The sequence below is a fragment of the Phocoena sinus genome, chromosome 15 (genome assembly GCF_008692025.1).
Source record: "Phocoena sinus isolate mPhoSin1 chromosome 15, mPhoSin1.pri, whole genome shotgun sequence".
NCBI classification, from domain to species: domain Eukaryota; kingdom Metazoa; phylum Chordata; class Mammalia; order Artiodactyla; family Phocoenidae; genus Phocoena; species Phocoena sinus.
In genome coordinates, this window is record NC_045777.1 from 20,406,704 (window position 1) to 20,550,882 (window position 144,179).

General features: G+C 40.4%; 1 pseudogene; it reads left to right on the forward strand.

The window, feature by feature from the left end:
• Positions 1–14,730: 14,730 nt before the first annotated feature.
• LOC116740412 lies at positions 14,731–116,970 on the forward strand (annotated as a pseudogene).
• The last annotated feature ends 27,209 nt before the right edge of the window (positions 116,971–144,179 follow it).

Genomic DNA, 144,179 nt, shown 5'->3' on the forward strand with positions numbered 1-144,179 from the left:
TGGACTCAGAGTCAAAACCACCAAATTCACACCCAGGACCTCTATTGCCCTATTAGTGGTATCACACATGTCACGTGACCTCCTTAGGTTTTTGTTTGCACATCAGTAAAATAGACATCACTGTATTTATTTTATAGAGTAGCAGTCCCTGCTTACTTACTTTTCTCTTTTGGCCTTTCTTCTCCATCCCCCTTTCCCTACTCAGCAAGTATTTTGCAGCTGGTCCCAGCCTTATCCTCCTGAGCCCACTCCTTTCTCCACCACAGACTTCACTGGCCACAGACCCAGCCCAGGAAGTCATCTCTGGCTTCACTTCAAGGGAAGATGAGGCAGGATTTGAAGTCATGTCACCACCTCAAGCCCCACAGGCTAGTTCTGGACTAAAGGAGATGAAGCTGAGTAAAAATCAATGGCAATTCCATAGGTGGGAGGTGGTTGTTAAAGAAGTTACTATGCTTTCTGTTGTAGTTCAGAGGATTTGTTAGTATAAGCAGAGACCCAGATACTGACTTCACTGAAAATGTGATCTGATGCAACCAAATAAATGAGGACTGAGATCTAGCTATACCCCTGACAAGCTGTGTGACCTTGGGCAAGTTACTTAACCTTGCTCTGTCTCAGTTGTCTCAAAGTGAAGATAACAATGCCATTTTTCACTGAAGGTTACTATGAAGAATAAATGAGATAATGCATTAAAAGCCCTTGGCACAGTCTAACACAATGGTTCTTAAGCTTTGACCTACATCAGAATCACCCGTAGGGCTTCTTAAAACAGAAATTTCTGGGTCTGACCCCCAGAGTTTCTGGTTTATTAAGTTTAAGATGGGCTCTGAGAGTCTGTACTTCTAACAGGTTCCCAGGTTATGCTGCTGTTGCTGGTCTGAGACCTCACTTTGAGAACCACTGGTCTAGTAAAGTGTTATCCATTGCAATGATGATGACAATCACGATCATGATCATGACTGCTACAAGGGACTCCAACTTTACACAAATAATAAAGTAATATGTAAACTTGTTTTACATAATTTGAAAAAAAAAAACATTTTAGTATGCCTCATGTGATAGCCTGGCAACTATTGTTGAAATCTTCTAATATAGTTCAAATAGGTTGGACTTTATATTCGGTACAAAGTTCTTAGGGCATGAATCATCTGTAAATGGATCAGGCAGAACTCCTATGGGCTATTGGTGGAGAGGATCTATGGACTATTAATAGAGAGAAGAGATTTTTTGCTGAGAGAGGAACAGAACCAGATAGAGAGTAAGGAAAACTGGGTCCTCTTTGGTTTTAAGGGATTTTCTTTGCAAAATAATTGGATTGAATTACATTTTCGCCAAGATTCAGCCCACTTCTGCTGAGCAGAGATTCTATAATTAATTATAATCTAAAGCAGACTGAGAACACAGCAGTCCTGCCCCCAGGAAGCTAATTGCTGTTCAGAGCCCTTGGCCCAAGCCGCAGGAGGCCTTCCATTCAAGACCAGCATCACTCAACAGTTGAAGTTTCTATGGGGCCTGAAGAAGCTGGTTGCTTGTTGCATGAGAGTTGGGCAATTTCCTGCCCTGAAAGTCTGTGAAAGGAAGTAACTGACCCCTATTTCCCACTTATCTGAGACTGAGATGGGGAACTTGAGTTCAATGGATTGGGGTGATTTTTGTTTGATTTTTTGGTTTTGGGGTGTTTTTTTTTTTTTTTTTTTTTTGGAAATGACTTTATAGCCTCACATCTAAACTGAAGGAAAAAGAAAAGCCTTGAGTCTTGTTCTTCCATCCTCCTCACCTAACTTGGGCTGCATCCTAGCCGTGTGACCATCACGATACCAGATCCTAGAGAAGCTCTGGCCCCCGTGGCTTGATTCTTCCTAAATATGAGAAGTCTCCATGTGTACTTGGGCTAGTAGGCAGTTGTATTTTCTCTTTTTGATTGTCTGTTCTTGGGACATAAACAACAGAGCAGCCCTCTCAGCTCCCTGAAAGAGAAACCATCTGTAATTCATTTCTGAGTACCTGGCATGAGAGTTCCACATACAGTAATACTCACAAATATTTGTTGAATGAATGAATAAATAAATGAATGGCCATCCATCTTAGGAAGTCTTAAGTGTTGAATTTCCCTATTAATCTTCCAAAATCCCAAATATAGCTTATATTGAGCACTAATTATGTGACTGAAACTACTCTAAGTACTTTTAAATAATACTGTGCTTCATTCTCAAAATAGCCCTATAAGGTCGAGCATTCTTATCATCACCCCATTATACAGATGGGTAAACTAAAAGTCAAGAGTACATAGTGGCAGAACAGAGATTTGAGCCCAGACAGTCTTCCCCTTTGGGGAGCACTTTGGACGGTTCTCTGGCTTCCATCCAAATACACACAGGCCATCAAGCCACTAGCAGACATCATTCTGGACACTTTCTGCTCCCCACCTTCATGACCTCTTGCATGCTCCGTGCATCTGCCTTCTGTCACCTCATCCACCTGCACAGAGAGACACAGCATGAAGGGCAGGAGGCAGTAGCATGGAGGATCTGGCTACAGAGCTGAGATCTCAGGAACCGTGGGAGGGAGAAGGGACAGTGACAACCCTTCCGTTGTCATCCTGCAGACAGCCACCATCATACATCCTCAGGGAGGTACTCCTTAGCAACAAGCTTCTGCCTTCATTTGTCTTCCCTGCAAAGAAGGCTCCAGGGAAAAGGTTCAATTTCAGCATGATTTGATAGCTGTTTGGAAACTCCTACTGAGTCTCAGCAGGCTTATCAGTCCAGCAAGGAGTTTGAACTAACTCATTCAGGTAGGCCTGGAAAAGGCAGAACCCCAGCCATATATACAAGACCACAGATACACAGGCTCATGTGTTAACAGAAATATGACCCTTTCCTTTATTGAACAACACTTCCTTGGCCATGTCCCTTTGTTACAGGTCAGTTGATTACTTAAAATAATGAAACAAGTCCAGTTCCCAACATACCCAATAATAATCATGTTAAGTCTGAAACCAGGGGCAAAAAGAAAACAATAATAATTATCAGATCCATAGATTTTTTAAATCTATGGTGTCTGAATGGCTAGGAAAATTTGAGCTCCCTCTTTAGCAAGGAAAGACCTTCTTTGTGCTGCTTTGATCAGCTTTTTGCCTATGACTCCCCTTTTGTATCCAGTTACAGGGCAGTGAGTCACCTCATCCCACAGCAAAGTCCTGAAGTACCACCTCCCTGATAGCAGTCCACAGCACCAAGTCAGGTCTACTGATGTCCCACAGAGGTTTTCACTGACAATGTCCATCAAAAGAGTTCACCACTGGGTCAGAACACAGCAAGATGTGCACATCAGGCAGCCAAGGCCATTGCCTCCTATCCACTGTTTCTCCTTTTGATTCAGAAGAGGTGGGAGTTTTTTGTCCTCACCTCCCAAGACAGCCTTCCCCAGTGTCTGCCTGGGATGAAATTCCCTGAGGGGCTGAATACTTGGAAGTTCTCTCAATAGACATGCAGCATCTCAGTTAAACATTGTATGCTAACCTGGCTTCCTCAAAATTTGGATACTCTAAGCAATGATTGTAACCAATGTCTAGACATGGGATAAGATAATTTTTCATGTTTTTCCCTTCCCAGGGCATAGACAAAAATGAAATAAGCTCTCCCAAATTCAAGTTACCTGTTATTTAGCTAAAAATCTCTAATTCCAAATGTACTCCAAATCCAGTTTAAAGAAATTCACTGTCCAGTTAGCTGTCAGATCAGTTTTCTCCATAAAAGGATATCTGATGAATTCATTTCTCTATTGAGCTAAATCAGTGGGTTTTAGCCATAGCTGTGTATTATAATCACCCGAGAAACTTTCTTGAAAATCCTAACTCCCAGCCCCATTCACAGAGCTCTTGTTCTAGGATGGAGGTCTCACGTTGTCAAGATTCCTAACTGATCCCAGTGTACAGCTTGGACTGAGAACTGCTGTCTAACTGAACCTGACTTTGCTGTATGATAACCTACCACAGTTACTACACCTGCAAAGAGCACATCTCTTATATCTGTAAAGGGGCTGTTATTTATATGCTTCCCACAAGCATTAAAAGCTGAATATCCAAATTTTAGTGTCTTCAGAAAATCTTAGAGACACTAATGAATTAGCCAATTTGTACATCAGGTATGCTGGTGCTTTTCTGGATTAGGGCAGCACTTCACATCCTTCATCCATCATGTAGCAGCATCCTGGTACAGGTCTTCAATTCTGACTCTCTCAGGGTCAGACCTAGGCCAGGAAGTGCTGAGCATTTGTATAATGAATAGGGAAAAAATGCTGTCTCTGTCAGTCAATAAATCGAAAATTCCTTTTCCACCCACTTTCTTCCTGGGCAGGAGGAGATACATGAAGATAAATAAGACACATTGGTGGGGACCAGATGAAAAAAGGCTTTCTTATGGATGTTCAGTTTCATTCCAAGGGCAAGGAAATGGCATTGATGGGCTTTTACTGGGATGGGATGTGACAAGATCAAATGTTTTTATTTTACAAAGATCACCTGGCTATAGTGTGGAGACTGGAGAAGATGGGGGTAGAGATTTGGGGTTAGGGGGCAGATAGATGGTTATTGAAGCCACTTTAGCTAAAGACACAAGTATCCTGAACTAAGGAAGCTGCTGCCTAGGAGAAGGTCTTGGAAGAAAACATTTAAGAAGTGAAAGTGGCAGGATTTGATGAAGAAGGTGTATTTGGGGTTGAGAAAGAGGTAAGAGAACTCTCCAGCTTTCTGGCTGGAGCAACTGCATGAATGGCAATGAAGTTCATCTGTCTGGAGAACATGGGGGACAGGAGCAGCTTTCTGAGTAAAACACTGAGTTCTAGTTTGGACTTCCTGAGAGAGAAGTGCTGAGGGACATTTGCCGTAGGTCACTGAGCCTATTTCAAATTCTCAGCACACAATCGCCTCACTCACTCGAAAACTTGGCTTCTGCTGGGGTGGTGAATTTACTTTTTTTTGTAAAGAAGGGAATAGAACTGGTTCTATGTTTAAAGAAACATTAGAAAATGTTTCAGAAAGGAAAAAAATGTGCCACCTCACATTCATTAGGATGGCTACTATAAAAAAAAAGAAAAGAACACGTGTTGGTAAGGATGTGAAGAAATTAGGACTTTTGTGCACTGTTGATGGGAATGGAAAGTGGTACAGCTGCTGTGAAAAACAGTGTGGCAGCTCCTCGAAAAATCAAACATACAATTGCTATATGATCCAGCAATCCCTCTTATAAATATATACCCAAAAGAACTGAAATCAGGGACTCAAGGAGATATTTGTAAGTCCATATTCATAGCAGCATTATTCACAATAGTCAAGAGGTGGAAGCAACCCATGTGTACATGAATGGATGAAAGAATAAACAAAATGTGGCATACACAAACAGTGGAATATTACTCTGCCTTAAAAAAGGAAGGGAATTCTGACACATGATGCAACATGTGTGGAACTCTGAGGACGTTATGCTAAGTGAAATAAGCCAGTCACTAAAGAACAAATACTGTATGATTCCACTTATATGAGGTTCCTAGAATAGTCTAATTATAGGGACAGAAAGTAGCATGGTGGTTTCCAGGGACTGGGGAGAAGGGGATTAGGGGAATTATTGTTTAATGGGTACAGAGTTTCACTTTTGCAGGATGAAAAGAGATCTGTGGATGGATGGTCCTGATGGTGACACAACACTGAATGTACTTAATGCCACTGAACTGTAAGCCAATAAATGGTTAAGGTGGCAAATTTTATGTTATGTGTACTTTAGCACCATTTTTTTAAAAAAGAAAAAGGTGTAGAAATGTATTGTTTCCATTAGCTCTCTATTCTTTTCTATCCTTAAGTCCCTGCCAGCCAGGCCACTAGGTTGTACCAATAACTGCAACTGTCCAAACTTTCCCTAATGATGGAAACCCAGCCAATGGCTGACTTCACCACCCTCTCCTAACGTGTTCAAAATTGAATGAACAATTCCTTCATATATTCAGGCTGACCAATGACTTACCATAGGCTCTAGGCCAGGTTGAATGGCAGCCTTCCATTTCAGCAGAAATGATAGAACTCACCCCCAACTGAGAAAGTGGAGTTTTCCAGGTTTGAGAATCAAAGATCCAAGTACCACCGCTCAACAGAGCCTGAACATCTGAGATCCCAGTCTGGTCCACAGCATAGAAATGAGGGGAAGAACCACTTACAATGAGGCAGTCACACAAAAAGAAGGGCTGCTATGAGGATATGGGGAGAGGGAAGGGTAAGCTGTGACAAAGCGAGAGAGAGGCATGAACATATATACACTACCAAATGTAAGGTAGATAGCTAGTGGGAAGCAGCCGCATAGCACAGGGAGATCAGCTCGGTGCTTTGGGACCACCTGGAGGGGTGGGATAGGGAGGGTGGGAGGGAGGGAGACGCAAGAGGGAAGAGATATGGGGATATATGTATATGTATAACTGATTCACTTAGTTATAAAGCAGAAACTAACACACCATTGTAAAGCAATTATACTCCAATAAAGATGTAAAAAAAAAAAAACGAAGGGCTGCTAGATGAGACCCTGGCAGTCTGTCAAGAGCCCCTCAAGATGGGAACCTCTTAAGTGATGTGGATGCTGGTTCAATCAGAACAGGTGTCCCCTCATTTAAGTGGTGGGTAATTGCAATTATTACTTTTCCCCTAAAAAATATTGACAAGAAAATCTCAGTCCATTTAGTCAGGGAATGAAAACACAAATAATATCTGAACTCTACAGGTGTAAAAAAAAGAAGGCTCAAGCTTTAGAGTTCACAAATGTGTGTATGTGTGTGTGTGTGTGTCTATGAGCGTGTCTGTATATACACACACATATATCTGAAGCACAGGAAAGAGACTTGGGAGTCAGAAGAGGAAATGGCATGGGGAGGATGAATCGCTTGGGGATGTGTGTTACGTATGAAGATCTAGAACAGCGCTCTAAGGAATCCTAACATGTAAGAGAAGAAGTGGAACAGGCATGCATATAGCATTCTGAGAAGAAGAGGCAGAGGAGTGGGGGAAAACAAGGTATTGTATTCATAGGCTAGGCCTGGATGGCTGAAAAACAGAAGTGTATTTATTGTCTCACAGTTCCAGAAACTGGAAATCTGAAATCAAGGTGTCAGCAGGCTCTTTCTGAAGTCTGTGAGGGAAGGATCTGTCTCATGATTTTCCCCTGGTATCTGGTGTTTTGCTGGCAATCTTGGGCATTCCTTGACTTATAGACACATCACCCCATCTCTTCCTTCATCTTCACGTGGTGTTCTTCCTGTGTGTGTGTCTGTCTCCAAATTTCCCCTTTTCGTAAGGACATGAGTTGTCCTGGAATAGAGAGGGCCTTGTCTTACATAATTCCATCTGCAACAAACCCATTTCCAAATAAGGTAACATTCTGAGGTACTGGAGGTTAGGACTTCAGTGTATACATTTTAAGGAGACATACTTCAACCATCAACAGGGGTGAGGGAAATCATCTGGGGTGAGCTTTTCTAGGACAGACTGTTTAACTGTTTCAGTGCTGCCAAGAAGCCATCCGAGATAAAGATGATAAAGTCTTGTCATGAATCAGAGCTCCTTCTCAACCTGCTCTGCCTCCTCATTTAGCTCGTTGGATTTCAAATCTTAAAATGTAATAAAACACCAGGTGAAGAGCATTTTCCACAAGAACTCAGATGATTTCTTGGCTACAGTCCTCACCAAGATGTTCCCCATAAACCAGCTCTCCTGATATGACCCTCACAACCCATTTGTTGAGCCCCAACTATGTGCCAGTTTCTATTGGAAGGATTCAAGCACAGTCTGCCCTATTTTCAAGAAAAGCTTTCCTCTGTTTACCCAAAACCACAGGCCAATGTACCAACAAAACTTCACGCTGCCCTCCCTTTTATCAATATATTATATCTGACACAAAGGCCTTCCAGAATGGCTGTTCCACTATTGATCATTGTTCCACTCTGTCATCTTACAGAGAAATCCATCAGGAATAATGGAAAACTGTTTACAGCTTTTATTGACCATTCATTGGCCTTTGACTGTGAACAGGAACCAGCTATGGGTTAACCCTCAGAAACACCATGTAGACTTTCAGTAATTGAAGCTCATGCAAAACTTGCATTTTAATACCACAGTAAGATTAGCGGGTCTCTGGTAGAGCAGAAAGTGGTAATGAGCTGCGTGAAACAGTTTGTGCCCTGTTTCCCATTATACATGTCTGGAAGTTTGTTTTGGATAATGTGTTCCCTTGTCACAATGACTAGAAATGAACTGTCATCCTATATACTGACTAAACTGTTGTCACCATCATCAGATATGTGTTGCCTATCCATGTATGCACTTGTTATTTATTGCAAACATACTAGTGTTAGCCCTGTAGTAGGCACTGGGGATGCAATAGTTAGCAAGACAGGCACAATGCCTTCTTCAATGCACTTCCTGTGTTGGGAAGAAGACAGACGAATAATCAGCCAATAAAAAGAGTATGAGAAATACTTCTGCTAGTATCCACACAGGTGTACCAGAAGAGCATCTTGGTGAATGTTACCACCACCCACCCAGCTATTCCAGTCTCCCAGCATTTTATCCACTACCAAATCCTATCAATCCCAGCTCCTAAATATTGGGTTGACCAAAGGGTTCATTCGTTTTTTTCCGTAAGATGGCTCTAGTAGCACTTAGTTGTCTTTAACTTCATTCGAAACAATTTTGTTAGATTGTATGTGACAGCAGTCATATCAGCACACATTTAAAAAGAGACAATAAAATTGGTGAATTTTTGTGTAGTCATTTTAATGTTGAAGATGGAAGAAAAAAGCAACATTTTAGGGATATTATGCTTTATTATTTCAAGAAAGGTAAAAATGGGACCGAAACAAACAAAAAAAGATTTGTGCAGTATATGGAGAAGGTGCTGTGACTGATCGAACGTGTCAAAAATGGTTTGCAAAGTGTCATGCTGGAGATTTCTCACTGGACAATGCTCCACGGTGGGTAGAGCAGTTGAAGTTGATAGGAATCAAATTGAAACAATAATTGAGAACAATCAAGGATATACCACACAGGAGATGGCCGACATACTCAAAATATCCAAATCAAGCATTGAAAATCATTTTCACCAGCTTGGTTATGTTAATCGCTCTGATGTTTGGGTTCCATGTAAGTTAAGAGAGAAAAACTTTCTTGACCATATTTCCGCATGCCATTCTCTACTTAAACGTAACAAAAACGTTCCATTTTTAAAACAAATTGTGATGTGCGATGAAAAGTGGATACTCTACAATAATGTAGAATGGAAGAGATTGTGGGGCAAGGGAAATGAACCACAACCGACCACACCAAAGGCCGGTCTTCATTCAAAGAAGGTGATGTTGTGTATATGGTGAGACTGGAAGGGAGTCCTCTATTATGAACTCCTTCCGGAAAACCAAACAATTAATTCCAGTACGTACTGCTCCCAATTAGACCAACTGAAAGTGGTACTCAACAAAAAGCATCCAGAATAAGTCAACAGAAAATGCATAATCTTCCATCAGGATAATACAAGACTGCCTGTTTCTTTGATGACCAGGCAGAAACTGTTACAGCTTGACTGGAAAGTTCTGATTCATCTACTGTATTCACCAGATTTTGCACCTTCAGATTTCCATTTATTTAGGTCTTTACAAAATTTTCTTAATGGAAAAAATTTCAATTCCCTGAAAGACTGTAAAAGGCAACTGGAACAATTCTTTGCTCAAAAAAATACAAAGTTTTGGGAAGGGCTTCCCTGGTGGCGCAGTGGTTGAGAGTCCGCCTGCCGATGCAGGGGACATGGGTTCGTGCCCCAGTCCGGGAAGATCCCACATGCCGTGGAGCGGCTGGGCCCGTGAGCCATGGCCGCTGAGTCTGCACGTCTAGAGTCTGTGCTCCGCAACGGGAGAGGCCACAACAGTGAGAGGCCCGCATACCGCAAAAAAAAAAAAAAAAAAAAAAAAGTTTTGGGCAGATGGAATTATGAAGTTGCCTGAAAAATGGCAGAAGGGAGTAGAACAAAAGGGTGAATACGTTGTTCGATAAAGTTCTTGGTGAAATTGAAAAATGTGTCTTTTATTTTTACTTAAAAATCAAAGGCACGTCTTTGGCCAACCAAATATTTCTCAAAAACTGAGTGTATTTTCTAGATTCTACTGCTTCAGTTCAAACAATATCCCACAAATATCAGTTCTATCATTTTTGACTTCTGATATGAGCTGAAGAGTTTGCACATTACTTTCATAATCTATTAATTCCCTCATTCAACACAACATTGTTGAACACATACTATGTACTAGGCACAGGAGATGCAAAAGCAAAGCCAGCATACAGGCACATTTCAGAGATACTGTAGGTTCGCTTCCAGACCACCACAATAAAGTGAATATCCCAATAAAGCGAGTCACACAATTATTTTGGTTTTCCAATGCATATAAAAGTTATTTTTATACTATACTGTAGTCTATTAAGTGTGCAATAGCATTATGTCTGAAAAAAAAACAATGTGCATGTTAATTTAAAAATACTTTATTGCTAAAAAATGGCTCTATCATTGGAGCCTTCAGCAAGTTGTAATCTTTTTGAAATAGTAACATCAAAGATTACTGGTCACAGCTCACCATAACAAACACAATAATAATGAAAAAGTTTGAAATATTGTGAGAATTGTCAAAATTTGACACAGAGATACAAAGTGAGCGAATCTGTTGGAAAAATGGCACCGATAGACTTGCTCGATGCAGGGTTGCCCCAAACCTTAATTTGTTAAAAATGTAATATCTGCAAAGCACAATGAAGCAAAATGCAATAAAATGAAGTATGTTTGTATATGATCCTTGGCCACATAAGACCATAAAAATCCCCAATGGACCATGATGCCACCAAATCAATAAATCGCAATTTTAATTGGAAAGGTAGTTTAAGTAAATTTGCTTCATGTGCTGCTCTGAACATACGACCCTGGGGCTCCCAGGCTATGCCACATGCTCCTTAAATTTTTCAGAATGGCTTTAGTTGTTCTCTCCTTCTATGCTTTATGTTCCTGCTCCACTTGGATTTATACTCTTTAACATCATTTATTATGCTAACTGACTTCATCCTTCGGGAATCCAAAGAATTAATGTCAAAATCTGAAGGGCAAAACTCTAGTTGACCTGGTTCATAAGGTGGTCACTGTGGCTTTCCTGATGACAAATGTGACACATTATAGAAATAAGGGGTTGCCTAAATCCAGGACTCGCAGCAATCACTGAGAAGAAAAAAGATATGTCACTAGATTAAGGATGGCAAACACTTGGCTTGTTTACCACTCCAGCCACTCCTGTCTCCATGTCAGACATGACTGATTGATCACAGATCTCTTTTCCTGCTGACCCCAGGCTTGACTTTAGGTTCTTTCTTAACAGTGCTCCAGCAGCCACTGCCAATCAATCAGGCTTGGGATCTGAGATAAAATTTGTCATCTCTTCATTAGAGCCAGTGATTAGCAAAGAGAAAATTTCATGAAACAGGAGAAAAGGACTAAGGCAGAGCTGTATGGAAAAATAAAAATTAAAAAAAAAAAAAAAGGAAGCCAGGATGGAAACTACAGCTTCATTGGCTTTACCCTTTGTAATCTCCTCTCCCAAATTCAACATGATCCCTAAAGAATGATTCTTTTTGTCCTGCTTGAGAAACTGGCTTATGCTGAACCGATCTCTCTTCTCAGGGGCGGGAGGGGTGTTGGTGGTGGGGTGTTCTCTACTGGTCAACCTGGGGCAAAGAAGTATAGTCCTTGAATAACAACTCCACCAGAGCCTCCATGGAATAGGAGAGGGGCATTGCCCATTAGAAAGAGACACGGGTTAGACCAGATAACTAGTGCCCACTCAAGCAGCACAAGAAGTTGAAAGAGGGAAGAGCCCTTGCCTGGTTGGGGCCCTGAGAAAAGGCTTCATGGAGGCTGGGACATCTGAGATCAGGATGGATAGGAAGGTGCTGTTCCCCAGCTCAGAGTTGGGAGGGAATGTAAGAGGTTGACACAGACTAAGCGATATACATGGAGACACTGAACTGTCATGGACTGCCCACATTTACAGCCTCTGTCCTGCCCATCTATAATCGAATCTTTTGCCTAGGACTGAGCCAGCTGAGTTGGCTGCAGTAATCACATGTGAGCAATTTTACTAAAGATCACACTCAGTTAATTTGTATGATTAGAGAATTAGCAATTGCTTTCTCTGATCTCAAAGATTATTCAAAAACACACCATATTCTCAGAATAAGATTGGAATAAAAGTGGCTTTCAGATATAAATTAAAGTTCTGCTGAATATTGCCTAAAATAATGCAGTGTAGAGATTTACAGTAATAGGCCATTCCCTCTAGGGTTTCAGTACCTTCTCTGTTTAAAGTTCTCTCACTCTCTCTCTCTCTCTCTCTCACACACACACACACACACACACGTACACACACACACACACATTCTCTTTGCCCTTTGAACTGGAACAGTGATCCGTTCCCTGTGATTAAATTAGTGTAAGTAATAAGATATCATAGATTTGATTGATTTCCCTGGCAATGGTTATTAACCAGCCCAATTCAAAGCCAAGCAGGACCATTATTCTAAACATTGATTTCTGAAAAGGCATGCAAGGGAAGGAAATTCTCAGCTACAGAGATATTCCATAAGGAATTATCAGATAGGATGATATATAGTGAGGATTCTCAGACATGGCAATGAACCCCCAGGAATCCTCAAATACTATGATATACAGATGTCAGAGCCCACAGGGAGACTGAGCAATGCTGTGAATACACTTTACCAGTGTTCTCAGGGAATACTTCTTAGAGGTACCATAAAATGTAAGCACTAAGAACTGTATTGTATGCCAATCATTGTATTTAATCCAACAAATATATACTTAGTAACTTCTCTGATCTATACTTGCTGAAGGCTTAGGAGACAAAAAGGAAACATGGCTTCAAGGAGTTCGCAGTGAACAGGTTGCGTTTCTTGAGGAAGGTTAAAAATGCCTTTTGCTCAGAAAGGATGGATATTTGGGATGTGGCTAACTGAATCAGAGGGTCCTCCTTTGCAAATAGGTTTCCATCTTTGAACAAAGAGTCATCCACTGGATAGAAGACTTTCACAGAGACATGGGGGCATCTTTTTGACCACCTACAAGATGCACAGAGCTGTAAATCAAGGCATGAATCTCTCTGAGCTCCAGAGAAAAATAAATCTGTTAAATAAAGGAAAATTCTTCCTGTTCTCCAAACTCCTATGGCTCCTTCTGTCCACGGAGCAGGAGGGAAGGGAATCTGGAAATGAATCCATGTGGCTCCCTTCAAGAGTGTCCACATCATATCCAACAGCCAAAGGAAAACTGGGTACTTCAATCCAAATCCATATATTGAAATGTATTTGAGTTTTATATGTGTTTTTACCTCCTGTGCTAAGGACAGGAAGCTCACAGAGTATAGTATTTGCAGCCACAGGCTCTGGAATCAGTTTTTCTAGGTTTGAATCCTGGCTGTAATACTTTCTAAGATATATTACTTAACCTCATCAGTTCTCACTTTCCCCATTAACCCATTATGGGGTTAATGATAGCAATTACTTCCTATGTTTGTCATAAAAGTGAGGGAGCTGATACATGCGCGTAACGTGCTTACCCTGGTATCTGGGACACAGTGATGATCAAAAACTGATACAATTGATCTTGACCATTTGTCCTAAAGAAGAAAAGGTATGAAATGGCCTATAACCTTACAAAGTGATAAACAAATCATAGCTTCCTTCCTCTTTTGTTCCTTCTGACTCCAGAGGTACAAACAGGGCCATTGAGAGAATGTACATGGAAACAGGTTTTAATTTATTGTTAGAAAGTACATTCAATCATCAGAGCTATACCACATTTCAATGGGCTGCACTGGGGGGTAATGAGTTCCCTGTCACTGGAAGTGTTCAAACAAAGGATTGAAGACCCACTTTCAGGGATTTCTGTTCTGTGTTTAACAGTGAATTGGATCTGATGACTGCTGGAGTCTCTCCTAAATTTATTTGGCTCTGATTCGATGACATAGTATATAAATGCTTCGCTCTATCTACCGGTGGAATAATGCTAAAGGAAGAAAAGAACCAGAAGCGAGACTCTGGGAGGACTACAGTTCTATCAGCTGCACCTCTTACCCCCAGCACACAGCACCACCAGAGAACTAGTGAAGAGGAAGCATTCAGTAACTCTTAATTAAGCCAAAAATAGAGTGCAAATAGAATGAGAGGATATTGATGTTTCAGGTTTTTCAGCATGTGAGGATCTTGAGTTTCCTGCAAACAAAACCCACAGACAGCTTCTCTGGACCCGTTCCTTTTTGTGTTCTTAGTAGCCACACATAACTCACACCCCCATCCCATGCTTTAGAATTGTAAATCAGATGCATCACAGTTTTTAAAATATGTGTGTGTGTGTGTGTGTGTGTGTGTGAAGGTTGGCGTGCCTGTGGGGCTTTTCCAAGTCCCATATTTGTCTGAATGCCATTGATTTTTTGCCTAATTGTTATTCACTATGCTAATTTCCCCCACAAATCTCACGTTCTATTGATCAAAAAGTAATAAACTCTCCAACAAACAAAACAAGCATTATTGCAATGTTGGGAAAACATCAGCTAATATCAATACCATATTTACAATTATCTTTAACCCAAATTTTACCCATGATGCAGTGCACAAGCAGCTTCAGAGACCTACAGGTTAAAGGAGCATGTGAAAAAATCCTGTTTGCATTTTTTCTGACCGAGCAAGAGGAGGCAAGTGCAACCAAGAAACACCTGAAGGTGCCCAGTAAGGAATTGATGGCTAGAATAAATGTCATTATCCCAATAGAGAAATCCATCACCTGCTTTGTTTTTCCTCTTTCTGTTTCTCTCTTCAATTTAAGGCACTGTGTTAATCATCATGGAAAGTGCGAAGGTGAGCAAAGCAGTCTTTTACTGCACTCCGAAATTATTGTTCCCTTGAAAAGAAAAAAAACGTAATTATTTAGTAGGAGCTTACAGCATTGTTGACTTGATTTTCTCATTGCGAGTCACCAGGCTACCACTGTGGGTGTCATTGTTTTGTCTGCTCAATATTCCTTCCTCTGAGCTGCCAACAACATCCTCCTTTTTGAGAACTGTTAAGGCCCATACTCTAACGATTGATTTCAGGAGAGCTGCCAATCGTCGTATTCCACCCTCATGACCGTGTTTCATTGGTCCATGGGTGGGCACCCAACCCAAGCCTACCCAATCAGCACCATCCTTGAGGCTTTCCAAACCGAAACTGAAAATAATAAAGATATAAGTTGAGAGGCATGAGAACTACCAACGACTGTGATTCAAGCCAAATGGAGGAAGCCAATCTGAAAGGATAAAGCTCATAGGCTGAAAGAAGCATGGAAGAGAGATGCAGAACTGGAGTCCGGGTGACATTCAAGACACTCATTCCTACTGACCCTAGGCCTAGTTGAGGAATTGTTTACATGGGATGACAGTTTAAGCTCAGTTTCTGTCACTTACCACCCAAAGAGCCCTGTCTAATACAAGCCTATCACTAGATAAAGGAAATCAAGGCAGATGACCCAACGGGACAGAGATAGAGGGTCCAGTACAGAAGGTTATTTCTAAGACACAGGCATCAGCGGTTAGGAGGAAGGGACAAGTGAGACTTGGTGATGGACCCACCCACACACATGTCACCTTGGTCTTGTTTAAATTGCAACTTCTTTTTTCAGATGATGATTGGTCCTGAAAAAGATCAGCAGCTTGGGAGCTGCACTGAGCCTGACTCTAGAATAGATTTTTCCATATCACCCACCAATCTCTGGGGCAGTTGAAGAAAGAGCCATCAGCACCACACTTGAAGTTCAGGATAACTGATGTAGTGAAAGATGTCTGTTTGTTGTTCTGTTTTGCTTTGAATGAAACAATCATGGAGGCTTTTCCCAAGGTGCTTCTGTGTCTTATAGGATGCTGTCTCTGCATTAAGTTTTGGTTATATAGTGGCCAAACCAAGTCCTCCAGACTTGAGTCAATGTGTCTTCTGCAGGGAACTACACTGGCCCTGCTGGGCTAGAGCAAGAATGGGCTTTGGAGATCCTAGATTTGGTTTTAAATTGCAGTTTTCAAACATTCTGTATGTGTAACCTCTGGAAAGTTATGAAATCTTTCTAAACTTCAGCTTTATGAGGAAGATAATATCACGCCTGTGGATCAGACATTCGCTAATGTCCAGAATAATAGTGCTGGCTGAAGCTCTGTGGGCAAGAAAAGTAAACCTATAGTCAGAATAAGTACCTAGTCTTATGAGGGTGAAACTTTCCCTTTCTATGATGAAAGAAGCTTAATATAATTACTGATTCTGGATGGTGTGGTATGTGATATGATCAGTAGATCACGTGGTCATGGGAACACTATTGCACCAGGTGGTCTTTTGGATCCGTAAAGAATAGTGTTGTAACACAGGCTCATTGTTCATCTCTGCTGCTAATTTTTTGGGTATTCAGACATAGACTGAGCAAGATAAGCCTGAGTAAGTGGGAGCACGTACTCTTAGGCCCATTTGTAGTCTCTATCTCTACCACTGTGATCCCTTGTTCACATGTGTGCCAGTTCTGGAATGGCCAATGAGGAAGTCTGACTATACCAACTGGCCAAATCATTTTGTGTACTTGGTTGTTCAAAGTTTTTTCCATGGTGAATATTTTGACAAATGTGAACAATGACATGTGATACAAATATCTTCAACTTTGTCCCCACTGCTTTATATTCTTCCATACGCCTCTATCCCAAACATCCTCGTCTCTGATTTTTCCAGTGAACTTTACATTTGCCCCATATGTGAAATATTGGATTTATGTACATTTAATTTTATCGTCATGGTGTGGGGATAGCCATTATTTGGTTCCCACCAAAACCAAAACTCTTCAAGGATAGATTCACAAATTTGTTCATAAAAAATTAAGGCTTCATATTTTAATTTTATTAAAATAAAATTTTAAATAAAACTTAGGAAACTATGTACAAGATATAGGACAGAAAAATAGTTAATATTCTTAATCAATAAAGAGATCATACAAAGCAATTTAAAATGAACACTCAAATAGAAAACATGGGAAAGAGCATGAATAGGCAATTCACAAAGACATATACAAGGACAATACACAGAGGAAAAGGTGCTCCATCTCAGCAATAGTCAAAGAAATGAAAATTTAAACATCAGCATAGCTCTTTGTGCCCTCAAGTAGTCAAAGAGTAAAAAGATCAATATTATCCACTATTGTTGAGGATACAGGGAAATGTGCACTCCTAAATTATTGTGGAAATATGACCTTGAAGAATCTTTCTGAAGTACAATTTACCAATATAAATCAAAATTAAATGTTCATACATCTAACTCCAGGCATCAACCTTCTAGGACTTATTCTAAGGAAATGACTGGGCAATTGGGTAAAGGTGTATGTACGTGATGTTCACATATGAGTTGCTTATAACAGCTTCATTGGAAAAAAAAAAACCTGGAGATTCACCTATAAGACATCACGTGGCTTTTCAAATAAATGCAGTAGAGCTATGTATATTGACATAGAGATGTAGTAATACTGGACCAGGAAGTGATAGAGGCAGTTACCAAATTCTGCATGTGTGACAGTATGTACGGGCACAGGCAAAGGGAAAATCTGGAAAGCTATATCCCAAAATATTAGCAGTACTTATTGCTGTTGGATGTAATTATTTTTACGTATACACATTTAAATTTTTACAATTATGCCCTTTTTAAAGTTCTCTTTCAATTTTATTTCATTGTTGTAAGAATACTTAACATGAGTTCTACTGCCAACAGAATTTTAACTGTTCTTTATTGTTGACTGTAGGTGCAGTGTTGTACAGTAGATCTATAGAGCTAATTCATCTTGAGTAACTTAAACTTGATGTTTATTGATTAGTAACTTCCCATTTCCCCTTCCCTTCAGTCCCTGGCAACCACCAATCCTCTCTTCAATTCTATGGATTTGACCATTTCAGGTACCTCATATAAGTGGAATCATGCAATATTTGTCCTTCTAACAGGCTTATTTCACTTAGCATAATATTCTTAATATCCATGGTGCCTCGTATTGCACAGTTTTCCTCTTTTTTAAGACTGAGTAGTATTCCATTGTATGTATTGACCACATTTTCTTATCCATTCATCTGTCAATGGACCTTAAGATTTTTTCATATCTTGGCTACTCTGAATGGTTCTGTAATGAACGTAAGAGTACTAGTATCCTTTCAAGATCCTAATTTCAATTCTTTTGGTTAAATACCCAGAAGTTGGGTTGCTGTATCATATGGCAGTTCTATTTTTAATTTTTGAGGGGCCTTCATACTGTTTTCCACAGCAGCCCCACTATTTTGCATCCCCACCAACAGTGTGCAAAGGTTTCAATTTCTTCACATCCTCAGCAACACATATCGTCTTTTATTTTTTAAATGTAGAGTCCAGTGGCATTAAGTACATTCATATTGTTGTACAACCACTACCATGCATCTCTAGGAACATTTCATCAAAACACGTTTGGGGGCTTCCCTGGTGGCGCAGTGGTTGAGAATCTGCCTGACAATGCAGGGGACACGGGTTCCAGCCCTGGGCTGGGAAGATCCCACATACTGCAGAGAAACTGGGCCCGTGAGCCACAATTACTGAGCCTGCGCATCTGGAGCCTGTGCTCCGCAACAAGAGAGGCCGCGATAGTGAGAGGCCCCCGCACCGCGATGAAGAGTGGCCCCTGCTTGCCACTAGAGAAAGCCCTCGCACAGAAACGAAGACCCAACACAGACAAAAATAAATAAATAAATAAATAAATAAATAAATAAATAAATAAATAAACACGTTTGGTTTTTTTTCAATAACATTTTTTTATTGAAGTATGGTTAATTTACAATGTTGTGTAAGCTTCAGGTGTACAACAAAGTGATTCAGTTTATATAAATATTCTTTTCGATTATAGGTTATTATAAGACATTGAATATAATTCCCTGTGCTATACAGTAGATCCTTGTTGTCTATCTGTTTTATACATGGTAATGTGTATATGTTAATCCCAAACTCCTAATTTATCTTCCCCCACCTCACCTGCTATCCCCTCTAGTAACAATAAGTTTGTTTTCTATGTCTGTGAGTCTATTTCTGTTTTATAAATAGGTTCATTTATGTCATTTTTTAGATTCTTTTGTTTTTTGATAATAGCCATTCTGACAGGTGTGAGGTGATATCTCATTGTGCTTTAGATTTGCATTTCCCTGATGATTAGTGATATTGAGCACTTTTTCATATACCTGTTGGCCATTTGTATGTCTTCTTTGGATAAATGGCTATTCAAGTCCTTAGCTTAGCACAGGCAACAAAAACAAACAAGCGAGACTACATCAAACTAAAATTCTGCACAGCAGAGGAAACAAATGAGAGTGAAAGGTAAACAATAGAATGGGAGAAAATATTTGGAAAGTGTATATCTGAAAAGTGGTTAGTTTCTAAAATATATAAGGAACTCATGGAATTATGTCTTATTTTTATAACAAGAAAAAATCAATAAAGATATTTTCATCTTTAACAGAGGACAAAATTAAGAAGGTAATGTTTGAGATTAATGAATTCAGAGGAAAAGGAAAGCCTAAGAATGCAATGGTAAAGAAGGGACCGCTGCTGTGGGGAAAGTAAAGAGAGAAGTAGGGGGAGAGGTCTTGAAAATGATGACTCCAACTTCAACCTTCAACAGCAAGCAAGAGACATTTCACCTACTGAAGGTTAAACCTCTAAACCTCTGTCCTCATCAAGCTCCCCAAAAGAAATCCTATGTGGAAAAATAGCCAGTGGTCACACATCTTTAAAGAAGCACATCTAGAACCAGCACACATGTACCATGCACACAAATCAGTGTCCTCTGTTGGTCCCTCCTTAGAAACAAGTGTTGATCCCTTACTGACACAGTGATATCACAGACACAAATTATTTCCTCCGCAGCAAGTTTGTCAAAGTAGTCCAAACTCAAAACAGAGACCTCTGAAAAGTTCCAAAATGTTAAATATGGAAAAAAATAATAATTTGCTTAATGCATAATTTTTTAAATAGATAGATGATAGATACAGATAGATTGATAGATATAGATAGATAAATACCCTTTGATCACGCCTATTCCTTTATGTCTCTTCATGCACAGTTCTTTTGTGACAGAGGAATTGTTCAAAAACACAGACCCTCTTTTGTTTAATTAATAACCCCCCCAGAGATAAATCACCCCAGCGGCACCCTCTCTAAGCAACCCTGTGGCAATGACCTACTTTAAGAGCCTTTCATGTATAGCTTGGGTTTACTATGTATTTTGAAAATTACTGCTCAATAGCTATTTTGGGAGATCAGCATTTTCCTCAGTAAGTTTAGCAATGAAGACTCATTTTCCCACCTGGGAAGGAAGAACCAGAGAATAACAGAACTGAATTAAGAGATAATGAAGAGGAACTATTTATGTCCCTAGAAAACTAACAATAATAATAATAAGGTTAACTTTTATGAAGCACTTTACGTGCACTGCTTCATTTGATTCGCACAACAAACCTATATATTAGACGCTATTTTTGCCCCCCTTTAACTGATGGGGAAACTGAGGCACAGAGAGGTTCAATAACTTCTTCCTAATCATGCAGCCAGCAAGAGACAAAGACAGAATTCAGACTAGGGTAGTCCAGCTTCAGAGCCCAAGCTCACCACCATGCTATTCACAACCATCTAATGGGCATAAAATTGATGTTCATTTACTGCTAGGGACATGCCAGACATCCGATAAACATGATCACACTTAGTTCTCACAGTGACACTCAGTTGGCATAATCTTTATTTCCAGAAAGGTGAATTGAAGCACAGCAAAGAATGTGGTGAGATGTCTTTTTCTTATAATTATTGCGATAAGAACACTTAACATGAGATCCATCCTCTTAACAAATGTTTGCATGTACCATGTCACAATTTTTAATTTTTATTTTGTATTGGAGTATAGCTGATTAACAGTGTTGTGTTAGTTTCAGGTGTACAACACAGTGATTCAGTTATACATATACATGTAACTATTATTTTTCAAATTCTTTTCCCATTTAGGTTATTAAAGAGTATTGAGCAGAGCTCCCTGTGCTACACAGTAGGTCCTTGTTGGTTATCTATTTTAAATATAGCAGTTTACATGTACCATACAGCACTGTTAGGGCAGATCTTTAGACCTTATTCATCTTACATAAGTGAAACTTTATACCCGTTAAACAGCACCTCCCCATATTCCCCTCCCCCAGCTCCAGGCAACCACCATTCTACCTTCTGTTTGTATGTGTTTGACTATTTTATATACCTCATAGAAGTGGAATCATGCAGTATTTGTCCTTCTGTCACTGGCTTATTTCATTTTAACATGATGTCACCCAGGTTCATCCATGTTGTCATGTATGGCAGGATTTCCTTCGTTTTATAACTGAATGATATTCCATGATACGTATAGATGACACATGTGGAGTGGCGGAAAGATCAGCAGGTCCAGAACAAGGAAGTAAGGCTGAGAGGGAGAGTGGGTGTAAGACACATGATGACCAAGTCTAAATGGTCTCTATGGAAAGATGAGAATCAGTGTGGAATAAAATGAAGTTACTAGGGGAAGTAGATATTGACACCACATTTGCTTTCTTCTTATTGGCTCTAGTCTTGGCCCCAATCCAGGTTGTAAACTAGGAAGTCTGTGTTTTCATCCATCTTAGTAATTAAATAAAACCTTTACCTTTATCTGCACTTAGAACGACACAATTTCCTGGATGGTACACTAAATCCCAGTGAGTATCCTCTCTGGGGAAGAAAGGACCCCATTCTTGCAGGGCAACGTTTCACTATATCCTATATGTTCCCCACCGCACACAACTATCTCCGCCCTAGCCTAGGAACCAGAAGCATCTACAGAATGGGACATTCTGGAAAACAACAGATCCAACCTAACTTCCTTTTTCTACAGAACTGACTTGAAATATTGGCTTGAGTTTGAGAAGACTAAAATAACTGTGATGAATGTTATTTGAAAAATCTAGGATGTCATTAAGCCCTGCATTTTTTTGCCCTAAATCCATTTTCTATTAGGTTATTATTAATTAGCATTTGTTTAGCATCAACTATGTACTCAAAACCAGACTAGATGAATAAGAGAATAATCCTACCCAGCATGGGCCACAAGTAGGATTTCTTTAAACAGCACACCACCTACACTTAACCCCCCAGAGGAACTGCACATACTCCAAAGAAATGTTCTGAAAATACATCTTCAGGGAAACAACTCAAATAAAAAGAATCACTTTCTGCCAGTGGGCTTTGCATGCACTCATCATATGGGACAGGCAGAGTCCTGAGCCAAATAAAAATTTTTTAAGGAAGAAAAGAGTGAGATGTCATACAAAGTAACTGAAAATGTATTAGACTCAAAGTCTCCTGAAAGTTGTAAAGAACTGAAAATAGGAAGTGAGAAATTATTTTTCAATTATTTCATGGCAAGAACACTTAATAGAGATGTAGATAAATCTGATAACATGTATGTTAATATGATGGATAGATCTAGATAAAGAAAAAGAAGCATCTCTGTGAACCACATGATAAAAAAAAAAATACCTGGTTGGATTTTTGCCAAATTTGGAAGATATGTATGGGAATTATCCATGGTGCATTGTCTTAGTTTGAATTCCCCTAAAAGCAGACCCTAAGGATGGGGTAGGAGTTAGTTATTTGGGAAACCAGGAAGCACAGTGAGGGAGTGGGGAAGGAAGGAAAGCAGATAGAAGGGTGTAATAATAAGCCAGTTACTGCTGTGAGCACTGGGACTCAGTTTCGTTGGAGACTCACTGAAAAAATGTGTTGTCCCACTGAGGGGAGAAGCTGGGGTATTTTCCTACCAACTCCTGTCCAACACAAGTTATAGAGTTCCTGGAGGACCTTGCAAGCACCTCGGGCTGTCCTGTGTATGGCCGGAGAATGTCCTTGGGCAGACAGACACAGGTGCATAGGAAGCTGTTTGTGTTTCAGTGTTTCATCATATATATGCTCAATACAGAAGATACATGTTGAATTGGGTATGTATATTATACATTATATATACACTAAAAACATAATATGTATTCTTTTTTTTGAATTTTTTTTATACAGCAGGCTCCTATTAGTTATCCATTTTACAAATATTAATGTATACATGTCAATCCCAATCGCCCAGTTCATCATACCACCACCACCACCCCCGCTACTTTCCCCCTTGGTGTCCATACATTTATGCCCTAAATCTGTGTCTCTATTTCTGCCCTGCAGACCGGTTCATCTGTACCATTTTTCTAGGTTCCACATATAGGTGTTAATATGCAATATTTGTTTTTCTCTTTCTGACTTACTTCACTCTGTATGACAGTCTCTATGTCTACCCACATCTCTAAAATTGACCCAATTGTGTTCATTTTTATGGCTGAGTGATATTCCATTGTATATCTGTACCAAATCTTCTTTATCCATTCATCTGTCGATGGGCATTTAGGTTGCTTCCATGACCTGGCTATTGTAAATAGTGCTGCAGTGAACACTGCGGTGGATGTGTCTTTTTGAATTATGGTTTTCTCTGAGTATATGCCCAGTAGTGGGACTGCTGGGTCATATAGTAGTTCTATTTTTAGTTTTTTAAGGAACCTCCATACTGTTCTCCATAGTGACTGTATCAATTAACATTCCCAGCAACAGTGCAAGAGGGTTCCCTTTTATCCACACCCTCTCCAGCATTTGTTGTTTGTAGATTTTCTGATGATGCCCATTCTAACTGGTGTGAGGTGCTACCTCACTGTAGTTTTGATTTGAATTTCTCTAATAATTAGTGATGTTGAGCAGCTTTTCATGTGCTTCTTGGCCATCTGTATGTCTTCTTTGGAGAAATGTCTATTTAGGTCTTCTGCCTATTTTTTGATTGTGTTTTTTGGTTTTTTTAATATTGAGCTGCATGAGTTGCTTATATATTTTGGAGATTAATCCTTTGTCCATTGATTAGTTTGCAAATATTTTCTCCCATTCCGAGGGTTGTCTTTTCATCTTGTTTGTAGTTTCCTTTACTTTGCAAAAGCTTTTAAGTTTCATTAGGTTCCAATTGTTTATTTTTGTTTTTATTTCCATTACTCTAGGAGGTGGATCAAAAAAAATCTTGCTGTGATTTATGTCAGAGAGTGTTCTTCCTATGCTTTCCTCTAAGAGTTTCATAGTGTCCAGTCTTACATTTAGGTGTCTAATCCATTTTGAGTTTATTTTTATGTACGGTGTTTGGGAGTGTTCTAATTTCATTCTTTTATGTGTAGCTGTCCAGATTTCCCAGTACCACTTATTGAAGACACTGTCTTTTCTCCATTGTATATCCTTGCCTAATTTGTCATAGATTAGTTGACCATAGGTGTGTGGGTTTATCTCAGGGCTTCCTATCCTGTTCCATTGATCTATATTTCTGTTTTTGTGCCAGTACCATATTGTCTTGATTACTGTGGTTTTGTAGTATAGTCTGAAGTCAGGGAGTCTGATTCCTCCAGCTCTATTTTTTTCCCTCAAGACTGCTTTAGGTCTTTAGGGTCTTTTGTGTCTCCATACAAATTTTAAGACTTTTTTTGTTCTAGTTCTGTAAGAAATGCTATTGGTAATTTGATAGGGGTTGCATTGAATCTGTAGATTGCTTTGGGTAATATAGTCATTTTCACAATATTATTCTTCCAATCCAAGAACATGGTATATCTCTCCATCTGTTTGTACCATCTTTACTTACTTTCATCAGTGTTTTATAGTTTTCTGCATACAGGTCTTTTGTCTCCCTAGGGAGGTTTATTCCTAGGTATTTTATTCTTTTTGTTGCAATGGTAAATGGGAGTGTTTCCTTAATTTCTCTTTCAGATATTTCACCATTGTGTATAGGAATGCAAGAGATTTCTGTGCATTAAGTTTTTATCCTGCAACTTTAGCAAATACATTGATTAGCTCTAGTAATTTTCTGGTGGCATCTTTAAGATTCTCTTTGCAGAGTATCATGTCATCTGCAAACAGTGACACTTTTACTTCTTGTTTTCCAATTTGTATTTCTTTTATTTCTTTTTCTTCTCTGATTGCCGTGGCTAGGACTTCCAAAACTATTATGTTGAATAATAGTGGCGAGAGTGGGCATCCTTGCCTTCTTCCTGACCTTAGAGGAAATGCTTTCTGTTTTTCACCATTGAGAATGATGTTTGCTATGGGTTTGTTGAATATGACCTTTATTATGTTGAGGTAGATTCCCTCTATGCCCACTTTCTAGACAGTTTTTATCATAAATGGGTGTTGGATTTTGTCAAAAGCTTTTTCTGCATCTATTGAGGTGATCATATGGATTTTCTTCTTCAATTTGTTAATATGGTGTATCACATTGATTGATTTGCGTATGTTGAAGAATCCTTGCATCCCTGGGATAAATCCCACTTGATCATGGTGTATGATCTTTTTAATGTGTTGTTGGTTTCTGTTTGCTAGTATTTTGTTGAGGATTTTTGCATCTATACTCATGAGTGATATTGGTTTGTAATTTTCTTTCTTTGTAGTATCTTTGTCTGGTTTTGGTATCAAGGTGATGGTGGTTTCATAGATTATGATTTCTTTTCTTCTACTAACTTTGGGTTTTGTTTATTCTCCTTTCTCTAGTTCCTTTAGTAGTAAGTTTAGATTGTTTATTTGAGATTTTTCTTGTTTCTTGAGGTAGGCTTGTATAGCTATAAACTTCCCTCTTAGAACTGCTTTTGCTGCATCCCATAGGTTTTGGATCATCGTGTTTTCATTGTCATTTTTCTCTAGGTATTTTTTGATTTCTTCTTTGATTTCTTCAGTGATCTCTTGGTTATTTAATAAAGTATTGTTTAGCCTCCATGTGTTTGTGTTTTTTACGTTTTTTTTTCCATATAACTGATTTCTAATTTCATAGCACTGTGTTCAGAAAAGATGCTTGATATGATTTCAATTTTCTTAAATTTACTGAGGCTTGATTTGTGATGAAAGATGTGATATATCCTGAAGAATGTTCCATGTGCACTTGAGAAGAAAGTGTAATCTGCTGTTTTTGGATGGAATATCCTATAAATATTAATTAAATCTCTCTGGTCTACTGTGTCATTTAAAGCTTGTGTTTCCTTATTAATTTTCTGTTTGGATGATCTGTCCATTGGTGTAAGTGAGGTGTTAACATCCCCCAGTATTATTGTGTTAGTGTCGATTTCCTCTTTTATAGCTGTTAGCAGTTGCCTTATGTATTGTGGTGCTCCTATGTTGGGTGCATATATATTTATAATTGTTATATCTTCTTCTTGGATTGATCCCCCTTGATCATTATGTAGTGTCCTTCCTTGTCTCTTGTAACATTCTTTATTTTAAAGTCTATTTTATCTGATATGAATATTGCTACTCCAGCTTTCTTTTGATTTCCATTTGCATGGAATATCTTTTACATCTCCTCACTTTCGGTCTGTATGTGTCCCTAGGTCTGAAGTGGGTCTCTTGTAGACAGCATATATATGGGTCTTGTTTTTGTATCCATTCAGCGAGCCTGTGTCTTTTGGTTGAAGTATTTAATCCATTCACGTTTAAGGTAATTATCAACATGCATGTTCCTATTACCATTTTCTTAATTGTTATGGTTTTGTTTTTGTAGGTCCTTTTCTTCCCTTGTGTTTCCCACTTTGAGAAGTTCCTTTAGCATTTGTTGTAAAGCTGGTTTGATGGTGCTGAATTCTCTTAGCTTTTGCTTGTCTGTAAAGGTTTTAATTTCTCCATCAAATCTGCATGAGATCCTTGCTGGGTAGAGTAATCTTGGTTGTAGATTCTTCCCTTTCATCACTTTAAATATATTGTGTCACTCCCTCCTGGCTTGTAGAGTTTCTGCTGAGAAATCAGCTGTTAACCTTATGGGAGTTCCCTTTTATATTATTTGTTGTTTTTCCCTTGCTCTTTTCAATAATTTTTCTCTGTCTTTAATTTTTGTCAATTTGATTACTATGTGTCTTGGCATGTTTCTCCTTGGGTTTATCCTGCATGGGACTCACTGCACTTCCTGGACTTGGGTGGCTATTTTCTTTCCCATGTTAGGGAAGTTTTTGACTATTATCTCTTCAAATGTTTTCATGGGTCCTTTCTCTCTCTCTTCTCCTTCTGGGGCCCCTATAATATGAATGTTTTTGCATTTAATGTTGTGCCAGATGTCTCTTAGGCTGTCTTCATTTCTTTTCATTCTTTTCTCTTTATTCTGTTCCACGGCAGTGAATTCTACCATTCTGTCTTCCAGGTCACTTTTCCATTCTTCTGCCTCAGTTATTCTGCTATTGATTCTTTCTAGTGTATTTTTCATTTCAGTTATTGTATTGTTCATCTCTGTTTGTTTGTTTTTTAATTCTTCTAGGTCTTTGTTAAACATTTCTTGCATCTTCTCCATCTTTGCCTCCATTCTTTTTCCGAGGTCTTGGATCATCTTCACTATCATTATTCTGAATTATTTTTCTGGAAGGTTGCTTATCTCCACTTCATTTAGTTGTTTTTCTGGGGTTTTATCTTGTTCCTTCATCTGGTATGTAGCCTTCTGCCTTTTCATTTTGTCTATCATTCTGTGAATGTGGGTTTTGTTCCACAGACTGCAGGATTCTAGCTGTTCTTGCTTCTACTGTCTGCACTCTGGTGGATGAGGCTGTCTAAGAGTCTTGGGCAAATTTCCTGATTAGAGGGATTGGTGATGGGTAAAACTGGGTGTTGCTCTGGTGTGCAGAGCTCAGTAAAAGTTTAATCCACTTCTCTGCTGATGGGTGGGGTTTGATTCCCTCCTTTTGGTTGTTTGGCCTGAGGCAACCCAACACTGGAGCCTACCCTGCTCTTTGGTGGGACTAATAGCGGACTCTGGGAAGGCTCATGTGAAGGAGTACTTCCCAGAACTTCTGCTGCCAGGGTCCTTGTCCTCATGGTTAGCCACCGCTACCCCCCACCTCTGCAGGAGACCCTCCAACACTGGCAGGTAGGTCTGGTTCAGTCTACTGTGGGGTCACTGCTTCTTCCCCTGGGTCCCAACATGCACACTACTTTGTGTGTGCCCTCCAATAGTGGAGTCTCTGCTTCCCTCAGTCCTGTTGAAGTCCAGCAATCAAATCCTGCTAGCCTTCAAAGTCTGATTCTCTAGGAATTCCTCCTCCTATTGCTGGTCCCCCAGGTTGGGAAGCCTGACATGGGGCTCAGAACCTTCACTCCAGTGGGTGGACCTCTGTGGTATTAGTGTTCTCCAGTTTGTGAGTCACCCACCCAGCAGCCATGGGACTTTAGTTTATTGTGATTGTGCCCTTCCTATTGCCTCATTGTGGCTTCTCCTTTGTCTTTGGATGTGGCGTATCATTTTTGGTGAGTTCCAGTGTCTTCCTGTCAATGATTGTTCAGCAGTTAGTTGTGATTCTGGTGCTCTCCTATAATATGTATTCTTAATCTATAATATATATATTTGAAAGTAGACTAAAACACACTCAACTTCCTATATATATTCTAGAGAATACATGTACAGTATTTATGTATTATATATAGAACACATGTATTTTAAATATATATTCTACAGAATATAGGTCATCTAGAGAAGAGGATTCCTGGGGTGCCAGCCTCAACCATGAGCAGGACCTGGCCTAGCTCCAGCAGGCAGACATAGTCATGGCAGAAGTGACCCAGGCATCCTTGGGTGTAGGCTATGAGCTGGACAAGCCTCTGACCCTCAGTAGGGAAGCCTGTGTTTTCTGTGCCCACAGCCTGGCCAGGTCCTTTCAGCCATGACCTGGGGAACAGCAGATGGCTCCCAGGTCCAGGTGTGGGACTACAAGGAGGGAGATGTGGAGGCTGTGGATATTTTGAGGCTGATACTTCCGAGCAGATGGTTGCCGCCCCGACCCAAGTGCTCAACTTAACTCCACTTTATTAAATTCTTCTGATCCCAGACTCTGCTCTAATACCATTTCTGCCTCTTAACCCCAGCACCAAAATTAAAAGGTATGTTTAAGATTCTAAAAATACATATATATATAATATATATAATATAATGTATATAATGTTATATTAATATAACTCTTTCTGATCAAGAGCAAAAATCAGCCCAGACAAAGAGATTCAAATAGGATAAAATGGTACAATCAACAAGTTTGTGTCAAGTGGACTTTTAGAAGTAACGACACTTCCAATTTCAGTAGCATGGTAGGAAAAATTACAGAACTACCTAGAACACCACTGCCCTTGCTTTTCTACCATAAAAAGTTAAATTATTTAAAAAAGAAACATTCTCTTGAGTGGTTGCAGGTCACTTTGGATTAGCAAAGTTTCCCTTTAGAGTTTAGATGTGAAATATTCATAGGTTTGAGGGAGACCAGGTTTATCAACTTGGAGTGGTTATCTGCCTTACAAGAGCCACCCTTTGCCTCTCTCTCTGGGAGAATTTTCTCTTTAACAGCCTAGGATTTGGGGAATCAGCAACAGAGGAAAAGGGAAGAGAGGGAAAGAGGCAAGGAAGAAGGCAGGACAGAAGCTCTCTATGGAAGGTTGAAGGAATTGAATGAAAAATCCCAGCTCTGCTACAAGGGTTGAGAGAATTGCTTCTGAGAATGGTTGCTCTGAATGTTGTGGTCATGAATTCAATCTTCTTTAATGTTCCTTGAGAAACAAGAGTCCAAATGATAATTCATTTTCAATGATTTGAGCTGTCTTTCTTTGAATGGTCTTTGTGATGCATGCAAAGACCAACCACCTGGCTTTCTGAACAATCTACCTAAATCACATCTACACCGACTGTGGTTCCCCAACCAGAGCAGCATCATCACCTGGAACGTTATTAGAAATGCAAACTCTCAGGCCCCAGACCAGATCTACTGAACTAGAATCTGGTGGTAAAGTCCAGGAATCAGCAATTTAACAAACTTTCCAGGTGGTTCTTCCAGACATTAAAGTTTGAGAACCACTGATCTAGACAATTTGATGGCCTGTCTGGAGGCCCTAAGAGTTTTTTCCCTGAGTCCAGAGAACAGGTCTGTTTCATAAAGGCTTGACTTTCATCCTAAGTACCAGGGTGCAAAATCCTGTACTGGGTTGAATGGTGTCCTCCCAAAAGATATATCCAAATCCTAACTCCCAGTGCCTGTGAATGTGATCTTATTTGAAAATAGGGTCTTTGCAGATATAAACAAGGATCTTGAGATCATTTTGGATTTAGGGTAGGCCTTAAATCCAGTGATTGATGTCCTTATAAGGGAAAGGAGAGAGAGATTTGAGATAGAAACCCAGGGGAAAAGGTCATGTGAAGACACAGGCAGAGATTAGAATGCTGCTGCCACAAGCCAAGGATGCCTGGAGCCACCAGAAGCTGGAAAAGGCAAGGAAGGATTCTCCACTAAAGTCTTTGGAGGGAGCATGGCCCTGCTAACTTCTTGATTTGTGACTTCTGGCCTCCAGAACTGTGAACAAATACATTTCTGTTGTTTTAAGCCACTAATTTTATGGTAATTTGCGTGGCAGCCCTAAAAATATAATATTCAATATAACCACCTAATGCAGGCATAACTTTAAACTTACCCTGTCAGACTGGATTCCCTCCATCAGAAAATTTGAAAAATACCCAGGGTATTATGACTGTTATACCACAAACAAATTAGAATTGTTGCCTATAAAATGGGAACTGGAGTTAAAGGGAGTTAATTAAATAATTTTTGTTCTTGCATGGACCAGTGACAGTACCATGTCATAAACTGTAATTAAGGTTCAAAAATTGTATGAGATCCAAACTTTGTTACTTACTGTTTGTGATCCCGGGAAACTTACTCAAGTATCAGTAAACTGTGACTCAGAATTTATCTATAATGAGGAACTAACAGTGCTGCCTATTGGGTGGTTGTGGGCTTTGCATTAGATGATGTTAGAGCAATCAGTCCTGCTTTCACGTTTATTTTGAAAATGGAATTTGTTTCAATGAGATTGATATATTACAGAGTTGAGCATAACGTGAACTCTGTGTTTACTTATGATCAATTTCATCCTTGAGAAACACTTAGGTGAATATGGAAAAGTGCTCGCCACTGAACTGAGCTATGTAGGAATACATGAAAGACACACACATGCACACACTTCAAATATCTACTTGTTCGCTCAGCTCACCACAGTGTTATGAGCCACAGTCATCCACACCTGGTGTTCAACTTTCCATCAATTTCAGCCAGCTCCATCATAATTACTCACAAACTGCCACTCAAAGCCCACTTTCACAAGTAATCCTCAGGTGCCTTTAAAAGGAAAGTGTCATATTCTTTTGCATAGTTTTGCAGCTTCCTGTGTATGTTTATAATAAACAGAAGAGCTTCCTATATTCTTCAGTATTCTTCAAAAATATAAAATAGGGTATAGACTTTTATCATCTAAACATTCCATATTTGATGGAATTAAGATGCTCCTACAATTAGATTTTACAGTTTCCAATGATTCACTATATTGACAACACTGTAATGAATATCTTTGTACACAAATTAAAGTGCCATACTTATGGTTGGATTTATCTACGTCTTAACCCTTTAATATGTAAAACTGTGCTACAATTTTTATTAGGTTTCTTCTTTTAAAATAAGTCACTGATAAAACTTTTAAGTGTTATGCCCTTAATCCCATCATTCCCATAGTCCTTATGTCTCTTATTGCACAATTTTGCATCACAGTGATTTTTTTTAGGAATGAGTTTGTCATATGTTGCATTATAACAGAACTGACCGTAAGGTGCCTAGTGCAGTGCTTGGCCCCACTGAACCACTCAATTAATGCCAGCTGTCAGTATTTATTAGATGAGAAAATGACGGGCACATAGTAAGCACTCAATAAATAACCATTTCCTTCCTTTCTGGAATAATATATATAAAGATTCCTAATCAAGTTAAACCACCGATAGTCTTATGGCATAAAAACAAGAGCAGTGGGAAGTAATTATCTTTCAGCCCAGATCTCAAACTCAAAGTTAGCACTGAGAATCTCTTGGTATTTCTCTTAATTTAGCATAAACTCTTTCCAAAGCTGTTTTTAGCAGATTGGTTACTAACCCACCCCCCCAAAAAAATTCCTCTGTTTCTTATATGAACTTAACTCCCTTTTCAAACTTCATAAAATTAGCCATTTGTGTCAGAATAGAATATCAGTATTTCTCCTATTTCCCCAAGGAATTTTCAGTCTCCTTGTCCCAAGTGGGAAGAGAGTGTGGAAATCAAAAAGGGGATATTTTCATAGAGAGATCAGGGTCCTCTTTCAGGATTTTGATTGCCTTGTTGTCAAATTCAGAACTGCATCCCTTCTACTTCTACATCTATGCTATTTTCTGCAGAACTCACCTGGGTACTGCCACCTATGGGCACTTAATGTTTTCCATTGCCTGACTTTCTAGGTTGATAAAGTCTCTTCAAAATCCCAGCAGAGAGCTTCCCTGGTGGCGCAGTGATTGAGGGTCCACCTGCCGATGCAGGGGACGCGGGTTCATGCCCCGGTCCAGGAGGATCACACATGCCGCAGAGCGGCTGGGCCCATGAACTATGGCCGCTGAGCCTGCGCGTCTGGAGCCTGTGCTCCACAACGGGAGAGGCCACAACAGTGAGAGAGGCCTGCGTACCGAAAAAAAAAAAAATCCCAGTAGATGTGGGTTTCCACACAGAGTTTGCTTCTTTTTAAGCAAACCACACAATCCTTTCCTGCATTTATGGATTACAGTGGAACTTGGATTCTGAGTTTTGGAGGGTTCCAGAAGAGGTCAAACAGCCTTGTAGGGAGACCCGTGTTCTCTCATCACTTACCCACCCACCCGAGTTCTCCAGAGAAAATGGATTTAGGATGTCCTGAGCTTGGAGAAGTACAGAGTTTAAAGCCAGATGAGAAAGGTGGGAGATAATTATAATTCCCACATCACTCTTTGGCCAATTCTGGAGTCCACTCCTTTGGTCATGGTGCTTATGGCCTAGTAGGCACCCAGATCTGTCTGCATTTCTAGTGTGGGAAGCTCCTGCCCCAGTGGGGGTCAACATAAAGAGAGGACTGGGCATCCTGGAACAGAGGGCTGGCAGAGATAGATGCATGGACCCCCAAGACTCCTAATAACATCTTCTTCTTCAGGACAAAATCACAGGAATGAGTCTCAACTTCCCAAGAGCCATTAGCTCACTATGTAATCTCTTAGTTATGCCCCAAATAGAAAATGTACAGATACAGTTCATTAAGAGAAAGAAAAACAATCCTGTGTTGCTGGTTGTGAACACCTATGGTGCTCCATAGTTGGTATAAAGTATGACTTTTTCAAAAACACCTTTCAGCTGGATGTTTAAGAGTCCCCCTCACACAACCACCCCCCACTCTAGCATCCTTAGAAGGACCTTGGATTCTGCTAAAGGATCAGCCTGAGATCCTGTGTTTGAGTTTAGGGCACAGCTCCAGCCTGGTCCTTCACATCCCTTGGGGTATCTCTGAGACTCTCCCGATGTACTATCCAAAACAGTGTTATTTTGATGTGTTCATTTCCTAATAAAATTTTCATCTCATTATTCTCCTTTTCCACCAAAAGTAAAAGACGAAAGGAAAGAAAGGTCATGACTATGGTATAGAAACTCAGGAAACCTGAAATTAAACCTCTTAGCCTTTGAAAGAAAGTGAAGGAGAGATATTGTCAGAAGAATAAGATATGAGCTATTTCTCGTTGCTTCCAGAACTCCTCTAAGTTGGAATCTTCACTCAGATCTTCCTAGAGGGTTCCCTTTCCTAGCCACTCACAGCTTCTGCACAACCTCAGCATGGGAGGAAGGAAGTCCAATAAAATGATGATGATGATGATGGTGGTGGTTGTGATAGCATTATCTATAACAGTGTCAGGTATTGTTCTGGGTCTTTACCTGAACAGTGTTGATCTATTTAGTCCTCACACAACCTTATAAGGAAGACACTAATATTATACTAAATTTTTAGATGAGGAAACTAATGCACAGAATAGTTATGCAATTTTCCTAAAATCCCACAGCTAGCAGATGGATCAGAGATATGGACCCAGATAGTCTGGCTTAAGAGCCTGTGTTTATAATCACTAGGGAAAAGTCCTGGAACTTGACAACTCTGAGTTAGAATCCTACCTTCACCATCTGCCTGCATGGTGTTGGACTTTGATGTGCCCTCTTTGAGTCTCTGTAAAATGGAAATTTTCAGTAGGAAACTTTACCTCGGAACATTACTTGGAGCAGGAAATGAGACCAAATCTTCAAAGCTCATGCCCATCAAAAAGGCACACAGAGTACACACTCCCCTCCCCCACCCAACTATGTTCCTCATCACAGCACAAAAGCTGGTCCACTTCTCCCAGCCCAACCATGTTCTTCCCTATTGAAATACAGAAAGTGATAGAATAATGGGAGATTTTCTTCTCCACTTTCACAAACCCTCATGACACTTCTACCTACCGCCCTTCAAACTAGCATACCAAAGGGACCCTGCCCATCTAACCTGCCCGAGGAACCCCAGTCTTCCAGCCAGGCCCCATTTCCCAGAAGCTGAGATGGTCATACATCCACAAAATGTTCCTCGTTTATATGATGCACCAGCACTTCACTTGGTGTCAGGACCTAAGGGTGAGTGATACAGACTCAGTCCTCCACTACTGAAGAAGATGGGCAAAATAAAATGGAAGAGGGGTTAATAAATAAATACAATGGTAATTTGTGCCTTGAAAGAAACAAACCAGGGTGCTGAGATATCCTTTAGCCTGCGTGGTCAGGGAAGCCACGTTGGGGAGGAGACATGAAGGATGAAAAGGAGAGAGTCAAGAGAAGGGCAGATGAAGAATATCTGGGTCCACGTTACCTGGAAGGTACTCTCCCAGTTCACCAAGCTCCCCCAGTGACACACAAGAGCAGAGTCTCCTATGTTCCATCATTCCAACATGAATCTGGCTTTCCGACTTACTTACTTAAGTAGTTTTATCTCCTCTTGGTATCAGTTTCTCCATCTATACAATGGGGCTAATACTGGTTTTGATTGAGGAGAGTTGTTACTGGGGAGGATTCAATGAGATGATGCTTTCTACCACTACTTAAAAAGAATATTACTGCATCTCCATGAGGAGAAGGTTAAGAAGTGCTCAACCCATGTCATCCTCCACACAAGACCCTGTTCAGGACTCCCTCCATCTTGCGTTTCTGTCCCCTCAGACACCATCACCTAACTTACCCAAAACAACAGCTTCCCCTGATGCTTTTGGTGCCTTGAAATGCATTTCCAATCTTGTGTACATTCTAACAGAATTGCCTTGTATGTCCATATCTTTGTCATGAAAATGGTAAATACTTTCCCTATGTCTGTCTCCCAAAATGGAGGTGCAAATGTGGTCAAGGAGCCAGAGTGGGGGGAGTGGGGACGGAGGGGAGCTGAGCTCTCAGGTCATTCTCAGACTCAGGCTTAGAGGAGAGAGACCCACAGCTGGATCCAGAGGCCGCTGCCTGATTCCAGCCCAGCTCTAAGGACCATTGGAACTCAACCAAAGTCATTGTGGCATTGCTTTGTTTGAGCCCAAGTAACATGAAATTTCCATTTCCTGTGTTTATTTTTTCCTATATTTTATTTCCTGTATTTACCTTGGTTCCTGTCTTCGGAAAATATCCCACCTCAGCCTCCACCTCCTTTTCCCCTCTGGCAACAGCTGACCTCCGCTTCTACCAAGCAAAGCTGGGTTTTCACTACTTTCAGCCCCATATAATGAAAGTGAGATGGATACGAAGTCCCTCCCTCATCTTGCCAGGCTCAAAGGAAGCTCCTTTGACCTTCCACTGTTATTATTATATTATCCTCATTACTGTGACCATTACCAACCTGCACCCACCCTGCATCCCACCTCCTCACTTCCCAGTTCCCCATTGTTCAAGGTTTCCACAGTCACTCCTCTGCTCCAGCCACTACAAAGCCCATAATGTAACCCACAGCCCCCAGCCATCATCCCCTGAGCCGGGTCCTTCATCTGCTTTTGCCAACATCCAGCTTCCCGTCCATACACAGAACCTCCACCTCTGATTCACTCTCCCTCTGTCACCTCTTCCTGTCCCACATCCTGGCCTCCTCCCACACCAGTCTGTCAACTCCTTATACTCCGTGCTCTTGGGCCCACAGAGGAACTTGATTTCTCACCTCGCTCCCCTAAGTTAAGCTCTGGCGCCCTTGCACTGTTGAAACATTGCCTATGCTGGTCCTGCCACCTCCAGAACTTCCTCCAATGGGCTACCAGAATCATCTCCCTAAAATTCAAAAAGATCAGTCTACTCCTCTGCTTAACATCCCTCAATGATCCCCATTCTCTAGGAAATAAAGAACAAATTCTTTGTCATAAAACCAAGGTTTTCATATTTGGTTTCTATTGACATCAAAATCTCACCTCAGCCACTACCCACAATGTCCCAAACACACTGAGATTCTTATTATTTATAAACCCACTATTCCCTTCTCTACTTCCTGCCTGCATGCCTTTACCCATGCTAATTCTCCTGCCAGGATGACCTTGTACTGGCCCTTTTCTGCCTGGCAAACTCCTTTGCATGCTTTAAAACCCAGTTCAAAGGCAGCTCATTACAGGAAGGCCTCCTTGATTGCACTAATCCTGGAGTCAGCAAACTTTTCCCGTAAAGGGCCAGAGTAAATATTTTAGGCTTTGTGGGCTACAAACATTCTCTGCTGGAACCACGCTGCTGTGCTGTTGTAATGTGAAAGCAGCCATAGACAGTATGTCAACAAATGGGATGGCCGAGTGCCTATCATTATTTAAGGACACTGAAGGTTTAATTCCATATGGTTTTCATGTGTTATGAAATACTTTTCTTTTTGATTATTTTTCAGCCTTATGAAATGCATAAAAAGCATTCTGAACCTATGACTCATATAAAAACAAGCATTGGGCTGAAATAACCCACAGGGTATACTTTCTTGACCCCAGAACTAAACATTTCCTCCTTCCTCTGCATTTCCAGTGTCCCAGGGTACCATAAACACAGCATTTTGGGTGCTGGATTACCTAATGACTAAATCTTTCACTCTGCCAGTACACAATGAGTCATTTTCAGAGATGAAAGTTCACTGAAATTATAGTGAATTTTCATCTCTGAAAATTTTCATCCTTCCAGGACCCTAACTTGGGACTAGAGCCCAGGAGATGCACAATTCTTGTTTGTTGAGGGAAGGAAGGACCTAGCAGGGGTGGGAGGAAGTGAAAGGGACAAAATCCAGACTACAGTGTCATTCATAAAATGTTTCCTTCCATTGACTTGCAGGAGTGAATTCCTCATTCAGAGGTGTTTGTTTATTCTCCCTTGTGTTACTGTGTCCAGAGTGACATAAAATGTAAGCTATTAAAATGTTCTAATGTATTTGTTTCCCTTTTTTAATAGGTTATTCCTGAAATGTGCAGAACTAAGAATGTGTCATAGATCAGGCTCCCAAGAAGTCGACTCTGAGATGGATATTCATGTACTGTCGATTTATTGGCAAGTGCTCTTGGGATCAGCATGTGTGAGGGGTACAGGAAGAAAGACTGTCCAGGGGAGAAATTGCACTGTGATACAGTTGCATCAGCCGGTTCCATAAGGAGTCCTGGAGCTAGGATAGCCCTTCAGAGCTGTCCCAAATCAGAGTGAGAGGGGCAGACCAGTATACCCTGCACTGACCAGTCATTGGGTGCAGGTTGCCCCAGAAAGTGGCGTGACCCCCTGGACCAGGAGGCTTTCTTTGGCTGAGACTGACTTCCAGAGGATTTGATGGAGGACTCTCAGCTTCCAATACCACCAGCAGCTATGAGCATGAGAAACAGAGGATCATAGCAACCCTAGAGCTGCCCTTGTCCATACAGTGGCCACCACTAGCCACACATGACTATTTAAATTTAAATTAATTAAAATTAAATAAATTTTAAAAAATCAGCCCCTCAGTTGCACCACTACTCAATAGCCACCTGTGGCTAGTGGCTAGCTAGCCTATTGGGCAGTAGAGATACAGAACATATCCATCATCCTAGAAAGTTCTATTGGGCAGTGCTGCACAAGAGAGTAGACAGTGGTGGAAGGTCTCTAAAATAAAAAAAAAATAATGGGCGTGGCCCCCTGACAGGTCAATCTAGTTAAGAAAATAAAGCTACAAGGCAGAAATGATCATTTCTTAATGATGATTAAATAAAAGAACCCCAGATAATGTATTCATATTGATCACAACACTCCACCCCCCACCTCCCGACTTGATCAGGTCTTCAGAGTTCAGCTTGCTTCCACACTCAAGAAACTGCCAGTATATTGGTAACCATGAATCTTGGCTACACATTAGGTGGTCCAATTGCACTAAGAGAATACATTTTTAAAGCTACTTTGGGTCTTCCACATACATGTGGGGCTAATAATTGGTTAAAATCCAAAGTGTCTATTTATGGGAATGCTGTTTTTCTACACAACAGTGAACAATTGGTCTGACCCAACTGTCTTCCTCTATGGTGTTGTCATCTATTAGAAGTAAGTGTAGACGGGGACCTTCAAGATGGCGAATGTGTAAGACATGGAGATCACCTTCCTCCCAACAAATACATCAGAAATACATCTACATGTAGAATAACTCCTACAGAACACCTACTGAACACTGGCAAAAGACCTCGGATTTCCCCAAAGGCAAGAAACTCCCCACGTACCTCGGTAGGGCAAAAGAAAAAAGAGAAAACCGAGACAAAAGAATAGGGACAGAACCTGCACCTCTGGGAGGGAGCTGTGAAGGAGGAAAAGATTCCACACACTAGGAAGCCCCTTCACTGGCAGAGACGGGGTGTTGGTTGGGGGAAACTTCGGAGCCATGGAGGACAATGCAGCAATAGGTGCAGAGGGCAAAGAGGAGAGATTCCTGCACAGAGGATTGGTGCCAACCAGCACTCACCAGCCTGAGAGGCTTGTCTGCTCACCCGCTGGGGCGGGTGGTGGCTAGGAGCTGAAGCTCGGGCTTTGGAGGTCAGATCCCAGGGAGAGGACTGGGGTTGGCTGCATGAACACAGCCTGAAGGGGGCTAGTGTGCCACAGCTAGCCGGGAAGAAGTCTGGGAAAAAAGTCTGGAATTGCCTAAGAGGCAACAGACCATTGTTTCAGGGTGTGTAAGAAGAGGGGATTCAGAGCACCACCTAAACGAGCTCCAGAGACAGGTGCAAGCCATGGCTATCAGCACGGACACCAGAGACAGGCATGAAATGGTAAGGCTGATGCTGAAGCCACCAAGAAGCCTGTGTGCAAGCACAGGTCACTATCCACACCTCCCCTTCCGGAAGCCTGTGCAGCCTGCCACTACCAGGGTCCCATAATCCAGGGACAACTTCCCTGGGAGAACACATGGCACCCCTCAGGCTGTTGCAACGTCACACCAGCCTCTGCCACCACAGGCTTGCACCGTATTCTGTACCCCTTCCTCCCCCCAGCCTGAGTGAGGCAGAGCCCCCTAATCAGCTACTCCTTTTACCCACTCCTTTCTGAGAGAAGAACAAACACCTTCAGGAGACCTACATGCAGAGGTGGGACCAAATCCAAAGATGAACCCCAGGAACTGTGTGAACAAAGAAGAGAAAGGGAAATTTCTCCCAGCAGCCTCAGGAGCAGTGGATTAAATCCCCACAATCAACTTGATATACCTTGCACCTCTGGAACACCTGAATAGACAACAACATCCCAAAATTGAGGTGGTGGACTTTGGGAGCAAATGTAGACTTGGGGTTTGCTTTCTGCATCTAATTTGGTTTTGGTTTTATGTTTATCTTAGTTTAGTATTTAGAGTTTATTATCAATGGTAGATGTGTTTATAGATTTGGTTGCTCTCTTCCTTTCTTTTTTATAAATATATATATATATATTTTTCTTTTTTCTCTTTTTGTGAGTGTGTATGTGTATGCTTCTTTGTGTGATTTTGTCTGTATAGCTTTGTTTTTACCATTTGTCATAGGGTTCTGCCTGTCTGTAGTTTTTTGGTTTTTGGTTTTTTGTTTTAGTATAGTTTTTAGTGCCGGTTATCATTGGTGGATTTGTTTTTTGGAATGGTTGCTATCTTCATTCTTTCTTTCTTTTTTATTAATTAGTAAATTTTTTTTAATTTAAATAATATTTTTTATACTAATAACTTTATTCTCTTATATTTTTCTTTCATTCTTTCTTTTGTTCTCCCTTTTCATATGAGCTGTGTGGCTGACAGGGTCTTGGTGCTCTGGCTGGGTGTCAGGCCTGTGCCTCTGAGGTGGAAGAACTGAGTTCAGGCGATTGGCCTACCAGAGACCTCCTGGCCCCATGTAATATCAAATAAGGAAAGCTCTCCTAGAGATCTCTATCTCAATGCTAAGACCCAGCTCCACTCAATGACCAGCAAGCTACAGTGCTGGACACCCTATGCCAAGCAACTAGCAAGATAGGAACACAACCCCACCCATTAGCAGACAGGCTGCCTAAAATCATAAAGGGTCACAGACACCCCAAAAAGCACCACTAGACAAGGTCCTGCCCACCAGAAAGATAAGATCCAGATTCATCTGCCAGAACACAGGCACCAGTCCCCTCCACCAGGAAGCCTACACAACCCACTGAACCATCCTTAGCCACTGGAGGAAGACACCAAAAACAACGGAAACTACGAACCTGCAGCCTGCGAAAATGAGACCCCAAACACAGTAAGTTAAGCAAAATAAGAAGACAGAGAAACACACAGCAGATGAAGGAGCAAGGTAAAAACCCACCAGACCAAACAAATGAAGAGGAAATAGGCAGTCTACCTGAAAAACAATTCAGAGTAATGATAGTAAAGAAGATCCAAAGTCTTGGAAATAGAATAAAGAAAATGCAAGAAACATTTAACAAGGACCTAGAAGAAATAAAGATGAAACAAGCAATGATGAACAACATAATAAATGAAATTAAAAATACTCTAGATGGGATCAATAGCAGAATAACTGAGGCAGAAGAACGGAGAAGTGACCTGGAAGATAAAAGAGTGGAAATAACTACTGCAGAGCAGAATAAAGAAAAAAGAATGAAAAGAACTGAGGACAGTTTCAGAGACCTCTGGGACAATATTAAACACATCAACATTCAAATTATAGTGGTCCCAGAAGAAGAAGAGAAAGAGAAAGTGATTGAGAAAATATTTGAAGACATTATAGTTGAAAACTTCCCTAAAATGGGAAAGGAAATAATCAATCAAGTCCAGGAAGCACAGAGTCCCATACAGGATAAATCCGAGGAGAAACACGCCAAGACACATATTAATCAAGCTATCAAAATTAAATACAAAGAAAAAATACAAAAGTAGCAAGGGAAAACAACAAATAACATACAAGGGAATCCCCATAAGGTTAACAGCTGATATTTCAGCAGAAACTATGCAAGACAGAAGGGAGTGACAGGACATATTTAAGGTGATGAAAGAGAAAAACCTACAAAGAAGATCACTCTACCCAGTAAGGATCTCATTCAGATTTGATGGAAAATTTAAAACCTTTACAGACAAGCAAAAGCTAGGAGAATTCAGCACCACAAAACCAGCTTTACAACAAACGCTAAAGGAACTTCTCTAAGCAGAAAACACAAGAGAAGGAAAAGTCCTACAATAACAAACCCAAAACAATTAAGAAAATGGTAATAGGAATATACATATTGATAACAACCTTAAATGTAAATGGATTAAATGCTCCGACCAAAAGACATAGACTGGCTAAATGGATACAAAAATGAGACCTGTATATATGCTGTCTATAAGAGACCCACTTCAGACCTAGGGACACATACAGACTGAAAGTGAGGGGATGAAAAAAGATATTCCATGGAAATGGAAATCAAAAGAAAATTGGAGTAGCAATTCTCATATCAGACCAAATAGACTTTAAAATAAAGACTATTACAAGAGACAAAGAAGTACACTGCATAATGATCAAGGGATCAATCCAAGAAGAAGATATAACAATTGTAAATATTTATGTACCCAACATAGGAGCACCTCAGTACATAAGGCAAATGCTAACAGCCATAAAAGGGGAAATCGATAGTAAATAATCATAGTAGGGGATTTTAACACCCTACTTTCACCAATGGACAGATCATCCAAAATGAAAATAAATAAGGAAACACAACCTTTAAATGACACATTAAACAGGATGGACTTAATTGATATTTATAGGACATTCCATCCAAAAACAACAGAATACTCTTTCTTCTCAAGTGCTCATGGAACATTCTCCAGGATAGATCATATCTTGGGTCACAAATCAAGCCTTGGTAAATTTAAGAAAGTTGATATCATATCAAGTATCTTTTCCGACCACAATGCTGTGAGACTAGATATCAATTACGGTAAAAAATACAAACACATGGAGGCTAAACAATACACTACTAAATAACCAAGAGATCACGGAGAAAATCAAAAAATACCTAGAAACAAATGACAATGAAAACACAACACCCTAAGGTGTATGGGATGTAGCAAAAGCAATTATATGAGGTAAGTTTATAGCAATACAATCTGACCTCAAGAAACAAACATCTCAAATAAAGAACCTAACCTTACACCTAAAGCAATTAGAGAAAGGACAACAACAACAACAACAACAAAAACCCAAAGTTAGCAGAAGGAGAGAAATCAGAAAGATCAGATCAGAAATAAGTGGAAAAAAACTGAAGGAAGCAATAGCAAAGATTAATAAAACTAAAAGGATGTGGTTTGAGAAGATAAACAAATTTGATAAACCATTAGCCAGACTCATCACGAAAAAAAGGGAGAAGACTCAAATCAATTGAATTAGAAATGAAAAAGGAGAAGTAAAAACTGACACTGCAGAAATAAAAAAGGTCATGAGAGATTACTGCAAGCAACTATATGCCAATAAGATGGACAACCTGGAAAAAATGGAACAAATTCTTAGAAACTTCCTAGAATGAACCAGAAAGAAATAGAAAATATAAACAGGTGAATCACAAGCACTGAAATTGAAACTGTGATTAAAAACCTTCCAACAAAAACAGCACAGGACCTGATGGCTCACAGACGAATTTTATCAAACATTTAGAGAAGAGCTAACACCTATCCTTCTCAAACTCTTGCAAAATATAGCAGAAGGAGGAACACTCCCAAACTCATTGGACGAGGACACCATCACACTGATAGCAAAACCAGACAAAGATGACACAAAGAAAAAAAACTACAGGTCAATATCACTGATGAACACAGATGAAAATATCCTCAACAAAATGCTAGGAAACAGAATCCAACAGCACATTAAAAGGATCATGCATCATGATCAAGTGGGGTTTATCCCAGGAATGCAAGGATTCCTCAATTTACGCATATCAATCAATGTGATACACCATGTTTACAAATTGAAGGAGAAAAACCATATGATCATCTCAATAGATGCAGAAAAAGTCTTCAACAAAATTCAACACCAATTTATGATAAAAACCCTCCAGAAAGTAAGCATAGAGGGAACTTACCTCAACATAATAAAGGTCATATATCACAAAACCACAGCAAACATCATTCTCAATGGTGAAAAACTGAAACCATTTCCTCTAAGATCAGGAAAAAGACAAGGTTGTCCACTCTCACTACTATTATTTAACATAGTTTTGGAAGTTTTAGACACAGCAACCAGAGAAGAAAAAGAAATAAAAGGAATCCAAATCGGAAAAGAAGAAATAAAGCTGTCACTGTTTGCAGATGACCTGATACTATACATAGAGAGTCCTAAAGATGCTACCAGAAAATTACTAGAGCTAATCAATGAATTTGGTAAAGTTTCAGGACACAAAATTAATGCACAGAAATCTCTTGCATTACTATACATTAATGATGAAAAATCTGAATGATTAAGGAAACACTCCCATTTGCCACTGCAACAAAAAGAATAAAATACCTAGGAATAAACCTACCTAAGGAGACAAAAGACCTTATGCTGAAAACTATAAGACACTGATGAAACAAATTAAAGATGATACAAACAGAGGAGAGATATACCATATTTTTGGATTAGAAGAAGAAACATTGTGAAAATGACTATACTACCCAAAGCAATGTACAGATTCAGTGCAATCCCTATCAAACTACCAATGGCATTTTTCACAGAACTAGGACAAAAAAAAATCACAATTTGTATGGAAACAAAACAATCTTGAGAAAGAAAATGGAGCTGGAGTAAAGTAATCAGCCTCCCGGACAGCAGACTATACTACAAAGCTACAATAATCAAGACAGTATTGTACTGACACAAAAACAGAAATATAGATCAATGGAACAGGAAAGAGAGCACAAAGATAAACCCACGCACATATGTTCACCTTATTTTTCATAAAGGAGGCGATAATATACAATGGAGAAAAGACAGCCTCTTCAATAAATGGTGCTGGGAAAACTGGACAGCTACATGTAAAGGAATGAAATTAGAACACTCCCTAACACCATACACAAAAGTAAACTCAAAACGGATTTAAGACCTAAATGTAAGGCCAGACACTATAAAACTCTTACAGGAAAACATTGGCAGAACACTCTAGGACATAAATCACAGCAAGATCCTTTTTGACCCACCTCCTAGAGAAATGGAAACAAAAACAGAAAATAAACAAATGGGACCTAATGAAACTTAAAAGCTTTTGCACAGCAAAGGAAAACATAAACAAGATGAAAAGACAACCCTCAGAATGGGAGAATATATTTGCAAATGAAGCAACTGACAAAGGATTAATCTCCAAAATTTACAAGGAGCTCATGCAGCTCAATATTAAGAAAAACAAACAACCTAATCCAAAACTGGGGAAAGACATAAATAGACATTTCTCCAAAGAAGATATACAGATTTCCAACAAACACATGAAAGGATGCTCAACATCACTAATCATTAGAGACGTGCAAATCAGAACTACCATGAGGTATCACCTCACACTACTCAGAGTGGCCATCATCAAAAAATCTACAAACAATAAATGCTGGAGAGGGTGTGAAGGAAAGGGAACCCTCTTGCACTGTTGGTGGGAATGTAAATTGATACAGACACTATGGAGAACAGTATGGAGGTATCTTAAAAAGCTAAAAATAGAATTACCATGCGACCCAGCAATCCCACTACTGGGCATATACCCTGAGAAAACCATAATTCAAAAGGAGTCATGTACCACAATATTCATTGCAGCTCTATTTACAATAGCCAGGACATGGAAACAATTTAAGTGTCCATCAACAGATGAATGGACAAAGATGATGTGGCACATATATACAATGGAATATTAATCAGTCATAAACGAAATGAAATTGAGTTATTTGTAGTGAGCTGGAAGGACCAAGAGTCTGTCACGCAGAGTGAAGTCAGAAAGAGAAAAACAAATACCGTATGCTAACACATATATATGGAATCTAAAAAAAGAAAAAAAAAATTCTGAAAATCCTAGGGACAGGACAGGTATAAAGATGCAGACATAGAGAATGGACTTGAGGACACTGGGAGGCGGAAGGTTAAGCTGAGAAGAAGTGAGAGAGTGGCATGGACATATATACACTACCAAATGTAAAATAGATAGCTAGTGGGAAGCAGCCACATAGAACAGGGAGATCAGCTCAGTGCTTTGTGACCACCTAGAGGGGTGGGATAGGGAGGGTGGGAGGGAGACACAAGAGGGAGGAGATATGGGGATATATATATATATATGTATATTTGATTCACTTTGTTATAAAACAGAAACTAATACAGCATTGTAAAGCAATTATATTCCAACAAAGATGTTAAAAAAAAAAAGAAATCAGTGTAGAACAGAAAGGAAGGGTGGGTTTTTGGATCTTTGGGACTCATGTCCCATCTCTGTTGCCACTAAATAGCAGTGTGACCTTGGGCAAGTCATGCCATCCCCTGTTTCCTCATTTTTCTCACTCATTATATGAAGATAAAAACCCCCATGTTACTTACTCCACAGGCACTTGGGGAGGATATAAAATGGGATCATGAAAGGCAGAGTATCTTATAAACCAAGTGCCCAGCTAATGTAAAAGGGAAATAATCCATTTAATGCAATGTTCAAACCCAACTAATCACTTGATGTGTCTAAACTGCATAGCTGGCCAAGAGCGATCTGCACACAGCAGATACAGTCATACAGTTTTCTCGGTACTAAAACAGGGTTTCCCAATCTTTTTTCTTTGTACATTTTTGCAGCACCTTTTTGAATGTTTGAAATGTTTACAGTGCATTTAGCAGAATGAAAATCTCTAAATAGCGGATTTTAGTAAGTCAGCCATGGTGACAGCACAGTCACTCCTATGTTATAAAATTGTCTCGCAGCATCTATAAAAGCACCCACAGTCCCTGGATTGTGTTTGCTTTCCCTTCATTACTGCAGTGCTGCTGGAGATGGGATTTACCCTCTGGCCTTCTCACTAGGTGACATTCTCATGCATTTCAGGAGAACAAGGTCTTGCCTTTTTGGCATGAAGCTATAACTTCTAGATCTTTTTTTTTTTTTTTTCTTTGCGGTAGGCGGGCCTCTCACTGTTGTGGCCTCTCCCATTGTGGAGCACAGGCTCAGAACGCGCAGGCTCAGCGGCCATGGCTCACGGGCCCAGCCGCTCCACAGCATGTGGGATCTTCCCAGACCGGGGCACAAACCCGCGTCCCCTGCATCGGCAGGCGGATTCTTAACCACTGTGCCACCAGGGAAGTTCTAACTTCTAGCTCTTAATCATTACCCTGCTCAGCTTAGAAATCCATGCACAGCCATGAAAGTTACAAACCCAGTTGCAGCAAAAATGTATATTATGTGTTGACAAGAACTTTATAGCATGTCTTCAATGGTGTAGATGACACCCACAAATCCTGGTGTCCCATTTGAGAACTACAGCTCTGCATGAGCCGGGACTGCAGAACTATTAATAAGACACAAAATCTATAATGCAGAGTGATTTTAGAGCCAAAATGCGAGAACAGGTGCTGTGTTTTGTATGCATTGTAGCACATACATTTGGACAGCGCTTCGCCCATCAAAAAATGTTTTTATGTACATCATCCCTATGAAGACCTACAGATCTCTATCGTCTGACAGTGCCCTCCACTCACCCCAACATTGCCTCTCTGTCTCCTGCTCTCCCTTTCCTTCAGTCTACTTCAGCCAAAGCACCTTCTTTCTTTTCTTTGCAAATGCCAAACTTCTTCCTGCTAGAGATTTCACTCATAGTCACTCTGCCCAAAATGCTTTTCCCTTAGTTATCCACATGGCTTATTCCTCTACCTCCTCGTTCCAGTGTCTCTTCCTCTGTAATGCCTCCTTTAAACATCTCAACTAAAATTTTTACCCCTCCTTCCAAAATTCTTCACTGACTGCCCTCCTACCCACCCCCCACTTAGCACTTAACACCCTCCCACACTCTGAAATACAAATATGATATTTAGTTTGTTTATTGTCTATCTTTCCGCCACCAAATAAGTTCCACGAAAACAGGGATGTTCACTGCTATCTTCGTAGCACCTGGAAGAGTTTCTGGCATAGTTAATGCACAATGAATATTTGTTGAATGAATGAATGAATGAATGTCCTATGGCCTTAACAATAACCCACATCAGGGAGAAAAGCAAGGGCCAGACAGAGACGGTGGTTTGGCCAAAGTCAAACTATTTAGCATCAGTCAGGCCTGGACTTTTATATATATATATATATATATATATATATATATATATATATATATATATAAAATTTATTTATTTTTACTTTTTAAAAAATGTTTATACAATTTTAAAGGTTACTTTCTATTTACAGTTATTACAAAATATTGACTATATTCCCTGTGCTGTACAATACCTCCTTGAGCCTATCTTACACCCAATAGTTTGTATCTCCCATTCCCCCATCCCACTGGTAACCACTAGTTTGTTCTCTGTATCTGTGAGTCTACTTCTTTTATATTATACACAATAGTTTGTGGTATTTTTTTAGATTCTACATACAAGCAATATCATACAGTATTTATCTTTCTCTAACTTACCTCAGTTAGCATAATGCCCTCCACGTCCATCCATGTTGCTGCAAATGGCAAAATTTTATTCTTTTTTAAGGCTGAGTAGTATTCCATTATTTATATGTATATATATACATACATATATGACTATATGTGATATACTAATATATATATAGATATATCTATATCACATCTTCTTTATCCATTTATCTGTTGACAGACACTTAGGTTGTTTCCATGTCCTGGCAACTGTAAATAATGCTGCTATGAACATTGGGGTGCATGTATCTTTCTGAATTAGTGCTTTTGGTTTTTGGGGATATATGCCCAGGAGTGGGATTGCTGGATCTTATGGTAACTCTACTTTTAACTTTTTGAGAAACTTCCATACTCTTTTCCACAATGGCTGCACTAATTTACATTCCCACCAACAGTGTGTGAGGGTTCCCTTTTCTCCACATCCTTGCCAGCATTTGTTATTTGTGTTCATTTTGATGATGGCCATTCTGACAGGTGTGAGGTGATATCTCATTGTGGTTTTGATTGGCATTTCCCTGAATGTTAGTGATGGTGAGCATCTTTTAATGTGCCTGTTGTGTCTGGACTTTAACCCAGACTCAGGATTTAGAAGCTTGGTGGCCTAAGGCCTTACCTAAGCCTCACTTTCTTCCTTTCCAAAATGAGCATGGTTATCCCCATATCAAGCCCTTGTGAACATCCTGATCAGAAAGTACAGAGGCAGCAGGAAAGGCAAGGGCAATGGGGTGTGAGCAGGGGACAGAGCTGGGTCATCTCGAGAAACCACCATGGCCAAGCAAGTGAACTAAAGTCCCCGGGCAAACAGAAGTGCTGCAGACCCACATGGAGTGAAACCACAGCCAACTCAGGTCCGTGGGGTTTTCTCCTGCTGACCCCTGGCCCTTTCTGTGTTTCTCTGGGAGGCCAGGCTCTTGTCAAGTAAACACAGAGACTGAGCCCAGTCTCCAGTTTGCACCCACTTTCACTTTCACAGGACACATGGCATGGGCAGGCCTCCCTTTGAACCAGATCCAAGATACCCCCTAAGCAGAAGCAGATTGACTGGTTCACACACACCCTTGGGGCTGTTTTCCATGGCTGGCCCTCCTACAGTCATTATCATTTTCCTCTTTTAAAAATGGCTGAGTTATCACCCCTCCAGTCCAAGTTTCCCCATTCGTACCAGGAAGTATGGCTCAGAGATCAGACCTGAGCCAGCCATTCACCTCAGTTTGACATTTCCCCTCTCACAGTGTTATTACTTGGGACAACATCAAAAGGGATGAAAGAATAAAAACATTTTCACTCTGGCTTGAAGTTGGCCATGTTTGCAGGTGTTCGGATTGCAGCCGAAAGGAAGTAAGAGTTGGGGGTTTGTGATTTGAGCTGAAAGGCCAGATGGCTTTTTGACAACTCACAGTGAAAAGTCCAGAAAGGTTGACGCCGTGAGAAAAAAAAAGAAAAACTACAGAAAACTTTGAGAAATTGAAATAGCTACAGTATTTATTTTTCAACCTCTAGATGGATGAAATTTTCTTGAGTCTCTTGAAACACTCATAGCCTCTATTTTAAGATAAAAGTCATTTTATTATTGTAGGCAGGATATGAAAATTTTATTGGATCCAAACTATAGTATCATTGACTACTTTCCCTAGAAAATAAGTACAAATTTACTAACTGAATGCCTTTTTAAATTTTTTTGAATTTCTATATACATTAAGTTATACTTTGCTAAAATTTGAAGGATCTGCATAATTTAGATTTGTGAATACTCAGGAAGCGAAGCCTAAGGGAAGATAAGAGCAAGCTCCCTAATTGTTGTCAGACTCAGCTGCAAAAATCACTCAACTTCACATTGAAAATTCTCATAGCTCTTCCTCATGCCCATACCATATTGAACAAAGAAAACATTCCCAGACTCTCATGCACATACAGAAAGGCATCTGATAAAGCCTCTGCTTTCTCAGATTCCCAATGAAATGCTCAAAAGATTGTAAACATGAAGGAAAGTCTACACCAGCCCCAGAAATCTTCTAGATAGGAGGGGAGCCAAAGAAAAAGGCAGGCTCCAACTTCCTCTATAAAATGGCAGCTCATCTGGAGAGAGAATGGAAGATATTCAACAGAAATACACTCACAGGGCTGAGAGCTGGAGATAAGGCAAGTCAAAGGGCAGAAGGGGCATTCTACTTGGAGTCTCTCTCAGCACAAGAGGTCAGCAAGATTGTTTCCACCACAGCACTTGGTGGTCCCACACTTTCACCTGGCCCTAGCAGCTGCCAGATGTAGAGTACCTATTGGTATGTAAGGCCAGAGAATGGGATGCTGCTCTATCCAATTTCTGGTTGCCATGTCAACATGGAGAAGACATCGTATATCCCACTGATGAAGACCTTTTCTGTGTCACCACCAGGCCCACCCATGTTTCTAGCTCTAGCTCCTTCTTAAATCACTAGAAGCTTCTGGATGCCTGAGTCAGGAACTGAAATTGAGAGCAACCCAGACATTTCTTAATTTTCAACCTAAAGAATTGTATGGAAACTTAAGGGAACTTATATGAGAAATATTTTGTCATATTTTATTTAACTAGGAGCTAATGCTGGACAAGTGTTGATCTTCTCCAGTAACAATTCTCCATTTGTATAAAATTTTCGTTTAAATTGTAGATTCTAGGATTCTGTTCCCAAGACCTTGATTCAGTTGAATGAGAGGAAGGCCAAGGAATTTTCAATTTTAAGAAAGAATTGAGATGATTCTAATGCTGGTAGCCTCTGGCCAATGTGCTGAGAAGCACTGTTCTAAAATGTTTTATAAAGAGTGAAAAGATGCTGAATCTGAGAAAAGATACTCTGATTCAAAAAATTATGGACATTCAGAAGAATCAAATTAGATCACTAAAAGACAAGGCAAACGTATTATTCTTGTTCATAAGAAAAATCAAAAGGACATTGAACTTATGAAACCACTGCAGTCAGACACAAAGATGATTTGAGATCAGGAAAAACTGAGGAGATAAACAACATGATTTTAAAAGTTTGAAATAAAATGAAAAGATTTTGAACTTCTGGAAATATGACAGACTAAGAGCGGTGAAAAGGTATTTCTTCCCATAACGAATGGATAGAAATCCTAGATAAATTGTAAGATTTTTTAATGCATAGAAATCGTTGAAGGAAAAAATAAACCCTATAGTTCTGAGGTAAGGGAGGGAAGCATATGAGCTGATGTTGCAATTGTCCAGGAGGCATTCAGTTTAAGGAAACAGGCTTCAGGAGCCCAGGGGTTTCACTGTCCACAGGAGGATCGGAATACACAAGCAAAGACAAAGCAAGGGGTAGAATTAGCAATGTATATAAAGCCAAGATCCTCAAAAAGCTGTTCAGACTCTGAAGGGGAACAGAAAAAATCCCAGGCATCACCATGTAGGTTCAGCAAGGAAGTTTCTACAGCACAGACATGATGGATTCTGACAGAAGAATCAACCATTGCTAAGATGAGCTCAGAATCAAAAATCACAAACAAAATGAGGAACTGGGACCACAATGATGGAGACCCATCAGATATAACAAATAGAAGAAATAGGAAGTATCAGCTTGTTTTTTGAAAGAGATGATTAAATTAAATATAATACAAATGGTTAAAGAAAAAGTAATGAAAGAAAAGACAAGGATAAAAAAAAGATGAAGCAAATTTGAAAAAGACTCCTTTCTGGAATATAACTTTTAGAATTAAAAAATATAGTTAGTGGATTATACAGTAGCCTCTTTATTAAAACAATAGCAAGCTGAATGCAACAATATAACATATATAGATGCATATATAAATATATATGTATATATATATATATATATATATATATATATATATATATATATATATATATATAAAGTTGGAGTTACACCAGGAATGCCAACATGATTAAATGTTAGAAATATCTATGAATGAAATTCACCTCATTAACATAATAAAGAAGTAAATCATATGAGCATCTCAAAAGATGCCCCCAAAAAGCATTTGATAAAATTTAATAACCTTTCTTGATTTAAAAAAGTGGTCTTAGCAAATTAGGGATGAGGGAAGAGAAGGAGAACTTCCTGGTACAGCATATGCAACATCTCACACTAAAAGGTCCATTGCACATCATATGGAATGATGTGAGTTTTGCAGCCTTCTCTTTAAAGTCAGGACAAAGGAAAAGGAATGCTGTTATCATTGCACTTACACAGCATTACATGCCTAGTTGATGAAGCATGCAAGGAAAAGCAAGAAGACATATAAAGGATTAGAAAGAAATAACATTTCTGTTAGTCACATAGACAACGTTGAATATATAAGGCAATATAGAAAAAATGTATTACAACTGTTAAAAATATTTAGCATCATTACCAGAGTAGTATATTAAAATTAATATCACTTCTATAAAAATAGAAACTATAATAAAATTTAAAATATTCTTAAGAGCTACACAAGGTATAGCTAAGAATAAATGCAGCAAAGGAAATGCCAAAAAGCAAGAACTTTATGAAGAAAATAATAAAATTTTATTTAAGGGCATAAAAAGAATTCTAAATACAGAGATAACTATACCATGTCACTGCATAAAAGAACTGAATATTGTATATAAATATATTTCTAATAAAATCACAACAGAGCTTCCCATACCAATTAATAAACTAATGTTAAAATACAAATGGAAGGGCTTCCCTGGTGGCACAGTGGTTAAGAATCTGCCTGCCAATGCAGGGGACATGGGTTCGAGCCCTGGTCCATGAAGATCCCACATGCCGTGGAGCAACTAAGCCCATGCACCACAACTACTGAGCCTGTGCTCTAGAGCCCGCAAGCCACAACTGCTGAAGCCTGTGCACCTGGAGCTCATGCTCTGCCACAAGAGATGCCACTGCAATGAGAAGCCCACACACCACGATGAAGAGTAACCCCCACTCACCGCAACTAGAGAAAGCCCGCGTGCGGCAACCAAGACCCAATGCAGCCAACAATAAATTAAATAAATTAATTTTTTAAAAAAAAGAATACTGACCTTTAAAAAATGCAAATGGAAGAGTAAAGAACCAAGATAATTTTGAAGGAAAACGATGGGTTATTTGCTGTATAATTTATTTATCTGAATTATTATGAAGCCATAGGAACTAAAACAGTGTGGTTTTGGTACAGGTAAAGATAAATTGACCTGCAGAACTGAATAAAATGCTCCAAGAAAAATCTACCAGTATATGGTGGCATTATCAATTTAGAGAAAAGAAGACCTCTTTAATTACATTGCAGAAACTGGCCATCCAAATTGGAAAAAATGAATAAATAGACTCCTTACCTCACACTGTATATAAGCATAAGCTCCTTACGGATTAAAAATCTAGTGAAAAGCAAAACTTTAAAATCTTCAAAAGAAAAATGTAGGAAAATGTCTTTATAATCAGTAGGAAAGATTTTCTTAAGCAAAAGATAAAAAGTGCAAAACAAGAAAGAAAAGACCGATGAACTTACTAAGTTAAATTAATATCTTTTGTATGGAAAAAAAGAGTTTAAGCAAAAAGAAAAGAGAAGTTGCAGACATGCAGAATTTATTTCTAATTCATATAATAGAGAGAAAGTCAAATCCAGAAGATGTAATGAATGCCTATAAATCAATTTTTTAAAAAAGACAAACCAATAGGAAAAGGGAAAAGACCATAATTGGAAAGTCATGAAAGAGAAAGTAAGAATGGCCAAAAGGCATCTGAGTGATGATCAATTTCTCAAGAGGTTAGAGAAGCGTGAAATAAACTACAGTGAGATATTGTTTTACAACCATCAGATTTACACAAATTTTAAAACTCTGATGATACCCAGTGTTAGGGTAGATGCTGTACTTTAAAATTGAACAAACAAAAAAATCTTTCTTTTCTAAGACATCTTTTCCTAGAATATTTACAAAAATACGATTACATAATTAGGCCTTGATGAAAACCTCAAAAAGTTCCAAAGAGGAAAAGTCTCTTAAAGTCTATTCTCCAACCAAAGCAGAGGAAAACCAGAGATTTGTTTCTAGAATGTGAACCCAAAAAACAGTCATTGGAAGTGTGACCTAACTATGAAAGACAAAATGTAAAAATCTTTCAGGAGAACATGAAATATACAAAACCTCTACAAAGTAATTATTAGATTGAATAAGAAATAAAAATGGCAAATTCAGAAAATTTTGGAAATGATCATAATAAAAAAATGTAATAAACTTAAAAATATAACTAAAAATGTTAAGACTTCAAATGCTTCTGTTTTCTATGTTGTTCCATTAGTCTTTCTTTCTATATACATGCAAAAATTAAGTACAAAAGAATGAACTGTGTATACAAATACATACACACATACTGGCATGGCTACATATACATATAAACATATGTATCCATATACACCTGTGTATACACATATTTGTATGCATGTAAGTGTTTATATATACATATATATTCATTCATGCAATATAATCTGTTTTGTGTAGATAAATAGCATAAAGAAACACTGAAAATCCTAATAAATAATAACAGTGGTACCTCTTGGTAGTAATATTATAAGGATCACATAACTTGTTTTTTATTATATATTTCCCTAATTTCCAAAAACATATGTATTAATTTTATAAATAGGAAAACCGAATAAATTCAATAATTAGAAAAAATCCTTGAAAATTTTTTAAAAGCAGCAAATGTCTAGGTTTTGGTTGTTTTTTGGGTTTTACTTTCTTTCTGGTTTTTGCCAATCAGATATTTTCTAATATTTCTTCAACTCCTGAAATTTTCTTTCTTTATAATTCTGATTCTCATTTCCCTCATTCTGATCTCTTCTTCAGTAGTACTAGTTGTATGCATGTAGGAGTACCTCCACAGTCATATTCTCCCTGATCATGTGTATCACTTTGTCGCCACATCATAGAAGAGTTTTGCCAGGCTGTCCTCTACATCACTGACTCATTTCTCCACAAGATGGAATCAATTATTTTGTGTCTGTAATGTATATTCAATCATCTTATTGCACATTTTTCTTTTCTTTTTTTCCCAGTTTTATTGAGTTATAATTGACATATAACATTGTGTAACATTTAGGTGTACAAGATGTTGATTTCATACATTATTATTGCACCACAGTTTCGATAACATCTTCATCATGTCAAATAATCACCATTTCTTTCTTGTGGTGAGAACATTTTAAGATCTACTCTTTTAGCAATTTTCAAGTACATTAGGGAATTATTTACTATCATCTCCATGTTATACATTAGATCCCCAGAACTTATTCACCTTCTATTTGGGAGTTTGTACACTTTGACCAACATCTCCGCATTTCCCCCACTCCCAGCCCCTGGAAACCACCATACTCGTCTCTGTTTCTGTGAGTTCAGCTTTTTTATTTTATTTTATTTATTTTACTTTATTTTTTAAAATCTTTATTGGAGTATAATTGCCTTAAAATGCTGTGTTAGTTTCTGTTGTATAACAAAGTGAATCAGTTATATGTATACATATATCCCCATATCCCCTCTTTCTTGTGTCTCCCTCCCACCCTCCCTATACCACCCCTCTAGGTGGTCACAAAGCACAGAGCTCTTCCCACTAGCTATCTATTTTACATTTAGTAGAGTATGTATGTCAATTCTACTCTCTCAGTTTATTCCAGCTTACCCTTCCACCTACCCATGTCCTCAAGTCCATTCTCTATGTCTACATCTTTATTCCTGTCCTGCCCCTAAGTTCTTCAGAACCTTTTATTTTTTTTTAGGTTCCATATATATGTGATAGCATACAGTACTTGTTTTTCTCTTTCTGACTTACTTCACTCTGTATGACAGACTCTAGGTCCAACCACCTCACTACAAATAACTCAATTTCATTTTTTTTATGGCTAATATTCCATTGAATATATGTGCCACACCTTCTTTATCCTTTCATCTGTCAGTGGACACTTAGGCTACTTCCATGTCCTGGCTATTGTAAATAGTGCTGCAATGAATATTGTGGTACATGACCTTTTTTGAATTATGGTTTTCTCAGGGTATATGCCCAATAATGGGATTGCTGGGTCATATGGTAGTTCTATTTTTAGTTTTTTAAGGAACCTCCATACTGTTCTCCATAGTGGCTGTACCAATTCACATTCCCACCAGCAGTGCAAGAGTGTTTCTTTTTCTCCACACCCACTCCAGCATTTACTGTTTGTAGAATTTTTGATGATGGCCTTTCTGACTGGTGTGAGGAGATAGCTTCATTGCAGTTTTGGTATACAATTCTCTAATTATTAATGATGTTGAGTATCTTTTCATGTGTTTGTTGGCCATCTTTATATATGCTTTGGAGGAATGTCTGTTTCGGTCTTCTGCCCATTTTTGGATTGAGTTGTTTGCTTTTCTGATATTGAGCTGCATGAGCTCCTTGTATATTTTGGAGATTAACCCTTTGTCAGTTGCTTCATTTGCAAATATGTTCTCCCATTCTGAGGGCTGTCTTTTCTTGTTTATGGTTTCTTTTGCTGTGCAAAAGCTTTTAAGTTTCATGAGGTCCATCTGTTTAGTTTTGTTTTTATTTCCATTTCTCTAGAAGGTGGGTCAAAAAGGATCTTGCTGTGATTTATGTCATAGAGGGTTCTGCCTATGTTTTCCTCTAAGAGTTTTATAGTGTCTGGCCTTACATTTAGGTCTTTAATCCTTTTTGAGTTTATTTTTGTGTATGGTGTTACGGAGTGTGCTAATTTCATTCTTTTACATGTAGCTGTCCAGTTTTCCCAGCACATCTTATTGAAGAGGCTGCCTTTTCTCCATTGTATATTATTGCCTCCTTTATCAAAGATAAGGTGACCATAGGTGCATGGGTTTACCTGTGGGCTTTCTATCCTGTTCCATTGATCTATATTTCTGTTTTTGTGCCACTACCATATTGTCTTGATTACTGTAACTTTGTAGTATAGTCTGAAATCAGGGAGCCTGATTCCTCCAGTTCCATTTTTCTTTCTCAAGATTGTTTTGACTCTTCGGGGTCTTTTGTGTTTCCATACAAATTGTGAAATTTTTTGTTCTAGTTCTGTGAAAAATGCCAGTGGTAGCTTGATAGGGATTGCATTGAATCTGTAGATTGCTTTGGGTAGTAGAGTCATTTTCACAAGTTTGATTCTTCCAATCCAAGAACATGGTATATCTCTCCATCTATTTGTATCATCTTTAATTTCTTTCATCAGTGTCTTATAGTTTGCTGCATACAGGTCGTTTGTCTCCTTAGGTAGGTTTATTCCTAGGTATTTTATTCTTTTTGTTGCAGTGGTAAATGGGAGTGTTTCCTTAATTGCTCTTTCAGATTTTTCATCATTAGTGTATGGGAATGCAAGAGATTTCTGTGCATTAATTTTGTATCCTGCTATTTTACCAAATTCATTGATTAGCTCTAGTAGTTTTCTGGTAGCATCTTTAGGATTCTGTATGTATAGTACCATGTCATTTGCAAACAGTGACAGTTTTACTTCTTTTATGATTTGGATTCTTTTATTTCTTTTTCTTCTCTGATTGCCATGGCTAAAACTTCCAAAACTATGTTGAATAATAGAAGTGAGAGTGGGCAGCCTTTTCTTGTTCCTGATCTTACTGGAAATGGGTTCAATTTTTCACCATTGAGAACAATGTTGGCTGTGTGTGTCATATATGGCCTTTATTATGTTGAGTTAAGTTCCCTCTATGACTACTTTCTGGAGGGTTTTTATCATACAGAGGTGTTGAATTTTGTTGAAAGGTTTTTCTGCATCTATTGAGATTATTATATGATTTTTATCTTTCAGTTTGTTAATGCAGTATATCACATTGATTGATTTGCATATATTGAAGAATCCTTGCATTCCTGGAATAAGCCCCACTTGATAATGGTGTATGATCTTTTTCGTGTGCTGTTGGATTCTGTTTGCTAATATTTTATTGAGGATTTTTGCATCTATGTTCGTCAGTGATATTGGCCTGTAGTTTTCTTTTTTTGTGACATCTTTTTCTGCTTTTGGTATCAAGGTGATGGTGGCCTCGTACAATGATTTGGGGAGAGTTCCTCCCCCTGCTATATTTTGGAAGAGTTTGAGAAGGATAGGTGTTAGCTCTTCTCTAAATGTTTGATAGAATTCGCCTGTGAGCCACAGGCCCGGGGCTTTTGTTTGTTAGAAGATTTTTAATCACAGTTTCAATTTAAGTGCTTGTGATTGGTCTGTTCATAATTTCTATTTCTTCCTGGTTCAGTCTCAGAAGGTTATGCTTTTCTAAGAATTTGTCCATTTCTTCCAGGTTGTGCATTTTATTGCCATACAGTTGCCGGTAGTAATCTCTCATGATTCTTTGTATTTCTGCAGTGTCAGTTGTTACTTCCCCTTTTTCATTTCTAATTCTACTGATTTGAGTCTTCTGCCTTTTTCTCTTATTGAGTCTGGCTAATGGTTTACCAATTTGTCTTATCTTCTCAAAGAACAAGCTTTTAGTTTTATTGATCTTTGTTATTATTTCCTTCATTTCTGTTTCATTTATTTCTGATCTGAATTTTGTGATTTCTTTTCTTCTGCTAACTTTGGGGTGTTTATGTTCTTCTTTCTCTAATTGCTTTAGGTGTGAGGTTAGGTTGTTTATTTGAGATTTTCCTTCTTTCTTTAGGTAGGATTATATTCCTATAAACTCCCCTCTTAGAACTGCTTTTGCCGCATCCCATAGGTTTTGGGTCGTCATGTTTTTATTGTCATTTGTTTCCAGGTATTTATTGATTTCCTCTCTGATTTCTTCATAATCTCTTGATTATTTAGTAGTGTATTGTTTAGCCTACATGTGTTTGTATTTTTTACAATTTTTTTTCTGTAATTGATATCTAGTCTCATAGCATTTTGGTCAGAAAATATACTTGACATGATTTCAATTTCTTTTAATTTACCAAGACTTGATTTATGACCCAAGGTATGATCTATACTGGAGAATGTTCCATGAGCACTTGAGAAGAAGGTGTATTCTGTTGTTTTTGGGTGGAATGTCCTATAAATATCAATTAAGTCTATCTTGTTTAATGTATCATTTAAAGCTTGTGTTTCCTTATTTATTTTCATTTTGGATGATCTGTCCATTGGTGAAAGTGTGGTGTTAAAGTCCCATACTATGAATCTGTTACTGTTGATTTCCCCTTTTATGGTTGTTAACATTTGCCTTATGTATTGGGGTGCTCCTATGTTGGGTAAGTAAATAGTTACAATTGTTATATCTTCTTCTTGGATTGATCCCTTGATCATTATGTAGTGTCCTTCTTTGTCTCTTGTAATTGTCTTTATTTTATAGCCTATTTTGTCTGATATGAGAATTGCTACTTCAGCTTTCTTTTGATTTCCATTTGCATGGAATATCTTTTTCCATCCCCTCACTTTCAGTCTGTATGTGTCCCTAGGTCTGAAATGGATCTCTTGTAGCAGCATATAAATGGGTCTTGTTTTTGTATCCATTCAGCCAGTCTACGTCTTTTGGTTGGAGCATATAATCCATTTACATTTAAGGTAATTATTGATATGTATGCTCCTATTTCCATTTTCTTAATTGTTATGTGTTTTTTATTGTAGGGTTTTTCCTTCTCTTGTGTTTCCTGCCTGGAGAAGTTCCTTTAGCATTTGTTGTAAAGCTGGTTTGGTGGTGCTGAATTCTCATAGCTTTTGCTTGTCTGTAAAGCTTTTAATTTCTCCACCGAATCTGAATGAGATCCTTGCTGGGTAATCTTGGTTGTACATTTTTCTGTTTCATCACTTTAAATATGTCATGCTAACCCCTTCTGGCTTGCAGAGTTTCTGCTGAAAGATCAGCTGTTAGCCTTATGGGGATTCTCTTGTATGTTATTTGTTGCTTTTCCCTTGCTGCTTTTAATATTTTTTCTTTGTATTTAATTTTTGATAATTTGATTAATATGTGTCTTGGCATGTTTCTCTTTGGATTTATCCTGTATGGGACTCTGCACTTTCTGGATTGATTGATTATTTCCTTTCCCACATTAGGGAAGTTTTCAACTACAATCTCTTCAAATACATTCTGTCCCTTTCTTTTTCTCTTCTTCTTCTGGGACCCCTATAATTCGAATATTGGTGCATTTTTAATGTTGTCCCAGAGGTCACTGAGACTGTCCTCAATTCTTTTCATTCTTTGTTCTTTATTTTGTTCTGTAGTAGTTATTTCCTCTATTTTGTCTTCCAAGTCACTTATTTGTTCTTCTGCCTCAGTTATTCTGCTACTGATTCCTTCTAGAGAATTTTTAGTTTCACTTATTGTGTTGTTCATCATTATTTGTTTGCTCTTTAGTTCTTCTAAGTCCTTGTTAAATGTTTCTTGTATTTTCTCCATTCTATTTCCAAGATTTTGGATCATCTTCACTATCATTACTCTGCATTCTTTTTCAGGTAGACTGCCTATTTCCTCTTCATTTGTTTGGTCTGGTGGGTTTTTATCTTCCTCCTTCACCTGCTGCATATTTCTCTGTCTTCTCATTTTGTTTACCTTACTGTGTTTGGGGTCTCCTTTTCACAGGCTGCTGGTTCATAGTTCCCATTGTTTTGGGTGTATGCCCCCAGGGGGTGAGGTTGGTTCAGTGGGTTGTGTAGGCTTCCTGGTGGAAGTACTTGGGCCTGTGTTCTGGTGGGTGGGGCTGGATCTTGTCTATCTGGTGGGCAGGACTGCATCCAGTGGTGTGTTTTGGGATGTCTGTGAACTTAGTATGATTTTAGGCTGCCTTTCTACTAATGGGTGGAGTTGTGTTCCTGTCTTGCTAGTTGTTTGGGATGGAGGGCCCAGCACTGGAGCTTGCTGTTGGGTGGAGCTGGGTCTTAGCATTAAGATGGACGTATCTGGGAGGGCTCTTGCCGTTTGATATTACGTGGGTCCAGGAGGTCTCTGGTGGACCAATGTCCTGAACTCAGCTATCCCACCTCAGAGGCTGAGGCCTGACACCAGGCCAGAGCACCAAGACCCTGTCAGCCACATGGCTCAGAAGAAAATGGAGGGAAAAAAAGAAAGAAACAAAGGGAAATAAATAATAATTTTTAAAATTATTAAAATTAAAATATAAGAATAATTTTTTAAAAAGAGATCAAACCAATAAAGAAATCCACCAATGATAACAAGTGCTAAACACTAAAGTAAGATAAACATAAAAATCAGAAACAAATCAGTCGCAGACAACAAACCTCAAGTCTACAGTTGCTCCCAAAGTCCACCACCTTAATTTTGGGATGATTCATTGTTTATTCAGGTATTCCACAGATGCAGGGTACATCGTGGGGATTTAATCCGCTGCTCCTGAGGCTGCTGGGAGAGATTTCCCTTTCTCTTCTTTGTTCTCACAGCTCCTGGGGCTCAGCTTTGGTTTTGGCCGCCCCACCGCTGCATATAGGTTGCCCTCAGGCATCTGATCCCACCCAGACAGGGTTAAAGCAGCGGCTGATTAGGGACCTTTTGCTCTAAAGGCAAGGGAGAGGGAGGGGTTATGGTAATTATAATTGGAATGTGGGGAAAGCCTGTGGCAGCAGAGGCCAGCATTACTTTGCAACAGCCTGAGATGCACCATGAGCTCTCCCAGGGAACTTGTCCCTGGACCACAGGACGCTGGCCATGGTGGCTGCACAGGCTCCCAGAGAGGTGTGGATAGTGACCTGTGCTTGCACACAGGCTTCTTGGTGGCTGCAGCAGCAGCCTTTGTGTTTCATGCCCGTCTCTGGGGTCCAAGATGATAGCCTCGGCTCGAGCCCGTCTCTGGAGCTCGCTTAGTCGGTGCTCTGAATCCCCTCTCCTTGCACACCCAAAACAATGGTCTCTTGCTTCTTCAGCAGGTCCAGACTTTTCCCCAGACTCCCTCCCAGCTAGCTGTGGTGCACTAGCCCCCTTCAGGCTGTGTTCATGCAGCCAACTCCAGTCCTTTCCCTGGGATCTGACTTCTGAAGCCCAAGCCTCAGCTCCCAGCCCCCACCCATCCCAGCCACGGGTGAGCAGACAAGCTGGTGAGTGCTGGTTGGCACAAGTCCTCTGTGTGGAATCTCTCTGCTTTGCCCTCTGCACCCCTGTTCCTGCACTCTCCTCCATGGCTCTGATGTTTCCCACCTCTGTCACCACTCATCTCCACCAGTGAAGGGGCCTCCTAGTGTGTGGAAACTTTTCCTCCTTCACAGCTCCTTCCCAGAGGTGCAGGTCCTGTCCCTATTCTTTTGTCTCTGTTTTTTCTTTTTCCTTTTTCCTTACCCATGCATGTGGAGAGTTTCTTGCCTTTTGGGAAGCCTGAGGTCTTCTGCCAATGTACAGTAGGTGTTCTGTAGGAGTTTTTTCCACATGTAGATGTATTTCTGATGTATTTGTGTGGAGGAAGGTGATCTCCACGTCTTATTCCTCCACGATCTTGAAGGTTCCTCCCCACCTGAGTTCAGCTTTTTTAGATTCCATGTATAAGTGATATTATACAGTATTTGTCTTTCTCTGACTTATTTGTTTCAATTCCATACCATTTTCCCTTACCTTTTCTAGTCCCTTTCAATCCCCAGTGCTTTTGCCCAGGTGTCCCTCTGTCTAGAATGCTCTTTGGCCCTTTAGTGTGACTTCCTCGGTGAGGCCTTACTTGACTCTCATGGACTTAGTGAGTTGGGATCCCTTCTCAGATTCTACTGTAAGATGTGCCATCACTGCAGTGATCACAGGTTTTACAGCCATCTCTTCATACAGCTGCTTTCTCTAGTCAGTGCTAAGTCCCTCAAGAACAAAGTTTATATCATAGCCTTTTTTATCACTGGCACAGAGTACAGTTTCACCTACACATGATATTGTCAGACGTTTAAATTTTGCAAGTCTGATGGCTGTTAAATGATGTCTCATTGAAGTTCAAATTCTTCTAATTACTAGACACATATTGTACATGTTTTGGGCCATTCTTGTTATCTCTTCTGTGAATTTCTGATTATAGTCTTGTCTTTTTTCCTATTGCTTTGTCTTATTGATTTGCAGGAATTCATTATATCATTATATATTCTGATTTCATTATATATGAAATCCTTCATATGTTATACATATATTTAAATATAAAATACCTTCTCCATCCCTGAGGCTTCTTTTCTTTCTGCTTATGTGACTTTTGTTATACAAACTCTTATCTCATCTTACTCAATTTATCAATCTTTCCTATTTTTATGAAAACTTTTACTACTGCTAAATCAGACATATTCTTCTGTACTTTCTCTTGAAGATTTAAAATTTTTACTCTTTGTATTTAGGTCACATTTCAATGAGGTCACTCCAGTAATTTTTTCTGAATTAATAAAACGAAGTTCAGCTCTGTACTTGAAACACCTGATCCTTGGGAAGTTGGGTGAAAGCTCTAGGGTCTGGCTTTGCCTCTGTGTAAGACAGCTTTTTCTAGGTTCTGCTATGTAATAAGCAACCTCCAGGTCCTAGCTTAGAAAACAAATATTTGTCACTCATATTACACATTAGCTGTGGCTCAACTGTGGCTCTGAGACTCTGTTCCAAACTGTGGGTAAGTTTCCGGTCTGATTATTATGGAATCAAGCTGAAGGAGCAATCTCTATTTGGTTGCTGCATGCTGGTCTCATGGTGGAGAGACAAAATAAGGACAGTGGAAACTTTCAATGGCTCTAAAAGCTTCTGCTCAGACATAGCAAACAGGTCATTGGGCAAAGTAAGTCACATCATAGACCCAAAGTTAATGGGATGGAGAGAATATTTTGTCCACAAGGAAGGATGACAAGGTAAGAATGGTATGAAAAATTACCATAGCATCTCTTCTCAAACCTACATGACCACTGGTCTGTTAGTGGTACAGAAGGCTGGTTGTATATTTGTTAAAGATCATTCAAAAATAGAACTTAATATTCACTGTAGGTTCCCTGGAAGTGTTGATGTAGTACAACAGGCAGACATTTTGTTGGCATCCTCACGTTAGCCTGCCAGCTGTGGCTCTTACACATGTTCACTGCTGGTGCAAAGGAAGGTGAGATCTCCTCACCCCATGCCTTGAACCAGTTCTACATTCCAGTATGGCCAAGACTCAACCATCACATGCTGGTAGCCTGAGCCCCACCCTGGCCAGGCTAGAATTGGCCCCAGAGCAGCAGACTGAGTGAAGGGGATAATCAGAAATGGACAAAAAAGAAAGAAGATCACAGGTCCCATTGGCAAGGGAAATGCTGCTTGGCATCTATGTGAAACAGTGGTCCTGTAGTTTGGCTTGGCTGATCTTGGCTTCACCTGCATCCATCACCTCCACCTGGCCAGCCTGTCTGCAGCAACAGGTAATGTGGATAGGCATGCCTGAGCAGTCATATGCCAGTGTTCTCAATTCAGCTTCTCAAGACCTAACCAAAATAGCAACACCTCCCTCAAAGCAGCACAGTTGGCTGTGCACGACCACACTCTGTCCTCAATCATTTGAATGGAATCTGAGCTCACCCTGGAATGCATGGGATGTGCAGAAAGAGCCCAGCAACATAGTTCCTACAACTATATGTCCCAGCCACAGCAGAAAGGCACATGAGATAGAAATATGCACTGCGGGGCATGGGGAGCACACAGGGATCTGCATCTGCCTGCTCTTTCTCTGCACTAAACAGCTCAGAGGATTCAGCCTAAAGAACCCTTATGACATGCTGTAAGCATCATAGCCCATTGATCAAGCAGTGCTTCTCTAAGTGTAGTCCCTGGTGATCCCTGGATCCACTGACTGGGAACTTGTTAGAAATGCAAATTCTCAGGTTCTACCCCCATCCTTGCTATGTCAGAAACACTTAAGATGGCTCCAATCCATCTGCATTTTAACAAGTCTTCCAAGTGATTCTGATGCACACTAAAGTTTGAGAACTTCTCTCTCAAAAGGTAAACTTGTCCTTGGGTTCACTCCAGCCTTAATCCTAATTTTGGAGAACATTTGTGCCCTAGAGGAAAGGCACTTGGATTATAGTCCCCAACAAAGACCCAAATCAAAGTTTCCCATTGGCAATCATCACCATTAGGTACAGTTCAATCAATATAATCAACACAAGGCAACAGACATACTTCACAACGAGAAGAGGAGGTAGCATAACAAAGCAGATACAAACATGGGATATGGGGGTAAGATTTCCTGCCTTTGAATTCCAGCATCACTACACTTGTATGTGACCTTGAGCAAGTTACTTAAAACTTTTAAAGCAGTTTCTCCATCTGTGTAATGAGTATAGTAATAATATCTTCTTCTTATTGGTGTCAGGCAGCAGTTCTCAAAGTGTGATGCTCAGACTGGCATCATCAGGATCACCTAGGAGTGTATTAGCAGTGCAGATTCCCAGGCCCCACCCCGACCCACTGCTTAACAAATAACCCCAAAACTTAGCAGCTAAAAACATCCAGCATTTATAGCTCACTTTCTGTGTGTCAGAAACCTAGCCACGCTTGCCATATGGACTTCATCCCAGGGCTGCCTCATGGCAGCTTCCTCTCCCAGGGCAAGTGATGTAAGAGAGAACAAGAGAGAGTGATAGAAACCACAACATTTTTTATAACTTTATTGCAGAAGTGGCATCCCATCTCTTTTACCATATTCTGTTCTTTAAAAGCAAGTCAATAAGATCAGTCCACACTCAAGGGGAGGGGATTACACAAGAGCATGAATACCAGGAAGGAAGATAATTGTGATGTCTGCTGCCACAGTTACTGAATCAGAAACCCTGGAGGTGAGGACCAGACCCCTGTGTTTTAACAAGCCCTTCAGGTGATTCACATACACATTTAAAAAAAAAAAAGTCAATGGGATGATGGAGACAAAGGACCTCACACAATGCGTGCCACATGAATATTCAAGACAGGTTATCTATTTAGGTTATTGTTATGATTCCTAAACTTTCTGCCTGCATCCAAATATCAGGTGTCATAGAGACTAGGGGTTCTCAAACTTACCTGAACCTTAGAATCACTGGTGGAGCATTTAAATCATGATGCAAATCTTCAACCTAGACAATTAAATCAGAATCTCTAGGGATGGACCCAGGCATCAATATTCTTTAAATCTCTCTTAGAATATTACCAATATGCATTTAAGATAAAGAACCACTAGATAGACTCAGAAAACAGGAAAGTAATGGTTTCTTCTGTATTAACCTACGTTCTTGGAGCTAGAATACTGGCAAAAGAATCATTGATGTGTGATTAAAAATCAAAATAAAATAATCAAACATACAAACAAGTAAATAAACAATGAGGCTCTGAGGTGCATATCTTGTAAGTTACTTAGCATCCTTCCTGCCCCCTTGTCCTACAGCCCCTTCTTATTTTAATCTTGCCTCTGGAGAGGCACTTTGCCATCCTGTCAATTGAGACAGTAGAGAGAGGAATGTACATGTACTGGCACCATGACACGTGGCTTAGATGCTGGGCTGGTGCCCCTTACAAATCAGAATGTTGGAAAGGACACACGTGTTCCCTCTGGCCTTCATGCAGTCACTTAGCTCCACCTGACACAGCTGGAAATCAAGCTGCGGGCCAGGAGGGGCCAGGGCCATCGACCAACACAGAATCTGGAGGGATAGGACATCTCTTGCCATGAGGTCTCTAGAGAACTGAGCTCAGGCAGTTTGTCCTTCTCCACATCTGGCAGAGCCCTGAGCCTGTCCATTCCTGGTCCAAAATCTACCCTGACACAGGGCAAACTTATGTAAGGGCAGCTGCTCCATCCCACCAGCAGAGCCTGGAAGAGATCAGCTGAAATACCAGCTCTCCCTCAGCTCCCTCCTCCAACTCTCCCCCAAGGGATTGAACTTTGGGAATCCACACTCTGGAGGCTCTGGTTAACATCATCATCCAGTTGTGCTGACCAGGGTATTGTCAGATGCTCAGATACTGCTCCAGAATATTCTTCTTGGAATCTCCCATCAGAAGGCTAATTTGATCAAAATGCTACCTTTTGCAGGACTGTTTAAATAGAAGCAAAGAAGACAGAAAGGGGAAAATTTTGTTTAATTAAAAAATAATAATATTAAACCTCCACTCCCACAGTTCTCATGGACCAGCTCAATCTTTCATAACTCAAGAATGAAAAACACTGCTGACAGCTGTGGGGCAGCGGGAGCAAAACAGCCTTGGGGGTGGGGAGAGGACAGTGGCAGGACCACAGACATGGTGAAGGTGAGCAAAAGCTACAGCTACAGAGTGCTGGTGCCCCTTCCTGCTCTGACACTGTGTCACCTTGGCAGGTCCCTTTGTGCTTCTGTTCTTCAATATTTAAAAATGGAATTACTATAATTCTAAGGGTTGTTTGAAGATTAAATAAGATGATGTATGTAAAAGGACTTAGCAGTGTTTGGCACAAAGTGAGTTTCTTTTCTAGGATAAGAAAGGGAGAAAAGGAGCAAGAGAAGAAAGGGGAGAAAGGAGAGGGGGAGGAGGAGGGGGATGGGAGGAAGAGGGGGGGAGGGGAGGGGAGGGGGGGAGGGGGAGGGGAGGGGAGGAGGAAGAGGGGGAAGGGGAGGAGGAAGAGAAGAAGGCAAGCAGGCAACAGTAAGAAGGTTGTCCCTGGTTGGAGTGGAGACCCCACAAGCATCAGGAAGCAGCCCAGCCTGCACTTGGGGACTCACTCTGGTTGGAACACAGCACATGAGCCATTTCTGCCCTCACCCATCTCCAAAGCAGACATCCTTAAATGATCCCGTTCAGGTAGCCACTACTAATCAATCAGAGTGAATGTGGGAGAAGAGGTTGACATACGATTCTCAGGCTAGACTCGTAATTTAGTGACGGAAACCTCCACAATTCATAGAATATCTATTTATCATCCAAATTTCTCTCAAAACTTGCTTTATAACTTTTATGTCCCTGTCTTCACCTTAATGATGTCAGAGATACATGGCAAGCATGCAGAGTGTCCTGACAGAAAATGTAACAGTCCAGGTAAGGAGTTGGCTCAGCCTTACAGCCCCTGGTGTGGTGACTTTGTCCCTTCTTTGGCCCACTCCTTGGGCATCCTGAAGGCCGTCTCTCTCTTGACGGTCTCTCAGCCTCGGTCAAGGAAACAGAAATCCTAGCCACTAGACCACCAGGGGTTAGAGGCTAAAAGCAAAGTTCCCCTGGCTCTTACCCCCCATTGAAAGCAAGAATGTTTCAAGGAGGCAAAAACTGTAAAAAGGGCACAAAATTTATTATTAGAGACACAGCACAACATGTGGGAGAGCATACAGAGAAGCAGTTTTTTTTTTTTTTTAAGATGTTGGGGGTAGGAGTTTATTAATTAATTAATTTATTTTTGCTGTGTTGGGTCTTTGTTTCTGTGCAAGGGCTTTCTCTAGTTGTGGCGAGCGGCGGCCACTCTTCATCACCGTGCGTGGGCCTCTCACTGTTGTGGCCTCTCTTGTTGCGGAGCACAGGCTCCAGACGTGCAGGCTCAGTAGTTATGGCTCACAGGCCTAGCTGCTCCACAGCATGTGGGATCTTCCCAGACCAGGGCGCGAACCCGTGTCCCCTGCATTAGCAGGCAGATTCTCAACCACTGAGCCACCAGGGAAGACCGAGAAGCAGTTTTATTTAAGACAGAAGCAAGACAGAAATACACACCCAGACAGAAAGGGTATGGGCATCCTCTGTAATGAGGAGTGTAGTAAAGAGGTGATTTAAATCACTTACACAGGACAGTGCTCCCAGGTCTTTGTTTGCCTTTGGCCAATTATCCTGTTTCTTTTTTCACACCTGACCTGTCCTAGGACACTCCCCAACATGCGTAAGCAACTTTCCATAAAATGAATCCCACCGCAGAGACCTGTGGGTGCAGGTCCACACATATGATGGGGTGGTGTCTCCTCCCTCTTTGACCCCCAAGGAGCCTTCCTGTGCATGTGCAGACAGGGAAGTTTTCCTTGACTTCAGGAGTGGTCATCTTATCTCTTTACTTCAGCAGAGCTCAGCTTCTGCCACTAGCTTTGTCCTTGGAGTGTCTGGATGAGAACAAAACATCCGTTTTACTTCACTTACAAACACCAGCTGTCCGGCCCAGGGGCCCATCTATCTCCTAACTCAGTGTCAGGTCAGGCCCATGGTTATTTTTATGAAAATAACATTAACAATAGAGTCCCAGCCCAGGTCCAATACTTTTCATGCATTCCGTCTCTGAAAAGTTCTCCTGTGAACACTGTAACTGAAGGACTGAGGTTGATGGTTCCAAGACAACCTTCAAACCCCAGGACCGCAAAAGAAAAGACCCTTCCAGCTTGACATCTATACCAATTTCCTACATCAAATACACATCAGCACACATGCCCTTAACAATTAAAAATAAAATTGGGGGCTTCCCTGGTGGCCAGTGGTTGAGAGTCCGCCTGCCAATGCAGGGGACACGGGTTCATGCCCCGGTTGGGGACGATCCCACATGCCGCGGAGCGGCTGGGCCCGTGAGCCATGGCTGCTGAGCCTTCGCGTCCGGAGCCTGTGCTCTGCAACAGGAGAGGCCACAGCAGTGAGAGGCCGGTGTACAGCAAAAAAAAAAATTAATAATAAAATAAAATTGGGCTGGATATGCAGACATTTGCAAATGATTCCTTATTTATTATGACCTCTTGTTTAGAAAGAAAAAAAGAAAAGAAAGAAAAATCTTCCATGACAAATGTTTGTCTCCCTGGCCAGAGGTGAGTGTTCAAGGAAAGTTCGGGAAAGTTCCCTGTCCATTGCCTGCAAGAATCAGAATCAAGGCCTTGGCAGCCTATGGGGCCCTGCTTGCCCACTCACAATGAACTTTAGGAAAGGACACCATGGCCTACTTTTGAGGGATCCTGCTGCCAAATTCAGAAGAGGGAGGGAAAAAAGATGGGGGGGAAATAGCTTTGATTCTGGAAATTATGACTTGCTGACATCCTTCTTCTCTCCCCTTATAATCTGCCTAACTGTAGACACGGCTTTAATTATAGATGGGCAGATGGGGCCAGGCCAAGAACAGGGCTGCAGCTGGAATTTGTGGCCGTGGAATGGCAGGGCTCAGACTCCTGGCTCTTCCTTGTGTTTTCCCTGCCCTCCTGGCCCCTCTTCCAGGGCTAGCCGTACCCTCTTTGAGTGTTTTTCAAATGCTAAATGAACCACAGGATTCCACGTCCTGACCAAATCCTCCCTCAACCAAAGGAAAGAAAGAAAGAAAAAAAGAGTCAAGGATCAGAGACTATAAGAACATGATTGGTTCTGTCTTCTTGGAAGATTAGCTGCAATAAAGCCACTTTGTTCTCTAGTGAACCACAGGGAAGCCCACTTCTCATCTATTATCTTAAATCAAAATATAAAGTGTTGGGAATTCCCTGGTGGTCCAGTGGTTAGGACTCCTTGTTTTCACTGCCAAGGGCCCAGTTTCAATCCCTGGTTGGGGAATTAATATCCCGCCAGCCTCGTGGCACAGCCAAAAAGAAAACACATACACACACAAATATAAAGTGTTACAAGAAGAAGAGGTTATGAAGTCATTATTGAACACCTCACCTGTGCCAGGCACTGCAGTCCCCTTCCCGTGTGTTGTTTTCTCACTGAATTCGAGTAGTGATTGTGTGAGAGAGGGTTGGTGACCCCTATTTTAAAGACAGGGAAACTGAGAGGCAATAAGACTAGGTCTACACAATTGTGAAGCAAAAGAACCAGGCTTTGAAACCGGGACTCATCTGTTTTCCTGTCTCCTGTTTCAGTCCCATTTCCTTCCCCATTTAATTTTTTGAAATCACTTCTCTGCTTAAAATCTAGAATAGTTTCTCTTGCCCAAGAATAAATTTCAAAGTAGTGCTACACATCTGGAAGGGCTGGGGTACTGAGCAGTGGGTGATGGCAAGGGACAAGGCATGTGTGCCATGTTAAATGGTCTGTGAGCTACTTGTACACATGTGGGAACCCAAGGAGGGGACTCCAGTGTCCATCACCAAGTTGTTATCCATCAATCATGAATGAAATAATGAGGGAAGGAAGGAAGAGATGGATGAACAAATTACTGAATATGTAGGATCCTTCCAAACCCTGAGGCTTCATTTCCAATGTGTCCTTGTTGCATGGAACCAACATACCTTCTGGATTAGTTGGATAAAGACTCTAAAGAATGAGGAGGTCAGGAAAGTATTCTCCTCCTCAACACACACACACACACACACACACACACACACACACACACACACAGTAAAATAATAGTAAATCATGTGGGTTTTGATGCTGTAGAAAGAGTTCTCAATAGTCTTGTCTTGGGTGCCTTTCTATTTAGGACCATGAAAAAGTAAGTTAACCATACTTGGAATATTTTTTTATTAAGACGTTTTTAGAGCAGTTCTACATTAACAGCGAAATTGAGGGGAGGATAGAGATTTTTCCTATGTAACCCCTGTCTCCAGACATGCATAGTCTCCGCCATTACCAACATCCTTCAACAGAATGGTGCATTTGTTACAATTGATGAACCCACATTGACCCATCAGAATCACCCAAAGTCAGTAGTTTACATCATGGTTCATTCTTGGTGTTCTATATTCTGTGGGTTTGGCCAGGTGTATAATGACGTGTATCCATCCTTGCATACATCATACAGAGTATTCTCACTGCCCTAAAAATCCCCTGTGCTCCACCTACTCATCCCTCCCCCGACCCCTGATAACCACTGATCTTTTTACTGTCTCCATAGTCTTACCTTTTTCAGAATGTCATGTAGTGGGAATTTACAGTATGTAGCCCTTTCAAATCGGCTTCTTTCACTTAGTGATAGTCACTTAAGGTCCCTCCCTGTCTTTTCACAACTTGAGAGGTCACTTCTCTTCAACACTGAATAATATCCCATTGTCTGGTTGTACCAGAGTGTCTATCCACTCATCTACTGAAGGACATCTTGGTTGCTTCCAAGTCTTGGCAATTATGAATAAGGCTGCTATAAACACTCATGTACAGGTTTTTGTGTGGACATAAGTTTTCAACTCTTTGGGTAAATACCAAGGAGAATGGTCACTGGACGGTATGATAAAAGTATTTTAGTTTTGTAAGAAACAGGCAAACTCTCTTCCAAAGTGGCTGTACCATGAAGATCTTTTTTTTTTTTTCTATCAGAAACCATCTCCCACTGCATCTGATCAGCACCCAGGTGATATCATATTGCTCCAAAAAGCCAAGAGCAATACCAATTGCTACACTTACCCTTGTCAGGTACTTCCTATGTTCTATCCCCTTCCATTTTCCTAACACCCCTTTGAGAGAAGTTTTATCACTTTCCTACCTCTTACAGATAAGAGAATTGAAAAAAACAGAGAAAGTAACTTGATTAAGGCCACATAGTCAGTGGACAGCCAAACTAGGATTTGAACCCTTCAGTCTAACTCCAGCACCTAGCTCTACCCACGGGTGACAAGAGCACTGTAGAAGTTAATTACTGGTGATTGACCATAAATGCTTCTCAGCCAAACTGACGCCAGTAGATGAGACCAGAGGATTAGGAAAAAAGATGCTTAGTAATTTCTGAGTTCAGTAATTACTTTTCTGTAACTTAAATCACATCTCTGGGCAGTGTTCAATGGAACAGTGAGTAAAACAAAATGTGATTCTTTAAGAATAGCCCCGGGCTTCCCTGATGCCGCAGTGGTTGAGAGTCCGCCTGCCGATACAGGGGACACGGTTTCGTGCCCCAGTCCAGGAGGATCCCACATGCCGCGGAGCGGCTGGTCCCGTGAGCCATGGCCGCTGAGCCTGCGCGTCTGGAGTCCGTGCTCCGCAGCGGGAGAGGCCACAACAGTGAGAGGCCCGCGTACTGCAAAAAAAAAAAAGAATAGCCCCTTTCTTGGGAGGGAGGAGAGATAAATTAGGAGTGTGGGATTAACAGATACACACTACTGTATATAAAATAAACAATAAGGACCTACTGTATAGCACAGGGAAGTATATACAATATCTTATAATAATTTAGAATGGAAAAGAATCTGAAAAAGAAAATATCTATATCTATCTATATCTGAATCCCTTTGCTGTACACCTGAAACTAACACAACACTGTAAATCAAGTATACTTCAATATATATATATAATAAAATTTAAATTTAAAAAAGTAAAATTGTTTTTAAAAAATACTAAAAAGAATAAAGTAAACACCTAAATAAAAGGCATAACACAAACATTTCAGAAATCAGTTTTCAATCTTAGTTTTTGCTACAGGTTTTCTGAGGATTGTATAGCAATCATCACAGTGGTTATGAAGAACTAGGTTATGGTAGGGTCTATGTGGTTGTACTTCTTACTGGTTGTTTAATATAATTACAGTATTTTATTTTGTGTATGTTGAGAAATTTAGATACTAAATAAAACAAGTGTCTCATAATGTTAAAAAAAAAAAGAATGGTCTTTTTCTTGCCAAGCCGATAGGAAGAGAAAGTATGAAGACTGGCCACAAGTCAGGATGTGCTAAGGCCAGGGCATGAAAAAACATGGGGATATTCAGCAAATATTTGTTAAGTGAATGAAGGAATGTCTCTGGAATGAAGACCCATTTGCGAACAGGTCTCTCCAGGAAGCCTAAGTATATTTGAATCACCTTTTTAACTAAGATAGCCTTCCCCAAGTATTCTGAGAACCAGCAAAAACATCCTCAACCCTTGCTATTGTCCAGGCTTTATGTTAAATATTGTGAGAAAGAAACACACACAAGAGCCGTCTTCCTGCAATCAAAGAGTTGTATTTTTTAAATGTGTATTTAAGCAACTTTTTTTTTTTTTTGCGGTACGCGGGCCTCTCACTGTTGTGGCCTCTCCCATTGCGGAGCACAGGCTCCGGACGCGCAGGCCAGCGGCCACGGCTCACAGGCCCAGCCACTCCACGGCCTGTGGGATCTTGCCGGACCGGGGCATGAACCCGCGTCCCCCGCATCGGCAGACGGACTCTCAACTGCTGCGCCACCAGGGAAACCCTAAGCAACTTATTGACATTATAAAACTGGAAGCTTTAAGATCATTACTTACACAAGAATAAATAGACAGTAATCTGTCACTTCTCCAGAGGAATATCAGCTAGTGAACTCACTCCTGAAGAATCTCACAGACAGGGAAAAGCAGGTTTGGTGACAATGTGCCTTTCAGTGCCATGGCTCAGAAGACCTGCAGGAAGATGAGAGATAGCAGGTAACAGTGCCTTCATACTATGAGGGTCCCAAAGAGAAGGGCAAGACTTACCTCTATGGCCCAAGTAAGAAAGAATTCCTAAGAAGAGAATTTTAGGACTAAGAAAGGGAATTGGGGACTAAAGCCAGGAACAATGGGTACAAATCAGAAAAATTCCCCAAATCTTTGCTATTTCCCTACTTTTAACTTCTGCCTTACTTCCAGAATAGAAAGCACTAAAAACCTTATGCAACATTTGCCAAAAATGTGTTCTATGAAATATAAGTTCTATAGAATGCTCATTAATTTCATTATTTATTCATCATTCAATACATGTTTTTATTGAGCAGCTACTATGAGTCTTCACTACATTAGGCATTGTGCTAGGAGTGACCAAAACCATTATGTCTCCACCCTCCTATAGCATATGTTCTAATGAGGACCCAGAGAATAATAAACACATAAACATGTAGAATAATGGCAAGTGTGCTATATGTTTTGGTGAAAAATGAAACAGCATGGAAAGGGACAGATGACAGAGTCTTTCTTTAAACAAAGAGGTCAGAAAAGTATTTTTTTTTAGAAGATAACATTAAGCAGAGACCTGAATTAAGTGAAGGATAGAACCAAGGAAATTTCTCGGGAAAATGTGTTTAAGTAGGGGACATAGTAATTGAAAAGGCCCTAAGGTAAGAACATGCTTAGCCTGTTTGGAGCAACAGAATTTAATGAGTGAGGGGAGAAGCAGTATGGAATGAGGTAGTAGAGGTGGGTAAGGGAGGGGAAAGATTCAGAAGTGCCACAGCAAGGAATTTGTATATTATTTTTAAGCATGATAATGAAACCATTAAAGGAAACCAGGGAAGTGAGGGAAGTGATATTAACAAGTGTTATCCCCATCCCTATTTGTAATGTCACTAAAGCACAAACAAGGTACTCTAGGTAAGAAGTGATTAGTGCTAAGCAGAGAACTTTCACCTCCCAAATTACAGACACTATACTTCTATTAATATGGCCTGAACTCTCATTAACAATTTTTGCCAGGAGAATATCCCATTTTTTACTCAAACTGTGCCATCTTCTGAAATCGTAACATTTAAATTTAAGTACCTGCTTAACCACTTCTCCCTTATTCTACACTGGAACAGGAAGTTTTTTTTACTACCTGAATGTTTACTCCTGGAACTTTCTGTCATGTTAGATTCAGTCCACTATTCCTGCCTGTCAAGTTCTTTGTCCATTTCTGACTGTCTTCCAGAGTGTTTGTTCTCCCTTCCATCCAGCTTTGTGTCATTCCTGGGAGGAATCTTTAGACAGAGGAATCACAGTGCTGATTTGATTAAGGTCAAGGACACAGTGCTGGGACTCACTGGAGATCTCTCTTCAAGTTGACATCAGTCTGTTTTGTGTTTGACAGTTCGAAGATGTGACAGTGAATTTTGTGTGTCAACTTAACTGGGCTAAGGGTTGCCCAGATAACAGGTGAAACATTATTTCTGGGTATGTCTGTGAGGATGTTTCTAGAAGAGTTTAACATTTCAATCAGTAGACTGAGTAAAGATCACCCTCACCCATATGGATGGGCATCATTCAATCCATTGAGGGTGTGAATAGAACAAAAACAGAGGAGGAAGGGCTAATTTGCTCTCTCTGCTTGACCTGAGACACCCATCTTTTCCTGCTCTCAGACATCGTGCTTCCAGTTCAGACTGTGACTTATATCATCAGCACCAAAATTCTTAGACCTTCAAACTCAGACCGAATTATGCCACCAGGTTTCCTACTTCTTCAGCTTGCAGACAGAATGTTGTGGAACTTCCCAGCCTCCATAACTATGTGAGCCAATTCTTATAATTTAGATGGCTAGATAGATAGATAGATAGATAGATAGATAGATAGATAGATAGATAGATAGACAATCTCCTATTGGTTCTGTTTCCTGGGAAACTCTGACACAAAAGGATACCAAACAATTAGTAAGACCTAACAGTGTTTGACATATAGTAAACACCAAATAAATGTCGCTCTATTATTATTGCTATTACTAATTGTCTTCTAATCCACGTTTATCCATCCTGTCCAAACACATTTTGTGTGATGTATTTTCACGTGCCCAGCTGACCTCCCAGATTCTAACAACAAATTCACTTCCTTAGTCTATCAGTGTATAACTATAAAAGAAAGGATTGGAATTGACCTGCTACAGCTTATGCTTGAACACAAGCTGAGCCCCTGTGATCATACTTTCCTCTTCCATGTGTTCACAAATGAACTCCTTTAATGATCTAGTCCAGAATATTTGGGGATCAACAACAAACTCACCATCTGGACGTTCATGGAAACCTCTCTCCTCCTCTGTTGAAATTTGGGATGACATTTATCTCCCTCCAGTCTTCCACCACTCTTACCTTTTTCCACAAATTCTCCCAAAGTTCATTAGCAACGTTCAAGGATCTTGTTCCTAAGTCCTCTGGGAACCTGAGGAGACCGTGAGATGTGAGATCATGCAGAGAGGTGGGACCCTGTCTTCTAGTTCCTTCTCCTGTTTTGAGGTTCATGCGCCTTCCCCTCATCAGGATCTCTTCCACATTTTTCAGGCTTAAATGGTCTCTCCAATTCCCCCATCAGTACCATAAAACCAGTTTATCCCTTCATAGATCTACTGCCTCCTCAGAAAAAGACTTTTAGAATTTTTTAGATGATCTTCTAAAGATCATCTTTTGGAAAATGAGTGTTAGGCTTTTCTCGACATATTTTAACCCTCAGGTCCTAGTGAGTTTACCCTCTGTGACACGGTCATCTTATTTCCCAGCTATCTCTTCTATGTCATTCTTGATGCTGAGTCCTTCTTTCCATCTCTCTGGGTGCCTCATCTGCACTGACTTTCATCAGAGCTCCCTGGCTAACCCCACTGGTTTCTCGGGTTACCTCTCCATGGTCTCCATTGCTGGGAAAATTTGCACAGGCAAAATTGCACTTTGGAGAGATTTTCCAGCCATTGTCACCCTGCATTTTGAAGCTTATCCCACAGATTCAAGCTGACTTTTTTCTCTCAATTGTTTGAAATTCCCCCTTTCTGTCATCTGTCAGTGCCCAGTTTTAACTCCTCACTCTGTCACCTCTCCCAAGGTTCCCGTCACTTCTACTCAGCCAAATGATGCCTTTTTTTGGTATGAATCTGGCTGAGCAAATCAGTGACCCAGATCACTTCCTCCACCCCGTGGAAGATTAAGTTTTCAGATGGGAAAGACATGAAATGGTCAAACACTCTGCTTTTAATTCAAAGAGATGTTCAGCATGTTTCTGGACAGCCAATGTCCCCGCCACTGCAGTTATTTATCTTGCTGAGACAGTTTTGATCTGCACCTGGAATGCATTTTCCATTTGTGGCATTTGCATTTGCATTTGCTGGATGGCCTTTAGTATACAGCATGTAGATTCTACAAATACATTGAGGTCATCCCTCTATGCAACAACATGGACAGATCCAGGTCAGGTCTGCACTAACAAAGCCAAGTTTGCAGCAGCTAAAGGAAACAAGGTAATTTAACTAGAAAAGTATAGGGAATGGAGGCAAAGTGTTAATTTGTCTCAATTTTCTTCTCAGTTTTCTCAATATGCTTGTCCTATAGTGAGTTCATTTTACTTCCAACCGATATGATTCCAAGCTTATTCAGTTTTGCCATCTGTAAAATAGGAATGATAAGGTCTTCCTTATCTACTTCATAGGAATATTTTCTTGCTCAAATGAGCTGAAGTAGTGAGAGAATTGGGGGAGAGAACTGCAAAGTGCTCAATAAATGTGATGCATTTTTTTTTGTTTTTTTGTTTTGTTTTTTATGGAATCTAATGTGATGCATTTTATAGGAAGCTTTCCCCAAGAGCTAAGATTGACTTCTTGAAAACTCTCTGTGGTCAGAGAATTTGTGATAGAACTTACTGTCTTGTGAGAAGAATAAGGTTAAGGAAAGGAAGAATATTATTAAACCCATCGAAGTTCTTCTGAATATTTTATATTCCTAAAAATTAAGTACTCAATACATGAACTAGACAATCAGTTGTTTTACATGATTTTAATTCTATTTGCTAGAAGTTAAACAATTAATGTGAATTTATCTTGAGTGTTAAATGACTTTTGAGAGAAAATAGCCAATACTTACCAAACACCATATGCCAGATTCTGGTCTAAAAGCATCACAAATGTCTCATTTAATACATACAGTAAACCTATGAGCTAGTCATCATAATAATCTTCACTTATAGAGGAAACCATACTGAGATGAAGGAAGTTAAGGAAATCTTACAGCTGATAAAGGTGAAGCTAGAAATACATAACTAAGGATGGAAGGAAGGGAGGTAAGTTGCTATTGGAAAGAGAAGAGGCACTTCTGGATTCACAGTATCCCCACCGCAGCTCCAATTCCTATCTTTCCACAAGCTCATGCTCATTTGATTTCAACTTTCAAAATGCAGACCTATGCTTGTGGTCATAGAATGCTGATTGACTGTCAAGGGCACTTTGAATGTCAAAGCTGTAAAAATATGTCCTGGCCCTATTTCTTGCCCAAGACAAGCAAAAACTGGATTCACCCCAGGTAGGGTTTCAAGAGCTTAAACTAGATAGATAGATAGATAGAGAACCATCAAGTGAGAAAAATCTTAGCACTATCAAGAAACTTAAAGAAAGCTGACATGACAAGACTAGAGTGAGCAAAGACAAGAGTGCATCAGGATGAGGTTGAGAGATGAACAGGTACTGAATGCTGCAAGGCAGTAGAAAGGAGTTTGAATTTTAATCTGAGTGTAATGAAAAACTATGAACTATGGGAGGGTTTTTAACAAGATGTGACATAATTAACTGTGTTTAAGAGGATTATTTCTGCTGTGTAGTAAATGCATTAGAGGTAGATGGAAGAGGATGTGGGGAATCTAGGTTGGAGGTGGTTATGGTCATCTGGTGTGATCACTGTCATCAAACACTTGAAGGTTATTATGGAAGAAGAAATGGGTTTCTTCCACTGACACCCAAAGGGCATAGTCAGAAATTATAAGAAACAGATTCTAGCTCTACCCCTATCAGAGTTGACACACAATGAAATGGACTTCTTCCAATGGTAATGAGCACCCTACCATTGGGTGTTGTATCAGTCAGCTATAGCTGTGTAATAAACCATCTCTAAACCTAGTGGCTTAAAACAACAACCACTTATTATTTCTCATGGGTCTATGATTTGGCTGGGTGGTTCTGTTTATCTGGGCTGGGCTGGTTGATATTAACTGAGCTCACTCCAGTGTGAGATGTGTCTGTCCTCAGCCTGTACATTTGCTGAAGAATGGTTAGTCTAAGGTTGCCTAGGCTGGAGCAACTCATCTATGTTCCAAGTGGTCTCATATCTTCCAGCAGGCTAGTGTGGGCTTATTCTTTAGGTGATCACAGAAAACAATAAAAAGGAAGTAAACACTTGTAAGTGCTTTTTCACATTTCTGCTTGCATCAAGTTGCCTAACATCTTATTGGCTAAAGCAAGTCACATAGCTGAGCCCAGAGAAAGAGTAGAAGAGGGCTATGAAATTAGAGTTCAAAAGAGCATGGATATGGTCCAGTGGTTAAGAATCTACCTTCCAATGCAGGGTGTGTGGGTTCAATCCCTGGTCAGGGAACTAAGATCCCACATGACGAGGGGCAACCAAGCTTGTGAGCCACAACTACTGAGCTCGCATGCCTCAACAAGAGAGCCCATGTGCTGCAAACTACAGAGCCCACATGCTCTGAAGCCTGCGTGCCACAATTAGAGAAAATCCACATGCCACAACTGGAGAGAAACCTGCACACCACAACAAAGACCTGATGTAGCCAAAAAAACAGAAAAAAAATAAATTCTAGTCCCAGTTTGGTAAGGTTTTCAGTTTTATCAATGGATGTTGAATTTTATTAAAATTAAAAAAAAAAAAGAGCATGGATACTGGGAGGCCACTAATTGGGGCCACCAATACAGTCAACCTACTATAGATGTGTTGAAGATGAGTAACCACGTATGAGATAAGAGTCTGTAGCATAGGCTAGAATGCATGATCTTTATAAGTCCTCGTCTCACTCTACAATTCTAGTTGGAAGAACAAATAGGGCACCAAACATGAAAAGCTGCATGAAGAATAAGAGTCAAGCCAGAGCCCTTGTCCCATGACTATGCAGGAATTATTTTGAGTGTGTTCCAAGGATCAGGGAGCTAAAAGAGCATCCACTCAAAGAATTGGGCGCCACTTTCTTTCCCTGGGAGCTGCTGTCTCCACTTTTTTGACAACATCAGTCTGTGAGAACATCCATGGGACTCCAACAATCAAGCTGTTGGATCCTCTTACAACTCGGATATGAACTGAGAAAAAAATGCTGCCTAAGGAAACTACTCTGCTCCAGGTCTGAAACTCACTTCTAAATAAAGATATTAACTCATAAATACAGGGGTAAGGATTTTGGCCTTACTGAAGCCGACTTACTGGAAACAAGAGAAATAAACACATGCACACACATATTCACACATTCACATAATGTATTTAGAATTCAGATTTTTAAAAGCCAGGACTGTTGAAAATATAAAATAAAATCAGCCATAATTGTAATTGCAAATAAAGTTTGCATCTTGCTAGCAAATGTGGGCTATAAAAATTCCAAGATTTTGTGGTCTGGTTGAGGGCAAGACTATTTCCAGAGCTTCACACAGAGACACAGACAGCCATACAATCCCATACTCATAAAACACACACACAAACAGCTACACATGCACATATGCCAGGTATATACACTAGTGCTCATGCACAATGACACATTCATCCATATATTTTCACAAACACACTTATAATTAATCAAGTCCACCATCCCAGGTATCGCCATGGTAAAAATAAATGCATACATATTATAGATAAATACCAAAAATTCTGAAAACATCAATACAACGGCCCTTATATACAAACAAACCCACACATACAGAGGCAAAGTCACACGATGAAAACAGAGGCAAGATGCAAATATTAATACATCCTATTCACTAACATACCATTGAATGAACACAAACACAAGAAACATTGGTACACACATGCTTACAGGCATATGCAAACATAATCTCACATACACACACATGCCCACCCACCTATGCACTCTACAAAGTCACAGATGCTCCCTAACCCCTATCTGCCTCTCCCACTTAATTGAGTACTGCTCTTCCTTCTTCTTCTGTTAGCTCTCCTTCCATTCCAAGAACATCCTAAATTCTCTCCTGTTCCAACTCCTTTGCACATTCTGCTCCCCCAGCTCTTCATATGGCTGACCCTCTCTCACCCTTCAGACCTCAAGTTCAATACCACCTCCCCAGTGGAGCCTTCCTCCACTACTGCATCATTAGATAGGTCCCTTAGTTAACCCACCGTGTACTTTGTTTGGGTCCTAATAGGACTGCGTGCAACTTTGAAGTTATACATTTTTGTGTGATTGTTTATTATCTGTTTCTCCCACTAGACTGCAAGAACCATGTCAATTTCACTCATCATTTATATCCTGAGTCTAGAACTGTGCCTGGCAAACCGTGGCACTCAATAAATAGCTGTTGAATACACAATGCTTGGAAGGAAACCAATAAATAATGTATTTTCAAACTGGCTACATTGGGGAAATTCTGGGAAACAGTACAAATTATCCCACCCTAGGAGCAAATGGTCTGGGGCATTTATCTACCAATACCTGACAGTCACTGATTGAGGGCTGTTTCTGGAACATCCATCCAGTCAGCTGTTAAAACAAGGCAGAGCAAATTTTCAGGGTTCTGGGAGGGAAAGCCTTTAGGCACAGAGATGCAGATTCTAGTAGTTTAAAGTCAGTGAGAGCACACTTAAAGATTGAAGTTGGCGCAGGACACCAATAGTTTCTTCTACCAGCCCCCAAGCTAGATTATCTTAACTGATGAGAACCGGCAGAGAGTAGGTCTATGGGAAAGGGGACCCTCTCATGACTGTGGTTGGAGGTGACAACAGGGGAAATAATTCTTTAGCTGGCAACACTGGGGTGCCAAATATAATGGCAGTTACCAGGCCAAACAGACAAAGCCGCTATGGCTGGTCTTTAGCTAGAGATGGCTCATGGCAAGTCAATCCCAAGAGAGGAGAGACGATTGCTGTTAAGATAAGACGTTGCACACTTGGAAAGTCCCAGGCCCTTTTGAATATAAGACTCTCCAGCTGCAGGATGGGAAATCCTGTGGTTAGGACTGTGTTTTGCAAACAACTCTAAGCCTTTGAAATACATGTGCAAAGCAAGAGTCATTTGGGGATGGATGGAAAATGTAACAGACTCAGCTGGTCTTTTTTGAGACACATGATGTACTGCATAGTAAACCTCATGACAGGGAAGCAGGCAGCTGTATTTCCTGCCTCTTTGTTCCCTGTCCATTTTCACTGCACCCCTTGCCCTCAACACTGGTGCTGATGCCAAGTATAAAGTCAGTTTTTCTAACACAAATAGAAATCAGGTCACAATCATTTTACTATGGGGTCCAGTCATCACCAGGGACAGAGACTCTGTCACCTGCACAGATGTCCTGGGTTTACAAGCTGAACTATTCAAAATGCCAAACTCCTAATGAAATCACACATAGGGAGGGATGTTCACTTAAGAAAGCCTTCAGCTTCTCTTACCTTCTGAGATGGCCCACACTCTGTCTGTGGAGTGTGTTTCTCCCTAAATAAATCCACTTCTTATCTAAAAAAATAAGAAAGGCTTCTCTGCCCATAGTAACTCATGATGTGTAAGAGCAAGACATTGATATATTATAATTAAACTCCTTTTTTAAAAATGCATATAATTAACTCATGAAATCCAGTTCTGGAGGAGGAAGAGACGTTCTGCAGAACCTGCTGTGAGCAATGAAATTTGGGCCTCATAGCTGGATATCTCTAAACTATGACCCAGTTTCTACCACCCCACCACCAGCAACAACATCTTGGTATCCCCATAAAGGGCACACCCTAGGTGCTCTAGATCAGTGGATCTCTAAGTATGGCTTCTGGACCAGCAGCATTAGCAACAACATCCCCTGGGAACTTGCCCAAATGCAAAATTGGGGGGCCACCCCAGACCTAATATCTTAGTCAGTTCAGGCTGCTGTAACAGAATATCATCAGAGACTGGGTGGCTTAAAAAACAGACGTTTATTTCTCACAGTTCTGGAGATTTGGAAGTCCAAGATCAAGGCATCAGCAGACCTTCTGTCTGGTGAGGGCACTCTTCCTGGTTTGCAAATGGCCATCTTCTCATTGTGTCCTCACATGGTGGAGAACAGAGAGAGGGAAAGAAAGCTCTCTTGTCTCTTCTTATAAGGGCACTAATCCCATTCATGAGGGCTCCATTCTTATGATTTAATTACCTTCTAAAAGTCCCATCTCCTAATATTGGGAGATAGGATTTCAACATATGAATTTGGGGTGGGAGGACTACAAACATTCAGTTTATAACACTTACTGAATCAGAAACTTTGGGAGTGGAGCCCAGCCACCTGTGTTGTAACAAACTCTCCAGGTGAGCGTGTTGTACATTCAAGTTGGAGAAACACTGCACTAGATTAGCAAGCAGAACTCTCCATTTTCCCACCTCCTCATCATTTCCCCCTACACCCAAATAATATTGTTGCCTTGGAAGAACTAGGCAGTCAGATCTTGTCACACTTTCAAGGATGTTGCGTTCAAAATGCTGTAAGTGAGTCAGATGAGTTTTGTTATAATGGTCAAGCATTGGCAATGGTTCTGGGAACAACAGCTGCCCCTCCCCAGACACCCTGTTGAATGTCCCCTGGGCTACACTTATCCAGCAAAGATTTCAGCCTTTTAAAGCTGATGAGTTACCTCCCCTCAGCTGTCTGAAGTTCTTTACTTAGTGGTAACTTTATTTTAAATAATTACTATAAAATAACAAGGATATAGAAGTGTGCAGAGATCATACAAAACGTTTCCATAAACGCATGTAATCACTACCCAGGTCAAGAATCAGAATATCCCTGCAGCAAGAACATCCCTGCAGCTTCTATAATAATTAACCATTTTTACATCTTCCACCATCAATTTGTTTTACCTGTTTGAATACTTTATATGAAAGAAATCAGGACTTCCCTGGTGGCACAGTGGTTAAGAATCCACCTGCCAATGCAGGGGACAAGGGTTTGAGCCCTTGTCTGGGAAGATCCCACATACCGTGGAGCAACTAATCTGTGCACTACAACTACTGAGCCTGTGCTCTACAGCCTGCATGCCACAACTACTGAAGCCGACACACCCTAGAGCCCATGCTCTGCAACAAGAGAAACCACCAAAATGAGAAGCCCACGCACCACAGCGAAGAGTAGCCCCCACTCGCCACAACTAGAGAAAGCCCACGTGCAGCAACTAAGACTCAACACAGCCAAAAATTAAGAAAGGAAGGAAGGGAGGAAGGAAGGAAGGAAGGAAGGAAGGAAGAAAGAAAGAAAGAAAGAAAGAAAGAAAGAAAGAAAGAAAGAAAGAAAGAAAGAAAGAAAGAAAGAAAGAAAAAGATAACAGGGCTTTAAAGAAAAAGAAAAAAAAAGAAATCACACAGTATGTATACCTTTGTGTCTGCCTTCTTTCATTCAGCATTGTGACTGAGAGATTCATTGAACATACCAAGAGTATGAGTTTCAAATACTTCACATCTTCGCCAATATTTGGTAATGTCTGTCTTTCTCATTTTAGCCATTCTGGCAGGAGTGTGGAGGGAGCTCTCATATGGAGATTTCAATCTGCATTTTACCAATGACTAATAAGGTTAAACATCTTTTCATATGCTTGTTGACTACTTGGATATCCTCTCTTGTGAAAGACCTGTTCAAGTTTTATGCCTATTTCCTTTTGGGTTGTCTGTTTTTTTCTTACTGATTTATAGAAGTACTTTCTATATTATGGCTAAGAGTCCCTTGTTGAATATGTGTATTTTAAATATCTTTCACACTGTTGCTTGCATGTCCACTCTCTTGATGGTGTATTTTGATAAACACAAGTTTTTGATTTTAAAGAAGACCAATTTAGCATTTTTTCTTTTTATGGGTAGTGTTCTATCTTCCTTAAGAAATATTGGTTTACACTAAAGTCATGAAAATATTCTCAAAGTTGTCTTTATAAAGTTTTATTTTTTTACCTTTTACATTTAGAACTATAATGTATCTGGAATTGATTTTTATGTATGATGTGTGATACAGCTCCAGATTCATTTTTTTCCATACGAATATCCAATTGACCCAATATAATTTATTGAAGAGCATCCTTTCTGCACTGCAATGCAGTGTCACCATTGTCATAAATCAAGTGGACATATATGCTTGGACATATTTATAGATCTCTATTTGTTCTCTATTTTGTCTTGTGTCAATACCATACTGTCCTAGTTACTGTAGCTTTAAAATAAATCTTGAGATTGTGAGTATAAGTCTTCCAAGTTTGTTCTTCTTCAAAACTATCTTGGCAATACTTGGCCCTTTATATTTCAAAAAAAATATTAGAATTATTTTGTGATTTCTGAATACACACACTCTCACACACATACACACACCATGCAGACATACACACAAAAGCCATGAAGATTTTGAATGGAATTGCAGTAAACCCATAGATTATTTTAATTGACATCTTTACAATATTGAAACTTCCAATCTTTGAAGATGTTAGTTATATCACTTAGTTTATTTATTTCTTTAATTTTTCTCAGTTATATTTTATGGTTTCCTATGGATAGGTCTTGTAAAACTTTTGATTTATTCCTAGATATTTGGCAGGTTTGATGGCACTGTAAACTATAGCACTTTAATCTCTTAATTTTCCACTTGTTCACAGTAATAGAAACATAATTGATTTTTAACTTTTTATTCAGAGGTCATGCAAAATTCACTTAGTAAGTTTTATAGTATCTGTTTTCAAAAAAAAACATTATTTTGAATTTTCTACATATACATTTATGTCATCTACATATAATGAAAGTTTTCTTTCTTTCTACTCAATCTTTATTCCTTTTATTTCTTTTACCTGACTTATTGCATTTGATAGGACCTCCAGTACCATTTTGTCTAGATGTGGCAATAGTGGCCATCCTCAGCTCATTACCAATTGCCAGAAGAAAACTTTCAACACACCACTATCAAGTATTATGTGATGTATGCTGTAAGATTTTTTGTAGATATTATTTATCAGATTTTGTGAATTTCCTTCTATTCTTAGATTGCTGAGAGTTTTTATAATGATCAGATGTTGAAATTTTCAAATGTTTTTACTGCATCTATTGAGATGATCAAAATTTTTTTCTCTTTTATCTCATTAATGCAATAAATAATATTATTGGTTTTTAATGTTAAATCAACTTGCATCCCTGGAGTAAGCACAACTTTATCTAGACATATTGATATAACCCTCTTTATTTACTACTGATTTAATTTGCTAATATTCTGTTTAGAATTTTTAAAGCTATACAAAAAAATTGGCTTATAGTTTCCCTTTTGTGTAATGTTCTTGTCAGGTTTTACTGACCTTATAGCAACTCTATTTTTTCTATTTCTAATTTTTGCAAGTGTTTGTATAATATTGGTATTATTTCTTCCATAAATATTTTTTAAAGTTCATTGGTAAACTGATCAGCACTTGAAGATTTTGTGTGTGTTGAAAGATTTTAAATTACAGTTTAAATATCTTTATTAACATGTCACTATTCAGGTAGTCTCTTCTTGGTCAAATTTTTTTTTTTGCTGTACACGGGCCTCTCACTGTTGTGGCCTCTCCCGTTGCGGGGCACAAGCTCCAGACGCGCAGGCTCAGCAGCCATGGCTCATGGGCCCAGCCGCTCCGCGGCATGTGGGATCTTCCCAGACCGGGGCACGAACCTGTGTCCCCTGAATCAGCAGGTGGACTCTCAACCACTGCACCACCAGGGAAGCCCTTCTTGGTCAATTTTGATTAATTATGTCATTCTTGGAATTTTTATAATTCATCCACATTTTAAAATGTATTAGCATAAAGTTGTACATTATATCCTGTATATCTGTATGAGCAATAGTAACATCCCTTTTCCCACTATGAAATTGTAATTTGTACCTTCTCTAACTCTTGTCTGCTTAGCCTTGCTAGAGATTTGTATATTTTATTAGTCTTTCAGAGAATCAACTTTTGGGGTTTTTTTTCCCCTGTTGTATATTTGTTTTCTAATTTATTCTTTTTAAATTATTTTCTCTATTGCACATTCTTTGGGTTTAATTTGTTCTTTTTCTAACGTTTTGATATGAAAAGAATCATGAATTTCTAGCTTTTCTTCTTTTCTTGTATATGGATATAGGATTGTAAATTTCCTTCTACCACAACTTTAGCTGTATTCCTCATGATTTTATATGTTCTACTTTTATTATCATTCATTCCAAAATAATATCAAATTTTCAGTGTAATTTGCTCTCTGACTCATAGATTATTCAGAAATCACTTGTTTAATTTCCAAATATTTGAGCATTTCTCATTTTCTTTTTGGTTCTTATTTCTAATTCAATTCCACCCTGGTCAGAAGACATGTGCTAAATAGTTCTAATGCTTTAAATTTGGTGAAACTTAATTTCTTTCCCAAAATATAAGCAATTTTACTAAATAGTCCATGTGTGATGTTAGAAAGTATTCTATTAATTTTCAGTTGTATTCAACTAAGTCAGTTAGGTCTAGTCAATTAAGAAAATTAGACTAATTTATGTAAATGAGCACAAGTGTATTAACCAGATCTTTATCGTTACAGGTGTACTTCTAAGATATTATGGGTTCACTAGGGGCAGGACGGGAATAAAGATGTAGACCTACTAGAGAATGGACTTGAGAACACAGGGAGGGGGAAGGGTAAGCTGGGACAAAGTGAGAGAGTGGCGTGGAAATATACACACTACCAAATGTAGAACTGATAGTTGGTGGGAAGAAGCTGCATAGCACACGGAGATCAGCTCTGTGCTTTGTGACCACCTAGAGGGGTGGGATAGGGAGGGTGGGAGGGAGGGAGATGTAAGAGAGAAGAAATATGGGGATAAATGTATATGTATAGCTGATTCACTTTGTTATAAAGCAGAAACTAACACACCATTGTAAAGCAAGTATACTCCAATAAAGATGTTTAAAAATAAATTAATTAAAATTTTAAAAATTAAGAAAAAAAGATATCATGGGTTCAGATGACCACAATAAAGTGAATATCAAAATAAAGCAAGTTGCCAGGAAGGGAAGATGGCGGAAGAGTAAGACACAGAGATCACCTTCCTCCCCACAGATACACCAGAAATACATCTACATGTGGAACAACTCCTACAGAACACCTACTGAATGCTGGCAGAAGACCTCAGACCTCCCAAAAGACAAGAAACTCCTCACATACCTGGGTAGGGCAAAAGAAAAAGACTAAACAGAGACAAAAGGATAGGGATGGGACCTGCACCAGTGGGAGGGAGCTGTGAAGGAGGAAAGGTTTCCACACACTAGGAAGCGCCTTCATGGGCAGAGACTGTGGGTGGCGGAGGGGGAAGCTTCGGAGCTGCGGACAAGAGCACAGCAACAGGGATGTGGAGGGCAAAGTGGAGAGATGCCCGCACAGAGGATCGGTGGCGACCAGCACTCAGCAGAGCGAGAGGCTTGTCTGCTCACCCGCTGGGGCGGGTGGGGCTGGGAGCTGAGGCTCGGGCTTGGTCGGAGCGCAGGGAGAGGACTGGGGTTGGCGGCGTGAACACAGCCTGCAGGGGGCTAGTGCACCACGGCTAACCAGAAGGGAGTCCGGGGAAATGTCTGGACCTGCCAAAGAGGCAAGAGACTTTTTCTTCCCTCTTTATTTCCTGGTGCACGAGGAGAGGGGATTAAGAGCGCTGCGTAAAGGAGGTCCAGAGACGGGCGCGAGCCATGGATAACAGTGCAGACCCCAGAGACAGGCATGAGACACTAAGGCTGCTGCTTGCCGCCACCAAGAAGCCTGTGTGCGAGCACAGGTCACTATCCACACCCCCCTTCCGAGAAGCCTGTGCAGCCCGCCACTGCCAGGGTCCTGGGATCCAGGGACAACTTCCCCAGGAGAACACACGGCGTGCCTCAGGCTAGTGCAACGTCCTGCTGGCCTCTGCCGCCGCAGGCTCGCCCCACACTCCGTGCCCCTCCCTGCCCCCGGCCTGAGTGAGCCAGAGTCCTCGAAGCAGCTGCTCCTTTATTCCTGTCCTGTGAGCAACGAACAGACGCCCTCCAGAGACCTACATGCAGAGGTGGGGCCAAATCCAAAGCTGAGCCCCAGGAGCTGTGCGAACAAAGAAGAGAAAGGGAATCTCTCCCAGGAGCTTCAGGAGCAGCGGATTAAATCTCCACAATCAACTTGATGTACCCTGCATCTGTGGAATACCCGAATAGACAACCAATCATCCCAAATTGAGGAGGTGGATTTTGAGAGCAAGATTTATTATTTTTTCCCCTTTTCCTCTTTTTGTGAGTGTGTATGTGTATGCCTCTGTGTGAGATTTTGTCTGTATAGCTTTGCTTCCACCATTTGTCCTAGGATTCTATCCATCCGTTTTCTTTTTTTTCTTTAAAAAATTTTTTTCTTAATAATTATTTTAATAACTTTATTTTATTTTATCTTACTTTATTTTATTTTATTTTATCTTATTTCTTTCCTTCCTTCCCTCCTTCCTTCCTCCCTCCCTCAGTCCCTCCTTTCTTTCTTTCTTTCTTTCTTTCTTTTTTTCTTTCTTTCTACTTTTTCTCCCTTTTATTCTGAGCCGTGTGGATGAAAGGCTCTTGGTGCTGCAGCCAGGAGTCAGTGCTCTGCCTCAGAGAGGGGAGAGCCAACTTCAGGACACTGGTCCACAAGAGACCTCCCAGCTCCACATAATATCAAACAGCGAAAATCTCCCAGAGATCTCCATCTCAACACCAGCACCCAGCTTCACTCAATGACCAGCAAGCTACAGTGCTGGACATCCTATGCCAAACAACTAGCAAGACAGGAACACAACCCCACCCATAGCAGAGAGGCTGCTTAAAATCATAATAAGTCCACAGACATCCCAAAACACACCACCTGAGTTGGACCTGCCCACCAGAAAGACAAGATCGAGCCTCATCCACCAGAACACAGGCACTAGTCCCCTCCACCAGGAAGCTTACACAACCCACTGAACCAGCTTTAGCCACTGGGGACAGACGCCAAAAACAATGGGAACTACGAACCTGCAGCCTGTGAAAAGGAGATTCCAAAAACAGTAAGTTAAGCAAAATGAGAAGACAGAAAAACACACAGCAGATGAAGGAGCAAGATAAAAAACACACCAGGCCAAACAAATGAAGAGGAAATAGGCAGTCTACCTGAAAAATAGTTCAGAATAATGATAATAAAGATGATCAAAAATCTTGGAAATAGAATAGACAAAATTCAAGAAACATTTAACAAGGACCTAGGAGAATTAAAGATGAAACAAGCAATGATGAACAACATAATAAATGAAATTAAAAATACTCTAGATGGGATCAATAGCAGAATAACTGAGGCAGAAGAACGGAGAAGTGACCTGGAAGATAAAATAGTGGAAATAACTACTGCAGAGAAAAATAAAGAAAAAAGAATGAAAAGAACTGCGGACAGTCTCAGAGACCTCTGAGACAACATTAAATGCACCAACATTCAAATTATAGGGGTTCCATAAGAAGAAGAGAAAAAGAAAGGGACTGAGAAAATATTTGAAGAGATTATAGTTGAAAACTTCCCTAATATGGGAAAGGAAATAGTTAATCAAGTCCAGGAAGCACAGAAAGTCCCATAAAGGATAAATCCAAGGAGAAATATGCCAAGACACATATTAATCAAACTGTCAAAAATTAAATACAAAGAAAACATATTAAAAGCAGCAAGGGAAAAACAACAAATAACACACAAGGAAATCCCCATAAGGTTAACAGCTGATCTTTCAGCAGAAACTCTGCAAGCCAGAAGGGACTGGCAGGACATATTTAAAGTGATGAAGGAGAAAAACCTGCAACCAAGACTACTCTACCCAGCAGGGATTTCATTCAGATTTGATGGAGAAATTAAAACCTTTACAGACAAGCAAAAGCTGAGAGAGATCAGCACCACCAAACCAGCTTTACAACAAATGCTAAAGGAACTTCTCTAGGCAAGAAACACAGCAGAATGAAAAGACCTACAATAATGAACCCAAAACAATTAAGAAAATGGGAATAGGAACATACATATTGATAGTTACCTTAAATGTAAATGGACTAAATGCTCCCACCAAAAGACACAGATTGGCTGAATAGATACAAAAACAAGACCATATATATGCTATCTACAAGAGACCAACTTCAGACCTAGAGACACATACAGGCTGAAAGTAAGGGGATGGAAAAATATATTCCATGCAAATGGAAATCAAAAAAACTGGAGTAGCAATTCTCATATCGGACAAAATAGACTTTAAAATAAAGACTATAACAAGAGACAAAGAAGGACACTACGTAATGATCAAGTGATCAATCCAACAAGAAGATATAACAATTGTAAATATTTATGTACCCAACATAGGAGCACCTCAGTACATAAGGCAAATGCTTATAGCCATAAAAGGGGAAATTGACAGTAACACATTCGTAGTAGGGGACTTTAACACCCCACTTTCACCAATGGACAGATCATCCAAAATGAAAATAAATAAGGAAACACAAGTTTTAAATGATACATTAAACAAGATGGACTTAATTGATATTTATAGGGCATTCCATCCAAAAACAACAGAATACACATTTTTCTCAAGTGCTCATGGAACATTCTCCAGGATAGATCATACCTTGGGTCACAAATCAAGCCTTGGTAAATTTAAGAAAATTGAAATTGTATCAAGTATCTTTTCTGACCACAACGCTATGAGACTAGATATCAATTACAGGAAAAGATCTGTAAAAAATACAAACACATGGAGGCTAAACAATAAACTACGTAATAACGAAGTGTTCACTGAAGAAATAAAAGAGGAAATAAAAAAATACCTAGAAACAAATGACAATGGAGACACGACGAACAAAAAGCTATGGGATGCAACAAAAGCAGTTATAAGAGGGAAGTTTATAGCAATACAATCCTACTTTAAGAACAGGAAACATCTCGAATAAACAACCTAACTTTCCACCTAAAGCAATTAGAGAAAGAAGAACAAAAAAAACCCAAAGTTAGCAGAAGGAAAGAAATCATAAAAATGAGATCAGAAATAAATGAAAAAGAAATGAAGGAAACGATAGCAAAGATCAATAAAACTAAAAGCTGGTCCTTTGAGAAGATAAACAAAATTGATAAATGATTAGCCAGACTCATGAAGAAAAAAAGGGAGAAGACTCAAATCAATAGACTTAGAAATGAAAAAGGAGAAGTAACAAATGACACTGCAGAAATACAAAAGATCATGAGAGATTACTATAAGCAACTCTATGCCAATAAAATGGACAACCTGGAAGAAATGGACAAATTCTTAGAAATACACAACCTGCCAAGACTGAATCAGGAAGAAATAGAAAATATGAACACACCAATCACAAGCACTGAAATTGAAACTGAGATTAAAAATCTTCCAACAAACAAAAGCCCAGGACCAGATGGCTTCACAGGTGAATTCCATCAAATATTTAGAGAAGAGCTAACACCTATCCTTCTCAAACTCTTCCAAAATATCGCAGAGGGAGGAACACTCCCAAACTCATTCGACGAGGCCACCATCACCCTGATACCAAAACCAGACAAAGACGTCACAAAGAAAGAAAACTACAGGCCAATATCACTGATGAACATAGATGCAAAAATCCTCAACAAAATACTAGCAAACAGAATCCAGCAGCACATTAAAAGGGTCATACACCATGATCAAGTGGGGTTTATTCCAGGAATGCAAAGATTCTTCAATATATGTAAATCAATCAACGTGATACACCATATTAACAAACTGAAGGAGAAAAACCATATGATCATCTCAATAGATGCAGAGAAAGCTTTCGGAAAAATTCAACACCCATTTATGATAAAAATCCTCCAGAAAGTAGACATAGAGGGAACTTTCCTCAACATAATAAAGGCCATATATGACAAACCCACAGCCAACATCGTCCTCAATGGTGAAAACTGAAAGCATTTCCACTAAGATCAGGAACAAGACAAGGTTGCCCACTCTCACCACTCTTATTCAACATAGTTTTGGAAGTTTTAGAGAGAAGAGAAGAAAAGGAAATAAAAGGAATCCAAATCGGAAAAGAAGAAGTAAAGCTGTCACTGTTTGCAGATGACATGATACTATATACATAGAGAATCCTAAAGAAACTACCAGAAAACTACTAGAGCTAATCAATGAATTTGGTAAAGTAGCAGGATACAAAATTAATGCACAGAAATCTCTGGCATTCCTATACACTAATGACGAAAAATCTGAAAGTGAAATCAAGAAAACACTCCCATTTACCATTGCAACAAAAAGAATAAATATCTAGGAATAAACCTACCTAAGGAGACAAAAGACGTGTATGCAGAAAATTATAAGACACTGATGAAAGAAATTAAACATGATATAAATAGATAGAGAGATATACCATGTTCTTGGATTGGAAGAATCAACCTTGTGAATATGACTCTACTACCCAAAGCAATCTACAGATTCAATGCAATCCCTATCAAACTACCAATGGCAGTTTTCACAGAACTAGAACAAAAAAATTTCACAATGTATATGGAAACACAAAAGACCCCGAATAGCCATAGCAATCTTGAGAACGAAAAATGGAGCTGGAGGAATCAGGCTCCTTGACTTCAGACTATACTACAAAGCTACAGTAATCAAGACAGTATGGTACTGGCATAATAACAGAAAGTTAGATCGATGGAACAGGATAGAAAGCCCAGAGATAAACCCACACACATATGGTCACCTTATCTTTGATAAAGGAGGCAGGAATGTACAGTGGAGAAAGGACAGCCTCTTCAATAAGTGGTGCTGGGAAAACTGGACAGCTACATGTAAAAGTATGAGATTAGATCACTCCCTAACACCATACACAAAAATAAGCTCAAAATGGACTAAAGACCTAAATGTAAGGCCAGAAACTATCAAATTCTTAGAGGAAAACATAGGCAGAACCCTCTATGACATAAATCACAGCAAGATCCTTTTTGACCCACCTCCTAGAGAAATGGAAATAAAAACAAAAATAAACAAATGGGACCTAATGAAACTTCCAGGCTTTTGCACAGCAAAGGAAACCATAAACAAGACCAAAAGACAACCCTCAGAATGGGAGAAAATATTTGCAAATGAAGCAACTGACAAAGGATTGATCTCTAAAATTTATAAGCAGCTCATGCAGCTCAATAACAAAAAAACAAACAACCCAATCCAAAAATGGGCAGAAGACCTAAATAGACATTTCTCCAAAGAAGATATACAGACTGCCAACAAACACATGAAAGAATGCTAAACATTATTAATCATTAGAGAAATGAAAATCAAAACTACAATGAGTAGTTGTATCATCTATCAAGATAGATGATATCATCTATCACCGGTCAGACTGGCCTTCATCAAAAAATCTACAAACAATAAATGCTGGAGAGGGTGTGGAGAAAAGGAAACCCTCTTGCACTGTTGGTGGGAATGTGAATTGGTACAGCCACTATGGAGAACAGTATGAAGGTTCCTTAAAAAACTACAAATAGAACTACCATATGACCAAGCAATCCCACTACTGGGCATATACCCTGAAAAAGCCATAATTCAAAAAGGGTCATGTACCAAAATGTTCATTGAAGCTTTATTTACAATAGCCCAGAGATGGAAACAACCTAAGTGTCCATCATCAGATGAATGGATAAAGAAGATGTGGCACATATATACAATGGAATATTACTCACCGATAAAAAGAGAAGAAATTGAGCTATTTGTAATGAGGTGGATGGACCTAGAGTCTGTCCTACAGAGTGAAGTAAGTCAGAAAGAGAAAGACAAATACCGTATGCTAATACATATATATGTAATTTAAGAACAAAAAAATGCCATGAAGAACCTAGGGGTAAGACAGGACTAAAGACACAGACCTACTAGAGAATGGACTTGAGGGTATGGGGAGGGGGAAGGGTAAGCTGTGACAAAGCGAGAGAGTGGCATGGACATATATACACTACCAAACTTAAAATAGATAGCTAGTGGGAAGCAGTCGCATAGCACAGGGAGATCAACTCGGTGCTTTGTGACCACCTAGAGGGGTGGGATAGGGAGGGTGGGAGGGAGGGAGATGCAAGAGGGAAGAGACATGGGAATATATGTATATGTATACCTGATTCACTTTGTTATAAAGCAGAAACTAACACACCATTGTAAAGCAATTATACTTCAATAAAGATGTTAAAAAAAACAAAAAATAAAAATAAAAAAAATAAAGCAAGTCACACAAACTTTTTGGTTTCCCAGTGCATATAAAATTGTGCTTAAAAAAAAAATTATGCTTACACTTTACTGTAGTCTCTTAAGTGTGCAATAGCATTATGCCTAAAAAAACAATGTACATACGTTATTTTTCAATAATTTATTGCTAAAAAATGCTAACCATAATCTGAGCCTTCAGCAAGTTGTAATCATTTTGTGGGTGGAGAGTCTTGCTTCAGTGTTGATGGCGGCTAACTGATCAGTGTGGTGGTTGCTGAAGGCTAGGGTGACTGTGGCAATTTCTTAAAATAAGACAACAATGTGCATAGTACCTCCAAAATTATTACAGTAATCACATCAAAGATCACTGATCATAGTGCACCATAACAAACATAATAACAATAAAAAGTTCAAAGTATTGTGAGAACTACAAAAACATGACCCAAATACACAGTGAGAAAATGCTATTCGAAAATGGTGCCAATAGACTTGCTTGATGCAGGGTTGTCACAGACCTTCCATTTGTAAAAAATGCAATATCTGCAAAGTGCAATAAAGTGAAGCACAACAGAACAAGGTATACCTGTACTGATTTTTTGGTCTGTTTTTTTCCCTGTCAGTTCTGAGGAAATTACTTTGGGTTGGCCAAAAAGTTCGTTCGGGTTTTTCTGTGAAGTCACCCACTATGATTGTTGATTTATCTATTTTAAATGTTTTGAAACTATGTTAATTAGTTAAATATGAACTTAGAATTGTTACATCGTCTTGGGGATTTGACCCTTCCATCCTTAGGAAATGTCTATCTTTAGATCTGATAGTACTTCTTTTCTTAAAGTAGGCCTTGTCTTATATAAGGATGATTATCCCAGATATCTTTTGCTTAGTTATTGCACTCTTTTATTTTCAAAGTTTGTGTGCCCTCATATTTAAAGCAAATACTTTATAAGCTGTATATGCTTTTATGAAAAAAATTTGCTTATAATTGCAGAATTTAGGCCATATACATTTAATAAAATTAAAGATATACTTTGACTTAAATCCAAAATTTTACTATTTGTCTTCAGTTTTTCCATCTATCTTATGTTCACTTATCTCTCCTTTCTTGCCTTCTTTGTGATTAATCAAGTATTTTTTGTTATTATAATTCCATTATACCTTCAATTAAATTTTTAGCTATACATTTCTTTACTCTTCTTTTACAAGTTATCCTAGAGATTACAACATCCTTGAATTATTAGTTGTATTAAAGTTAGTACTATTACCTCTTTTTTTTTGGCCATGGGATTGAACCCATGCCCATGCCCCTTTCAGTGGAAGTGTGGAGTCTTAACTGCTAGACTACCAGGGAAGTCCCAGTACTTTTACTTCTTCCCAGGTATTATGAGAACCCTAGAATACATCAATTCTATTTCTATCTCTGTTTTCTTTTGTTTTAATATTGCAATGACAAACATTATTGCTACTTATTGTATAGTCAATATTTATTTAGATGTGCCCACATATTTACCCCTCCTGTAGCTCTTCATTCTTTCATAATTTCCATGTTTTTGTCTGGAATTATTGCACCTTTGAAGGCAATATGTTTTTTCTCTTTTGGTTGCTTTTAAGATTGTTTTCTCTTTAGTTTTTTTTTTTTTTTAAACATCTTTATTGCAGTACAATTGCTTTAAATTGTTTGTTAGTTTCTGCTGTATAACAAAGTGAATCAGCTATATGTATACATATATTCCCATATCCCCTCCCTCTTGCATTTCCCTCTCACCCTCCCTATCCCACCCCTCTAGGTGGTTACAAAGCACCGAGCTGATCTCCCTATGCTATGCAGCTGCTTCCCACTAGCTATCTATTTTACATTTGGTAGTGTATATATGTCAATGCTACTCTCTCACTTCGTTCCAGCTTACCCTTCCCCCTCCCGTTTCCTCAAGTCCATTCGCTACGTCTGTGTCTTTATTCTTGTCCTGCCCCTAGGATCATCAGAACTTTTTTTTTTTTAGATTCCACATATATGTGTTAGCATATGGTATTTGTTTTTCTCTTTCTGACTTACTTCACTCTGTATAACAGACTCTAGGTCCATCCACCTCACTACAAATAACTAAATTTCGTTTCTTTTTATGGCTGAGTAATATTCCATTGTATATATGTGCCACATCTTCTTTATCCATTCATCTGTTGATGGACACCTACGTTGCTTCCATGTCCTGGCTATTGTAAATAGTGCTGCAATGAACATTGTGGTACATGACTCTTTTTGAATTATGGTTCTCTTAGGGTATATGCCCAGTAGTGGGATTGCTGGGTCGTATGGTAGTTCTGTTTATAGCTTTTTAAAGAACCTCCATACCGTTCTCCATAGTGGCTGTATTAATTTACATTCCCACCAACAGTGCAAGAGGGTTCCCTTTTCTCCACACCCTCTCCAGCGTTTGTTGTTTGTAGATTTTTTGATGATGGCCATTCTGACTGGTGTGAGGTGATACCTCATTGTAGTTTTGATTTGCATTTCTCTAATGATTAATGATGTTGAGCATTCTTTCATGTATTTGTTGGCAATCTGTATATCTTCTTTGGAGAAATGTCTATTTAGGTCTTCTGCCCAATTTTGGATTTGGTTGTCTAGTTTTTTTGATATTGAGCCTGCATGAGCTGCTTGTATATTTTGGAGATTAATCCTTTGTCAGTTGTTTCATTTGCAAATATGTTTTCCCATTCTGAGGGTTGTCTGTTCATCTTGTTTATGTTTTCCTTTGCTGTGCGAAAGCTTTTGAGTTTCATTAGGTCCCATTTGTTTATTTTCTGTTTTTATTTCCATTTCTCTAGGAGGTGGGTCAAAAAGGATCTTGCTGTGATTTATGTCCTAGAGGGTTCTGCCTATGTTTTCCTCTAAGAGTTTGATAGTGTCTGGACTTACATTTAGGTCTTTAATCCTTTTTGAGTTTATTTTTGTGTATGGTATTAGGGAGTGTGCTAATTTCATTCTTTTACATGTAGTTGTCCAGTTTTCCCAGCACCACTTATTGAAGAGGCTGTCTTTTCTCCATTGTATATTATTGCCTCCTTTATCAAAGATAAGGTGACCATATGTGCATGGGTTTATCTCTGGGCTTTGTATCCTGTTGCATTGATCTATATCTCTGTTTTTGTGTCAGTACTTGATTACTGTAGATTTGTAGTATAGTCTGAAGTCAGGGACACTGCTTCCGCTAGCTCCGTTTTTCTTTCTCAAGATTGCTTTGGCTATTCAGGGTCTTTTGTGCTACCATACAAATTCTGAAATTTTTTGTTCTAGTTCTGTGAAAAATGCCATTGGTAGTTTGATAGGGATTGCACTGAATCTGTAGATTGCTTTGGTTAGTATAGTCATTTTCACAATGTTGATTCTTCCAAAACCAAGAACATGGCATATCTCTCCATTTGCATAGTCTTTAATTTCTTTCATCAGTGTCTTGTACATCACTGCATGCAGGTCTTTTGTCTCCTTAGGTAGGTTTATTCCTAGGTATTTTATTATTTTTTTTGCAACGGTAAATGGGAGTGTTTCCTTAATTTCTCTTTCAGATTTTTCATCATTAGTGTATAGGAATGCAAGAGATTTCTGTCCATTAGTTTTGTGTCCTGCAACTTTACCAAATGCATTGATTAGCTCTAGTAGTTTTCTGGTAGCATCTTTGGGATTCTCTATGTATAGTATCATGTCATCTGCAAACAGTGACAGTTTTACTTCTTTTCGGATTTGGATGCTTTTATTTCTTTTTCTTCTCTGATTGCTGTGGCTAAAACTTCCAAAACTATGTTGAATAATAGCAGTGAAAGTGGGCAGCCTTGTCTTGTTCCTGATCTTAGTGGAAATGGTTTCAATTTTTCACTATTGAGAACGATGTTGGCTGTGGATTTGACATATACAACCTTTATTATGTTAAGGTAAGTTCCCTCTATGACTACTTTTTGGAGGGTTTTTATCATAAATGTGTGTTGAATTTTGCCAAAAGCTTATCATATGGTTTTTATCCTTCAATTTGTTAACATGGTGTATCACATTGCTTAATTTGCATATATTGAAGAATCTTTGCATTCCTGGGATAAACCCCACTTGATCATGGTGTATGATCTTTTTCATGTGCTCTTGGATTCTGTTTGCTAACATTTTATCGAGGAGTTTTGCATCCATGTTCTTCAGTGATATTGGCTGTAGTTTTCTTTTTTTGTGACATCTTTGTCCAGTTTTGGTATCAGGGTGATGGTGGCCTCGTACAATAAGTTTGGGAATGTTCCTCCCTCTGCTATATTTTGGAAGAGTTTGAGAAGGATCAGTGTTAGCTCTTCTCTTAATGTTTGATAGAATTCCCCTGTGAAGCTACCAGGTCCTGGGCTTTTGTTTTTTGGAAGATTTTTTATCTCAGTTTCAATTTCAGTGCTTGTGATTGGTCTGTTCACATTTTCTGTTTCTTCCTGGTTCAGTCTCAGAAGGTTGTACTTTTCTAAGAATTTGTCCACTTCTTCCAGGTTGTCCATTTTATTGGCATATAGTTGCCTGTAAGTAATCTCTCATGAGCCTTTGTATTTCTGCAGTTTCAGTTATTTCTCGTTTTTCATTTCTAATTCTAGTGATTTGAGTCTTCTTTTTTTTCTTGATGAGTCTGGCTAAAGCTTTGTCAATTTTGTTTATCTTCTCAAAGAACCAGCTTTTCGTTTTATTGATCTTTGCTATTGTTTCCTTCATTTATTTTTGATTAATTTCTGATTTGATCTTTATGATTTCTTTCCTTCTGCTTACTTTGGGGCTTTTTTGTTCTTCTTTCTCTAATTGCTTTAGGAGTAAGTTTAGGTTGTTTCTTTGAGATTTCCCTTGTTTCTTGAGGTAGGATTGTATTGCTATAAACTTCCCTCTTAGAACTGCTTTTGCTGTATCTCATAGGTTTTGGGTCATCGTGTTTTCATTGTCACTTTTTTCTAGGTATTTTTAAATTTCCTCTTTCATTTCTTCAGTGATCTCTTGGTTATTTAGTAGTGTGTTGTTTAGCCTCTATGTGTTTGTATTTTATACAGGTTTTTTCCTGTACTTGATATCTAGTCTCATAGCGTTGTGTTCAGAAAAGATACTTGATACAATTACAATTTTCTTAAATTTACCAACGCTCTCCTTGTGACCCAAGATATGATCTATCCTGGTGAATGTTCCATGAGCACTTGAGAAGAAAGAGTATTCTGTTGTTTTTGGATGGAATGTCCTATAAATATGTTAAGTCCATCTTTTTTAATGTGTCATTTAAAGCTTGTGTTTCCTTATTTATTTTCATTTTGGGTGATCTGTCCGTCGGTGAAAGTGGGGTGTTAACGTCCCCTACTATGATTGTGTTACTGTCGATTTCCCATTTTATGGCTATTTTCATTTGCCTTATGTATTGAGGTGCTCCTAGGTTGGCTGCATATATATTTACAATTGTTATATTTTCTTCTTGTATTGATTCCTTGATCATTATGTAGTGACCTTGTTTGTCTCTTGTAATAGTCTTTATTTTAAAGTCTATTTTGTTTGATATGAGAATTGCTATTCCAGCTTTCTTTTGATTTCCATTTGCATGGAATATCTTTTTCCACCCCCTCACTTTCAGTCTGTACGTGTCCCTAGTTCTGAAATGGGTCTCTTGTAGACATCATATATACGTGTCTTGTTTTTGTATCCATTCAGCCAGTCTATGCCTTTCGGTTGGAGCTTCTAATCTGTTTACATTTAAGGTAATTATTGATATGTATGTTCCTATTACCATTTTCTTAATTGTTTTGGGTTTGTTATTGTAGGTCTTTTCCTTCTTTTGAGTTTCCTGTCTAGAGAAGTTCCTTTATCATTTGTTGTAAAGCTGGTTTGGTGGTGCAGAATTCTCGTAGCTTTTGCTTGTCTGTAAAGGTTTTAATCTCTCCGTCAAATCTGAATGAGATCCTTGCTGGGTAGATTAATCCTTGTTGTAGGTTTTTCCCTTTCATCACTTTAAATATGTCCTGTGACTCCCTTCTGGCTTGCAGAGTTTCTGCTGAAAGATCAGCTGTTAACCTTATGGGGATTCCCTTTTATGTTATTTGTTGTTTTCTCCTTGCTGCTTTTAATATTTTTTCTTTGTATTTAATTTTTGATAGTTTGCTTAATATGTGTCTTGGCGTGTTTCTCCTTCGAGTTATCCTGTATGGGACTCTCTGAAATTCCTGGACTTGATTGATTATTTCCTTTCTCATATTAGGGAAGTTTTCAACTATAATCTCTTGAAATATTTTCTCAGTCCCTTTCTTTTTCTCTTCTTCTTCTGAGACCCCTGTAATTCGAATGTTGGTGCACTTAATATTGTCTCAGAGGTCTCTGAGACTTTCCTCAATTCTTTTTATTCTTTGTTTTTTATTCTGCTCTGCAGTAGTTATTTCCATTATTTTATCTTCCAGGTCACTTATCCGTTCTTCTGCCTCAGTTATACTGCTATTGATTCCTTGTAGAGAATTTTTAATTTCATTTATTTTGTGGTTCATCATTGTTTGTTTGCTCTTTAGTTCTTCTAGGTCCTTGTTAAATGTTTCTTGTATTTTCTCCATTCTATTTCCAAGATTTTGGATCCTCTTTACTATCATTACTCTGAATTCTTTTTCAGGTATACTGCCTATTTCCTCTTCATTTGTTTGGTCTGGTGGGTTTTTACCTTGCTCCTTCACCTGCTACACATTTCTCTGTCTTCTCATTTTGCTTAACTTACTGTTTTGGGAGTCTCCTTTTCACAGGCTGCAGGTTCGTAGTTCCCGTTGTTTTTGGTGTCTGACCCCAACGGGTGAGGTTGGTTCAGTAGGTTGTGTAGGCTTCCTAGTGGAGGTGACTGGTGCCTGTGTTCTGGTGGATGAGCCTGGATCTTGTCTTTCTGGTGGGCAAGACCATGTCCAGTGGTGTGTTTTGGGGTGTCTGTGACCTTATTATGATTTTAGGCAGCCCCTCTGCTAATGGGTTGGGTCGTGTTCCTGTCTTGCTAGTTGTTTGGCATAGGGTGTCCAGCACTGTAGCTTGCTGGTCGTTGAGTCAAGCTGGGTCTTAGCATTGAGACGGAGATCTCTGGGAGACCTTTCGCCATTTGATATTACATGGGGCCTGGAGGTCTCTGGTGGTCCAATGTCCTGAACTCGGCTCTCCCACCTCAGAGGCTCAGGCCTGACACCCGGCCGGAGCACCAAGACCCTGTTAGCCACATAGCTCAGAAGAAAAGGGAGAAAAAATAGAAAAAAAAAGAAAAGAAATAAAGTTATTGAAATAAAAAAATATTAAAATTTAAAATGTCAAAAAGTAATAAAAATAGAGCCACCAAACCAATAAACCAATCCACCATTAATAACAAATGCTAAAAACTATACTAAGATAAACATAAATATTAGAAACTAGTCAGGCCCATACAGCAAACCTCAAGTCTACAGTTGCTCCCAAGGTCCACTGCCTCAATTTTGGGATGATTTGTTGTCTATTCAGGTATTCCACACTTGCAGGGTACATCAGGTTGATTGTGGAGATTTAATCCACTGTTCCTGAGGCTGCTGGGAGAGATTTCCCTTTCTCTTGTTTGTTCCCACAGCTCCCAGGGCCTCAGCTTTGGATTTGGCTCCGCCTCTGCGTGTAGGTCTCCGGAGGGCGTCTGTTCTTCGCTCAGACAGGACGGGGTTAAAGGGGCAGCTGATTCAGGCGCTCTGGCTCACTCAGGCCGGGAGAGGGAGGGGTGGGGATGCGGGGCAAGCCTGCGGCGGCAGAGGCCAGCATGACATTGCACCAGCCTGAGGTGCGCCGTGTGTTCTCCCGGGGAAGTTGTCCCTGGATCACGGGACCCTGGCAGTGGTGGGCTGCACAGGCTCCCCGGAAGAGAGGTGTGGATAGTGACCTGTGCTCGCACACAGGTTTCTTGGTGGCGGCAGCAGCAGCCTTAGTGTCTCATGCCCGTCTCTGGGGTCCACGCTGATAGCTGCGGCTCGCGCCCGTCTCTGGAACGCCTTTAGGTGGTGCTCTGAATCCCCTCTCCCCACGCACCCCGAAACAATGTTCTCTTGCCTCTTAGGTAGGTCCAGACTTTTTTCCGGACTCCCTCCCGGCTAGCCATGGTGCACTAACACCCTTCAGGTTGTGTTCATGCCGTCAACCGCAGTCCTCTCCTTGGGATTGACCAAAGCCCGAGCCTCAGCTCCCAGCCCCCGCCTGCCCCGGCGGGTGAGCAGACAAGCCTCTCGGGCTGGTGAGTGTTGGTTGGCACTGATCCTCTGTGCGGGAATCTCTCCGCTTTGCCCTCCACACCCCTGTTGCTGCGCCCTTCTCCGTGGCTCTGAAGCTTCCCCCCTGCCACCCCCTGTCTCTGCCCGCAAAGGGGCTTCTAGTGTGTGGAAACCTTTCCTCCTTCATGGCTCCCTCCCACTGGTGCAGGTCCCGTCCCTATCCTTTTGTCTCTGCTTTTTCGTTTTTCTTTTGCCCTACCCAGGTAGGTGGGGAGTTTGTTGCCTTTTGGGAAATCTGAGGTCTTCTGCCAGCGTTCAGTAGGTGTTCTGTAGGAGTTGTTCCATATGTAGATGTAGTTTTGATATATTTGTGGGGACCAAGGTGATCTCCACGTCTTATTCCTCTGCCATCTTGAAGGTCCTCCTCTCTCTTGTTTTTATTTTCACCAGTTTCACTGTGATGAACCAAGTGTAGTTTTATTTGGGTTCATTTTCTTGGATAATTACATGATGTCTTTCATCATATTTGGAAAATTGTTGGCTATTAATCGCTTAAAATGTTGCTTCTGCTCCATTTTCTTTTCTCTCATCTTCTGGAATTCCAACTAAACATATATATTCACCATGCCTCATATGACTTTTAAACTTCTCTATATTTTCCATCTTTGGTAAGTTACTTAACAATTCTGAGATTCATTTCCAGCATGTGGAAAATTCAGAGATATTCATGGTCTCACACAGCATTGTTTTCTTTTAATGAAGTTTGTGTAAAGCGTGTATCCAAAGTTTATTAGACAGTAGTCACTCAGTAAATATTAAGTCCCTTTACCTTTTTTTACTGGCATCTTATCGCTCAATAATTCTGATGACAATCGCAGTTACACTTTACTAAGTTTTTCTATGAGACAGGCAGGATTTTACATCTTTGACATATATTATTTCAATTTCCTTTATATCAGTCCTGTGAACTACCATTATTATATTCATTCTAGAGATGAGGAAACTGAGGCACAGAGAGATAAAGGAACTTGATTAGTTGGGTGGATCTGGCTCAGGGTCTCTCATGAGGTTGCAGCCATACTGTCACCCCAACCCCATCACCTAAAAAATAAATTTGAATTGCTCCCCAAAAATATTCAGTTGAACCACATGAAACTGAAGGTATTTGATCATTTTGACCTACAAAAATGTTACTTTCATATGGTTCAACCTAATAATATATGCTTCCCAGAACAGGCTCCATGACTGAGATGGTGCAAAAAAATACGAGAGGGGATTTTAATCCTACTAAAGCAAAAGCTATTTTTTTAATTTCTATCCACCTCCTTGATGTGGTAAGAGCCATGGGGGCGAGGCCAGAACTCAAGAAAGCAACATCTGGACGGAGCAGGAGGGATCAATTTTTCTGTGGTCTTAACGATAAATTAGCAAATGGAGCTTCAAGAGTCTGGGACCAAAAAAAAATCTCCTCTTCCTCAGTCCTTATCCCCCCTGCTTGCTCCCCTCCCCTTCTTCTCTCTCCAGCATTCTGTCCCAATCCACCTCTTCAGAGTCTGGTTCGAGTCCTCTAGAGACGTGGAGGAGTCATGTTATATTGTCTGGAATGCCCCAGAAATTCTTTCTGGTTTCATAATATCTTCATTTTATAACCAGCATTGTGGTTGTTTCAGGATTCACCAGAGAGTGATTGCAGAGCCCTTAATTTGAGGGAATTGACCCTCATTAGGACAGTCCATGCTCTAAAGAGGAAGCCCCCAAAGTTGAAGCCATCACAGAACTGGGAATAACCTACATATCTACCAACAGGGGAGAAGCTAAATAAACTCAGCTAAATTCATACCGTGTAATGTGATACGGTATTTAAAAGAAGTGAGGTAGCGTGTTGTGTACTTAGATGGAAAGAACTCCCAAACAAAAACAATACATTACAGGTCAATATTCAAAGTGGATAGTGCACGTGTGTAAATGAATAGAAAGTGTCTGGAAGGAGAAACACTAAAATAATGACAATGGTCATTTCTGGGCGGGGAAGTTATTGGGGAAGAGGGTCAAGGGGGACTTTGAAAGTAACTGTAATGTTTATGAGATTATGTTTATGTTTCCTTGTACAATTAAAAATAAGCCATTTGTAAAGCCATAAAACGTTTTTTGCAGCAGGCTTATGCCTAAAGTTAAGAACTACCCTAGTTTAGTTTCTACAAAAGTAGACCTTGAGATAAGGATTCGAGTGCAGTTGTTTTACTTAGGAGGTGATTCGAGGAAATACCAATAAGAGAGTGAAGAAGTGAGCCCACCATGGGCAACTGGGGTGTAATCTGCTGAGAACCACGTACTGCAGAGTATCTCACCTGAGGGGTAGGGGGCTGTGGTGTTTATACACCAAATTCCATCACTCTTTGTTAAGTTTGCTTCCGAGGAACATTAATTCCCTGGCACTTCTGACCTGCTACACAGCTGGGCAAGTGGACCCTGATGGCTAGAGAAAAGCCTTAAGTTAAGAAATGACAGGGTTGAAAGTTGGAAGTTGGGCTGGCATGCACTTGAGTCATAAGGACGAGGGGATTTGGCACAAGATGCCAACAACCTCTACAAGAGCTATAGCTATACCCCACTATAACTCGGTATTGTTCAGGCAGACTCTGGGGTTCTCTCTGGATATCTGAGGTAGATGTCACCTTTCAAGAGGAGAGGAACCTCTGAGAGACGTCCCCAACACTGCTCATGGCTACAACATCATATGGGTGTCATCTCTCTGCCTAGGAAAACCCAGCCAGCCAATCTCTCTGACTTTCATGGGAAGCCCCACAGTCTCAGCTTCCCCTACAGGAAAGGAACATTCTCTCTTCTTCAGGCATTGGCTACAGATGAGCTTGATAACAAAACCCATAAATACAGAGCATCACTTTCTGTAAGATTCAGCCCTCCAAGGGACTGTATAAGATGGTGATTAGAAACCTAGATTCCAACCGAACTTTTCCTATTTGTATAACACAGACAGGTCACTCCCTCTCTAAGCTTCATCTATAAAATTTGTTAAATGAGAATATCTACCCCCATAGGCTCATGTGACATACACAAACATTTTCAGAAAGCATCCATAAAGCACTGAGCACAATTCTTGGCACAGAGTTAATATTCAACAAATGTCAGCTGGTCCAGAAACTAAAATTTCAAAAATTAATTTCACACCTGCTGTTTTCTTAACTTTGTTCTGGGAGCCGTGGGAAGGAAAAAGAGAAAAACCTCATCTCTCCTCAAGCAGCAGTAATATGTCCTCATGAATCACGAGGTTATGAGTCCTCAGACAGGAAATTGAGTCCCTGGGGACTTGGAGAGTCTGCAGCCAGGAATGCAGAGGTGGAGCCCGAAGGAGAAAACTGCTTGAGAGAGGGGGCAGTCTGTGACCCTGTAAGTCTGGGCAGTAGGAAAGTAGCCCCCTGTCCCCTTGCAATCTGGTCCAGCTAATCTGAGTGCTGCAAACCTGTTTCTATTGACCAACCTTGCCCTGATTTAAATTTCAAACAGCCCACAGTTTTATTCTCTCCTCACCACCCCTGAGAACTAACCATTATGGATTTTACAGGCCTCGGAGCCCTCGGCTCACACACTCGATTTGCACAATCTTTGCATAAGGAAAAAGGCAGTCGATGCAAACTGAATTAATTGTAATTGACCGTAATATGCTTACAGAAATGCCAAGGAGTTTTCATTAGTAGATAAGCCCCAAAGTTACCTGCCGATGATTTACATCGGCACGAACACACTGCACGGCCACAGTTAATTACGAGACCTGCCACGGAAGGTGCTTCATCAAACCCTGGCAGAGGCCTTCCGAGGGCCAGTGACACCTCCAGGGACCGACACATCTTGACTCGCTTCCTGCGAAGGGCTTTGAAGTCACTGCCTGGGAAGGCAAAGCCAAGCCAGTGCCGTCGGGCTCAGGCTGGACCCTCTTTGATGCCCCAGGCTCAGTGTCCTGCTGTCTCTTCCCTTGGAGCTGCCAGTCCCTCCCACCCCATCCCACAGCCTCAGTCCTCTTCCATCAAGTCATCATCGAACTTGTGTCTTGGTTCACATAATAGACCTCCATTCATTTATTCTTTTTTCAACAAATATTTCCTACGTGCTTCCTCTGTGATTGTCTCCATACTAAACTGGGAATGCCACAGACATGGGCCCACTGCACAGAGCTGAAAACCCAGTGATAGGCTGAAAGAGTGGAAAAGCATGAGTGCCAACAGGTGATAATGTGATGAGAATAAAGAAGAGGGTAGGGCTTCCCTGGTGGTGCAGTGGTTGAGAGTCCGCCTGCCGATGCAGGGGACACAGGTTCGTGCCACGGTCCGGGAAGATCCCACATGCCGTGGAGAGGCTGGGCCCGTGAGCCATGGCCGCTGAGCCTGCGTGTCCAGAGCCTGTGCTCCGCAACGGGAGAGGCCACAACAGTGAGAGGCCCGTGTACCGCAAAAAAAAAAAAAAAAAAAAAAGAAGAGGTTAATAGGAAAGAAATCAGGAAAATCAGGGCGTTTTCTCAGAGGAAGTAATATCTAAGCTGAGACCTGAAGCATGAGAAGGCATCATCCAGGTGAGGTGTTAAGAGTATTCCAGGTAGAGGAAGGAGCATGGGCAAAGGACTTGAGGCAGGAAAGCAGCTGGCACCTCTTGAAGGCTCATGAGGCTAGAATATCCCAAGGGAGGCAGAGAATGAAGGAAGGTAAGGCAGGACAGCAGTCGGAGGCCAGAACAAGGACTTTTGAGACCAGGCTGACAAGGACCTGGAATTTAATTCCAAAAGTATTGGGAGCCATGAAAGAGATTAAAGTGAGTCTATTTGAGTTGATTCAGGAATTTTCTAAAACAATCACTCTGGCTATTAGGAGTGGCAGAAAAATGGATTCTTGAAGAACAAAATGGAATCAGGGAGACCGGTTAGAAGAGGCTACTATTAGAGTCATCCAGTCAAGAGGTGAAGGTGTCTGGTGGCAAGTCGGGATGGAGACAAGCAGGGAGGGTATAGAGGCCTCTGTCTTCTTGGGGCCCCGTGGCTGAGTGCCTTTTTCTGCCCACTACTTCTAAAAATCAGGGCTCAACCTTGATCTCAGTAACCTCTGTACTGGAGTCCACAGCCTCATTCCTGCATCCCAGAAGAATCCAGTATTTCTGACACTGACAATGACTATTTCCTGCCTGAATTCTCTAGAACAGTGCTACCTAATAGAAATAGAATGTGAGCCACATATGTAACTTTAAGTCTTCTAGTACGCCTTATGTTGGGTTGCACCACGCAGGTCTGCAAGGCCCAGCTTCAAGACCGAAGAAAGAGCTCAGAGTCAGCAACAATGGTTTAATGGATGGGGGAGCTTACTCATGTGAAGCAAGGTCCTGGAGTGATAGTCCAGGGTGTTCCCAGTTACAGGGGGAACTGGGGAATTGACATCAGGTTGGCTCATTTGTTACCAGCGAAACTAGCACAGGGGCATGCCCTTCACAACCGCTATAATAAGCTATCATGGTGAAGATGTTCTGATCTAAAGGTTAGAACAGTCACTAGCTGGGGCCTGGAGCAAACATGTAGGAAGGTCAGTCATGTGAGTAGGGTGTAAGGGAAGCAGGCATTGGTCAAGCAGGGGATGTGCAGAGAGTAAGAGAACAGCCATCTTGGGTGGCCTGATCATACACCTTAAAGACGTAAAAATAAACAGGTGAAATTTTAATAGTATTTTATGTCACCCTATATATCCAATAGTGTCATGTCAAGGTATAATCAATATAAAAATTATTAATGAGATATTTTACCTTTTTTCATGCCAAGTCTTCAAATTCCAGTGTACATTTCTGCTTCGAGCACACCTCATCTGGACTAGCCATATTTCAAGCATTCAATAGTCACCTGTGTTTACTGGCATCCTTACTATATAATGCAGTTCTGAATCTGCTCATGTGAACTCCTTGCCATCCTCTGCCCACATTTTAGAAAGTACATACATTTACCAAGGACCCATTTTAAGACTAGATTGACAGGTCATGTAATGCCCAGAACCATGAATATCAGATCTTCTGATGACTAGAACACAATTTTACCAGGCCCTTTGATAAAAGACCACATCATCACATGGTTATGTGATATCTGGGCCACATGACTTCCAAGCCTTCTGTTTAGGAGCTTTACCCCAGGCTGAAATTCCTCTAACATTTGCAATCTGGTTTATAAATCCAGTGCAGGGTTTGTCTTTTGGAAGGGATGAGGAGCTCTGTCAAAGGGCCAACTTCTCTTGGGCTTCCCTGGTGGTGCAGTGGTTGAGAGTCTGCCTGCCGATGCAGGGGATGCCGGTTCGGGCTGGGCCCGTGAGCCATGGCCGCTGAGCCTGCACGTCTGGAGCCTGTGCTCTGTAACGGAAGAGGCCATAACAGTGAGAGGCCCGTGTACCACAAAAAAAAAAAAAAAAAAAAAAAAGGGCCAACTTCTCAATAGCATTTTATCAGTAAGCAAACTGGGAGGGTGTGCTGAAGTCCTGAGGGAGATGACAGGCAGGCTGGTACATGAGGGCTGACCCAGAAGTCCTCTGTGAAGTAGGTCATGGTCAGAGATAGGGATTGTGCTTCAGCATCACCTGTGATACGGATGATGATTATGAGAATCATCATCATAATAACACTTATTATCTCATTTAATTCTTTTAACCCCCTTAAAGTTGGGTACTATTATTTCCTCTGTTTTACATGTAATGAAACCGAAGCTAAGAAAAGTTCACTGACTTGCCCAAGGTCGTCACATAACTAATGGGTGAAGGATCTGGAATGTGAGTCCCCATTCTACTTGTAGCCACTGTGCTACCCTGCCTCCTATAAAAACCACCACCAAGGCTGCCCCTTCCACTCCCATGACCAAGCTGTGGAGCTCCCTGGGAGCCAGACACTGTGCTAAAATCTTCACACGCAGTCACTCACTGAACCCTCCAAACAAACCTCGGAGGTGTGTATTATTATTACATCCTTCTTGGAGGTAAGGAAACTGGAACTCAGATGAGTTAAATAATTTGCCAAAGGCCAACAGTGAGCAAAAGGAAGAGGCAGTTTCAAGCCAGTCTCTGGAATCTGCACTCTCTCCCACTAAGGGACACTGGCTACTAGTGGTGGTGACATCAAACCACTACCACTGCTGCTGCTACAACCATTACCACCACGCACACTGGTGAGCAACCGATGGTGTGCCCGGGCCTGCGGGAGGTTTGTGTCTATTACTTCTAATCTTTGCAATATCCCAGTGCAATCGCTTTCATTATTAACATTATGTCGTGTAGCAGGAAACTGAAGATGAAAATGTTACTGGTCTTTCCCAAGGTTACACAGCTGCTAAGTGGTGGAGCTAAGACCGGAATCAAGATCTGCCTGTCTGACCAGTTGTGCACTAGAGCTGACTCGTATTGGTTTGAAAGAGTTAATTGTTAAATTATTAGGAATTTTGCAGACCAGTTGTTAAACACGGCCATTATTAAAAACTAAATGTTATACACTTACAATTATATAAATTATATTCACAAAAGATAATAAATACTCAAAAGTCATAAATTCCTAATTATTTTATTACTATTACATTGGTGTAATATATATAATATGTATATATATTGTACTATTGTCTGTTGTCTATGTTTTGGGGGTTATTTACATCTATTGTGTCCGTATGGTGAGGTGACCATTATAATGGTATGTGGTTGTCCATCTCTTTCCAGTTCCTCATTCAATGACATTAATTGCCAGCTTAAAACTGGTCACAATGAAAGCACTTACCCCATATAAGTGGTAAACATTACAAATTGGGACTTGGTTTTCTGAAGAACAAGTTGTTAAATATTTACCAGTCCACCACTATATGGGACCCACATTTTCCCACCATATCTTGCAGTCTTCCAAATCTTAATGTTCCTGCTAATGATCAGTGGTCCTCCAGCCTCCATCCCTCTGAGAACATGAGACTCCACCTCAGAGGATACAGGGGCGTCCCTCACATGGCCCTGGCCTTCACAAGGAATGGAGAGATGTCAGTCTCGGAAGTGCTTGCCAAGCAATGCCTGCTTTGGAGAGTCCTTTCTCCTCCATCCGTTTCTCCTGCATCCTTTTCTCCTGTATCTCCTCTCCAAGCTGGAGCCTACATTTAAAGATGTTCAAGTTTTTCCCACCTTTCTGGAGAGGAGGACAGAGATCATCTCCAAAATAGTCTGTCAATTCAAGGCAATGCCAATCAAAATCCAAAAGGAAATTTTCCCCAGCAAATGGAATATAATCAGCCACAAAAATGACAAATAGGAAAATATATTATGACTTGAATATATGCTTGTGACCTATTTCGTAGGGAGGGGAATGGTAGCGCAAAAGTAGAATTTAGAGTATGTTCACATTAATTTATAATATATAAACACATATATACATGCATATATACCATATTATTTATGTATTATATTTTATATGTGTAGTGTATGTAGATATTTACTGTATGTTATATACATATATTTGTGCGTGTGAGAGAGAGAGAGATAATACATTGGAAAAATAAAATTGCTGGTAGCTGGATCTCTAAGCAGTGGCACTATCATTGATTTTTTAAAAGTCTTTCTCGTATTTGGGGGAGACAAGGAAGGGATTAAGATTGTGCATTGCCATAATGCTGGGATGTGCCAGACTGACCTGGGTTCACATCTCATTTCTATCCTTCTGAGCCGCATGATTGCAGGCAAATCACTAAACCTCTCTGACGCTAAGTTTTCTTGGCTGTAAAATAGAGACTATACTAGTACCAGCCTCATAAAGACATTACAAGTCTTAAAAGAGATAACACACTTAGTAAAGAGCAAATGCTTGGTGAGTATGAATTCTGATGAGGAAAAGGAAGAGGAGAAAAAATGCACAGATGGATAAATATACAAGCTATTGAAACTCGGTTTAGTACCAAATTTCCCCCACGAAGAATCCAATTTCTTGGGAATATGCTGTGACCTTTAGTTGGCTTTCTATGAGAATGGAAGAGTGGAGAGCAGACACAAGAGACTGTTTTGTGTTTCCCTAAAATAAATTCAGTACCAAAAAGAATGAGAGAGTGATAAGTGTGAATCAGAGTCTACCTGCTTCTACCTTCCTCGCTCTGTTTTCTCCTTCTTCCCATGTCTGGAGTCAGGAAGCCCTCAGAGGTGTCTGCCCCACGTTGCCCCAAAACTGGAACTCTTTAGCTCCAGTGGCCAGAGCAGCTCTCCTCTAGAGCTGCAAATCCACAGGTAGGCAGAAATCCATACTGAACATACCGTAAGCCCATTTCCCCAGACTAATAAAAGCTCAGATCAAGGCCAGGTAAGGGGGATTACAGAAAAGATTCAACCTTTCATCCTGCATCCTCTGCTAGGCGACGTGTGCTGGACGTTTCTAAGAACTGCAGTTAGTGCCCTTTAACGTTGTAATAGAATGTAATTAAGCAAGCTCCATGCTGTGTGGTTTCTTAAAGCAGGACACAATGCAAGGAGCAGACTGGTGATAAGCTAGGAGAAATTGCTGGTCCTCTCTGCCTGGAAGCCATTCCTTAGAACCACAGACACCCAAATGTTGGGACTCAAGATGTCTGTGCTTGTGAACATATGGGAATATCTTCATTTCAACACCATCCTCTTCATTTCCACACACATACGAACTTTCACTCTTATGACATGCTCTCCACGCTTCTAAATGCTCACATATGCAAAGACAAGTACATCAGCATAAGCGTGGACTCATACAGATATGTGTATATACACCCCAGTATATACAGGGACCCACAAGAATGCACGTACAATCACATGCACACACACTACCCTCATTTTTTCAACAGCACCATCCATCACTTTGTCCCAAGCCAGAAACTGGAAAGATATTTGCAGCACTCCTTCTTATTCCCCACTTCCAACCTATCATCAAGTTCAGATGATTCTACCTCCTTTATAATCTTTGAGTTACTTCCCATTATTTTCTTGCCAATAGCCAACACCCTGATCCAAATCCAGGTCACCATCATTTCTCTCCTGGATGACTGAGTCTCCAAATATGAACAGAACCACTAGGCATGGTATGCAGGAATAAGAGGAAATATCAAAGGCAGATTCATGGGGCCAGGTAAAGAACCAGACCAGGGGACAAGTTTAAGAAATAGGGAAACTGAAGCCAATAAAAAATAGAGCTTGGAGAAGCTGATGTGAAAGACAAGGAGGAAAAAGGCCAGAAATATATTTTAATAGAAACCAAGGGAAGAGAATTTTCCTAAGAAAGAACAACCAAATGCAACATATCGCAGGAGATAAAATAAGAGCTCATTGAAAATTGATCTATAAATTTGACCACAAGGAAACCAATGGTGATCTTGACAAGAGCAGTTTAAGAGGGACGTTGAAAAATATTCAGAGGTGATTGGAGGTGGAAAAGTCAGGTGAGTGAATATAGACTACTTTTCAAATAGGTGGCTTTGTAATGACTTTAAACCATGAAGAGGAAGAGAGGGAGGAAGTACTGGGTAAAAGGGGACAGGGGTAATAATTGATTGCTCTGTATTCCCATTATCTGCACACTTTTCCATAGGGAACTGCTCTCCCAGAATTCCAACAATGAGATCCAGATAAGACAGCCAACATGAGCCCTCAGAGTGCTCCATTCCCTTGACCACTGTGATTGGTTCAAGGATAAACTTATGACCCAAGCTGAGCCAAATAGAATTCCTCCTCAGATTTTTTATTATTCAAACTTGATGGCGATGGCCCATTTTCCTTGTTGATCATAAGCTACAGGAATTTGGTCTGGCACGACCTACAGACAGGTTTTCATCACGTGGAAAAAACTGACCTGAAAGAATAACTCTAACATGAAGACAAGAGTAGAGATGAAAATGAAATAGTGGTCACATCTCAGAGTTCAGTTGTCCATGAAGCCAGCTCACTTCTGCCTCTTCCACAATTTGTTTATATCATATAATGTTTCCTTTTTTCCCTCTGCTAGTTTTAGTTGGGTTTCTGTCCCTTGCAACCCAAAGAATGTAAAACTGAAGGTCATTCCATAGATGAAAGCGATTTCCTTCAATTCTTTTGGATGAGCATATGGTCGACTGAAAGATGGCCATCAGTAGAGGGAGAAAGAATGAAAGGACACAATATTATTGATGGAGGGAGGTCTTTGGGGCAACACATACAGGTAAAACTAGAGGGATTCACCTCGAACATTCAGTTGGCGGGGGTAGGATTGGTTATGTAAATTGTGGTGCCCAGTGCAAAAGGAAACTGTTGGGTCCTTTGTTCAAAAGTTATAAAGAATTTCAAGATGGTGATAGCAGAACATTAAACCAAACAAGGGGAGAAATCTGAGTGTATGTGACAGCACAGGTCACTGCCCATGGAGCCAATTCCTCTGAGATGTAAGGTCAGGAGGGACAGATGGCATGTGACAGGAACATTTAGGGGTGACAGTAATAAATTGAGGTGGAGACACTATTTCCCCAAAGGAGAGGTAGACTTATCTGCTGTGAAAGAAAGGGTTGGGTATGAGAGGGTGCAGAAGGAAGGTAAAAAGAAAGGTAAATGGACACGGAAATATGAAACACACATTCCCTGAAAATGTGCAAACTCGCCATAAGGATGATGTAGCAGTGACGAGCTGGAGCACCTTTGAAAGCCAGGCAGAGTTTGATTATACACCGCGGCATGCCCGTCAGCTGCCAGCCTCCCTACACAACCATTATTTGCTTATTTCAGGACTACCTGGCTGTTCTCTAAAATCAAAGCTTTACTAATAACCATATTTAGCGTTGAACAAGCGCTTGGTATTTCCCGAGGACTTCACAAGCACTAATTAGTTAATAATTCAATGTAGTTGAAGAAAAGGCATAAATTGCACATCTGCAAGAACCAGGTGCCTTTCTTGTTTGTGATGTAGGGAAAGGATCCTTACACCAGGTAACAGGGGTCTGTGAGTCCTGGAATTATATGCAGTGTATGAGTGTGTGTGTTTGTGTGTCTGTCTTTCTGTATGTGTATATGATTGTATGCATGCATGTATGTACACACATGTGTGAGTGTATATGCATGTGTGTGTGTACATGCACATGCATGTGTGTAAAAATACCTTCATTGGGTCCTCATAGAAACATCTGAACCAAAAAGAGTTAATGATCATACCATTGAAGAAGGAGCTTAAGATACAGACTCAGAAAACTTGGGTTAGGACACAGGTTCAGCCACCTACTGGTTATCCAAACTTGTACATATCAATTTCCCTCTTAGTGCTGGCGTTTCCTCATCTATAACATGGAAAGAATATCTTTCTCTCACGGTGTGAAGATTAAATAAAAGTCCTACCACAAAGTCAGAATTGATCAGTGTCTCAACTCTGTCTTGCATTTTCTCATTCATTTCATAGCTGGACAGTCTAAAACTCCAAATTTGCTCAGCTATATGTGAGGAGAAAGAGGAGGAAGATGTAAGAAAAGCTGCAGATATGGAAGAATATGAAGAGAGTGAATTGTTGGAAACAGATGAGTCTACTCTTGGTGCAAGGAAAATAGTAGAAATTTGAGAGCTAAGGCTGAGGCTGCTAGTTTGCAAACCAGAACTTACGACCTTTACGTCACTTATGGTAAGTATTACCAGATCCCACAACTATGGTTGTGAGCCATGATGAGCCATGGTAGACTTTATCAGTTGAGTACATGTGTGAAGTCAAGTTCATTTGAAGAAAACAGTGACCATTTAAATCACTGTTATCTCTCACCGCAACCTATGTGTTCAGTGTCCCCAGGCAGGCAGGCCTGATGATGAAGAAAACCATAGACTGTTGCAGAAGGAAGGGTGTTCATATATATCTTCTAATTTTCTTGAAATGTGTTCAAACCATCATTCCAACAATAAACTATAACTACACTAGACATTAGACAATGAAACAAGTAGAACACGGAAGCTGTCTTAATTATTGGTTCTGATTTTTAAAGAATCTACCCATACATGTGACCATTGGTCATATTCACCAATATGTAAAATTTCTCTAATAAAGGGACTTACATGTTTATGTATTTAATTTCTTAAATGTCCCATTATGAAAATAAAAAGGTGTGCGTCCCTAAGAGGACATTACACACAGTTCCTGCTTTGTGTTTCTTGCCTCAATACAGAGATTCTTCCATTTCACTTGCTATTAAGGAAATCTTGTATCCTTAACGCAGTCTGCTGCTGTCTTTCTGTTAATCACTATCTTCATGTAAATCCTTCATAGAATCTTTTAGTCTGATTAACACATTCAGAGACTTGACCACATGGTAAGGGAGAAAGCCAGGCTTCAAACTGAGATCTGCAGTCCAGTGTTCTTTCCTGGACACCATTCAGGTTTCATTATTGGCTTAAAGCAAAATGTACTGGAAAGATCCTGAAATAGGGATGGCTGGGCATAGAGACAGTGTATCCCAGCCTCTGTCTTCACCATCCCCCTCTGCCTCCAAATGACTGAACCCACCAACTCTGAGAGCTGAAAACAGACAGACCATCTCTGGGTGGGAGTGATTCAACCCACTCACACCATAGATTTTAAGAAATAAAGAGACCTGAGAAAGACTCACCCTACAGAATCACCCTGACATTGGGGTAGAAGGTTGATAATAGTTATCGATGACTAACAGTGAATAGATCAGCTAAGAAGACAAAATTCTGGATTTGGAATCAGGCACAAACTTGAATATTTATTTAGAGAAAGAAAATAAATCACAATAAACTACATTTTTTTAAAGTGACAGATAACACTAACATTACAAAATCCTGGAAAATAACATAATATTTGTATTAATCATCACACACGCGCAACACTGTGATAGTTCTTACCTTTGGTTTGCTGCATATTCTTTGATCTCCTTTTCACATGACGATGAGCATGTAATGTTTTCTATGGAGAGAAAAGAAAGTGAATTCAGAATTTCTAAATTATTTTCACCCTGGCATGGTAGAGCAAAGCCAGTTTGTTTTTTTGTTTGTTTGTTTGTTTGTTTTCCAGTTCACCAATTCATTATTGGAAATGCCACCAAAAAGTTTACAATTGTGCAAATTTGAGAATTCTTCTATCAAGTTTATTTTCTATGTGAGCTATGAAATTTTAGGGAACTTCTAATGTTTTCTTGTACAACAAGTAAAGTGCTATTTGGATGGGCAACATTCATGATGCAGGGCTTTGGGAAAACCCCATGCAAATAAGAGGCCCTGAAGTTAACTTTTACTAGCTTCTCAGTAAATTCATAGCTGATTGCCTTACAAGGTCCCACATTGATGGTCGTTAGGCACCTCTTCCAACTCATTGCCTATCACATCTCCCTTTGTTCAGTCTTCTCTAGCTGCTCAACCTTCGTGTTGTCACCTAATGTTCATGCTTTATTCCCATTGCCAGACCTTTGCACAGGCTGTGCCCCCTGCCTGGAGTTCCCTTTCTACTACATAATTCTTCATTTCACTAGGTCCTTCAGATCCTCCTTTAGTCTCCGTCACCATTCACTTCTGAATTCACCATTCTGCCTTCCCTCCCTTTATCAAATCCCCTACCATAAGCTTACTTAACATGATGCAACTCTCTCTCAAAACACCAGACACAAGTTTACATATTGTTCTAGGATTATTTAATTCATCTCTCTGTCTCCCAAGAGAGCTCCAGGAGGCGGGGGGGGGGGGGGAACCACATCTGCTTTTGTTCCTGCATCATATTCCCAGTGCCTGCTACACAGTATGGATCATAGTGGGAGTTTAAAAAATATATACTGATTACATATGGATAAGTAAGGGAGAAGAGACATAAACTGAAATTGATCAGTAATCTCCCTCTCCCTGTGAGAAAAAAAAAATCTAGAAAACAAACTTTGGTTTCCCTTTGGCTTCACTTCACCTGAGTCAACTGCCTGTTGGTGGATCTCAGATATCTAGCCAGCCTCTATGAAAATATCTTCATCCTAAAACATGCCTTTTGCACTTTGAGAAACCACACATAAATACCAGAGAAAATCAAAAGTTGAGGTCTGGGGTGAAAAGAAATATAGATGAAATGTTTAATAAAATGTTTCAGGAGAGGATACAGATGTAGAGTAGCTTTGAGGAGAAGTTGAGGTTGGGCAGCTGTGTTTTCCAAAAAGATCAAATATACCTTGTCCTACCTTCAGATGCCAGCCCAAACTCCCCACCAGAGCATGGTTTGTGGATGGGTCTTGGCCTGTCTATATGGTAGGAACACTGGTTCCTGAAAAGTTCTCTCCCTCTGGTATTTTAATCCACATTTCCACCGTTAGAGGTAACTTTCTTGTACTTCTAAGAGTTTTTGACCCTTCCTTCTCCAGTTCCATGCAACTCCCTGCACCGGGGCCCAGGCATTTCTGATTCAGCCCCTCTTAGTCCCTGAGCAATGCTGATAAGAGGGACTCTTAGCCCACCAATGGGTGGGATCTGAAATTATATACGCTTCCCGTAGATTTTAAATTACACGAGACCCAGATATCTACATGCCTTTTAGCTAGTTCTTTCTTCTAATGAAGACTGGGTAGTGGGTTTCAAATTACATGCCAAATTTGTTGCTTGTCAGGGGTACTTGAGAAAGATTCCAAGTTGAGCAGGCTCCAAATCGTGTTTGATTAGCAATGTCTGCTCTGATCAAGGGAAAGGATGGTAATAGCATGCATGCCGCATATTTGGTTTCCCTGTTCTAACTCCTAACATTTGGTCCAAGCCTTATGACTGGGTTTTAGCCCAACTTTAACTTAAGTTTCTCCAGAAGCTGAACATCTGCCCTGAATCCAATTGACATGCTATAATATAATATTTCACAAGTGCTGCCCTGACCCAGTTTTGAAGTCATGGCTAAAAACTCTCAATTTCCCTTCATGGGTAGTTTGCTAAGCCTCTACCCCAACCATGTCCCTTATTGGGGTCCTCTTCTCCAGGGCCAGGTACCCAACAACTAGCTAGGGGCAGCCCCTAAACCCAGTAATTATTCAACTTATCCAGTCTCCAGAAAGCTTTCAAAATCTTCTCCATTCACCATGCATAAGCTCCTCCTACAGCTCCAGCTTTCTGTGACCCAGTCCCCAAGTGTAACCCCCTGTGCATCCCTGCATGACAGCCTTCTCTTATTCTCTCATTTGGAGCCATAGTAACAAAGAGTTCTGCTTTTCATCTATCTGAGAGTCAGTGTGTTGTATACGGTTATCCAAAGAATCTTTAGAGCTTATAAAACACATGTATCCAAAGGCCTTGTCCTGCTTAGTCACTGCCATCCCTTGGGAGCCAGACACCCCTTTCCAAAACTACCAGGAATGTCTGTGCATTTATTTTATATTGCAAAACACTTTGTTTTCTGGGATGATTTCTCAAGCCTCCTGAGAAGCCATTTTAGCTAAAATTCTAGCTAATATTCGCTCAGCGGATCGTTACTTCCACCTCTGGCATGTGAGGGTACTGTTTGGGATGTGGGACCTGCAGAGGCCCTGAGGGGTCCCACTTTGTATCTGAGGCACCCTCTGCCCCCTCTGAGAGCTCTGGCCCACAGACAGCTGCAGAGCCCGGTAAGGATGCCACCCTCAAAATATCTGCAGGATAGACTATGGCAAAAGCAAGGAAACTCCATTCCACATTTTCATATTTATAAATATTCTCCTTTTTCTTCCTCCACCTTCTCTGCTTCCCAGGTTTGCTTCCTTCCTGAAAAGAAGATCAAGTCATACTTTCCTCTTCCTCCCAGCCCTTGAGACAGACTTTCTCCTCAGACTAAAGAGTGTAAACACTTTTATAACCACTCAATGGTCAATTCTGAGAAAATACCGAGAATTCGGGGTAACACTGAAAGCTCTTGTCGGGATCTCCAGGATAGATTTGTTTCATTGGGAAGACAGAAAGGGGCCATGAGAAAGGGCCAGTGGGGGGCCTAAAGCAGACAGAAGGTCCCCTGATTCATATGGGTAAAGGCCAGGTCTTGTGGGACAGAGTACCCCCAGGGAAATTCAAGATGGGAGAAGTTCACACAAATTCCTAATGAGAGAATTTTATCAGTGGCAATTCAAGCCAAGTTCTCTGGCAGATGTGCCACACTGGGAGGACGGTTTCTATTTCTTAACCACCTTAACCGTAGATTTACAGCTTGGTCTGGGTTACAGCAGACCAGGATGGAGAGGGGCTAGGACACATATACTGTGAAAGCTTTATCAAAGAGCTAAGGACTCTGATCCTGGAAAAGAGATTATCTGTGCTCAGAAAGAAAGGAATTAGAGCAGTCTCTTATTTTAAGATGATGATGATGATAAGAGCTAACATCTACAGAAGGTGGGCATGTGCCAGACACTTTACCCCTTGTACCCCACATCAACGTACCTCATAGGGTAGGTGCTACCATTATGCTCATTGAACCAATGAGGAAACCAAGGCTCAGAGATGTGAAGTGACTTGTCCGGCTCATACAGCAATAGCCGCCAGAGTCAGGATCCAAACCCAGACCAACCTGGCACCAAAAGCAAGTCTCTCAGCCACTGCCCTACCTTACAAAGAATAGGTTTCCATTATGACACCAAAACTGCCTCAGGTCCACAATCTGACTTCCGATGGGGTGTCCTCCTGTGAGACTGCCCAGACTTCAGTTCCTCTAGTCCCTGCCAGCAAGACACTGGCATGGAAGGAGCCTCAGTAATAGCAGCCATGTTGATCTACAGAGCAATGGCATGATCAACCTTCAGGATACATTTCTGTGTGAAAAGTCAGGTGGAGAAAAATGTGTGCTTTGATTTGGATTACCCTAGAAGCAGACTAGGAGACAAAGATTTGAGTACAAGTAGTTTATTTGAATGTGATCCCGGAAAACTAGTAAGGCTATGAGAAAGTGAGATCAGGGGAAAGGGCAGCCAGTAAGTATGTGTTCTCCAGCAAGTTTCCATGGTGGGTAACTGGAGCTTCATACTTCTGGAGAACTCTGGGTGTTCGTGTAGAACATTCTGTTTTGTCGATCTGATTTGGAACCATGTACATATTTTACGTAATTATAATGTTATAATTAATTTTATAGATTTTTTAACATCTTTATTGGAGTATAATTGCTTTACAATGATGTGTTAGTTTCTGCTTTATAACAAAGTGAATCAGTTACACATATATATATGTTCCCATATCTCTTCCCTCTTGCATCTCCCTCCCTCCCACCCTCCCTATCCCACCCCTCCAGGTGGTCACAAAGCACCGAGCTGATCTCCCTGTGCTATGCGGCTGCTTCCCACTAGCTATTTTACGTTTTGTAGTGTATATATGTCCATGCCACTCTCTCACTTTGTCACAGCTTATGGAATCTAAGAAAAAAAAATGTCATGAAGAACCTAGGGGTAAGACGGGAATAAAGACACAGGCCTGGACATCCCTGGTGGCGCAGTGGTTGAGAGTCTGCCTGCCGATGCAGGGGGTGCGGATTCGTGCCCCGGTCCGGGAAGATATCACATGCTGCAGAGCGGCTGGGCCCATGAGACATGGCCGCTGGGCCTGTGCTCCGCAATGGGACAGGCCACAGCAGTGAGAGGCCCGCGTACCGCAAAAAAAAAAAAAGACACAGACCTACTAGAGAATGGACTTGAGGATATGGGGAGGGGGAAGGGTAATTTTATAGATTAATATGTATTATTTATGTATTAAATTGTAATTTTATAATTACAATTTATAAAGGCAATCACTATAAAAAATAAACAAATTAAATAAGTGAATAAATCTATGTATTGAGCTGGTGGTACAATCACGCAGATAGAAATATGTCGGGTGATTTTAAGATACCATAATCTGGCTGTTCATCCCCTGTGGGATATGCCCAACCTAAATGAATTTAAGAAAAAAAAAAAAAAACTTACACTATGTTCAATAATCTTGTCATTGGTGGGAGCGTTACTCTGAGACAGTTCAGTAGGTACAAAATAAATGTGTTTGCTTTTGGGAACTGGAACATTATTCTACAGGAGAAACAGGACATGCAGGTGTAAGATCAAAGAAGATAAGTAAAAATAATGTCATTTCTTAGTTGGAAGTTTCAATGAAAACTCAAGATATATTTTCTCTTTAAAATGAAATATGTTATATCCTACCTGTATCCACTGAAAAGCCCTAGAAACAGTGGCCAACCCAGTTGCAATGGACACCTCAAAACCCAAACTGTGGACGTCTAAATGTCCTTCTCCATTGAAAGAAAAAAAGGGTTGTCTAGGTTTGGGAGAGAAAACCTACAAGATGAACCTGGAACATATTGTCAAACCAGACAAGAAGAAGCTATCGAAAACCATGTGGTCATGTCAGAAGGACTCAAAAGTGAACTTAAAGAGTCGCCCACAGGCCAAACGCAGGAGAATTTGATCTCAGTAAAAGAACAACTGTGACGGATTGAAATCCATCAAATACTTTAAAATCCATGCATGCAAAATGATAGTCATAACAAAATAAGCTCACTGGTGTCCTACATCGAATACTAGAGGAGCAACTCATTATTTTGAAAACTAGAAAATAAAGAAATCAAGCATTAACTTGTCTTTCCCATATAAACTGTATCTCAGGATGACAAATAGTTGATGAGAAGAAGCTTTTCTTTAAAAAGTGATTCAGAAAATGAATGAAAAAGAATGATGGGATTAAAATTATTGTTGATTAAAATGATCATCAGTGGTTGCTACCATCAGAAGAGCCAACCAGACTTCCTAACATACAGTACACTGTACCATGAAGTATGAAGTATTTTTGCCAAAAGCCAAAACCTGAACCTGATCAAAATTCTAGATCTAACTTCTAATTTACAGGAAATACCAGGGGCGAAGGAACATTTCAACCACACCACTAAATTGCAAACAGCAAAATGCAGACTATGGTGAATTCTTTAAGACAAGCAACCAAGTTTTTTTAACAAGTAAATCTCAAAGGGGAAAAAAAGTAGATCAAAAGAGACTTAAAATACCTATGAATCAATTGTAATATATAGACCACATTTGGATCCTGATTCAAACAAATAAATTACTTTAAAAATTATATAATAGGGGCTTCCCTGGTGGTGCAGTGGTAGAGAGTCTGCCTGCCGATGCAGGGGACACGGGTTCGTGTCCCGGTCCGGGAGGATCCCACATGCCGCGGAGCAGCTGGGCCCGTGAGCCATGGCCGCTGAGCCTGCGCGTCCGGAGTCTGTGCTCCTCAACAGGAGAGGCCACAACAGTGAGAGGCCCGTGTACCGCAAAATAAGTAAATTAATTAATTAAAATTATATAATAAAATTGGGAAATTTGAACAGATTGGATAATAAATAACTATTATTAATATTTTTGGATGGGATCAAAGTATTTTGCTTGTTTTTAAGAAATAATCTGTATATTATAGAGATAGGTGCTGAAGCATTTAGAGAAGAAATAATATTTGAGATTTGCTTCAAATAATACGGGAGGGAGGGAGGATACAGAAAAACAAGATTGGGCACTAGTTAATAATTTTTTAAGCAGAGCAAAGGGTGCATGGATAGAGGTCTGTTATACAATCGTGTCTACCTGATTTCTGCTTAATATTTTTCATCATACAACTTAAAATTACATACACACACACACACACACACACACACACACACACACACATATTAAAAGTTAACAGTGGTCAATTTTGCTCCAGAGAAGAAAGGGTAGAACTGAGCTAAGCAGAGGCAAATCTGGAGCAAGCAGAGTCAGTCCAAAGCATCCTTTGCCTCTGCAGAAGAGGTAGGTTTGGAGTCATCCAGGATTGTGAAGACCTCACAGAGCTGCCTGGGCAGGAACTCAAGAGCCTGGACCTTGGCATCAGGCAGGTCACCCAGTTTCATTACTTAGCTATATAGAGGTGCTCCAGTGTCCTCATCTGATGGGTGGGGTTCACAGTGGTATCCACCTTGTCCATGGTGGAGAGGCTCAGATGAGCTGATGCATGGATGATGCTTAGCAAAGCTCCCACCACACAATTAATAATTGATATAATTATCTTCATCTTCCCTGTGAGCTACCTTGGCCCAAAGAGTTGTTGTTGGCACAGTAACTCAGAGGAACCACAGCTGGAGGCCCAGACTCCAGACCTGTCTGCATCTCTCATTGGTCATCCTTAGCAGCTCCTGGTTATAGTAGTCAACTGGAAAAATGAATGGAGCACTTATCTCAAACCCCCATTTTCCAGAGCCTCCACTCTCCCCCATTCCCTCATTTTCTCTCTTGTTCCCTCTCTGTTTTTTCCTCCATCCTTTCTTCTTTCCTTCTTTCTCCAAAGCAGCACTTTCCAAGTGACAAGTGAAGCAATAATATAAGCAATCATTTAACTCCTTGCTTCCTACTTAAAAATCCCCTAATTACTGGGTAATGGGTCCACAGGGGCTTTTGGGCTGGGTGAGCTCTGCCCTGAAGGCACAGCTATAGTTCATCTGTCTGCTCCCTAATAGCACTCTAAAGTTCACCCTTATAAACATGTCACTGAGTCTGTAATTGAGTGACTGGTCATTAGGTTCCACGAGCGATACCTGTGGGTCACCGATCACTCAGGGATGATGGATCTTTCTCCAATACCTCGACTGGGCTGGCTACAGAGCTCTCTATCACCTCTGAGTAGAGCATTACTCTCCAGGAAGTCTACAGCGAGCCCTGGTGGGCTACCTTAAGCTTGGACTTCCACGGGGAAGTGCCAGACAGAGGAGAGGGTAGGAACATACATCCTCTGCTTCCCTCACTGACTCTCCCAGAAGCCTGTCCTGGAAGGGTCTTGTAGGAGACACTGAAGCTAAAAGACACCATGAATCAATAAGGATTCACTGCAAGAATAACTGCTCTGTAGAGTTCAAGTCGATTTGAGAGCAGGTGCATTGTTGCAAGACAAGGAAAAAAGGATTCGAGTTTTGTGTTACTAGACTTAGCTTAATGTACCAGAAATGTCTATCACCTCTGCTCTGTGTTCCCTTGAGTAAGTCACTTGACCTCTCTGTTCCTTGATTTCCTCATTCATGAAATAGAATACTTCCCTTCTACAATTATGCTGAAGATTATCTGAGATAATACATATTAAAGTGTCTAACAGGGTCCGGCACCCAGTAGGCATTCAGCAAATATTAGCTCATTCTAAATAAACCTACCATTTTCCCTCTGCTTCCATCAGAAATGCTCTTTTGTCTTTTTGATGATGATGGAGACAGAATAACATAGTGGCTAAGGGCACAGGCTCCGAAGCGAGGCTGATTAGGATCAAATTCTGACTCTACCGCTTAATGGCAATGTGACCCTGAGCAAGTTACTTAACATCTCTGAGCCTCAGTTTCCTCCTTCATAAAATGGAAATATTAACAGTAGCCAGTAGCCATCTCAAAGAGTTCCTGTAGGGATCAAATGAGATCATACACGTAAATTACTTATCATAGTAATTGGCAAGTAGTTGGAAGTAATCTTTCAATAAATACTGACTCTTTTTATGGGGCCCATGTTTAAGGAAATGAGGAAGAAAAAACAACCTTATTCATACTCCATCATTAAATATAATATCCTGAAGTTAAAAGTGCCAAGGAAATTCAACTTTTAAAAAATTTAAATCTACCTCCGATTATACCTACCTGAAAGAGTTCCTAACCCATTTAGGGGAATAAGACTTGAGGAAGAGAACAGCTAATTCAGAATAAAATCAGTCTCTCGTTTAGTGCTAGACTGAGTGATACAGAGTGGAAATCCCGCAGGGGTCTGAGAAGGAAGAGACAGCTGTGGGGAAGAAAAGGATCCAGGCGAGATGGGGCTATTCTGGGCTATAAGAACTGCAGGGTGAAATGGCAGGTAGAGGTGAGCTGGGGGAAGAAGCATCCAGATAGGGCCATGGAAGTAAAAACCCACAGGCAGGGACATGAGGGCATGAGGAGTCTAGCCTGCTGACCCCCAGGGTTTATACTAGGAAGGAGTAACTAGGTAATTCAACAAGCCAAAAACATATAGTGAAAGCCTATTCTGTGACGAGCATTAAATTAAATATCTCATTGGTTCCCATATCAACTCAGTATAGGGTGGACTCACATTTTTAGTCCATTCTGCTACACACTTTAACCACCTTTCGGACGACACACTTGGATTCTCAAGCCCCAGGACAAGATGGCGCTGCCCAGGGACCAACCCTTCAGCTTGGGCAGCATTTGCACCTTCACCCACACACCAATATCTCTGTGATCTCCTGTTGGTATATTTCACTTTGCTTTTGTCATGTTATACTACTGAGTGCTAAAAAGGGGGAAATGCAAAGGCTGATATTAATTCTAAGAAACACAGGTGTCAGGAAAGTGAAGCAATTGAAACAAAGATGGACATACTTTGGCATTCCCAAAGCGGAAGAGATTTCATTCCAAGTTACCCTCTTTTCTTCAATTGGTCAACTGTATATTCAATTGTGGAGGAAAGGATGAAAACATATTCATAGTTAACAAATGCTCATTTAGAGCTAAGTGCCACGCACTGCTTTAAGCAATTTACAAATATTAACTCTTTTAAAAATTAAAGAAACTAATAAAAACCAGGATGTATTAAACAAATAAATTGAGGGACATTCTGAAAAATAAATGCCCTCTCTTTAAAAATGTCAAGGTTAATCAAAGGCAAAGAAAGAAGGAGGAAATATTCTGTATGAAAGGAGACTAAAGAACATGACAATGAAATGCAATGAACTATCTTTGTTTGCATCCTGGATCAGAAACTTATATTTATTTTTTTTTTAATTTTTTGCTAGAAAAAACATTGGAGTACCAATTGGAAAAATTTGAATAAGGTCTGTAGAATATTTAATTTTACTATACTAATGCTAGCCAATTTCCTGATTTTCATAATGTTTCTGTGGTAATGTAAGAGAATGTCCTTGTCTTCACAAAATGCAAACTAATATATTTTAGGGGTAAAGGAGCATCACGTCCACATTTTACTGTGAAAATGGTTTATAAAGAAATAATAAAAGTGAAAGTGGTTCATAAAGAGAAAAATATAAAGCAAATATGAACATACTAACATTTGGGGAAATAGGAGTGAAGGTATACAGGAATTCATTTTATTATTTTCACATTTTTTTCTATAAGTCTGAAACTATTCAGCACAAAATTAAAAATAATAGAAAATATATAATGAAAAATTGTTTCTAAACAATACAGTATTATTTTAAATTTTAGAAAGTATTTTTCTCTCTGGGACTAAACACCAATTAAACTTAGAAACATTGGCTGGCTTTTGAAATTTTCATGTATGCCTTTAAGAAGGTGCTACGTGAAAAACAAGAAACAACACTGACAATGAAATTCTTCTGCAGGAATTCAAGTGGGAGATGAGGTTGTCCTGAACTAACGTGGCGTCTATGGATTGGGGAAGGTCTGTGTAAATACAGAAGATACTTGGAACAAAGACTTCCCTGGACTTGGTGGCTAATTAAATATGGCCAGAAATTGAGGGAGAAGAGGAGCCTGAGGACTTAAGCCTTGGGAACCTGGGGAATCCCAGCACTTGACAGACCTAGAACTAGAACAGGAGCCTGATGACTGAGATTACCTTCTACCTCTGCTACAACTTTACTGTATGATCTTGGGCAAGTCACTTACACTTGCTGGATCCCATTGGTAGAAAGATACTTTTGGGTAGAGTGATTCCTGCCTTCCCATTCTGAAAGCATTTTCTATGAATCGGTTTTGGGAAGAGCAGTAGCCAATAGGCAGAGAGGTGACTAGGAGCTCAGGTTGTAGTGTTGTATAATGTTCAAGGTGACACCATTCGAATGGAGATCCAAGGAATATTAGCTTGCAACTTATAAAATTGCTGTTTTTGTAAGACAAACATGTTCAAATGTTACTAATTCCAAATGCCTTAACCTAATATGAGAAGTGTAAGACTGGAACTGAAAGAAGCCAGAGATGGATTTACAGAGGTGGAAACTCCACTAGGTGAAAGTGAGAGCTTTCGGAAGATGGAAGAGTGTGGAGGAAGAAGAGAATAGAGCCCAGGATAAAACGTTGCTGGTCACAGAGATTACATGAATTCATTAATCACAAATATGAATATTTACTGGAACCCAGCTCTGGGCCAGGCATTCTGCCAATGGTACAAATCCAGAAGTGAGTTAAGCAGGTGCCTTCCCTTGAGCTCTAAAAGATCTTAGTGTAGAAGAGAAAGAGGAGCCAGGAGGCAAGTATAACAATAGCTACTATTAACATCACTATTTACTGATCACTTATTGTATTGTCGTGCACTTGGATGAAAGCCAGACGTGGTGTCCTTGGTTTTCACTGCACCCATCTTAGCACTTCATCAGATGACCCCTGCCCAAGATCCAGATGCAGAATACATTAACAGTAAATGGATATTTTATTGAAGACATCCTAAGGAGATTGGAGGGAAAGCTTCACATTACTCCCCATACACAAGAAACATGAACAAATTCCCTGTTCTCCCAACATCCCAGTTTTGTGTAATGTGTTCCTTTCTCCTGCCTACTGCCTTGTCTCTCTCCTCTCTCTACTTGAGCATGGCATTTGCCTCTCCAAAACCACTCTGCGACCCCGTACAATCTCATTCCTGCCTTCAGCTTGGGTATCCCACTCATCCCAGTGGGGAACAAAATGAAACTCTGTGGCCCTTGAGGCATGTGCCTGGGGGAGTCTTCTCCGCACCTTCCCCTGATCCCAAGTTGCTTATCAAAGTGTTCTTTATGGATGAATTCTTCAATTCATCAAATTCAGGCCTCATGAAGGAAGCAGAAGGAGAGGCAGGGAGAAGATTCTCTACTGAGAATGTAAAATTTCCAGAAGATATGAAGAAGGCAAAAGGGGCTGTGAGAGTTTGCCAAAGAGCTGGCTTCTTTCCAGACATGACACAAGGACACAAGATTGCACTTGCCGCTCACTACCTCTGAGTACGTAAGACACAGTGATATTCTTAAGGCCAGGAAAAGAAAGAATCTCTAGTAAACCATGATTCCGATGGCATTACCAGGGAAAAACTAGGCACTGGAGACCTCCAGGGGACACATACCAGGTCGTCGTCCCCCTCCTCACTCTCTTGCACAATCTATAGTACATCACCATTCAAGGTGACCAGTTTTGCACGCCAGCAAAGCCAGTATGTGGTGTTAAAGGCTTCAGGAACTTTACCCCATGTGTGGCAGGTGAATAAGACTGGTTCTACAGAGATCATCTCCATCCTGTGTCTCACCTTTTAGAAATCCAGCCTCCCCTGGTAGGTCACAAGAGCCTGCTCTGGGGAGTACCAATCATGGGATGATGGATGGTTGTCCTATAGCAGGTCACCAGCATTCTTCTGGCTTACTGAGCCCCAGAACTTGGACCCCACTGAGAGCTGACGGCTGATCCATAGGGCTCTAGTCCAATAAGCACTGTGATTTCTCTACATTAAGGACCCCTTCAATCTGGTCTGTCATACTCCCCTGCCCAGACACTGGTAAAAGCTCCACTTTCTTACAAAATATCTGTACTATACCTTACCCTTAAGATGGCATGAGTTGGCATGAAAATAGTAATGATTATTATCTTCCATTGAGTTCTTATAGGTCAATCTCATTTACGAATACAGATTTAAAAATGTAAGTTCTACTATGTGTTGGGCTATGTGCTTTATTGGATTATTGAATTTATATAATAATAAATACTATCATATTCCTACTTTGTAGAGGTGAAAACTGAGGATCACAGAGGAATCAAATCTAGGAAGTGACAGAGATGCATTTTGAACCCAGGCCGTTTGATTACAGAACCTAAACTTTCAACCACTAAGTTACATGTAATTAAATTATATATCAATTTCTTTTATTGAGAGGTGCATATCACAAAATACAGTGTTTTTGTTACATTGTATACATACTATAAATGACTATATGACCTATCTATCGGCAGTAGAAATTCAGGAAATTTTTATTTTCAGCTTTGTGCTTTCTTTATTGAGTTTTTACTGTGAGCATGTGTTACTTTAAAATTAATTACTTTGGCTTGTTGCAAATATTTATATAAGTACAAGGAATAATATACCAAAACTACATACTAACCACTCAAATTTAACAAATACTATTATGTCATATTGGCTTCACAGGAAATAAAACGTTCCAAATAGAAATGAGAAACTCCCCATTCTACCACCACATCTTTTCATGTCTCCAAACTCACCAGTATCCTACTGTTGGAGTGTTGCCTTCTCATCTGTGTTTTTATGTCTTTCCTACATATGTATATATTTGCATCAAGAAAAAAACATACTACATATGTATGTTTCTATAAATAACATATAGTAATCCTGCTGGCTTTTCATGTGTAACTTCCTTCCCCAGGCATCTGCAGCTGGCTTTCCTCTCCTCTGCTAAGTTATTCACTGTGCTCAGTCCGCATTTTGTAAAACTTGTATGGTTCAAGATTACAGATGTCTCTTACTTTCATCAAAGATAAAGTTTGTACTTCTGTTTATTGTTCTTTGTGTTGTTTTAGGCTGCTTTCAAAAGGAGGAGGGGAGTATGAAACCAGATATCTCTGATCCTTTTTCTGCTTCTATATTAAAGAGCATATGGTTTTCTTCTTTGGTCTGATAATAGTATGAGTTACATTAATAGGTTTTCCAATGTTAAACCATCCTTGAATTCCTAAGATCAAGTATACTTGGTCATGATGTGGTTTTATTGCTCTTGGTCTTGTTCCTATTGTTGCTGCTACTGTCATTCTGCTGGATTGGTTTGTTAGTATTATATTTAAGTTTCTTCATCTGTATTCATAAATGAGATTGACTTTAATTCTTCTACTTTTACTGCCTTTTTCCATTTTGATATCAATGTTAATTTGCATCATTTAATAAGTTGGAAAACTTTCCACCTTTCTGTGTTTTCTGAAATAACTACTCACTGAAATTTTGAAAAAAGATATCCATAAAATTATCTGTGTCTAATGCTTTTGTAGGAAGATTTTTTTTATTACTGTACAATTTATTTAACGAACATGGATTTATTCATACTTTCTATTTCCTCCGAAGATAATCTGGATCATTTATAATTTTTGAGAAAATTGCCCATTTTATCTAAGTTTTCAAATTGATTGATGTAATATTGTTCTTATTATTTTCTGGTTTATAATCCTTGTTTAGCTGTAGTTCTAGGCCAGTTTCATTTTCAATATTGTTAAGCTACCTTCTTCTTTTTCTATTGTCCAATCTTGCCAAAGGACTGCCTGTACTGCTAGTCTATAAAAACAGAGATACAAACAAAACTTTTTCTTAATCCAGTGTGTTTTTACATACATACATACATACATATACTGCTTTCCCAAATAAAAATGGCAGAACCGAGGTTACATCTGCTTTTACAAAGACACTATTCTCTCCAACACTCAGGGGGTAAACGAGAGTACCCATAAAAAAATGTGGGTACTCTTTTTTACTAGCTTTGGGTATAATTTCTGTGGGTACAACATATCTTGCTCAAGACACTAACCCCCTCAATGGAGGCAATCAAGCTCATGATTTGGAATCAGATGCACTTGTGTTCAAATGCTTTCCCTTCCTACATGGGTGACCTTGAGCAAATGGAGGTAAAGATACCCATCTCAAAGGCTTTGGTAAGGATGATCTGGAAGAGTCAGGATGGATGACGGAGTGAGTGTGAGAACTAGAGCTGGGGAAACCTGGGTTTGAATCCCAGCTTAATCTCTTGCTGGCCCTGAGCATCCTACTAGTTTGTAAAACTGAGATAAAAATATACTTACCTCCAATTTCTGTAGGAATTAAATTGTATTTTGCAAGGTACTTAACACAGAGAGGGCAAATATTTAAGAACTGCTGTTGTTACTAGCACAATTATTCTCAGCCTTATTTGCATGATGGCCTTAGTTCAAGGCTATTCAGAGTGCAGACTTGGAGTCCCCTTTCCTTCACTCCACTCTTGGCTGAAGCCGGACACGATGAGGACAGTGCAGATCTGCCAGGTCTAAACTTGGCTCCGCTCTGGTCCCAGAAGCCAGCACACTCACCCTAACAGCTGCTCCCAGCAAGTAGTAAGTCTCACATTTCTAAGGAGTAGAATGTGGGTTTGAAAATACAGAATCCCATAATCAGTGATTCCCTAGACATTCTATCAAAACTCTCAGGAGTAAAATTTTACTCAAGGCTAGTAAAATTATACCCTGTGTCTGCTTGTATACATGGTGGTTTTTAAACTGAGCTCCCCAAAGTCCTAGAGATTCCATAAACCAACCTTCCTTTTTCCCCTACCACACACTAATGGTAGACAGAACACCATACCCTCCCATCTCAATTCATCCAGAATTTTAGATAATGACCCTGAATACAAACCTTCACTTAAAGAAAGGTTTCCACGACTTAAAGCACACCCAGAACTATGAAACACAAATGTCTTTCAGAGCCAAGATTTTCAATCTGCCTTTTAGCTTCATGTCTAAAATGTTTAACATAGAGGAAAATGTCATGAACTCCTTTGGGTCTCAGTTTCCATATCTATAAAATAAGAAAGATGAGAACTATCTGACAGCACTGTGTGAGGCGGAAATGAAGAAATCCACATGAAACTGTAGTATGAACTGTGGGATCATGTACACATGTTAAAAGTTATTTCACGTACACGCACACACACACACACACACACACACACACACATGCCCCAACATCTTTGGCTCCTTTTAGCCTAGCACTTTCCCCTCCTGGAAACATGCCTAAGTTGTCTAGAGAGAGTGCGATGAAGTGAGGAAGGCTGAAGGAGATGAAGAATACGCATTTAACAAGCCCAAGGAGGATCTGGCCAAGTCGAGGAAGAAGCAGAAGAAAGCAAACAGCGAAAGAGATTGATGCTACAGAGGCAGATGTTGACATGTCAGGGTTGAGCAATTCTCAAGAATCTCTGGGCTGCTTCTCACCAGTTTTTCCTAGTTGAAGCCTGAGCAGCACTGCTCTCCCCTCCCCCACCCCACTGGAAACGGCAAAGAGGGGCCTATGAGGGGCTTCTATACAGAATCACGAGAGCCGGAGCAATCCCTGAACCATGCAGTTGGGGTGGCAGCTGTCAGATGAGCCAGGGGGCAGGAGGGTTGGCTCCTTATCGGTCCAGTTGAGAGGGGTGTGTTCAGACTACGAGGACAATGTGGGCAAATTGGTTTCATTTTATGAGCATATCCAATTGATAGGCAGTGGCTGCCTGGAACATCGTACTGCTCACTAGCTCCATGATCAAATAGTGATGTCTGTTATGGGCAAAGGATGAAGGAGGGTTGTATCTATGCCATGTGTTTGAACCTTACACTAGACAGAATTAAGTCTCCTCTTCCCTTCTCCCATGCACCATCTCCACAGAGGATGTGTTCTGATTTGGCTAAAATTCTGTGCCAAACACTGTCAGATGCTTTATTTGTATTAGCTCATTTAATCTGCCCAAAACAGTGGTAGGCTAACTGTAGTTATTGTTGTTTTTCTTAAACCCTTATCTTCTAGAATACACATGATGTGTTAATGGACAAAACACAATATTTCTGAATCTGATGTCCACTTCATAACAATCCAGGAGTGGTAGTAGGTAGGGTAGAGTTGGAAAAAGAATGGCCATGAGTTCATAACTGGCCAGGTGACTGATACACAGAAGTTCATTATGCAGGCTTATTACTTTTGTGTAAGTTTAGTGTATGTTTGAAATTTTCAATATAAGAGTTTTTTTTTTAAAAAAAAAACCCTGCTAGATATTTATGATATTAGCCCCATTTATGTACATGAAAACTGGGGCTCAGAAATTAATTACATTCCTAAGGTCAAAGAGTCAGTAGGCAGACTATGGTGGATGCCAAGTTATCCTGCCCAGAAGCCCTTCAAGTGAATTACTCACTGCCCATCTGTAGCGGGGACAGTCCAGGGAGAGACTCCAGTGGTTCAGCCCCTTCAGTGTCTGTCTCAGCTGCACAAAACCCTGTCACCCAAGGTTGTAGCCTTCCTCATGAAGCTCACATCCCATGGTGAAGCAAAGCAAGATTATAAAGGCTCAGTTATTTCGACTTAACACAGGACAACTCAGATAGGCACCGCTCTCTCCTGGGTTGTCCCAGCCTATGCTGGACGTACATTACAAGTTGACTTTTCCTTCTGCCCAGTCCTGCTGTCCCTCCTGCCTTTCAGAGGAGCTGATCCCAAAAAGCATCTTGCACATTGACCTCCATCTCATCATCACCTTTTGGGAACTGAACCTGAGCCAGGAGAGCTAAGATCTGAGCCTGGATCTGTCTGACTGTGCGGCATGTTTGAATCTGCCAGAAAGGGGGCAGTTATCAGTGTGCAGCCCCTGACCCACTCCTCCAGCCCAGTGCTGAGGAGACCTACATAGATCAGGACGTGAACAGGACATGGACAGGACATAGATCATGAACATGGAGAGACAAAATGTTAACACTAGTCTCGAGTCTAGAACTTTCTGAGCTGCAGGAGAACACAGCTGCTAAGTTCAGAGAAGACCTTCCCCGGCATCAGTCCCCAGTAGGCCCAGGTGGATGAAGTTGGAAGAACACTTTGAAGGCAGCAGCTCATGCCCTGACCCAGGAAGCCCACCCGAGGCCTCCCAGCATCCCAACCTCAGAGGGCAGGCCCACTCCCCACACTTCCACATGGAAGCAACTCAGCGAGACGCCCAAGCCAGCAGGTGGCTCTAAAAATACCCCATGCCTTCAGAAATCTCATTTCCATTCCTGGCCTCTGGTTTGCATGGCAAAGAGAACAGTTTTTCTGGAATGAATTATTCCCTCTCTGCAGATGTCTTCAAAGGTTTATAATCCAAAACGGGCTCTCCAAGACCCAGCCTCCCCAGGCTGCCCGTGCACACAGGAAGTCACTCCTTTGCGGGCACAGATGGGCTTCTGAAAATGTATCAAGTGCTGATGTGACAGAAAGTGCTGGTTGTGAGGGAAAGAGTCAAGTGTCCCTGATGGCTGGATCACGGGGGAGCTCAGAGTACTTTTAGCTTCAACATTTTTTGTTTTGTTTTGTTTGTTTTTTAATTTTTTATTTTATATTGGAGTATAGTTGATTCACAATGCTGTGTTAGTTTCAGGTGTACAGCACAGTTATTTAGTTGTAGATATACATATAATCTCATCTTCACTGAGGTTGAACTGGTTTGCCTAGGACTGTCCCAGCTTTAGCCCTGAATGCCCCGTGTCTGAGAAACCATTTAGTCTTGGGCAAAATGGCCAATTGATCGTTCTACCTTCACTCACAGTTTGCCAGGGTCTCAAGAAGAAACTAAGGGTCAAAAAGGAGAGGAGTAAGGTCAGTGAACTCCATTAGTGGCCAGTTAGTAATAAGACCCTTCTCCCTCAATCAAAATGAAAACACGTGTGTGTGTGTGTGTGTGTGTGTGTGTGTGTGCATAATATTATACATGCTATAGATATTAAATGTGCTATAGATACCATAGGTACCATATACATCAGCAAGGTAGCCAATCATTCATCTATCCGTTTTTTTAGCAAACATGTATTAAGCACCTACCGTTTGTCATAGCCAAATAATAGCATGAATTCAGGAGTTCCCGGTCTAATACGGATTGTTTACCTGCCAAGGTCCATAGAAGGCTTCCTGGCAGGTGTGGAGTGGGTGGGGGGAGTCTGTAAACTCTAAAATTACTGCAAAACTCCCTGTATTCGGGGACTCCATACCTAAAAAAGTTGAAAAATCCCTGGATACAGAAATAAACCTGTAAATAGATAATTACACACTGTTTCTCAAAGTGTGTTTGGTGGACCACAAATATTAAAATCTTCTAGCCTTTTGATCCTCAAAGCGTAGTCCATGAGCCAGCAGCATCACGCAGGATCTTGTTAGAAATGCAGATTCTCTGGCCAGACCCCTGACCCATCGAATCAGAACCTTCTTTTCACCTGATCCCAGGTGATTTGTGTACACGTGAAAGTTTGAAAGGCTCTGGTTCTGGGGCAGCTGTTCACATTGGGTGCCCCCAGTAAACCACACCTTCCAGTGGAAGTGATATTGGGCCGGTTCCAGGCCTTAACAAGACAGAGCAGCTTCTGCTTTTGCACTCTCAAGAGCTCTGAGACAACATAGAGAGAGCGAGGGGCCCAGCGGAGCCAACCCCAACCAACCCACCTGTTCAGTGTAGCCACGAGAATGACCTGCTCCGAGAACTGCCCAGCTGAGTCCAGCTCAGATGGCAGAGTTGTCAGGAAAAAAAAAAAATCGGTAATTTTTTTAAACTGCTGCGAGACCGCTCCCAGGTCTTCATGGCTTGAAACAACAACTGTGATTTGTCGGTCTCTCCCTGTCCACATGGTCTCCTCCCATGGTCTCTCCGGTGGGTAACTGGACTTCTTACATAGTAGCTCAGGGCTCCCTAGCATGCAAAAATGGAAGTTTCCAGGCTTTTTTAAGGCTTAGGTGTAGTGTCACTTCTACTGTATTCTATTGATTAAAGGAAGTCATAGCCCAGCCCAGATTCAAGGGAAGGGCATGAGTACCTGGAGGCATGATTCTTTGAAGGTTATCAAATGTTATGGACTACCAGCGTTCTCAAACGTAGCTGCACGTTATAATGGCTTGGAGAGATTTAGAAAGCACTGATACCTAGGTTCCATCTCCAGAGACTCTGATTTTGCTGGTCTGGGATGCATCTTGGGTAGTGGGGTGTTTTGAAGTTCCCTGCTTAACTCTAACATTCATCAGAGTGTGATAACCACTGATGCAACGTGCTTGCTAAAAAAGTACATGTTCTTTTTAGCAGAAGTTCAGACTTCTTGAATCTGAGACTTTGCAGTTGGGGTCCATGGAAGGCTGCCTTCTACAGTGGGTTCCAGTGATCCTCAGTCCAATAGCCCCCAAGGAACTGAATCCTGCCATCAACCATATGAGAAAGTTTAGAAACAGATTATTCCCCAGTCAAGCCTGACACCACACATTTGGCAGCTAAAAAACACCACAAATGTATTATTTCACAGTGTTTGTGGGTCAGGAGTCCAGGCACACATTAGCAGGGTGGTGGTCTCATCTGGAACTCTGGGTCCTCTTCCAGGCTCCTTCAAGTTGTTGGTAGAATTCAGTCTCTTGCTGTTTTATGATTGAGGCCATGTTTTGCTGGCTGTCAGCTCTAGGTCACTTTCAGTTCCTAGAGGCTGCCCGCAGGTCCTAGTCACGTGGTCCCCTCCATATGCAGTTTACAATACAGCTTTTGCTTTCTTCCAGGTCAGCAGGAAAGCATCTGCTGCTGCTTCTTGTCTCTGTTAAGGCCTCACTTGACAAGGTCAGGTATACCCAGGATAATCTTTTTATTAACTCAAAGTCAACTGATAGGGACCATAATTTCACCTGCAAAATTCTTTCTCCATATAACGTATCATAATCATGAAAAGAACATTCCATCACATTTATGGGTCCTGCCCACACTCACAGGAAGAGGGTAGTATAGGACATATACACCAGGAAGCAGGCATCTTGGATGCCATCTTAAAAATCTTCCTATTGGAGTATGATTATCCACTCTTTGCTGATAAGAAACTCAAGCCTCAGAGCAGTTAAGTTATTTGCCTTGGGTCACACAGCATGTAAGTAGGGAACCAACCTGATTCCCCTTTTTCAGCCAGCCTGGGCTGCAGACAGATGGAGTCTGAGACTGACCCCAGATGCAGACTTTTATAGCTTCCAAATATATTTAGTTTTTCCTTGTGAGAGGAAGGAGTCACAACAGAAGGAAAGAATAAAAGTCTGGCTCAAAGATCCACCAACTTAAATGCTTTTAGGAAGGAGCCAGGAAATATAAATGGATGAAGCACCCATGGTGGTTACTATAGTGGGCCCAGCCTAAAGGCACTTAAATTCAATTAAAACACTCACATGTACATATTCTGTCCTTCAAACAAACCAAATATGCCAGCTGGAATAGCCCTTCTAGCCAATACTTTGCAAATCCAGGTCAAGAATATTTTTCCTCATGACAACTTTGCTGAAAGGATCTCAAGGTAGGAAAAAAGCAGAAATAAGAGTCTAGGCCATTTAGGGCAACCCCAGATGAAGGCTAAAGTCAGAACCGCCCACTTCTCAGTTTCCTACCAATTGAGCCAGAGAGATGCAAAGTGAGCTTCTAAAAAATTATATATATATAATTATAATATATACAATATATATACTACAATTATATATAAATATACATAATATATATATTTTATATATATATATATATATATATATATATATATATATATATATATATATCACAGTGACGTAGAGTAGAGTTTGGTAAACTTTCTGCAATGGACCAGATAGTAAATATTTTAGATCCTGTAGGCTGTGTGTCAATTATTCAACACTGCTGTTGTAACACAAAAGCTGCCATAGATAACACATAAATGGGTGTGAGTGGTTGTGTTCCAATAAAACTTTATTGATAAAAACAGGCAGTAGCCAAATTTGGCCCATGAGCCCTAGTTTGCTGACCCCTGATGTAGTGCATAGGTTTTGAGGTCAGGAGAACTGACTTCCGTTACTGGCTCTTCCTTTTACTCTCTGTGTGACTCAGAGCAATTAAACTGTAAACCTACGTTTCCTTGCTTATAAAGTAGAAATGACATGTGAAAGAGAGTACTGGTGACCAAGCATACACACAGTCCTCTACACTTCCTAACCTCATGGGCAGTGAAACTGAGTTCTGGTCAATGGGATACGGATGGAAGTGATGTCAGCCACTTCCAAGCCTGACTTGACTCCTAAGCACATCCTATGAAAGTCTCTAGTCCTCTTTTCCTCCACTGCAGTGGCCTTGGAGGCCACGTGGTCCAGATGGTATAACTATAACTTGGAGGAGGGCCACCCAACCCCCATGGGACTGTGCAAGAGTGAGAAATAAAACCTTACCGTGTTAAGCCACTGAGATTTTGGAGTTTGTATGTTGGGACAGCTGCAGCAACTACTGTGATACAAACACTCGTGTCCTGAGGTCTTTGTGAGGATAAAACAGGATTGGTATGTCAAGCACCAAGCCTAGGACTTGACACATAGAAGGCACTCCATACATATTAGCTATTATGATTAAATGATTACAAATGCATCACAAGTAGTTTATGAGTTTTTTTCAAAAAGAAAATCAAGAAACCTCAGTGGAAATAAATGAATGAACTTTCCAAAAGATATCAGCCCACTGAGATTTTTTTATGTTGAAAATAACATTTTGATAAGGAAAATGCTGATTCTAAACATTAAACCTTGAAAAATACATCACTTATTAACACTTTTTAAGAGAAGGAAGGAAGGAGGAAAAATACCTTCTAATTTCTGCATCCCCATTCATCATTTTCTCTACTCAGCACAAGTTTCCTGAGCAGGTCCACTCTGTGTGTGCCTTGAGCTCGCTGCTGACTCAGCCATGGTCCTGCTGCCCAGCAGTCAGAGCAGGTGGCCACCAGGCCTCTGCCAAGGGTTATCAGGCAGTAAAACAGGGAGCTCCATGCTATGAGCTGGGGTGCTACAGGCTGTTCCTCTAACCCATGTTCCAGGAAGGGCTGAGGTCAAAGTCCTACTGAATGTCAATGCAGCCTCCACTGTGGAAAGAATCCATTTGCTGGCACTTTGATGTTTCACACTCAAACTAGCATAGGGAAGAAAACTTCCCATCCCTAAATCAAAGGAGAATTAATATATTTGTGAGCTGAAGATAGACACTGAGAAGGGAACTTTGAAGGGGAAAATGTGGGGAAGGCCCAATGCAGTGGAAACAATGACTACAGATGTTTCCAAAAGCACACCCAAAAAAGAAGAGGAAATCTTTGATCCTGTAAATGAGAAGTGTGACTGTTGTCCAAAATGCCAACAGGAGAGCCAACAGGCCAGCTTGCCGTTCATGCACGACAAGCTGTGAAACAAGATCTGCTCAGAATGGGGCCAAATCCAAGTGGAGACTCGTCACGACCTTCTCCATGCAGCTGATGTTTAATGAACACTTGGCAGGCCACAGAGCACAGCTGAGGGCTCTACCTAAATCACCTCCTGTAACTAACTTACCACAGCCCTGAGAATTAGAAGCATTATTATTGGTATCATTATTGGCATAGATTCCTGATGAAAACATTGAGATTCAGACACCATAAGTATATTTCCCCAGATCTTACAGCTATGACAAGGCAGAACCAGGATTTTAATACAAGTGTCTTGGTCAGTTTGAGTTGCTATAACAAGATAACATGAACTGGGTGGCTTAAACAACAGAAATTTATTTCTCACAGTCCTGGAGACTGGAAGTCTGAGATCAGGGTCATGTTCTGATGAGGGCCCACTTTCTGGCTTGTAGACAGCTGCCTTCTTACTGCATCATTACATGACAGAGAGCAGAGAGAAAGCAAGCAAGCTCTCTGGTATCTCTTCATATAAGGGCACTAATCCATCCTGAGGGCTCCACCCTCATGACCTAATCATATCCCAAAGGCCCCACTTTTTAATATCACCCCCACCGGGGGTTAGGGTTTCAACATATCAATTTGGAGGGAGGGACACAAACATAACAAGAAGTCATATTAATTCCAAAAATGGACCACTTAACTACTAGTTTATAACATCTCATAACCAAGCACTATCATATACGAGGCACTTTTCTAAATATTAATGTACCTCATTCAATTTTTACTACCTTATGAAGTTGGTACTATTATCATTCTTCCCATCTTACAGATGAAGAAACCAAAGCTAGGAAAGATTAGGTGACTTTCCCAAAGTTAGAGGACTAACATTCCAGTTCTCATTCCAGATCTCATACTCTGAACAATGGCCCAGAGTCCCAGAGTCATTCAGGAGGCTCCCTGGGGTTGGCCACTGTGCTTGGTGAGACTCTTAGGCCCAGATCCCTGTCATTTCCTCTGGTCCTAGGTGCCTGAAGCCTGTGATCAGGCACAACTTGACTAGAAGGCCAGGCACCCAGAGATTTAGTGAGTGTGATTCTAGTTGAGTATGACCTCCACATGTGCCAATTGACTTCAGAGGCATGTAAATGATGGGTTGTAAATCAGGAAGCAGGGGGTCCCATCGTGAATCATCCCATTCCCTCCAAGCATATCATGACAGACAGGCATAAATTCCATGTAGGCTGTGGTAGGTGCTCTCCTTTAGATTACAAATTAAATGAACACTAACTGTGCTCACTTCTCAGTGGGGAGGCTGAGCATTAATATGGTAATGAGCAGTCCAAGAGATGTTCATGGAAACCTCCTTGTGCTGGTGTGATCCATGACCATCTGCTCTTCTGTCCTGTTTAGAATGGAGTAGAAACTCAGGCAGGTGGGTCTGTGAGGGAATGGGGAATGCTTCTGGTGAGGGGCCACAGATGCAGGGTGACTACAACATCACCATCTGCAAACAAGAGGATGCAGGGATGCTAGGGCTACCCATCATCCTGCTGGATAGGCCAACATGACTTGAGAATCCCTGGCCACCATTGTACCACTGAGGGATAACTCTGCCATGCCCTGCAAAACATTTTCAGACCGTATGTTTCCAATGGCCCTGATTGCAGGACAGGGCATATTTTTATTGGGAGTCTCCAAGTATTCTTGGACTAAACATGGGCCTTGGCTAACTCCTGTGTCTGGTGCATTCTCATCGTTTGTCCTTAGGCAGTTGGCTCCAAATATCCGAGCATCAGTTTGATCATAAGAAAGTAGAGATGTGGGAAGGTCAATGCAAGGCTTTGTATACGATATATCCAATAAGAGCAAATGCTTTGACTCTACTGTAGTTATTGTCACGGTCTTCTTTTATTTTTAGTGTGACAGAATAGGGTTTCTGAAGCTCCTTAATCCTCTACCTGGCTGTGGAAATGACTAACTCCCTTGGAGACCCTGACCCTTATCAAGGTAAAAATATAAAATGTTACTGGTAAGAAGGAAAAAGACAGAATAGGCTAGCATAACTACCATAGTCAACATAAGAAAAAAATTATGTATCTTTTAAGTGCCTCACTCTACTGCAAGACCTGATAGGGCCATTTTCTTCATACCAGTAGAACCTAAAAGACCCCAGATCCACATCCCAGCCTTTCTCCAAGCTCCTTAGCATTGAAATAAAATGAATGGGGCTTGGTGTCTGGAGGCAAGTGAAAAATGAGGCAAGAGATGAAGGCGATCACAGAAGGGAGATCAAAAAAGAAGGAAAGCAAAGAAAACGGTCTCTCTCTTCTCCATCCAGGGAAGACATGGTATGTATTCAACACAGACTCAGCTGGAAAAGCAAACTGTTGCTTTGCTTTGCACTGTCCTCTGGCCTCTGTGTAATTGTCAGTGATTTAACAACAGGAATTTCTCTGTTATGGACTATGTCTTCCCAACATCCCACACAACACTGATTGTCTGGGACTTCCCTGCTGGTCCAGTGGTTAAGACTCCGCGCCTCCACTGCAGGGGGCGAGGTTCGATCCCTGGTCAGGGAGCTAAGATCCCGCATGCTGCAGAGCATGACCAAAAAACAAAAACAAAAAAATGAAAAAAACACTAATAGACTATAATGGAGCCGATTTCCTTATAGAAGACATAAAATCCCCCAAAGCACCCCATAACCTTCTCAGATTTTAAAGTACTATTCTAATCTGACTGTTTCATCCAAAGAGTAAGGAGGTCCCATCATCTCTATCCTTGAGCATAAGGGACCCTGGGATTATAAAAGAGTAGTCTCTAACCCAGGTTTGGAAGGTCAGAAAAACTTTCCTAGAGGCAGTAAGATCTGAGCTGAATCCTAAAGGACTAATGGATGATGATAAAACAAGGTGAGAGAACAGCATGTGCAAAGGCCCAGTGGCAAGAGCCTCCAGCATATTCAGGAGCTCCAGTGATCCAGTTTGGAGGAGATTAGAGGACAAGGGGTAGAATGGATAAATATGAGGTTCAGGGGATATTCAGGGACCAGGTCTTAGCTAAGGAGTAGAGCCATTATCCAGCAGACAACAGGGAGCCATTGAAGAGTCTTAAGCAAGTGAGGAATCAGAGATTAAATGTGTATTTTAGAAAGATTTCTCTGCCTGCTTTCTGAGAATGGATTGGAGGAGAACAAGAGTTATTGATGTCACCCCAGCAAATAAGGATGGCAGTGCAGTCCAGCCCCAGGTGACAGTATCTGGAAGAGAGAGAAGGCAGGGTTTTAAGAGAGAAACTGCA